Below are 144,179 nucleotides of genomic sequence, written 5' to 3'. Positions count from 1 at the left end.
TAAGGAGGCGTTAGGCGGGGCTGTACTCTATCCATGCGATTTCTGTCTGCTTCCAGGTAATGTCTCAGTTGTGTGGTTATACCAGGGATGAGTTGTTGGGCATTAGGCAGTTGGTCCCTGGCTACTTGCATGGACCTGTCAGCCCTTTTTGTGGCCCATTTGTATGTGCCTGTGGCACTTGGTCTCTTGATGCCCCCCTCTCTGCCCTCGGCCTTGATGGGCTTTCCCTTGGCCAATCCACCTCGTCCGAGACCTTTGGTCTCCCGAGATATTACTATTTGGAATCTTAACATTCGATCCCTTCGGAAACATTACTCAGAACTCCATGACCTTATAAGAGATGAGACACCTGATGTATTTTTTATGACAGAAACTTGGCTTCAGGATATGGACACGACAGTTGTTAATCTCGCTCTCCCTCCTGAGTACTCCATCTTTACTCACAATCGGGCATCTAGGGGAGGCGGTATTGCTATGGCTGTGAAATCCTGTTATCCATGTGACTGGAAGATAGTTGACCTGGCAGGATGTGAAAGTACATTTTTTAAATCTCTTTTAGCCATCATTTCTCCTTTTCTGGCCTCCTTATCTACCGTCCTCCTGGCTGTGATACGGCTTTTAGAAAGGCTCTCCCGGAATGTGTTAGCTCCTTGGCAATAGGCTGTGCTAACTTTAGCATACTTGGAGACCTCAACCTCCATTTTGACTGTACTCATATGTCAGCTATTAGCAGCACTCTGGCAGACCTGGAGGCACTTCAGCTTATTCAGCTGGTCACTTTCCCCACCCATGTGGGTGGTCACATTATTGATCCTTTATTTACTAATCTGACTGGGGTCAAAGTGGCTAGACCTTGTCCGGATGCTTGGTCTGATCATTTTTTAGTGAAAATTTCTTTCTTGATTAGAGAGCATCCTTTTAGGCCTGTTGACAGAGTAGTGCTTAAGCGCCAATGGAAGAAACTCAATCTGGAGGACTTCCATCGTCTCTTGGAGGTCAACCCATTAGGTCCTCTTCTTAATGTCGAATCTGGTTATGACCTCTTTTCTGATTGGGTTTCCCGGGCATTGGACGCGCTTATTCCTGCTGTCTGGACTAAATGCCGCTCCAGAGTTCCCAGCCCTTGGTACAACAGCTCCCTGCTGCCGTTAAAAAAAGCTTGTAAACAGGCAGAAAGGGACTGGCGGAAACTTTATGAGGCCGAGATAAACCGTTTTATTTAGCAAAAATCAAAATTTATCACAGAGCAGTATGTAGAGCCCGTGCAGCCTACTACTCTCAGGAATTCAGCAATAGTCCCAACCCGTCCAAACTCATTTTTAAGGTCCTTAAGGACCTGACGGCTAATAGAGCCTCTATGGCGGAAATTTGCTCAGCGGCCCACTGTGAAGATTTAGCCACTTTCTTCATTGAAAAGGTCCAAGCCATTTACCGTGCTTTTCCTAGTGCTGAGCCGGTTTCTGAGCCTACTAACCTTACACAGACCATAGGCCACGTTTTAGTCTCTCTCCCTAGTCTATCCTCAGAGACATTTTCTATGTTGGTCGGCAAGGTAAAATCTGGCTCGCCTACTGATCCTCTGCGTCCAGCCCAGTTCAAAGACTCTGAGGACATCTGTCTCCCTCCAATGTGCCATCTTACAAATCTTTCTCTTGCCTCGGGTGTCGTTCCAATTAAATGGAAACAGGCTGCGGTGACACCTATACTGAAAAAGGCTACCTTGGACCCTCTCAAACTCGAGAGCTATCGCCCGATTTCTCTCCTTCCCTGGGCTGCTAAAATCACTGAGGCCTTTTTGAACGGGGTGCTGTCTGAACATCTTACAAGGGCAGGCATTCTGGATCCATCCCAGAACGGTTTTCGGGCTGGTCACAGCACTGAGACTGCATTGCTCTCTATGACAGAACACCTTCGTTCTGTGCTTGATTCTGGTCAGACTGCGGCACTGATACTATTGGATCTCAGTGCCGCGTTCGACACGGTCTCACATAGGATTTTACTTCAACGTCTTAGTGAGGCGGGAGTATCGGGCACCGCACTCGACTGGTTCAGGTCCTTCCTTGCTGATCAGACCTTTAAAGTAGTCACCTCACCTTTTGAGTCCAAGTCCTATCCGTTGGAGCTGGGTGTGCCGCAGGGTTCGTCGCTGAGTCCCACATTATTCAATCTTTATGTGAGACCGCTGGCAGCTGTCGTCAAGCAATGGGGCATTACTATGGTCTCGTATGCTGACGACACTCAGCTGGCGGTCGTCCTGAGTGGAGACTCCGACCTTGACGCCCCCAGATTCCGGAATGGACTTCTGGCGGTGGCCAGCTGGATGAATGCCAACCGTCTCCAGCTAAATGCCAAAAAAACTGAGGTCATGATTGTGGGCAAGCTGACTGATCTTTGGGGTGATTCATGGTGGCCCCCTGAGTTGGGTGTGACTCCCACCCCTGTGCTAGAGATAAAAAACTTGGGGGTCTGGTTAGATCCTGCCCTTAGTTTTTGTGGCCACACTAAAAAAGTGGCGGCCACTTGTTTTGGCATCTTACGAGGGTTGAGATCTATTCTGAGGTTCTTTGATGCCTCCACTAGGCAGCTGGTCATTCAGGCTTCCATCTTATCTCGGCTTGATTATGCCAGCTCGCTCCTGTTGGGAGCCAATCAGGCCAAAATCGCTCGGATGCAACGTGTCCATATTGCCGCAGCGAGAGCCCTGGTGGGCTTACCCAGGTTCTGTTCTGCGGATAGTACCATCCGTTCTTTGCACTGGTTGCCTATGGCACAGAGGATTCATTTTAAGACCCTGTGCCTTTCTTTTAAGATCCTTAAGTTGGCCTCCCCCCAGATTCTTCACAATCTTTTGGTGCCTTACGTGCCCTCACGAGCTTTGAGATCTTTGGGGCAAAATTTGGTAGCAGTTCCACGGTTTAGGCTGTGTAGGGCTGGAGGTCGGTCCTTTAGGGTGTTGGCCGCTAAACTGTGGAATTCTCTTCCGCTCCATATTCGTGAAATGGATGAGCTCCTGAAGTTTAGGAGGGCCATTAAAACGCATCTGTTCCCTTCATACAGTTTAGCTTCTTTTCTTTGCGCTTGTGCCCGTAGCTGCTGTGTTGTGTTTGGGTACCTTCTATGAAGCGCCGGGACGCCCCTTGGCTGGGGCAGCTGTGCGCTATAAAGTGCTTTTAACATAACATAACATAACATAACAATTGTATGTGATGGGATGGACCTACAGTTTATTAGTCCCATTTTCCATCTTGCTTTGTCCTTTGTTTCCATCAAGAGCCACTTTAGTTGATCACTTTCCTCCCTCACTGACCATTTGCCATGGATGCATAAGTGTGGCTCAATGGTTAGAGAGGCAGACACTGATGCAGAGGTCTAGCCCGGGACCAGGGTTCAATTTCCCGCCTCGGCGGGTCTTGAGCTCAAAAATTCCACGGACCTGATAATTCTCTCCTCGTGCCTATTCCAATCATGGAGTCCCACTCTGCAACTCTGGGCAATAGCTTGCTTAATCTCCACAAAAGCCCCCACAATGCTATGGATGCCTGGCCTCCCCCTTGGGGGGTGCCCAGGAGTGGACACCTCACAGGAAAGCCAGGATGGGTTCCACAGCGGTATTCGTACAAGCGCCTTGAGATCCTTGCAGGTGAGTAGTGCGCTATACAAGTATCATTTTACAATTTACATTTACGTATGATCTTATTGCCTGTCCGGTTTTGTGGTGTGATTGTGTGCCGACATTGTGGGCTTGGTGCTGGTCTCAACTATTTCAAATCTTTTCTGTCATATCTTATTGATCCCTGGGTGTCTGTTTTTTGACAGGCAGGATTTGGGGCCTCTGACCCCGGCCGGACATGCAAAGGCGCAGCCAGGCTTGCCTTAGGCATGCCTTCGGCACACCAGTGGCGTGCCAGCTGCGCGCATCCTCACCTGCATAGGATTAAGTAGACAGCCCAGTAGCACAGCTAGAGTTCTACTGGCCCGGCTGTCACCCGCTGGCAGTGCCAAACCGGAAGTGGCAGCATGCTCTCCGCCCTCCGCACAAATGGCACAACAGTCACGACAGACTGGAGCCGGGAGCACGAGGATCCTATGTTGTGAAGTAGGTGCTCTGAAGTTTATAACATTTCTAAATATCAGGTTAAAAATTAGCTAAAATATGTTAAAAGTCCCATTTTCAGAAGGCTCAGTGTCGAGACACAAGCAGATTCTGCTCCGGTCCACTGTGCGTCAGCACCTGCATAAGATGAAGTAGGCAGCCTAGCTACAGCACTACCTGTTCGGCCGTCCACCGCCGGAAGTGCCAAACCAGAAGTGACAACGTAGGAACATGCTCTCTGCCCTCCACACAAACGGCACAACAGCCGTGACTGACCGGAGCAGGGAGCACAAGGTTCCTATGTTGTGAAGTAGGTGCTCTGAAGTTTATAAAATTTAAAAATATCAGGTTAAAATTGATAAAATAAGTTAAAATTCACCTTTGCAGAAAGCTAAGTGTCAAGACGCCGGTAGACTCTGCTCTAATTGTTATTGTTAACTTAGTTTTCTATAGCGCCAACTCACCTACAGGTCTCTAGGCGCTCAAGACCAGATAACAAAACCACAGTGAAAGAGGACAAGAGGAGGCCTACAACACCACTTATCTAGCTGAGCCGAGAGCCTCCCTAAATAAGAAGGTTTTTAACAGCTTCCTGAAGCGCAGGAGATTCGCTTCTTTCGGAAGTGATTCTGGTAACTTGTTCCAAGTCTGAGGGACCAGAACCGAAAAGGATCTCCCTCCTTTAGTTTTTAGCTTGTAACGAGGGCAGACCAAGAGCTGAGACTCAGCGGACCTCAAAACTCGCTTAGGGGTGTACAATTTCAGGCGTTCTTTAATATAGGCAGGGGCTTGACCGTAGATAGCCTTGTGTGCCATGCACAAGCTCTTAAACTCCACCCTCTGCTCAATGGGAAGCCAATGTAGCTTGAGCAGTAAAGGAGAGGCGTGAGATCTTCTGGGTAGCTTGAAGATCAAACGTGCCGCATCATTAAGGACAACCTGCAACCTGTTAATCAAGTTTTTAGGCAGGCCAAGATAGAGGGCATTCCCATAATCCAGCCTCGAAACAATGGTAGCAGAGACCACCATACGGAGTGCGGAAAAGGAGAGGAGAGGGGCCAACTTTCGCAGCTGTCTGATCAACCCAGTACACAACCCTACTACTGAAGAGATCTGGCTGGCCATTGACAAATCATTGTCAATCTTGATACCGAGACTTTTTACTTTATCACACGGTATCGGTGAGGGGCCTAATTCCTGGGGCCAATAAAGGTCACTCCAGGGTGAGGCTAAGGTGGAAACTACCAGAACCTCAGTTTATTCCGGATTTATTTTCAACAGGTTTGCCGTCATCCAACCAACCGTATGTCTAAGAATGTTCTGAGCACTAATGTGTGCCTGGGTCATGTTGTCAATACTCAGTAGCAACTGGGTGTCGTCAGCATAATTAAATACACGACAACCCATGTTCGCTAAAGAGTCAATCAGGGGTTGGAGGTAGAGGTTGAAAAGTAGTGAAGATAATGCGGAGCCCTGAGGGACTCCGCACTCCAGGATACCCACCTCAGAGATGGCATCCCCTAGTTGAATCCTCTGGGTCCTGCCAGTCAGAAAGGATTGGAGCCATTGATGGATCCGACCCCTATCCCAAAAGCGTCCAGTCTGTCCAATAGCAGGGAATGGCTGACAGTGTCGAATGCCGCCGACAGGTCTAAAAGTATCAGGGCGCTCGGTTTCTTACTGTCAGCCATACCTCTTAGCTCATCCAGCACCGAGAGCATCACCAACTCGGTGCTGTGGTGTGCACGAAACCCCGCCTGGCACTCCTGGAGTAAGTGGTGTAACTCCAGGAACGAGGAAAGGGACTTCAGCACATGTTGCTCTAGGACCTTGGACAGAAAGGGCAATTGGGATATCGGCCTGTAGTTTTTTAATAACAGCTCATTGTCTGAATATACTTTAAACAACATTACCCATAAACAATACTTACTTGAATGTTGTAACTGTCCAAAAGACAGCACGCACTTATTTCTTATTACTATAATAATTGCATTATGCCCAGGAACAATCTGGAAGCAAACACAATGGCAATCACTTGCCATGGCGGAGTTGTTTTACAACAGCCCCTGAGCCAGTGTTGCAGGCATCTGTTTCTAACTTACATGAACACCCTGGTGTAAAGCCATGCAGCTCCTGGGCAGTTCTCAAGGGTGTCTTAATGGTATCAAGTTCATTGTCAAATTCTTCAATCCATTCAAACATCACTCTAATATTGCTTGTCTTGCAGGCAAAGTTGTAAATGAATCGTGAATAATATTCTGCCATCCCCCAAAAAACAGTACATCTTTTTACTTAGGAATAAGCATTTCTTTTGCATTAACTACTTCTTTCTTGATGATAAGGTATGTTGTATCTGCTTAGCTATGGTGACAACTTCCTTAAGTGTGGGTTCCCATTTCAACCAAAGTTCTCTAATCTTGCCATCACAACATCTAAGCAAGAAATTATTCATTCTCAAGGTGGGTCGAATGTTTCTTGTGATAGCCTTTTTAATCACTTTGGCAGGGTAGTGGAATGGAAAGTGGAGGGTCTGCATGATTGTTGCTGTGTCCTCTCTGGTGAGGGTTGTCCATTCTGTCAAGTGGCCCTTTGGGTTGGTGATGGGTACGTTGATGATACTTTGGCTGGAGACAGGTTGGTGTGTAAGTAGCTGTAAATGTTTGCAATTTTGCTGTGGAAGAAGTTTGATAGTTTGATGCAGAGTTCTTAGGAGGGTGTGATAGAGTATAGAAATTGAGGAGGTTGGATAACACTTTTTTTGGTGTGTCTTCCAGCACAGATAGAGCTCAAAGAGGGAACAAAAGACCACAGAAGAGTACAAAAAGCACAGAAAGGGTTGAAATAGCACAAAAGGGCATACCAAATCTGAAAATAGCACATAGGAGCATAAAACAGCAAAAGCAGTACAAAGAAGCACAAGGAAACACAAAAGAAGCACAATAGCACAAAAGAGCATAAAATAGTACAAAGTAACACAGAAAGCACAAACGAGCACAAGGGGTGAGAACAGGGAGCAAATGGACAAAGCGAGCTGAAGGAGTGAGGCAGGAGCCTCGAGGCCAGGTTGTTGTGTCTAAAAGGGCCTAGACTAGTCAGAGGACTGGCCGAGGTAAGGGTGAGTCTTAGCCCAGTGAAAGCAGGCCCAGTGCCCAAGAGCAGGTGGCATGATCCCAGTGTTGAACCTTGGCGACAGAAGAATGTTACTGAAAATGTGAGCCGGAGTAGGATCCTGGGTTCTGACAGAATGTCCTCCCCCACCTCACCCATGATGCATAAATTACACAATAGTACAGTAGAGCACACTTATGTTGTCAGGATGCAGGGAAATGTAGGGTGGGCTAACCCAAACATTCATTGATGTGACAATTACTACAACTCCCAACACTGGTGGAACATTGTAATTGTAGGGGAAAGAAGTAGAATGAGGTATCTCAGTTATGGACTGCTTCACCTCGGTTAAATCTTTTAGCCATAAATAAGCCCAAAGCTTTTGCTTGCTGCAGCTCTGGGTTAGGAATGGAGCAACAGCAGAGAGAGAGTCATCAACATGCCTAAAGTCAGTTAATAGGATCTACCTTTACAACTTACAGAAATACATGGTATGCAGACTTCTGAACCCAAAACATGATGGCCAACCAGCAAGCCACATTCAAAGGAAATGTTCCTTATGAAAACCTCTACAGTAATTGTTTGTAATAAATACATATTTACATCATATATAGCAATAACATTTAGTGAAAGACCCTTTGAAAAGTTGAAGACATATAATTATACAGTTTTACTAGATAAAACAATAAAGAAGTTACACAGACATAGTACAGTAATATCCCTCACAACAGGCGCAGGAAGCAAATCAGGAGGAAGTGACCGGCACATCTCCTCCTGCACCCTGAGGAACAACCTTCAAACACCCTTTGTCATTTAAGCAATCCCTATATCTGCAAATAGCTAACATCCCCCAGACTTTTCTGAAGTGAATTTCCTGTAGAGTGATTGAAATTCTAAAGGCAATTTGCTGTATTAGTGCATCAGATAAAAGGTATGCATATAAAAATCTGCTGTGTTTGCTTACAATCAAAATAATACTTTTCTATAAAAATTTGGTGTTGCATTTCCAATTCTACCTAGCAGTCCAGTCCATAGAGATGTATCCTACCAGACATTTATTACAGTTGACATTCCATCGGCTTGTCACATGCCTACCTTCACCAAGGAAAACAGACAGAATCTGTATGCTGTTGCATGAAGTATGTTATGTTATGTCATGTCATGTCATGTTATGTTATGTGGATTTGTACAGCACTGCTTATTATCTGCGAGGGTATCCAGGCACTGAGCAAGTGCTGGGGTCGGGAGTCTGATTCAGGGGAGTAGATGAGAAGAGCCAGGTCTTGAGCTTCTTCCAGATCTTAAAGAGTGACGTGGTGGCTCTGATGTGATGCAGGAGGGTGTACCAGGACTTGGCTGCTAAGTTGGAGAATGAGCGACCTCAAGTGCGACTTCTGTGCATGTGGGGAATGTGTGCTAGGGAGAATGCAGCAGATTGGAGTGATCAGGTAGGTTGGTGGGACAATGCTAGTCTGCTCATTGTAACGAGATCGGCTGCATTCTTGTCCCACTACTAGCACGCCAAGTGATCTTCACAGCCAAAATGTCAAACATAGATGTAAGAAAACACCAAAGGCCGTTCATGGCACCTATATCCACAGCTAATTCAGTGCTGCATTCCGCAAGATTACCCTCTGCACTCCGTCAAACAGAAGCACGGTGTCATTCAAGGTAGTCAATCACAGTGCACAGTCCACATCATTCACAGGAAGATCAAAATTAGGATTAAGATTACCATTCTAGTCTAACATCCCATGTCACTATACAAACATTGAATGGTCAACCACACCCTCCAGATCAGATGTCCGCTTCCCATGCAATAAACTCAGGCTCAGCACACTCTGTCGAGACTATCAGCCTGATTCTTCAACGGGCCGTTTTGCGTGGCCCTAATAGCGAATCATAGCGACTCGCTATTGAGGACACGCAAAACGGTATTCATGTAGGAATTGCTAAATAAATAGCGATTCCTACATGTTCTCTATTTGCGAGTATCAATTTGGTACTCGCAAAAAAAGGAAATAACTCCCCATTCATTCCTATGGGCCAAAAGGCCTATAGGAATGAATGGGGAGTATCCCTTATTTGCGAGTAGCAATTTGCTACTCGCAAATCAGATAGCGATTTTAAGGGTGCCAGGGGTGTCCAAAGGACACCCTGTAGCACCCCTAAAATGCACATTTGAACAGGTGTTGCGCACACACATGTCCAAAGGACATGTGTGTGTGTAACATGCAAAAGAAAAAAATGCACTAAAGTGCTTTTTACACTATTTACGCAATTTACCACCAAGTCAGACCTGGTGGTAAATTGAGACCAAATATTGCGATTTCGCTATTTCTATTTGGTTGATGAATTGCATTTAAGGAATCTCTATTAGAGATTCCTCAAATCCAATTCCTCGCAAATATGCGATTTCGCTAATAGTGATTTTTGCATTTGGGATGATGAATACCAAATGCAAAAATCGCACTCGCAAAGGGCCAGATTCTCAGAATCTGGCCCTTTGCGAGCGCAAATCAGCTTGATGAATCAGGCTGATACAGCCTGATTCATCAACGGGCTGTTTTGCGTGGCCCTAATAGCGAATCATAGCGACTCGCTATTGAGGACACACAAAACGGTATTCATGTAGGAATTGCTAAATAAATAGCGATTCCTACATGTTCTCTATTTGCGAGTATCAATTTGGTACTCGCAAAAAAAGGAAATAACTCCCCATTCATTCCTATGGGCCAAAAGGCCCATAGGAATGAATGGGGAGTATCCCTTATTTGCGAGTAGCAATTTGCTACTCGCAAATCAGATAGCGATTTTAAGGGTGCCAGGGGTGTCCAAAGGACACCCTGTAGCACCCCTAAAATGCACATTTGAACAGGTGTTGCGCACACACATGTCCAAAGGACATGTGTGTGTGTAACATGCAAAAGAAAAAAATGCACTAAAGTGCTTTTTACACTATTTACGCAATTTACCACCAAGTCAGACCTGGTGGTAAATTGAGACCAAATATTGCGATTTCGCTATTTCTATTTGGTTGATGAATTGCATTTAAGGAATCTCTATTAGAGATTCCTCAAATCCAATTCCTCGCAAATATGCGATTTCGCTAATAGTGATTTTTGCATTTGGGATGATGAATACCAAATGCAAAAATCGCACTCGCAAAGGGCCAGATTCTCAGAATCTGGCCCTTTGCGAGCGCAAATCAGCTTGATGAATCAGGCTGATAATATTTATACTGCATTCAATAATTCACTTCTGCAATTCGTTAATACTCTAAATAACAGATGCTTCTATTTCTCAACTTATGGTACTACACTTATGGAACTCAAAAGAAGGGATGGCTTAGTGTGTACTGCTTGTATTCAAACTCATGATGTGGCATCACAGCACATGTCAGTTTCACATGTTCAGCTCACTGGGCAATATACACTATCCTTAGGCTTTATTTAAGTCCCGTGTCCGTATATATACATACACACATCTGAAAAAGATGCATTTTGCAGGTTGAATTAGCCATTAGACTTCCACATTGACTTACGTGCTACGAAGTCAAAAATCTATGGGTGAATATATGAATTGACGCAGGTAGGGAGTACTGTGAAAAATGTCTTGCTATTTGTTTTATTCAGTATTGCAAATCCACTGGTGCAACCAGCAGATGAGATGTCTAAATGGCACTAAAAATAATTCAGTCTTGCCAATAATAATTGTCATACAACCTGTAGTAACTGAGATACCTTGTTGTGAAAGTCATATCCTGTGCAGAGGCAGATGTACAGTAACTTATATATTCAATCACTTCTTAATCTCAGAGAATCAGATGATATGGGCATATTCAGAGACTTCACGTCTCATTAAAACACCCTTGACATCGTATTAATGACCAGGACTGAAACTCCTTTTTGATCTCAGTGCAGCCATCTTTTACTAGGCATTCAACTGATAACTGGGAAATTAACAGCGGATCACTAGATCTTAGGGTATTATAGTTCCCTATACATTTACTAAACCATTTGTCAGATAGAAGAAGGCTCCCTGCTTTACCATGAACCGTCTAACTTTGAAGAGACAATCCCGACAACTTGAAAGAAAGAGGGGTCTATCTCAGAAAAATTGACACACCCAGAAAGCATTAACATTCATCCGGGGAAATCGGACAGGCCTAATCATCTTTCTACGTCAACAAAAGTGAGATGGGAAAACATTAACCTAATGCCATTTTCAAAATTGTTAAATTGACCTCAGCCTAAAGTTAAGAGTTAATCCTCCCCTAACTAGATGTGATGTATTGGCACAGTAATTTAATGGCAAAATCCAGACGATTCGAAAGGCTTTTAACAGTTTCTGAGGCGACGCCACCTCCGCTGAGGGTGGCTAAATGCTGACTCTACTAAGTAACTTGACCTCTGATTGCTCAAATGATCCATGTCCCCCATCAGTTCTCAAACTTGGTACCGCTACTTTAGCTCCTGGATGCCACTCTTCCGATTTTCAATAACATTGAGTAATAGCTGTAACTAAACATAAAGTGTGCTAGTGCTATTGTAATTCTGCTATGTCACTAAAATGCAATCTGAATAACCAAAGATAAAGAAATGGTAGAGTCTTGTTTCACAGATACTGACTATGAGAATCTACGATAAAGGTCCTCTGCTTTGCCATTTTAATTACATTGGGAAAACGATTTTTGAGTTACTTAACTCCCCCTTCAGAAGGCCAAGTTAGTTTGTACCTAATATCAAGTCCTCAAATCTTAAGTACGAAAACTTTGTTACATGATGTGGTTTAATAGCAAGACCACCTCGCTCACCTGGGACTTAAAACACTGAATGCTGCAGAGTCAAATCACAGCTAAACAGTCATTCATTCGCTTCCTCGGGCGCTTCACAAAGACACAGTACTTACAAGTCAAGAATTAAGGAGGTTCACAGGAGAAAGGCAAAGGCACCAGCAGTGCTTGCAATGGGTATTGAATGCTGACGAAAAGAAGAACACGTGAGCGGAACGGATTCTCAAAAGGCAAGGAAAACCAAAGCATATCATTGCTTCAAATATTTACATTCCAGTTTTCTCAATAACTCATGACAAAAAATGTGCCTTTCTCTTTCCCCTCTAATCTGCCTCCTGCGTGCCAGTGAGTAGTATTTATGCGTCACAATGACACTAATTTATGCTGAAAAGGCCACGTGGGACCAGAGGATACTTCACCCCAGGTGTGCCAGCAAACTGAGAATTGCATGTAAAATAGGAGTTTAATGACTCGAGTAATGCTAACACCTGCTACTTAATGCTCTGCTAGAATCTGCTAGAAATTCCAGAGATATTTAAGCAAAATAAAATAGAAATTATATATATATATATATATATTCACTGAAAAAACCATAGGTTATAGACCATATATAGTTAGGAATTAGCATTTACAAAACCTTGAAAATTCACTGAAAAAACTATAGGTTATAGACCATATATAGTTAGGAATTAGCATTTACAAAACCTTATTTTACTCACACAAAACCATTGAAATTCCATATATAGTTAGTTGCACTAACTATATATCGCGCACCCGTAATCCACTGCTGATGATGTCACATATTACATCATTCATGACATGGTCAGTGACATCACTGATGACATCGCCAGTAGGTATATATAGTTAGGATTTTTTCTCTATGGGATTTTTGAAAATTCTATGTCTAATAACTTTGGCGTTTGTGGACGGAATTGGCTGAATTTTTCAGGAAAATGGAACATTTTGTTTCTGAGCAGCCCCTGAAAATTTGGGGGGGGTTCGTCAAGGGGGGGCCGAGAAAAAAGGGGGGTCCCAAAATGCGTTTTTCCCATGTTAAATTCCATTGGGGGGTTGGCCTCACTTTTAGCTCGAACGGCTGAATGGATTTGCACGAAACTTGGCAAAATTGTAGGGACTGGTAGCCCGATGTGCCTTTGCTAGGTCTCAATATATGTGCTCCAGTGTATTTTGATAAATTAACGTTAAAAAATATATATATATCTGTAACAGCGCTCCGGGTAGCGCTCCGGTTCGCGTACTTGACGCGTAACGGAACTTCGCGAAGCGAAGCTGATTGGCTCTCCGGTGTCTGTCAACATTCTAAACAGTCCGGAGCGGCCGCCATCTTGTCTCTCGGTAGGATTGAGAGACAAGAGGAGGCCAAAACAAAGGGGGAAATGACCATAAGGGGGCATAGTAGAAAAAACGTTTTTTTTGCGTGGGGAGCGCCCGGTACGCTTTTGTGCAATGGGCGGTGGTAATCTAAATGATGAGGGGGGGGGGGCAGCGTTCAAAGCACATCAGCATGCATAAACACGAAAATGTTCTTATCTACCACGTACTTGACTTATCTCTCTGAGATGCATTCCCTTGTGTTTCGGCAATGGTAGTCTGTTCATTACATAGATCGCCCGAGGGCGGTAGTACAGACCGCGCGTAGGAAAGGGTCAAAAACCAGGGGTATAGGAGTATGTAACAAGGGAACCATTTAATTGAAAAAACTAAACGTGACAAACGGTTGCAGGATCAGTGAAGGTTGATTTTATAATTGAAAGTATAACAGGATCAGTTACAATAAAATCGTCCATACGCACACCAGTATCATGGGTAACATTACTTCGAAGCTTTATTAATACAATAATCAATAATGAAAAATCGACATCAATAGGGTTGTCCGTATTCCTAGTCAGTACCCTTCCCCGCCCGCCATGTGCACAAAGACCGCATACATCCCCCATAACGTCAAGGCTAAGTAACTAGAACGTCATAACGAGTTGCAATTCGCTCCCATACTGGCGCCAATTTGGTCGAGGCCAGGCAGGTCCAGAGTATAGTTCAATGTCTCCAATAAGTAGCGGCAGGACCAGAATCCCTTTCGGCAGTTCTGGCTTCGTCATTACGAGCACTAGAAAACAAGACATTCTGGGCAATACCACCCTTGACGCAGCCCTTTATTCTACAAGATGGTGTCTTTCAAAAGCCAGGGGTATAGGAGTATGTAACAAGCGAGCCATTTAATTGAAAAAAACTAAACGTGACAAACGGTTGCAGGATCAGTGAAGGTTGATTTTATAATTGAAAGTATAACAGGATCAGTTACAATAAAATCGTCCATACGCACACCATGGGCGAGTATCATGGGTAACATTACTTCGAAGCTTTATTAATACAATAATCAATAATCAATAATGAAAAATCGACATCAATAGGGTTGTCCGTATTCCCAGTCAGTACCCTTCCCCGCCCGCCATGTGCACAAAGACCGCATACATCCCCCATAACGTCAAGGCTAAGTAACTAGAACGTCAGTTGTACGTAAGTAGCGGCAGGACCAGAATCCCTTTCGGCAGTTCTGGCTTCGTCATTACGAGCACTAGAAAACAAGACATTCTGGGCAATACCACCCTTGACGCAGCCCTTTATGCTACAAGATGGTGTCTTCCATTCAGAAAATATTGTTGGCAGCATTTTGAAAGGAAAGATAAACGGCCGTTCTCCTAGTGAGTCTCACATTGTTACATTTATGAAGAATGTTGAAGAGTAGTATGTTGAAAATCTGAAGCCATCGTTCTACAAACTCTCAACCAGCCTTGGATGGAAAAATCCTGAAGAATGTACAAACTGAAAACCAGTTTTTGTCTGCATAGCATCAGCAGCAACACTTGAGTCAGCTTTGTGTGAAGCCGCCATCTTGATCCAATCAATACCGTCCCCCTGCCCACATTCAGGGACCAGGCCGCATTGCGAGGGCACCGCAGGACGTGTCTTCAGGTCAAACGGATTGTGGGACAAGGTCCAGAATGGAAGAGTCACCAAAAGGCAAAAAGTTCCGCCGGACCCCGGGAGCCGGCCGCCTATGTCGGGGGCGATCTCAGGCCACACCAGGGCAACAAGACTTGGGGAAGGGGCAGGAGCCAAGCGCCCCCGCCCAGTCCGCACCACCACACCGCCCCTCGGGGGCCTCCGTCAAGCGGTTCAGGGAGGCACCGCAGGCAGCGGTTCTTCAGATCAGTGGCTCTCACCGGCAAGGCTCCCCTGCGTCAGCAGCGATCGTTGGCGCTGTGGTTGCGGCCGGAGGCCCCGCCTAGTCAACGCCCCGGCCTCTCCATGTCGTAGGCCGCAAGAGTGGGCGCAACTCAGCTGGCCGAGCAAGACTTGGGGAGGGGGCAGGAGCCAAGCGCCCCCTCCCAGTCGGCCCACCACACCGCCCCTCGGGGGCCTCCGTCAAGCGGTTCAGGGAGGCACCGCAGGCAGCGGTTCTTCAGATCAGTGGCTCTCACCGGCAAGGCTCCCCTCCGTCAGCAGCGATCGTTGGCGCTGTGGTTGCGGCCGGAGGCCCCGCCTAGTCAACGCCCCGGCCTCTCCATGTCGTAGGCCGCAAGAGTGGGCGCAACTCAGCTGGCCGAGCGAGACTTGGGGAGGGGGCAGGAGCCAAGCGCCCCCTCCCAGTCCGCGCCACCACACCGCCCCTCGGGGGCCTCCGTCAAGCGGTTCAGGGAGGCACCGCAGGCAGCGGTTCTTCAGATCAGTGGCTCTCACCGGCAAGGCTCCCCTCCGTCAGCAGCGATCGTTGGCGCTGTGGTTGCGGCCGGAGGCCCCGCCTAGTCAACGCCCCGGCCTCTCCATGTCGTAGGCCGCAAGAGTGGGCGCAACTCAGCTGGCCGAGCGAGACTTGGGGAGGGGGCAGGAGCCAAGCGCCCCCTCCCAGTCCGCGCCACCACACCGCCCTTCGGGGGCCTCTGTCAAGCGGTTCAGGGAGGCACCGCAGGCAGCGGTTCTTCAGATCAGTGGCTCTCACCGGCAAGGCTCCCCTCCGTCAGCAGCGATCGTTGGCGCTGTGGTTGCGGCCGGAGGCCCCGCCTAGTCAACGCCCCGGCCTCTCTATGTAGTAGGCCGCAAGAGTGGGCGCAACTCAGCTGGCCGAGCGAGACTTGGGGAGGGGGCAGGAGCCAAGCTCCCCCTCCCAGTCCGCGCCACCACACCGCCCCTCGGGGGCCTCCGTCAAGCGGTTCTGGGAGGCACCGCAGGCAGCGGTTCTTCAGATCACAACAGAGTCTCATGCTCGATCGATTGAGCTGGCCGAATCAGGCAACAAGAAGGTGGGGGGGGGCACCTCTTGCTCAATCACCACCTGAGGAGGTGGTACTCTCTTCCTAGGAGGTGGTGGTGGTGGTGGGGATGCACCAGCTGAAGCTACAACACTTGCCATTGCTAAGTGATGAAAAAAGGTCTTCCTCTCACAAAGATGAAAGTCAGAGTGAGGAAACAAGGAGGGGTTTTCATCATTTGGGACAAAAAATAGTTCTAAACCAATGAAAAGTGTTATTTTTAGGTCACATGACCTAGCCTTACATGATTAGGAACCCAAAAGTGAAATGAACCAATGAAAAGTTTTATTAACAAGTCGCATGACCTGTTATGCTTACGTTACGCGCTCCGCGCCGCGCCCCGGATCGCTTCCGGGAAGCTGTGCTTCGCGCCTCGCGCACCGGAGCACTTCCGGGTGCGCTAACACGGCGCGTCATATGACGCATTACGCGACAACGCGATACGTCGCGGTTACGCGACGCGTCACAATGTTGTTTTCTAATGCGGCAGTTGCGCAAACAGAACGTTTATCGGCCGGGCATATGGAATACATACACATTCATACCATACAATCAGGGCATGTACGCACAGTCACACCATACAATTTTTCACGTTCACAGTGATGGTCTGCACTCCATGCAATATCTCACAGCGCTTGTCTATGTCTTTCCCTACGTGGAGCACGGTGCGGTCCATGTCCACTCCATTCTTCAGTCGGAACTCCGAGGTAACCTACAGAGGAGAAAAGAAAGGGGGGGATACAGCATTCAGAGGATGTCAGCGCGCGCAAACACGAAAAAGCTTCTACTTACCATGTATCAGACTAGCTGCAGGAACGTGTGATACAACAGATCTTGGCTATCCCTTTCGCATTATTTTTCTGTGTAACATATCCTCCCCTTCTAATGATGCCAAAAAATGTTTAATTTTGTTTGTCTCTAAATTCGAGTTCCCTCTGTATTTGTTTCTCAATTAGTCTTATTTTATGGGACAAAATACCACACCTTACATTCGGCAGATACCTTAAGCTACGGTCGACCATTTTCTAACAATTCTAGAAAAAGGGCAGGTGTGACGGATACAAATGTCAATCAATCCAAAATTCAGGCAAAGGGTCTGCATTATCTGTCTTCTATCGTTTGGGAATAACAGCCATTATTCTAAAATCCTACCAACCTAGACGATTGTTATGACGCTGATTCCATACTTCCTTCGAAAACTCTTTTTTGCAAAAATGTCAGTATACAAATACGGGCCTACAACCACGTGGGCCGGCCACGGAGCAAACTGGAATCGTATATGATGAGGGGACCTTTACACTGTAGAAAAACGTAACGGGCGGGCCATTAGGTTGCAGGAATTAAGGTGTCTAACAGTTGCGGAATCGGTGGACGTTAATTTTATAATGAAAGTACGACAGGACCAGTTACAATGAAATTATCTAGATATACATTTGCGGGCAAGTACCATGAGTAACGTTAATTCGAACTTTCAATAGTACAGTAATGAATAATACATCAGAACTTAATATCAATAGGGATGTGCAAATGTTCAATCAGTACCCGTCCCCGCCCGCCATGTGCTCCAAAACTGCATACATATCTCGTGATATCAAGGCTGAGCAACCAGTACACATCAAGGAGTTGCGAGTCTCATTTATACCGACGCCATTTTGGGCGAGGCCGGGCAGGTCCAGAATATAGTCAAAATGTCTCCACCAACCAGCGGTCGGAACAGAACCCCTTTCAGCAGTCCATAAAGTTCCGTTAAATGACAACAGAAGGGACAGGCAACAAGAACCATCAGTCAAAGAGGGGAGGGCAAGTTCTTCTCTACCGGGTCACGTTGGGGCTCCACCGGAACTGATCGAATTGGTAGTCTACAGTGTTTCTGGATGTTTCAGACTGAAGCTGGCGTCAGCATGAGAGCACCCCGTGGCTACGTCGTGGCCATTCCGCGAGCAATCATGGCAGTCGCTCCCCACCGGAAGTCTGCGGGAGTCGGGGGCCCCGGTGACTCTTGTAGAATCTTCAAGGCTGAGGGGACGCTTTTGGGAATGGGGCCCATGCCCTAGCAGTCAAGCGTCGGGATCCAGGGTTGCCCAGAGCCATCCTTGCAGGCCAGGCCCAAGTCTGTGGAGCCGACCGCCATTTCGTGAGCTCCGTGGCAGCCGCCTGTCGCTGTACCGCAAGAGTGGGTGCAATTCAGCCGGATGGCGGGTGAGACGCTGTAATAGCAAGAGCAGGCGCAACTCAGCTGGCCGAGCGAGGCACTGTGCCGCAAGAGCGGGCGCAATTCAGCTGGCCGAGTGAAGCGCTGGGGTGCAGCTGAGAAACCTCCACCTGGGGAGGTGGGGGAGGCTCGTTCGCGCCGCCTCTCCCTTCCAGTGCACACCACGCCGTCTCCTGGCGCAGGTATATGTGATGGTCGGACCAGGGCACCGCAGGACGTGTCTTCAGGTCAAACGGATTGTGGGACAAGGTCCAGAATGGAAGAGTCCCCAAAAGGCAAAAAGTTCCGCCTGACCCCGGGAGCCGGCTGCCTATGTCGGGAGCGATCTCAGGCCACACCAGGGCAACAAGACTTGGGGAGGGGGCAGGAGCCAAGCGCCCCCTCCGAGTCCGCGCCACCACACCGCCCCTCGGGGGCCTCCATCAAGCGGCTCAGGGAGGCACCGCAGGCAGCGGTTCTTCAGATCAGTGGTCTCACCGGCAAGGCTCCCCTCCGTCAGCAGCGATCATTGGCGCTGTGGTTGCGGCCGGAGGCCCCGCCTAGTCAACGCCCCGGCCTCTCCATCTTGTAGGCCGCAGAGTAGTCGGGGAGAAATCCCGGGAACGGCGGCATGCATTTGGATCGATGTTGCAGCAGGCTGCCATGTAAATAGTTATTTAATAAAACGTTTTACCCTGTTACTTTGCTGGTGTGTTGTATATATTTATAATATTTGCATAGGGTTTGTCGTTATTTTGGACAGGCTGGGCGGCGGAGCCGAGCTGTCTTGCAGCCATCATGGCGTCGAGCTTGGTTCCTCTCACTAGTTTCATATTTCTCATGAGGGGTTGTTCCTAATGTTTCTATTTTAGCGAGGTCAAAAAGAGATCCCATTAGTGGCCTACTGATTTTGCTTGATTCCTTTTGATTTTTCTAACGATTTTTCACTATCTGCAAAGACTAAACAGAGTATTGCGACTCTGTGCTTGTTTGTAAATAGAGAATGAACCAAAGAGAACCAATTCCAAAACAGTAAATGCTTGGATAACAATCAATCAAATGGAGAGGGAAGCAGGCACGACGGATTACAACGGGGGCAAAGGCCTGCGTTACCTACCCTTCACTATCTGCAAAGAGAGAATACTCCTAAAAGAAAAGAGGGGGGGGGCAGCGTTCAAAGCACATCAGCGTGCATAAACACGAAAATGTTTTTACCTACCACGTACTTGACATTTTAAAGCTTTTGATATTTGCTAATAAAAAACCATTGAAATTCACTGAAGAAACCATAGGTTATAGACCATATATAGTTAGGAATTAGCATTTACAAAACCTTGAAAATTCACTGAAAAAACCATGGGTTATAGACCATATATAGTTAGGAATTAGCATTTACAAAACCTTATTTTACTCACACAAAACCATTGAAATTCCCTATATAGTTAGTTGCACTAACTATATATCGCGCACCCGCAATCCACTGCTGATGATGTCACATATTACATCATTCATGACATGGTCAGTGACATCACTGATGACATCACTGATGACATCTCAAATGACATCACTGATGACATCACTGATGACATCACTGATGACATCTCAAATGACATCACTGATGACATCTCAAATGACATCACTGATAACATCTCAAATGACATCACTGATGACATCACTGATGACATCTCAAATGACATCACTGATGACATCACTGATGACATCTCATTTGACATCAATGGTCACATCACTGATGATATAATTCATGTGACAATACAATGCATCTCCTCACACTTTAATATAACCTCTGTTACACCCAGTGTTAAATACAGAATATAATTTTTTAAACCATTGACACACCAATACTAGTTACTACATACGCACTCACTGATTCCTACATCTACACACACATTCACTCATTCACCCATACAATCATTCATACATACAATCACTCTACTTTAAAAAACTATCATATGCACTCATACACCTATACAGACACTCACACTCTGCCACTCATCCATGGAGTTACTCACACACCTAGTCAGTCCTGTAAAGAATCAATCACACTTCCATTTTCTAATCTATACAGTTAAACATAGAGTACCTTACATTTTCAAACATATACTAACACATTCTTACTCTCTTATACAATCATTGATACAAGAACACATTGATCTGCACAGAGTCACACATCTCCCAGCCAGTCACACACACACTCAGTCTCCCATACAAATACTTGGACAATCAATCAATAACCCATATAGTTACTCATATAGCTACTAATCAACACATGCAGCAGTTTACAGAACAACAGACATAATGATGCACAAATTAAGACAGTTTAGTCCCTAACCCATGCACTCAGTGAGACACATTTAATCACTCACTCATACAGTCAGTCACGCACCTACTAAATCCTTCATCCAGACACTTCTACATCTACTCATTCTTCAATATGTAAAACATACTTAAACTTTACAGAAACACACAGTCACTGGATGATGTCATCAGTGATGTCATTTGAGATGTCATCAGTGATGTCATCAGTGATGTCACTGACCATGTCATGAATGATGTAATATGTGACATCATCAGCAGTGGATTGCGGGTGCGCGATATATAGTTAGTGCAACTAACTATATATGGAATTTCAATGGTTTTGTGTGAGTAAAATAAGGTTTTGTAAATGCTAATTCCTAACTATATATGGTCTATAACCCATGTTTTTTTCAGTGAATATATATATATATATATTACCTACTGGCGATAGCCAGTAGGTATATATAGTTAGGATTTTTTTCCTATGGGATTTTTGAAAATTCTATGTCGAATAACTTTGGCGTTTGAGGACAGAATTGGCTGAAATTTTCAGGAAAATGGAACATGTTGTTTCTGAGCAGCCCCTGAAAATTTGGGGGGGTTTCGTCAAGGGGGGGCGGAGAAAAAAGGGGGGTCCCAAAACGTGTTTTTCCCATGCAATTTTCCATAGGGCGGTTGGCCTCACTTTTAGCCTGAACGGCTGAATGGATTTACACCAAACTTGGCAAAATTGTAGGGACTGGTAGCCCGATGTGCCTTTGCTATGTCTCAAGATATAGGCTCCAGTGGTTTTTACGAAAATTAACTTTGAAAAATATATATTGGGCTACATTGGGCTATATATATGTTGGAGCCCAAATGTAGCCCAATGTAGCCCAATGTAGCCCAAAGATGGCCACCAGAGACAAAAAAAAACAAATGTAGCCCAAATATCAGCCAGATGTAGCCCAACTATAGCCCAATGACAGAATGTCCCAGAGTGTTCTAAAGAACAACTAGAGTGCTAACAGTCCTACATATTACAAAGGTATGGCACACCTGAAGCCATCTTGATTGGAATAAAGTGGTAACTCTTAAAACATTTAATTTAAAAAGGAACAAAATGAGGGGGTTCATTTTGCCATAGAAAGTATGATTAGCGAATATATGACGAAATCCCGCATACCATCAGTCCGCAAAAAAAATCCCGCATGTACTATTAGGCCGCAAATTAAAATAACGAAAACTTTTAGAACGAATATGCCTTTAGCATACACTAAACAACTAAACTACCCTAAACCCTAAAACACTACCCCCAGCATGACCCTACACTACACAAACAGTACAACACTACCCTAAACCCTAAAACACTACCCCCAGCATGACCCTACACTACACAAACACTACAACACTACCCTAAACCCTAAAACACTACCCCCAGCATGACCCTACACTACGCAAACACTACAACACTACCCAAAACCCTAAAACACTACACCCCAGCATGACCCTACACTACGCAAACACTACAACACTACCCTAAACCCTAAACCACTACCCCCAGCATGACCCTACACTACACAAACACTACAACACAACCCTAAACCCTAAAACACTACCCCCAGCATGACCCTACACTACGCAAACACTACAACACAACCCTAAACCCTAAAACACTACCCCCAGCATGACCCTACACTACGCAAACACTACAACACTACCCTAAACCCTAAAACACTACCCCCAGCATGACCCTACACTACGCAAACACTACAACACTACCCAAAACCCTAAAACACTACACCCCAGCACGACCCTACACTACGCAAACACTACAACACTACCCTAAACCCTAAAACACTACCCCCAGCATGACCCTACACTACGCAAACACTACAACACTACCCTAAACCCTAAAACACTACCCCCAGCATGACCCTACACTACGCAAACACTACAACACTACCCTAAACCCTAAAACACTACCCCCAGCATGACCCTACACTACGCAAACACTACAACACTACCCTAAACCCTAAAACACTACCCCCAGCATGACCCTACACTACGCAAACACTACAACACTACCCTAAACCCTAAAACACTACCCCCAGCATGACCCTACACAACGCAAACACTACAACACTACCCAAAACCCTAAAACACTACCCCCAGCATGACCCTACACTACGCAAACACTACAACACTATCCAAAACCCTAAAACACTACCCCCCAGCATGACCCTACACTACGCAAACACTACCCAAAACCCTAAAACACTACCCCCAGCATGACCCTACACTACGCAAACACTACAACACTACCCAAAACCCTAAAACACTACCCCCAGCATGACCCTACACTATGCAAACACTACAACACTACCCAAAACCCTAAAACACTACACCCCAGCATGACCCTACACTACGCAAACACTACAACACTACCCAAAACCCTAAAACACTACCCCCAGCATGACCCTACACTACGCAAACACTACAACACAACCCTAAACCCTAAAACACTACCCCCAGCATGACCCTACACTACGCAAACACTACAACACTACCCTAAACCCTAAAACACTACCCCCAGCATGACCCTATACTACGCAAACACTACAACACCACCCTAAACCCTAAAAGACTACCCCCAGCATGACCCTACACTAAACAACCACCACAACTCTACACTACACTAGCACAACACTACACTACACAACACTACACTACACTACACAATCACTAACCCACGAAAAAATTACCACAAACCCACTTACCTCTCTCGTCATCGTGGTTTTCACAACGCAAATGCATTTACCATACATGCCTTTAAAACGTAATTCTTTGTAAAGGCATGCACGATAAATGCACATGCGTTTTGAAAAAATGCAGGATAATGGTATGCGAGGTCAATGACCTTGCGGGATAATGGTATGCGGACTGAAAGTCTGCGGGATAAAAAATGCGGGAAAATGGCTGCAAACCATGATTAGCAGCAGACTTCCCTGGTGAGCACTAGCTTTACTACAGTGATCTAATGAGCAACTAGAGTGCTAACATTCAGAATTTATGGCAAATGTGTGACACATCTGAATGCCTTCTTGATAGAACCAAAGTAAACAAGCATTGAAAATGCAATAGATCGCGCCCTCGTTTAAGTTAAAGCCATTCTGTTTGTAATGAGGTGGCTCTTTAGCTTTGCTTTTATTAGTGTTTTTAAAACTTTCATGTAAATAACATGCATATGTATGCATATATGTATATGTATGCATGCATTTATATTTATATAGATATGCAGATTATATATGTTTATATATGTATATTACCTACTGGCGATAGCCAGTGGGTATATATAGTTAGGATTTTTTCTCTATGTTATTTCTGAAAATTCTATGTCTAATAACTTTGGCGTTTGTGGACGGAATTGGCTGAAATTTTCAGGAATATGGCACATTTTGTTTCTGAGCAGCCCCTGAAAATTTGGGGGGGTTTCGTCAAGGGGGGGGCCGAGAAAAAAGGGGGTCCCAAAACGCGTTTTTCCCATTCATTTTTTCATAGGGCGGTTGGACTCACTTTTAGCTCGAACGGCTGAATAGATTTACATGAAACTTGGCAAAATTGTAGATATGGATTGCCCGACGTGCCTTTGCTATGTCTCAATATATGTGCTCCAGTGGATTTTGAGAAATTAACGTTTAAAAAAATATATATATCTGTGACAGCGCTCCGGTTAGCGCCCCGGTTCGCGTACCTGACGCATAACGGAACTTCGCGAAGCGAAGCTGATTGGCTCTCCGGTGTCTGTCAACATTCTAAACAGTCCGGAGCAGCCGCCATCTTGTCTCTCGGTAGGTTCGAGAGACAAGATGTGGTGAAAAAAGAAGGGGGAAATGAAGGAAAGGGGGCAAGGTAAACCCCTCCTGACCCCCTAGGATTGATGAGGGGGATATTAAAGTCCCCCGCGATTTTTCGCGGTAGAGGCGCTTCCCGGTACGCGAACCGGGCAGCTAACCGGCAGCGTAACGGGAGTCTGCCATCTTGTGTTTTTGGAGCGTCCGGTTCGCGTACCGGGTAGCGTCCCGGTAAGCGTAACAAGGGGAAAACCAAGAGAAACAGTAAAAAAAAAATTAAGGGAATAGATTTCCAGCAAACTTGGCAAAATTGTAGGGACTGTTTGTTTGATGTGCCTTTGCAAGGCCTCAAGATATGTGCACATGTGGATTTTGTCTAATTAAGGTTAAAAAAAATATATATATCTGTAAGCGTGCTCCGGCACGCTTACGTTACGGGTTTTGTTTGCGCTGCAGAGCCGATACGTCACGGTTATGCGACGCGTCATGAGGCGTCTCACGTGGCTACGTGAAACGTCACGTAATAAAGAATATATTTTACAGCTATAGATATTAGCTTTTAAAAAACCAATGAAATTCACTGAAAAAACCATAGGTTATAGACCATATATAGTTAGGAATTTGCATTTACAAAACCTTGAAAATTCACTGAAAAAACCATAGGTTAGAGACCATATATAGTTAGCTGGACATTTTATTGACATAAAACCAATGAAATTCCATATATAGTTAGTTGCACTAACTATATATCGCGCACCCGCAATCCACTGCTGATGGTGTCACATATTACATCATTCATGACATGGTCAGTGACATCACTGATGACATCACTGATGACATCTCAAATGACATCACTGATGACATCACTGATGACATCTCAAATGACATCACTGATGACATCATGACACACCAATACCAGTTACTACATACGCACTCACTGATTCCTACGTCTACACACACATTCACTCATTCACCTATACAATCACTCATACATACAGTCACTCATTATTCCAACACTATCATATGCACTCATACACCTATGCAGACACTCACACACTGCCACTCATCCATGGAGTTACTCACACACCTAGTCAGTCCTGTAAAGAATCAATCACACTTCCATTTCCTCATCTATACAGTTAAACACAGAACACCATACTTCAGTGACATCACTGATGACATCACTGATGACATCTCAAATGACATCACTGATGACATCTCAAATGACATCACCGATGACATCATGACACACCAATACCAGTTACTACATACGCACTCACTGATTCCTACGTCTACACACACATTCACTCATTCACCCATACAATCACTCATACATACAGTCACTCATTATTACAACACTATCATATGCACTCATACACCTAGTCAGTCCTGTGAAGAATCAATCACACTTCGATTTCCTCATCTATACAGTTAAACACAGAACACCATACTTTTCACACATATACTAACACATACTTACTCTCTTATACAATCACTGATACAAGTACACATTGATATGCACAGAGTCACACACCTCCCAGCCAGCCACACACACACTCAGTCTTCCATACATCCACTCATTCTTCAATATCTAAAACATATTTAAACTTTATAAAAACACACAGACACTAGATGATGTCATCAGTGATGTCATTTGAGATGTCATCAGTGATGTCATTTGAGATGTCATCAGTGATGTCATCAGTGATGTCACTGACCATGTCATGAATGATGTAATATGTGACACCATCAGCAGTGGATTGCGGGTGCGCGATATATAGTTAGTGCAACTAACTATATATGGAATTTCATTGGTTTTATGTCAATAAAATGTCCAGCTAACTATATATGGTCTCTAACCTATGGTTTTTTCAGTGAATTTTCAAGGTTTTGTAAATGCAAATTCCTAACTATATATGGTCTATAACCTATGGTTTTTTCAGTGAATATATATATATATATATATATTACCTACTGGGGGTCGCCAGTAGGTATATATAGTTAGGATTTTTTCTCTATGGGATTTTTGAAAATTCTATGTCTAATAACTTTGGCGTTTGTGGACGGAATTGGCTGAAATTTTCAGGAAAATTGAACATTTTGTTTCTGAGCAGCCCCTGAAAATGTGGGGGGGGGTTGTCAAGGGGGGAGGCTTTAAAAGGGCCCCGCGTGGGGAGCGCCCGGTACGCGCACCGGGAAGTGGTCTGGGGAGCGTACTATAAGGAAAAAAGAATGATAGACTATGATATTTTGAAATATTGTATGTTTATTGATTGTTCTTTTTGTTGTTTTTTTTTTGTTTTTTTTATTTAAGTAGCAGTATTTATGATTATTAAATATAAATTTATTTTTGGGATTGTGCACAGTATACTATAAGTCTGACTTTACATTATAATCAATTTGGTACTAGTTTATGAATTACATATAAAAATGATTAAAGACTCAAACAATTTTTTAATATTAAATATAATTTTATTTTTCTGATTCTTTTTCAAAATTTAATAGAACGTCTAACATTTGACTGTCCGATATGTCTTCTTTTTGACTGAACATAACTTCCCACATTTGACCGTCCTCATATTGAAGTAAGAAATCCACAGATTCTACACATTGTAGAAGTTCATGGTCTCGTGATTCATCCATGAATTCCAAGTCAATGGGTTCAATGATTTCCTCATTGTTCATGTCTAGGACAATTTCAAAGGAAACGTTCTGTTCTCCCTCAATTTTTGTGCTGAAATTTGCATAAAAAATAAATATATCAGTAGAGATAGGGCACTGTTGGGTTTAAGTTCAGACAGGTACTTTTGAGGCGTGAAGTAGTACTATTAAAAAGTGCCTGTGAAAAAGCCTAAGTAAATTCATAATTATACCACAGAAACCTAAATCAATCCATAATTATAATAACAAGCCTTTCTCAATGTCTAACTCTTACAGAGGGATAGTATATAACTATCTGAAAATGTTTTTAAATTTATAAAATAACATCTTACCTTTTAAAAACAAGTTTAATTTGTGAGTGAAAATGATCTTGCAATGTAGTTCAGGAAGTAGTAGTCAAAATGGCTGTGTTTCTCACTTTTTTTTAATATATATTCAGGTGCATAACCAATCAAATGTCAGGTAAAAAAAGTAGAAAATGAAAGTAACATTTTAATTGGTTGTCAATTCCAACACTTCAGATGTGTTTTGTGAAGTAATTTACCTCAGGGTATTTAGAGAGGTCTACAGGCTAAATGGCTAAATGGAATTTCAATCAAATTTGTGAAAATGGTAGGGATTGGTATGTAGTATGAGCTAATCTATATTTGGTGAAAGTGTCTCCAGTGGTTTTTCTGTGAATTACTTTCCCACCTTTTTTGAGCGAGCGCTTCCCGGTGCGCGCCCCGGTACGCGAACCGGCAGCGTTACGGGAGTCCTCCATTTTGTGTTTCGGTAGAATTGAGATACAAGATGGAGGGCAAATAATGTTGAGAATGGGTAGAAGGGGGCACGGTAGACGTATCCTGACCCCCTAGGTTTTCTGAGGGTGGCTGAGGAGGCCCATATGTGCGAAAAAAAAACATTTTTTTTCAAATTTTCGCGCGGTTAGCGTCCGGTGCGCGTACCGGGTAGCGCTCCGGGGAGCGTACTTTGGTGAAAATTAGTGAAAAAAAAGTTACATTTAAAATTTGTTTATGGTGATCATCGTTAGGGTAGCTCTGAGAAGAGCTTTTGGGTTTGTGGTAGATTTAGGTACTTATAAGTAGGTACCAATGCACAGTCTTAAATTCAGGATGAAAATTCTGTTCCCCTCATCTGAAAAGTGAACTCCATCTCCTCTGTAGATATCTTGCATGTAGTAACGCAAGTTATTGTTGTACATGGAGCCCATTCCATGGTCTCTCATGTAAGCTGAAACAGACTTATTTACATGCTTCCTCGATTTCTCAATTTGTGGACAAAATTGGTTCGACCACCTCCATTTCTGTCTTTGGCATATATTTGAATATACCAAGGCAGTTTGAGGAAAAAGTGCCATCAATTGGTCAAAGGTGTCCTTTAAAAGCATTTCCAGACCTACCCCAGTCAAAGTGCCCAAGTCATTTCCTCCACAGTGCACAATTAACAGGTCAGGTTTTGGCAAATGCAAAAAGGTTTTCACCAATGGTATCAATTGGTGACATTTTCATCCTCTGTGGCCAATCCACTTGATTTCCACATTTTGTAAATTGAGGTTAGGTAAATTTCTGTTATCAGCATACCTTTGAGCCCAGTAGATGTAACCATGTACAACAATCCAGACAGAAAACATGGAGAGAGAAGGTTCTGCTGCAGTCAGATGAAGTGTGGCAATGAAATGGCAGTTGAAAAAATAAGAGTTTATAATGAAAAAAACTGTGGAGTTTCTGTGCTAATGAATCAGTAGCAGTGATTGGTGGATTTTGATTGCTGGAAACAGAAAGTTAGGGTGCATGGATGAGTTCTTTGAAAGATGTAATTTGAATGGTCAAGAAAAAATCATTTTATGAAAGATTGCACTGGATACGCAGGTGTACTGAGAGTTCAGAGTTCAATTGAAACATTGTTGTGTGAAGTTGCAAACATGAGAGGTCTTTCAGGAGGTGGTTGCTATGCAAAAAAGGCAGAAAGAGCAGAGGGGAAGGGTGTTGATTTGAAAAAAGTGAGGGAAGAGTTTTGATTGGTTGACATGAGAGATATGTGTGATGAATTACAGCATTTCTGTGCTTTTTTTGGCTGCAGCCTCTGGAGTGCATACCCTTTGCTCTGCTAAAGAAAAATTGGTGTGTGTCTGAGACTGTTTTGAAACTCAAAAAGTATTTGCTATGGTGAGAAAAGATTCATTTAATTTAAATAGAGAATAGTATGCTTTAAGGAGAAAATTATGAAGAAAGTTGTGTATTTAAAATGTTGCTTTGTGTCAAGTGTTTTACAAATAGATTTAGTTTCTTTGAGTTTCTTAGCCATGTTAAAAGTGACGCAAAAGTGCTGCAAGGGCCTTAAAAAAACGCTTTCATGTGTCTTAGGGCATTTTAAGTCATTTCCCCTTGACTGTAGGTATATAATTGATGTACATGATGTGTTTAAAAACGTTTTTTGAAATCAATTAGGTTTCTTGATATGTACTGCTAGAGTTTCATAGGTTGCTTGGGGTATATTTAAAAGGCATTTGAGTCCCTTTGATGTTATTTTTCCCATTTTAATTAAAGACATTTCCCCGTGGTGGAAGGTCCTTGTAAATACGCCCCCATGTGTGCTTGGCAAATTTAGATTTTCATTCTTTGAGTTACATAGCCATGTTAAAAGTGACGCAAAAATGGTCCAAGGGCCTTAAAAAAACGCTTTCATGTGTCTTAGAGCATTTTAAGTCACTTCCCCATGAATGTAGGTATATAATTGTTTTACATCATTTGTTTAAAAACGTTTTTTGAAATCAATTAGGTTTCTTCATATGTACTGCTAGAGTTTCATAGGTTGCTTGGGGCATATTTACAAGGCCTTTGAGTCCCTTTGATGTTATTTTTTCCATTTTAATTTAAGACATTTCCCCGTGGTGCAAGGTCCTTGTAAATACGTTCCCATCTGTGCTTGGCAAATTTAGATTTTGATTCTTTGAGTTACATAGCCATGTTCCATACAGTGCTCACCTTCTGCGTAGTCTTTGATATGCTAGACTCCATCTGCACAATGAGATATCTAAGCAAAGGAAACACAGGTGATGTGATTGTGAAATGAGCGAAAGAAATTCTACATTTTTCAATTACATCACCTGTGTTTCCTAACTTTACGAATCACATTGTGCAGATGAGGTTTAGGCCTGTCCACGGACACAGAAGAGGTCTGGCCTTTGTTCAAGAGTGAAGTGGACATGACTTACTTCATTGGTAGGCCTGCACATGTATTATCTCCTCTGTACTCTTCAACAAGCTTAAATTTCATCTGCAACCCTGAGTAGGCCTCACCTCAAACAAACCTCTGAATAGGCCACACCTTATCGTCATCCTGAATCAATCATTTAAAATGTTAGGGACAGATTTATGATAGCCGTGTGCCTCTTTTGCGCCACTGTGCGTCACTTTTGTGACGCAGCGGCGGTGCAAAAGATTTGCTATGTGGCGACATATGCATCTAGGCAGATGTGTCATGCTGTAAAGTCCTGTGCCACATGAAACCGATGCAGCAGTGATGCAAAAGATGCACCATGTTGCAAGACAGGCCTCACTTCATCTCCAACAAGATACCGTCAGTTTAAACTGTAAACATTTAGGACTGTGTAGGGGGCATGGAGAAGCTGAATCTTCTGTAAATGTCAAAATTGTTGTATACAGTGCTCAACTTCTGTGTACTCTTTGATATTGTAGACTCCATCTGCACAATGAGATACCTAAGCAAAGGAAACACAGGTGATGTGATTGTGAAATGAGGAAAAGAAATTCCACAATTTTTCAATTACATCACCTGTGTTTCCTAACTTTACGAATGACATTGTGCAGATGAGGTTTAGGCATGTCCACAGACACAGAAGAGGTCTGGCCTTTGTTCAAGAGTGCAGTGGACATGACTCACTTCATTGGTAGGCCTGCACATGTATTATCTCCTCTGTACTCTTCAACAAGCCTAAATTTCATCTGCAACCCTGAGTAGGCCTCACCTCAAACAAACCTCTGGATAGGCCACACCTTATCGTCATCCTGAATCAATCATTTAAAATGTTAGGGACATATTTATGATAGCTGTGTGCCTCTTTTGCGCCGCTGTGCGTCACTTTTGTGACGCAGCGGCGGTGCAAAAGATTTGCTATGTTGCGACATATTTACAACTTGATGCATCTAGGCAGATGTGTCATGCTGTAAAGTCCTGTGCCACATGAAACCAATGCAGCAGTGATGCAAAAGATGCACCATGTTGCAAGACAGGCCTCACTTCATCTCCAACAACATACCATTCGTTTAAACTGAAAACATTTAGGAATGTGTAGGGGGCATGGAGAAGCTGAATCTTCTGTAAATGTCAAAATTGTTGTATACAGTGCTCAACTTCTGTGTACTCTTTGATATGCTAGACTCCATCTGCACAATGAGATACCTAAGCAAAGGAAACACAGGTGATGTGATTGTGAAATGAGGAAAAGAAATTCCACATTTTTCAATTACATCACCTGTGTTTCCTAACTTTACGAATCACATTGTGCAGATGAGGTTTAGGCCTGTTCACGGACACAGAAGAGGTCTGACCTTTGTTCAAGAGTGCAGTGGACATGACTCACTTCATTCGCGTGGTTCCTTCCCGGATGTCAGAATCGGGACGTGCCGGACTTAGGCTGCAGCTACGAGCCACTAATCCCAAATTAATTGAATTGGAGTATAATACACAGGGACCCATGAATTAAAAGAAGGTCCCCCGAACTAGACCTACGTTTTTCCTCGCTCTCAGCTAACCGGTCATAATTCAACTGTTTGACCAGACCAGGCACGATTGATATCGCCTGCTTGTTTTACTACCTACTCACCAACTGACTTTCAACTGAATATACTAGTCAGAGGTGTACCGCCCAACTGATCTGGCCTTGTTACACCGCCACAGTCTTTTCCGTGGTGCTCCCCTTTCCCCGCCCCCCTATTGTCCTGAAGAAGACCCGCAGCAGAGGTCGCGATTTCCCCGTATTGCGCCAGGGTCGAAACGTCGACGATTATGCCCCTTTTAATCTCTTAAAGCCTATACTATTTCCCCTGTCCCCCTGTATAATAGTGTGTATATACTTTGTATAGGTAGGCTTTATATATGTGCAATGTAAAATATTATTTTCTTTCTTGCACTGAATTATTCTAAATCCTGTGCCTTAAGCTCTTCCTATTTCATCACTTGAGCACCAATCTTTTCTATTTTTCTTATTGTCCATTTTTATAAATATGTAAATAAACTGCAGTATAATTTGTCTTGGTACTGTTGTGTTGGGTTTATTGCATTGATAGCAGTATTAGCTAATAATACATCTCCCTTTGTCGTTCAGATTACATCTGACTATCTGTTTATTGTGAATAATTAACACTTACATTAATTGTTTTTGTTTTAAAAAACTGTGTCTAGGACCACTTTTTCTATATACATCACTTCATTGGTAGGCCTGCACATGTATTATCTCCTCTGTATTCTTCAACAAGCCTAAATTTCATCTGCAACCCTGAGTAGGCCTCACCTCAAACAAACCTCTGGATAGGCCACACCTTATCGTCATCCTGAATAAATCATTTAAAATGTTAGGGACAGATTTATGATAGCTGTGTGCCTCTTTTGCGCCGCTGTGCGTCACTTTTGTGACGCAGCGGCGGTGCAAAAGATTTGCTATGTGGCGACATATTTACAACTAGATGCATCTAGGCAGATGTGTCATGCTGTAAAGTCCTGTGCCACATGAAACCGATGCAGCAGTGATGCAAAAGATGCACCATGTTGCAAGACAGGCCTTACTTAATCTCCAACAAGATACCGTCAGTTTAAACTGTAAACATTTAGGACTGTGTAGGGGGCATGGAGAAGCTGAATCTTCTGTAAATGTCAAAATTGTTGTATACAGTGCTCAACTTCTGTGTACTCTTTGATATGCTAGACTCCATCTGCACAATGAGATACCTAAGCAAAGGAAACACAGGTGATGTGATTGTGAAATGAGGAAAAGAAATTCCACATTTTTCAATTACATCACCTGTGTTTCCTAACTTTACGAATCACATTGTGCAGATGAGGTTTAGGCCTGTTCACGGACACAGAAGAGGTCTGGCCTTTGTTCAAGAGTGCAGTGGACATAACACACTTCATTGGTAGGCCTGCACATGTATTATCTCCTCTGTATTCTTCAACAAGCCTAAATTTCATCTGCAACCCTGAGTAGGCCTCACCTCAAACAAACCTCTGGATAGGCTACACCTTATCGTCATCCTGAATCAATCATTTAAAATGTTAGGGACAGATTTATGATAGCCGTGTGCCTCTTTTGCGCCGCTGTGCGTCACTTTTGTGACGCAGCGGCGGCGCAAAAGATGCGCTATGTTGCGACATATTTACAACTTGATGCATCTAGGCAGATGTGTCACGGTGTAAAGTCCTGTGCCACATGAAACCTGCATCAGGTTTCATATAGGCGTTTTGTTGCAGGGTGGGCATTCATTTGCATGAAAGCCCTGTAAAACTAACACAGTGAAATTTAGAAGATTTCACTGAGTCAGCTTTATGGCATTGCTGAATCAAATCCTTACGCCTATTTGAAACAGGCATAAGGTGTGATGCACCATGCAATGTGTGGCTTGCCCCTGTGCATTGCAGTAGACATGTCGCGCTTACGACGTGATTCCTGCAATGTGCCGCTTTTGCGGCACAGATGCGTGACGCATCTGTGCTGTTTTGGCTCAATGGTGCTCCACATTGTAAATGCGGCACACCATGGGTGGCAAGAGCAGCGGTGCACGTTAGCTGGTGCATCCCTGGGGATGCGCCAGTTAACATAAATCTGCCCCTTTACATTTAAGTATGAGCAGGGGACACAGAGTCGGTGAGGCTTATCCAAGGTTAAGAAGAGATGAGTCCTGTTCACTGAAAACTTGGACATAGGCCTCACCTCCTCAGCATCACTGGACATGGCTAAATAATAGCTGCAAAATGTTACTCTTGTTAAACAATTTTACTATTATAGTCTCTGAGATTTGTCTCTTACTCTGCAACATCTCATTGTTGTTCTCTTTCTTTAAAGATAACAACAACATCAACCATGATTGATAATGAGCAATCCGTTGATCTCGATCTTATTATGGAACTTGTCATTGAAACGTCAGTGGAAGTAGATCCCTTGGATTATTTAAATCCTGAGGATGATGAAGAACATGATGAGGATGCCGATTTGTCAGAATTGTATGACATAGGGTGGGAAGCTGACCTGCTTGAGCCTATGGAACTATAAACATTTATTTTTAAAAGTTACTGGAAATGAAAAGTAAACATGTAAACCGTTTCATTTAAAATTAAACACAACTTCAAAAACAGGTTGTGTGTAGTGTCTTTAATAAAATAGTAAAATATGCTCATAAAATTAGTTCAGATTCACATATAAAACAGCACAGGTCAAATGTAGAAGCATTCCATTTCTTTGCTACTATTTGTGACTACTGAATTTGCCAATGCACTAAAAATTATTGTATGTAAAAATGACAAGTAGTGTGTTAAATTTTTGACGACTGTTATTGATTTACTGTTTGCTAATAGTGGTTAGTAACATTTTTAATTATATTTTACCACAGATTCAACTGCAGATCATTTCAAAAGTACATAATGCCATCTAAACAACGAAACCGAAAGGCTACAAAACGTCAAAGACAGCAGCTTAATAAATTTTTGCAGCAGTCCTCTACAATAAAAACTCGTCAAGTCACCAAGAAAGCTCCGGGTAAGACAACGAAATCATTCATAAGAAACATTTGTAGAAAAAAAAGTAGTACTACAGAAAATGTTTTAGTCCAGAAAAAGAGAACCAATTTAAACGGAAAGGAAAGGCCAATCAAAAATGTTACTGCTAGAGCAGGAGATAACTCTGTGCATGGTAGTAGAAGGAAAAATCAGTTTAGGGACATTCGTAGACGCATTTTCCGCAACAGGATAATTGGCAATTTGTTAAAAAATATTAAGAAAGGTCAACAGAAAGTGGTTTTTTATAAGAGAAAAAAAAGTTGAGAAAATTATTGATCAGGCATTTGAAATTAAGCGAAAGTTATTTATTTTGATAATCAATAGAATTAGGAAGCTAAACAAGGCAATTTATGATTTCAAAAGAAATAGTAGATGGAAGAGAACAGTTAATCGTAGTAATTTTTGTGAAGTTTTTTCAGGAGAATGGATGTATAGTTCAAGTTGTGAGGCATTTTTTAATGAGGAGAGTTATTTCCAGGATAATGATTTGGAGCATGCAGTTGACACCAGTGGTCAAGCTTATGAGGTGAAAGATGGTTGTCCAGTTGAAAAAGAAAAACTTGTGACAACAGAGGCAGAAGAGGTGTTAGGTAATGAGGTTTTAGGAAGACGTCCTAAGGGACCAGTGTATATCTGGAAGTGTAGTAGTATTTGCAGTGTGCGACAGGATTCCATCAATTTGCTTTGTGATTTTGTACGGACATTTAATAAGAAAAGTTTAAAACAGAAAATGAAGTTGTTGCAAGAATTAGATCCTTGCAGAGTGAGAGAATTGACAGGTTTGCATGGTCATTCACTGGCTTGTCTTTCCAGGAGAGTATGCCAGAGTGTTTTTCATAATTTCAGGATGCTAGCAGTGCATCATAATAAAGTGAGGACATTAGTTAGAATGTTGTATTATGCTAAGAGTCCAGCAATTATGCTTAAACAATTATGCACTGCTCTTTTGCATGGTTCTGAAATAGATGTGAAGAATATTTGTGAAGAAATTGAGTTTTGTTACTTTGCAAGTAAAGAGGAGAATGTTGAAATTGACCCAGAAGAAGAGGGTAATGTGGAAGATAGTGTACAGGTTTCCAGTACAGATAATTTTCAGAAGGAAATTGCCACGTTTCAGGTGAAATCAAGTGAGAGGCCTAATTTCACTTGTGTGTGTTGTCGACGCACTTATTATAAGAATCAGACTTTAGTTAGTGGATTTATATGCGAAAAGTGAAAGGGAAAATAATAGTGAATGGAAGGATTTCGCAACATACTTGATGGTAGAAAATTGTTTTGATTTGAGATTGGATCAACGTGTGTGTACTTATTGTTGTAACAAATTAAATCAAAACCGGATACCTGCTAGAGCAGTTCATAATAATCTGGAATTGGTTGAGATTCCTTCTGAATTGAAGGATTTAAATACTTATGAATCTATTTTGATTCAAAGTATCCATCCCTTTCAGGCTATTGTAAGAATGGAGCCAAAGACAGGGAAATTGCCTCCATCAGATTTACAGAGAGGATTAAAGGGAAGAGTTGTTTATTTGCCTCTAGATTTGAAGAAAAACATTAATACAATTGGAGTAGAAAAAGTGGAAGAGGAACCTCTGGTTATCTTAGTTAATGGGGTTCCGACAAAGAGTAAGAAAATATGGCAAGATTTAGTGGATGTTAGGAAAGTCAAAAAGGCAACATTGTATTTGAAAAACAACAATAAGTATTATAAGAATGTATGTGTTGCAGAAGAGGAAGTAAGTGAAGAAGAGGATAGCGATTTGTGTGCTGGTCAAATTGAGAAAGTAGAACCCTCTAAAAATGAAGAAATATATGAACATTATAGTGTTCATCCTTTGCATTCCAAGGAAGTCATGGGGAATGCTATTGAGTTGTTTCAAATGAAACAAGCCAAAAGGGAGTCCCATTAGTGTTTGGGAGGAAAGTTTGGAAGCTCGGTGTTTCCCACAGCTATTTCCAACAGGTCAAGGAGGAAGATATGATGAGCGACCTCATCAAATTCCTGCTTCTGAATACCGGACTTTACGATTGTATGCAGAAGATCCTAGGTTTCGTCAATGCATTCCCTATTTGTTTCATCTCCTGTTTGAAAGCGATCTGTCTGGACTGTCATATGCAGTGAACCACATCTTGAAAAGTGGTGTACAGATGCAAAACATCTCGGCAAGTGACTTTATGGATAAAGTCAATGTGCAAGACAGTATTTTGGATTCTCACCTGATTAATCTCATGGCGTGTCAGCGTGGTACTAATGAGTACTGGTACCGTCGTCATGGTGATTTAAAATGTATGCTGAGGAACTTAGGAACTCCCACATGGTTCCTCACTCTCAGCTGTGCCGAGTATGGCTGGGAAGACTTACTTGAATTTCTACGAGAGGCAAATGGAAACATTGAAAATATCGAATTCAAGACACCCGGAGAACTGTGCTCTTTGGATCCAGTGAATGTATGCAGGTAATTCAATCATAGATTTGAAGCTATGATGTCTTTCATCATGAACAAGAAAAATCCACCTCTTGGAGAGGTGTTGGATTTCTTCTGGAGAAAGGAGTACCAAGCAAGAGGTGCTCCTCATATACATATGCTGCTGTGGATCAAGGATGCGCCTACATTTGGAACAGATCCAGAAGACTTAGTGATGAGTTTCATAGAACAGTATTCTACATGTGCTGTTCCAAACGCAAAGGAAGACAAAAGCCTAAGAGAACAAGTTTTACGCTTCCAAAGCCATCGTTGTGGAAAGTACTGTCGTCGTAAATTCAGAAACAAGGACAAGTTCTACACCAAATGTCGTTTCGCCTTTCCACGACCGGTGATTTCTAAAGGAAGAGTGAATAGTTTGATGTCTTCGCTGCGACATAATGTGATGAAGAAATCACCTAAAACCACATACAATTTGAAAAGGAACGAAGAGTCCAACTACATCAACGACTACAACCCAGTGATTTTGTCCATGTGGAATGCTAACATGGATATACAGTTTGTGGCTAATAACTGTATGGCTGTGGCTCAGTATGTGACATCTTACATCACCAAAAAAGAAAAGACAGAATTGAAGGATATGTGGGAGGACATTTCCCATGAAAAGAGCCTCAGTAAGAAGTTGTACAGTTTCAGTCTGAAGATGTTGTCACATCGAGAAATCGGAGCTTACGAATGTTCTGACCGGTTGTCTTCAGCAAGTCTCTATGCCAAATCCAGGAGTATCGTTTGGGCGAGTCTTGGTCTTGCTGCAACGCGTAATCGAGTTCTGAAACCTGTGCGGGAAATTGAGTATTTGGCGGAAAAGGAGCCAAACAGTACCGATATTTTGAAGACCAACATGTTGGATACATATTATCCAAATAGAAGCAGTCACCTCGAGAATTTTTGTCTGTATGAGGTTCTACAAAATTACATATTTAAGAGGAACATCAAAGAAGATATTGATAAAGGAGTGTATGCTGTAATTGGAAGTGAGGGATGTCTGGTCAAGCAAAGAAAATGCCACTTGGTAAACCATCGAAAATTGAGTGGCGAATCTCCTGAAAGAAAAGAGTTTTTCTATTTAGCACTTTTGCAACTTTTCAAGCCTTGGCGTGCAGAAGAGGAACTGCTTGGAGATTTCATCTGTTACGAAGACTCTTTCAATGCCGCCAAGGAGACCATAGAATGTCCTGTTTTTCCCAAATATCTAGAAATGTTGAATGCGGAAATCGAGCAGGAAGCAACGATTGCAGCCGAGATTGCTAAAGACAGTTCTCAGGACAGTCAGAGTTCTGTTTCATTGAGTCAGGATCCACTAGGAGGACCAGTTATCGAAAATGAAGCTTCCACTGCCATGATTGAAGTGGAAAGAGCCATGGCACATGCTCAGGAGGATGCGGTTAACTTAGAAGACTTAGAAAGACAACTCAACGTTGAGCAGAGGAAAATATATGACGAAGTTACCAACCAAATTGATCATGGATTAAGTCATGAGAAGAAAGAGTGCTCATGTACGTCGTTGAAGCCTGTCCGACTGTACGTGAGTGGAGAAGCGGGAACTGGAAAAAGTTTCCTCATTAAAGCAATTTCATGTTATTTGCAGAAAAGGACTGAGTCATCGCTGTCTTGTGTTGTCACCGCTCCAACTGGACTGGCAGCACATAACATTAAAGGTATTACTTTGCATCGTCTACTGATGCTGCCAGTGGAGCATGATAACAAATTACAATACCACAAGTTATCTGGAGATGCTTGTTGTGAAGTTTCAAGAGTCTTGAGGAAAATGAAACTTCTTATCATTGACGAAGTAAGCATGGTTTCCAATGTCATGCTTGCCTTTGTGCATTTGAGAATGCAAGAAGTTCTCAAAACAGAGTATGATGTGTTATTTGGTGGCAAACACATCATTGTTTTCGGTGATCTTCTGCAGCTGACACCAGTGAAAGGACAACCTGTGTTCAAAATGCTCACGCATGAAGATACCAGGAAGTGCCTAGGGAGCATTGGCAACGTCAATATATGGTTAAACTTCAATTATGCTGAACTGCGTGAAAATATGCGTCAGGCGAAGGATGAAGATTACAAGAATATTCTACAAGATGTTAGAATCGGAAAAGTGACCGAGCATGGGAAAGAAGCTTTACATGCACGATTACTGTCAAATTTGTATCCAGAACAAGACGTTGTGCCTGAGAATATTTTTCAGAAAATTACTGAGAAGAAATCTGGAATATGTTTGATGCCAACTCTTGCAGAATGTGCCATCTTCAACAACAAAATGTTGCATTTAGAAAACCAAGAGATTGTGAAACTGGAAGCTATTGACAGAGTAGAGCATATGGGATCAACAATTATTTTGTCTGAGAATTTGAAATCAAAATTGGATTCATTAGAGAAGACTATATCTAAAACTGCAGGTTTTGAAAAGACTCTGAATGTGTGCTTAAATTGCCGTATAATTTTAAGAAGGAATTTACATGTTGAAAGAGGTCTGGTAAATGGATCAATGGGTAATGTTGTTGATTTTGAGAAATACAGAAATAGAGATGGAATTGAATTTTTAAAAATTAAATTTGATGGCATTGAGGAAGTACAGCTAATTGGTCGTTGCTCTGCTAGGTTTTTGCTTGTAAAAGACTTATATGTTCGCCGTAAGCAGTTTCCTGTTTGCTTGGCATATGCGGTGACAATCCATAAATCGCAAGGTTTAAGTGTAGACAGTGCATTGGTGAATATTGGCAGTTATGTGTTCAAGGAGGGTATGGCATATGTGGCATTGTCACGAGTCAGAACTTTATCGGGATTGTACTTGATTGAGTGTGATGTCACAAACATTTGTGCGGATCTAGATTGTGTTAAGGAATACAATAGGTTAAGAAGAGAGTATGCGCCACATTTGCCTCAATATCCTTTGTTTGAGAAACGTGTGGTAGGCCGGAAACGAAGAAATGTGACCAATAGTAGGGAGGTTGTAGCAAAAAGACGAAAAGTCGATGAACCAGAAATTATAAGCAGAAAGAAAAAGGATTTTGTTGAAGATGTTGTTGGTTTTCAATTTGAAAACAGTTCTGGTGTCAACTGCTATGCTAATGTGGTGGTTAATGTTTTGTTTTCTCTAGAAAATTTAAAAGAAGAGATTGTGGTCAATTCGGATCAAAGATTTTGCAGTTTGTTGAATTCTGTGTTAGAGAAATGCAGCACTGATAGAACAAAAATAGAAAGTGTGTCTGAAATTCGAAATCTGTTAGACAAATGTTCCGGTCAAACACAATTCTCTCAAAATATTCAGTAAGATTGTCAGGAGTTTTTAATGTATATGCTTGATGTATTGCAAGATGAAGGTGTAGATGTAGATCACCTGTTTGGGCTTTCTTATCAATGGCAGCATGACTGCCAGAACTCTAGGGTATCAAGTACTACTAGTGTAGACTCAGAAAAATGTATGTATTTAACTTTGCCAGACAGTAAATCAGTGTCCTTTAATAAGCTAGTAAAAGCAGCTGATCACAACATGGAGTGTAGCCAATGTAAGTCTGAAATGTTGTCCACATTATTTATACGAACATATGGCCAGTATGTCATTTTAATGTTCCAACGATGTAGGCCTGATGGAACAAAATTGACAACTTTAATTAAAAATTTTGTGGCTTCGCAGTTGTCAATATCAGGAATGACTTTTGTAACTGCAGCAATTATATATCATGACGGTCCTTCAACAACATCAGGACATTACACAGCTTATTTGAAGTCTAGAAACGGCTGGGCATTCTGCAATGATTCTGTTTTAACTTTAAAAAAAAAATTGCCTTTTGACCTTAAAAATTCTTACCTGGTGTTTTTACAACCAAAATTTTAGGGAAAGAATCTCGGGATTTGGTCTGAGGAATTTCAAGAGGTTCTAATGGCTCCTACACTATTTGGCCTTGAGGATAAGTGTAGTACAGAGTCAACATTTATTTTTGAGTTTTAAGTAGTTACTGAAAAAAAATAAGGTTTTCTTACAGAAAGTGGTGGGCACGGATTAGTTAAAGGACAACAGAGTATTTCCCAAAGCAAACGGTGTTCTTACCATAACACTTGATGTCATGGAAAAATAACTGCACTTTGAATGAGTTCAGAAAACCTGTTTCTTTTAATAAGCTAATTCAAGCAGCCAATCAAAACATGGAGTAGAGGTAATGTAAGTCTGCAATGCTGTCGACATATTTTGAACAAACTTTTGGTTATAATGTCATTTAAAAATTCCAACTATATAAACCTGATGAAAATAAGTTTTCAACTTTAATTACAAATGTTGTGGCTACACAGTTGTTGATTTTAGGAAGAACATTTCTAACTGCAGCTAATATATGACATGATGGTCCTTTAACAACATCCACTGTGATCAAGAGAATTAAATAATTGTAGTAGTCATAGAGGTAGTGTAATGTGCCTCATAGTAAGCAGTATCAGTGTCATAGGAAATGTGGAACATGAGTGAGCAAGAAGGGTGAGATATTACTAGTACAGGATTGTGAAAGTGATCTTGAATGTTTTCTTTCTGAAAGTTGCGGAAATACAAAATGACGGGATTTGCTTAGAAGAATTCCAAGAGTTATAAATGGCTCTTACACGATTTGGCCTTGTGGAAAAGTGCGGTATAGAGCGAGAAGTCATTTATTGTATGTAACATATTTGTCAAAACGATGGAGCTTTTCTTTCAGAAAGTGGCGGGTCTGAAAATAATAACAGCACAACAGAGTGTAAGCTGTTCATAGGATATCCTTCGACGTCATGGAAAGTAAGTTACTTTTCAGGAGTTCTGATTTCTGATTGGTTATGTTATATGGGTTTTTTAAACACAATCATTTTGATTGTGGTTTTTTTTCCCCGCTGTTATATGATGAATACCTTCAAGTCACTGTTTTTAGTGAAATTTGATAAATTCTGAGAACAGCAAAAATAAACCATTTAACATGTATAATTAATTCTGTACTTTTTGTATTTATGATATACATTTAGAACTGTGTAGTACGCATGGAGAAGCTGAGGCTTCTGTAAGTGTCAAAGTTGTTGCATACAGTGCTCACATTCTACGTAGTCTTTCATATGATAGACTACATCTGCACAATGAGATACCTAAGCAAAGGAAACACAGGTGATGTGATTGTGGAATGAGTAAAAAAAATTGCACGTTTTTCAATTACATTACCTGTGTTTCCTAACATTACACATCACATTGTGTAGATGAGGTTTAGGCCTGTTCCAGGAGACAGAGGAGGTCTGACATTTGTTCAAGAGTGCAGTGGACATGACTCACTTCGTTGGTAGGCCTGCACATGTATTATCTTCTCTGTACTCTTCAACAAGCCTAAATTTCATCTGCAACCCTGAGTAGGACTCACCTGAAACAAATCTGTGGATAGGCCACACCTTATCAGCATCTAGAAACAATCATTTAAAATGTTAAGGGCAGATTTATGATGGCCGTGCGCCTCTTTTGCGCCGCTTTTCCGTCACTTTTGTGACGCAGCAGCAGTGTAAAAGATGCACCATGTTGCAAGATAGGCCTCACTTCATCTCCAACAAGATACTGTCAGTTTAAAATGTATATAATTAGGACTGTGTAGGGGGCATGCAGAAGCTGAGGCTTCAGTAAGTGTCAAAGTTGTTGCATGCAGTGCTGCACTTCTGCGTACTCTTTCATATGCTGGACTACATCTGCACAATGAGATACCTAAGCAAAGGAAACACAAGTGATGTGATTATGAAATGAGCAAAAGAAATTGCACTTTTTTCAATTACATCACCTGTGTTTCCTAACTTCACGAATCACATTGTGCAGATCAGGTTTAGGCCTGTCCAGGGAGACTGAGGAGGTCTGGCCTTTGTTAAAGAGTGCAGAGGACATGACTCACTTCATTGGTAGGCATGGACATGTATTATCTCCTCTGTACTCTTCAACAAGTCTAAATTTCATCTGTAACCCTGTGTAGGCCTCACCTCAAACAAACCCCTGGATAGGCCACACCTTATCGGCATCCTGAATCAATCATTTAAAATGTTAGGGGCAGATTTATGATGGCCATGCGCCTCTTTTGTCCCGCTGTTGCATCACTTATGTGATGCAGCAGCAGTGCAAAAGATGCACCATGTTGCAAGATAGGCCTCACTTCATCTGCATCAAGATACTGTTAGTTTAAAATTTATATTTTTAGGACTGTGTAGGGGCATGGAGAAGCAGAGGCTTCTGTAAGTGTCAAAGTTGTTGAAAAACTGTTTGTCCTTCAATCTTTTCCCTTGTCTTTTCTAATTTTTAAATACATGTTTTAATATTTTTCAAATTTTTGTTCTTTCTTTCACAGATTGAAAGTATAAAAATAACAAGTGACTAAGTTAACGACAATTATAAGGTAAATGTTTTGTACTCTTTTCATTACATTTCTATCACATTTAACTTCTATTAGTTCCACTGCTTCATTTCTTTAACCATCAGTTTCCTGCCTTTGCTACTTCTCTCATTCCTTTCTCTATTACTTACTTACTCTACTCCTTCCACTCCTTTTCTCAGTCTCTCTGTTCTCATAGTTCCTCACTCCTGTTCACTCACTCCGTCTCTATTACTCTCACTGTCTCTGACTGATCACTCTTTCACTAATAGTTCATTATGCTTTCTCCCTGTAGTTCAAGCACACTAAGGGGCATATTATCAACACAGGCAATAAAATTATCACTGCTTTTATTGGCAGAAAACTGCCGCAAAAGCGGCTTTAGCGTCAGTTTTCTGCCGCAAAAGCGGCTTTAGCGGCAGATTTCTGCCGATAAAAGCAGCGATAATTTTATCACCTATGTTGATAATATGCCCCTATGTTATTTACATTTCTTTGCTGTTTCAATCATTCCTTTTCTGTTACTTCTTCTTTTCTGCTTTCTGTTTTTTCTCTCTGTTATTCCACATGTTTTAATCTTATTTTGAACATTCACTCACATTCTCTAAGAAACTCTTGTTTATTATTCTTCTACTCTCCTTTTTTTCTTCCACTTCCTTATCTATTTTGTTTTTCACAATTATACCCTCTTCCATCTTTTCTTCGGTAAATAGATCTATTAAACAGTATCTCTGTGTTACTCCCTATAGCTGTCTTTCTTTTAACATTACTCTCTGTTTCCTTCCCTTATACTTACTCTTCTTTTTTTTAAATTTTTTTTTTGGTTCGCTCCCAGTTCGCGTACCGGCGAGCGAACCGGGAAGCGAACCAAAAGAAATAGAGGTTGCCAGAGTGCTAAACATTCTAGCAATTTTTTTATAAAGGGGAGGTAGTTCTGAAAATAACTTTTTTTTATTATTTTTGTTGTTTTATATTTTTTTATTATTTTTCTGAACAATTTTTTACTTTTTTTGTATTTTTTGAACGGTTTTATATTTTTTTGTTTTTTTTGAGGGGGAACAACGAAAAACAGGCATTAGAAAGGGCTCAACAGGAGCAAAAACATTTATTTTTTGGGGCGTTTTGAGCACTTGTGGTTTTCAAATGCTCTGTTTATCAAATTGATACTCATATTTGCATATGAGAGTAGGTTACCACAATAAAGGCACACTATCTTCATGTGCACAAAATTCTGTTGAATGTTTGGCACCGTTTCCCGCGCCTCTGGCCCCGACAGAGTTACCTGTGCCGATGTACTGGCCACAGGAGTTGGTGGGTTGTCTTGGAGGTGACGCATCTCTGCAACGCTGTAATTCAGTGGATGCCACCTCTGCATATGACGGTGCATAGTATAGTTGCCGTAACTATACTTTTTATCTGTGCCTCTAGATAAAACATCTTTACATATGAGGCATGTCACGTGGCGAGCATTCACTTTTTTTTGGCCTTGAGGAAAAGAAAAAAACTGCCAAATAAAGCTATCTTTGTGGTGAGATATCCGGGGCTCCTCACGTAAAAACTGTCTTGGCTGTACTTCCTCTTCCTCTTCTTCGTCCTCTTCCTCCTCTGGGTTGGGAAGGAACTGTGGAGGTGGTCCTTCCTTCCTAGGTGGTTGTGGTGGTGGTGGTGGGGGTCCACCAGCTGCAGCTTCTACAGATGCCATTTTTAATAAGCAAAAACAGGTCTTCCTCTCACAAAGATGAAAGTCAGAGTGAGGAATGAAGGTGGGGGCTTTCATCATTTGGAAAAAAAAAATGTTCTAAACCAATGAAAAGTGTTATTTTTAGGTCACATGACCTAGCCTTACATCATTAGGAAACCAAAAGTGAAATGAACCAATAGAAAGTTTTATTAACAAGTCACATGACCTGTTACGCTTACGTTACGCGCTCCGCGCCGCGCCCCGGATCGCTTCCGGGGAGCTGCGCTTCGCGCCTCCGTTCGCGCTCCGGAGCACTTCCGGGTGCGCTAACGCGGCGCGTCATAAGACGCATTACGCGGCAACGCGATACGTCGCGCTTACGCGACGCGCCCCGGATCGCTTCCGGGGAGCTGCGCTTCGCGCCTCGGTTCGCGCTCCGGAACACTTCCGGGTGCGCTAACGCGGCGCGTCATAAGACGCATTTCGCGGCAACGCGATACGTCGCGCTTACGCGACACGTCACGATGTTGTTTTCTAACGCGGCAGTTGCGCTAACGGAACGTTTACCGGTTCGCGTACCGGGTCGCGGCACCAAACTGAGCTAACGGGAAGCTACCCGGTGCGCGGACCGGTAGCGAAACAAATTTTTTTTTTTTTTAATTTATATATATACATAAAAAAATTATATTAAAAACATATAAAATATATTTTTCGATTTAAAGAAGAATACATTTTAAAGCTTTTGATATTTGCTATTAAAAAAACATTGAAATTCACTGAAAAAACCATAGGTTATAGACCATATATAGTTAGGAATTAGCATTTACAAAACCTTGAAAATTCACTGAAAAAACCATAGGTTATAGACCATATATAGTTAGGAATTAGCATTTACAAAACCTTGAAAATTCACTGAAAAAACCATAGGTTATAGACCATATATAGTTAGGAATTAGCATTTACAAAACCTTATTTTACTCACACAAAACCATTGAAATTCCATATATAGTTAGTTGCACTAACTATATATTGCGCACCCGCAATCCACTGCTGATGATGTCACATATTACATCATTCATGACATGGTCATGAACTACATATTATTGTGTCCGTTGCTGTTAAAGAGCTCTGGGCTCCACAAGCTACGTGACCCACACCTTCTGGCCAGGCTGAAACTCTACTAAAGTGGTCTGCAGGTCATCCAAGAGTGTCATTACCTCTTGGCTGGCCTTAAGATTTTCCTTAACCTTCTTCCAGAAGATCTTCATCTGGTTCAGGAAAGTCATACTGTAGCTCTCTCCCTCTAGGAAAATAGCAGGCATTGTAAGAGGATGCCCCACTTCTCCCCCATGGGCTCAGGCAGGGCCATAATCCTGCCTTTCAGGGCTTATTGAATTCTCCACAAACTAATTCATTTAGTGGGTATACGGTGTAGAGAAATTATAGTTACCCCACACGCATTCGCATAGACTTCATGCACATGGACATGAAGATGGTCCCTTCATCAGATACCACTTACTGGGGGAACCCCACGTGGGTAAAATCCCCATCAGTGCCCTGATCACTGCAGGTGCCGGCATTAATCTCAGAGGGATGGCCTCTGAATAACTAGTGGTGTTGTCTACAAAATCCATGATAATCCTGTGGCCCAAGGCAGTTTTGGGGTCAAAGGTTCGACCAATTTCAATGCCTCCTGTCTCAAAGGGAGTAATAATGACAGGCAAGGAGACCAGGATAGCATTCAACTTTTTGTCTGTGTTCCTGCTGGCCTAGCAGGTGGGACAAGACCAAAAAACTGTATCTCAGGTTGTCTTCATCTGGGGCCAGCTGAAGTCGGGAACAAGCATGGCAATGGTATTTTCCTGCCTTAGATGTACAGTCTGCAAAAACAACATGTGATGAGCAGAATGCAGAACAACAATGTCATACATTCACCCCAGTACAGACATTTGGGCCTATATCCATTGTTTTTTTGCTCACCATGCAATTTCAGCTTGCACCCAGCCATATGCAAATCAGTCTTGACCCTGTGCCCAAAGGAAACAGTGCAGCTCGAACTGACAGGACAGGTCCTCCCTGAACTGGAAACAAGCATCCTAGGACCAGTTTCAGCGTTTCACTCCTCATCAGACAGGATAGCTTGACTCCAGTGGCATGGAGAGCACAGGACCCATGTCTGGGCATACGCGACCCACTCAGGGTGACAAATGCAAAAACAACAACTGATGGACAGAATGCAGAACAATGTCATACATTCACCCCATTACAGAGATCTGGGCCTAAAGCCATCATCAGCTAGCCCCAGTAGGAAGGCCTGGTAACACTGAGGGACCACCAACACATGGGTTGCCCCAGGTTCAACAACCTTAGGGTTCGCTATACAAGAGGTCATTCTCCCAATAGATAAGGTGAACTAGAGAGTTATCACTTGCCTGTATCTTAGCTTGCTGCCTTAAACCCTCTAGCTTAAGGCACTCTTTCTGTGCCTTACAGAATTCCTCCTTGGGCGACCCACCCTCACCTTTACCAATAAACATGCTCAGGAAGGTCCCCCCTAGGCAGCAATTTCTTCCCCGGGAGGCTCTGACCAGCCTCCTCTGGTGCCCCATCAACTGCTACTGCGGGAGTTTTAGGGTCAGGTTTCCCATGGCCCCTGTCCTTTCCCTTTTCAGAATCTGCATGGGCCATTCTTTCAGGTTTCCTTGACTCCCCTTTGGATAGCCATGGGCCACGTAGTCATACTGACCCGCTCAGACAATGCTAACATCTGATCATAGCTCCCCTTCTTTCAAGACAGTGGTTGTTGCCAACAGGAAATCTAAAGGCATGGCAGGACTGGCAGCTACTTTTAGAGATCCAGACTTCCCCACACACTCAAAAGGAGCCAGAGCCAGAGGGCAGTGGCTTTTTAATGGTTATCTGCAACTATGACTAGGTAGAATATATTTTGGATGCCTACTCTATGGATACCAGATGAAAACTCACAGTAGTCACACTGGATCATATGTCTCACAGAGCCTCCACCCTCTGCCAATTGAGATTGGCCCACTGCCTATAATTGAAAATAATAAAGACATGTAGGTCTGTGGCACCATTTCTTTATCCCTGAGGGAAATAAGGGTAATCTCGGTGCTCTCTCCACAGTGCTAACTGTCGCGACCTCCTCACCAAGTGCTACACTCGCCAAACAGATGTCTGCTCACCTGTGGGGGCTGTGCCCTCTTATGACCCTAGGTGTCTTCCTTGGAGTGCCTATGCTTGTAGCATTCAATACACTCATGGGAGAACGACCCTGTCTGCTTATCATAGAACCTCTTGTCCTTTGGGTCAGACTGGGACTGGTTATTGTACCCTTTGGAATTATTTTGGAGGATTTTAGAGAACTCCTTATTTGTAGATTTTTCTCCACGAGCTTTCTAATGATGCAAACCTTGACCACACTTTAGGAGTCCCTCCGGATACTTTCTCATGCTGACCCAGAGGTCCACCTCGTTTGCAAGCTGATTGCGATCCGGGAGCTTACTATCGACTAGATGTCGGCACAGCTCTCTAAAACAAGTATTGAGCATGTGCTCCCTCAGGATCATATTGTAGATTGACTTTGCTGCCCCACACTCAACCACTCAGTGCCTTGCTGGAGTAATCAAGAAATTCCACCCAGGACTGATTTGGCAGTTTCTGGCTGTCCCTCAATCTCATGCGTACGTTTCTGGATGGAGCCCAAATTTGGTGACGCGACTTGCTTTCAAGGGGTTATTCCTCACCTGGTCTCTTATCTCTAGTCTGAGCAGGGTGGTTTCCCTCTCCACTATAGGCAGACACATGCCCCCATACTCCTCTGAGACTGTGTGCATCCTTAGGACTACCTCATAGACTGAGAACCACTTGTCATTATAATCCCCCACCACATAGCTAAGCACCAGGTCTTTGGAGATGTGGAACTTTTTGTCACCATTCGTGTAGGAAATTGAATTACTGGCTGAGGGGGTTGAAATATAACCAAGCAGCAACTACAATTTCTGTCAGGGTGAAGTTGCAAGCACACCCCAAACTAACCTGTGCTGAACCCTCTGGTAGCTTGGCACAAAGCAGTCAGGTTAACTTAGAGGCAGTGTGTAAAGAATTTATTCAGCACTTGAAACAGTAATGAAGTTAAAATACAACAGTAGACAAATCCCACACCAATTTAGATGCTAGAATGACATGTAATATGTTTTGTGAGCCCCCAAAACAAAAATTCAGTCAGTAGAACCATAGATATGCAATTTCAACAATTCAGATAAAAATAATCTCTATAGGCACAAACCACCAACTGTAGTTAACTGGTACTTCGGTTCAAGGCATAATCAGGCAGCAGTGATGGAGGGTAGGCCGGCTACAGAGTCCAAGTTGTGCCTGCAAAACAAAAGTTCCTCATATCCTGATTTGCTGAGCATTGCAAGATCCTGCATAGCAGCAGATCCAGGGAGGTGTGGGGCTGGGATGTGGGGTCCTTTATCATAATTGAGGATGCTGCAGACAAGGGGCTCACAATAAGAAGTCCTGCATGGAAGATGTGCTTTGTGCTAGAGGATCTGTCGAGGTGTGGCGTTATAATACGGGGTCTGGCATTGGGGATGTAGCAGGTCCAAAGCATGAGCCATGCTGCATCCGTTCAGCTTTATAAGACCATAGCTGGGGTGTTAGAGCACCTTCATGCCCACTTCCAAAGTGCCAGGACTGAAGCGGCAACATTTTGGGTAGTAGGATTCACACCAGATAGAGTGCAGTTGCTGGGTTCAAGAAAGTTGGAGCCCTTTCTGTCCCTGAGTCTCTGAACAGAAGGACAAGCAACTATACCATGGAGGCACTCAGGCAGTCTTGAGTTCACGATGCAGGTCCTGTTCTTCATTCAGACAGCAGGGCAAGGCAATAGGGCAGCAGGGCAACAGTGTAGCGGTCTTTTTTGCAGAGCAGCACAGTAGTCCTTCTGATTCTGTCATAGGTCCAGAGCTGTACTGAAGAGTTGAGTCAGAGGGTTCAATATTTATACCTGCTGCCTACTTTGAAGTAGATGTTCTGGAGGTTTCCACCACCGGAGGTGCTTGGTTTGCCTCCTCGCCGTGGCCCCATATTGTTTAGGGGTAAGAATAGACTACTGTCCAACCTTTTGCAAGCGTGCCCAGACAGATCCTTCATGATGTGCAAGTGTGGTAGGCGATAGCTCCTTCTCCTCATCAAATCAGAGATGCCCCCTTCTGCCAACACGTTTGCTCCTTTGTCTCACTGTCTGGGAGCAATATATAAAGAACAACTGCCAGATACACTTAGTCATTTGAGTCAGGATAAAGGTTTCAGGCACCAAATGTCTAAGACAAGAAAATGCCAACTTTCTAAAAAGTGATGTTTTCAGATTTGTGACTTAAAATCCAACTTTACCATTAAAAAGGGTGTTAAATAAAACTTCTTTAGATAACAAATTCAACTTCCCTACTTGCTCCTAATTATAAGCTTTCGTTATTAAATGTAATGAGGCAACCCAATGCTATACTATGGGAAAGACAGGCTCTGCAATAAGGACAAAAGAATTTAATAGGTTTTCAGTACCAGGAAGTGTAAAACTTAAAAGTACATATCCAACTTTTTAAATACCCTGCACCCTGCCTTATGCGCTATTAAGGGCCTATGCTAGGGGTGACATCTATATAATAAAAAGTAAGGTTTGGGCCTGCAAAATGGTTATTTTAAGTGGTTGAAATGTCAATTTACAGCCCCTGGGTACATGTAGTACCATTTTACTAAGGAATTAAACAGTAAAATCAATGTGCCAATTGGGTGTAAGCCAATTTTACCAAGTTAAAGGCGAGAGCGCAAGCACTTTAGCACTACTTAGCAGTTAGGAGACCACCCTAAGGCTGACAGATTTAAGAATATAGGTGCCAGGAGCCAGACTGTGCTCTGGCTGGACACCAAATAAAGAGCAATTCAGTGACATAAGCAAATGAAAACTATCTTACCATGTAGGAAAAACGATTTTAAATATTATTAAGTCCCCCTAAAATGTCCCTTGTTAGCCCACAAGGCTGAATGCTTTATATATTAAAAATGAATGCTGCACTGCGTATTTAAAACAGCATGCCCTTATATTACGTAAGTGTCTGATGCACTACCGGATGTTGTAGTCGCAAACATTGTGATTCACAAACTCACAGGGCTTACAACTGCATAGTTCCTTTTTTGAATGTATTCCCTTAATTTTGCTCTTTGGGAAAGTTTTTCTGAATTGTAAAATGGATTGTCGAACCCCTATTGAAGCACAAATTGGGTGGGGTTTGTTTTGCGTGTTCTTTCCCAATTGTGAGGTAGGTAGCTATGGGGTACACCTACAATTCTGATCACAAACAACTGACCAGTTACCATCTGTTGGTGTGGTAACTGATTCAGAAAATGGAAGTGGGCCCCCCCTGGACATCTTCTGCTATGGGATTCAGGGTGGCAACTTCAGGAGAGTAAGAAATAGTACAGGAACCACTGACCTCATTAATTGAAGTTTTTCAAAATGAAAAACTTAAATAAAATGAAAATCAGCCAAGTTTCTATTAAGGAGAATATGCTGCTGTAAAAAAGAAAAGGATTTAGATTTTGAAATGCAGGCACAGGGATGATGGTCGGCTGTCCCTTTCAGGCCACCATGCTTGTTATTATAGCCAATCACAGGCAATCGGAAATTGTGACTGGCCTTATTGAGAATTTTCTATTTGAGGAATTCAGTCTTTGTATATTGGGCTCTAGATGTAAAAAATATGATATTACTTTGTAGTTTTAGCTAGATTCTCCATGAAGTATGTGCTCTCTGTAAATGATAATACCTTCAAGCATTTTAACCAACTATTTGTAGCATTCACATCAAAATGCATCACTGGACCTCCACTAGAAGTACAAAAAGATGTGGTTCATCTAACACACTCACTCTTCAGGTAGCACTTCTTTTTTCAGAGTACCAATGACTTTAGTACTGGGATGTCGCTGCCCAGCACATCCACTCTGAAAACTGTTGGAACACCAGATGGTTATTTAACATTTAATCTTATTTATTCCTGATTCATAATATGTCAGTTAAATGGCAAAATAAACCTTATCACATAAAACAAATAATCATCTAAAATGTGACATGAATGGCTAGTTGATAAATTCCTTATATTGATAACAATATTCCAAAATGATAAGTTGCTATTGATGCATATTACAGTGGTTGATTTGTAAAAAAAAAAGTGCTGTGGCTCTCGTCAGGAGACAGCTTGCACCAGCCCATTTCTCTTGTTAGCGACTTAGCGCTGCTTGAAACTGAACCAACTGCTAACACAGATAGGGAAAATGGGCCACTTTTACTCAACTTCCAACCATTTCATATGTGGAGTGCCGCTGGGCTCCTCCCTAAGCCCTACACTTTTTAATATCTATGTTGCCCCACTGACTAGGGTCGTGAGATCCTTTGGATTTGAGGTACTGTCCTATGCTGGCGACACTCAAGTTATGGTGTCCATTAATAACAGCATTAGTGAATCTGCACGAATTTTGTAAATTGCTTGCAGGCAATCTCAGCTTGGATGGTTGAAAACTATCTTAAACTGAATGGGGGAAAAAACGAGATCTTGATTTTTGGCAAAAAAAACATGATACTTGGTCTAATGAATGGTGGCCTGATACTCTGGGCAGCTGCCCTTCCCCTGTATCCCATGGAAAAATCTGGGTGTTATAGTTGATACATCTTTGTCTATGAACCTACAGATGAGCAGAACTGTGTCCACCTGGTTTGGGATAAACAGGCTGCTTAGGAAAATGTCCCAGTTTCTTTCATTTGCATCAAGAAAACAGGCAGTGATTGCCCAGACTCGATTACTGCAATGTCCTTTTTCTGGGCATGAATGAGGGTCTGGTGCGTCGTCTTCAGTTAGTGCACAATGCGGCAGCAAGGCTGGTGATGGACTTACCTAAGTACCATTCAGTCTCGGCCTCCCTCAATTCATTGCACTGGTTACTTTAGGATCGTAGAATTCCCTTTAAGACTCTTTGCTTGACCCATAATGCTTTTTATGGTTTAGGCCCTGATGTTATTAAAGCAACGTTTTAGCGCTACGTCCCTACCAAGCAGCTTAGGTCTGCCAGCAAGAATTTGCTAGTAGTTCCCAGGTATAAAAAGGTTAGATGGGGAGGCAGGACCTTCTCCACCGCCGCTGCTAGGTTGTGAAACTCTCTTCCTGATAGGTATCAGGTATTGTGTCTCATTCTCTTTTTCGCAGTGCCTTGAAAACCTGGCTCTTTACACAAACTTTGATATGAGCATCTTTTATTTGGCTGTGCATTAGTCCTCTGTAGTGCCTTGATGCCTTTGGGATAAGTTTACCGCCTTATGAATTTAATGTTCATTCATTCATTCATTCAACCATGAAAGTGGGGAGAGGATGCGGCGTTAAGGCCAAAACTGCAGACTTAAGTGCTGGGAAACTAGATTCAAGCCTTAGCGTCTGTTCAGCACCCTGTGATTCTGGGCAATTCACTTTATTTCCTCGTGCCAAAAAAACAAATGCAACTTGTGTAATGCAACTGGTGCTCATATATCTTCAGTCACATATGCGCTAAATAAAACTGCAAAGAAAATCTGTGATATAATAGTCATCAGCACGTGCGGCTCAGGCCTGACAGTGCCGATTTTGTACACAGCCTTGCCCGTGAGAGTGCCGCTCCAACCATTTGAGTTCACCTGGCAACAGACGCAGCAGGACCTTGAGGGCGATCCAGCCTACTCCTCGCCGCACCCGCAGGAGCAGCAAGGCGGAGGTAAGGGGTAGAGGCTCGGCGGGGCTGCGAGCGTGCAGGGACTCCAGCATCCAGGAGTCCCTGCGAGACCACGGAGACAGCATCCGGTCCGCTCTCCCCGCTGGCCCACCCCCCGTCCGCCTGAGGCCGTTAAAGGCGACTTCCACCACCACCTGTTGGGGCTCTTTACTTCATTTACTTCATTTCACCGGCTTAGTTCACCTGTCAACAGACGCAGCAGGACCTTGAGGGCGATCCAGCCTACTCCTCGCCGCACCTGCTACGCGGGTGCCGCTTTGCGCAGGTGTGCGCAGCATACCACTCACCGGGTCACAGGAGCAGCAAGGCGGAGGTAAGGGGTAGAGGCTCGGCGGGGCTGCGAGCGTGCAGGGACTCCAGCATCCAGGAGTCCCTGCGAGACCACGGAGACAGCATCCGGTCCGCTCTCCCCGCTGGCCCGCCCACCGTCCACCACGCCTCCTATATAACATAATTAGACTCCCGCAGCGTGGGACGCAGCCCGGGACAAGACCGGGCTAAGAGAGGGCCGTTTGAGGCCGTTCGAGGTCTGAGAGGACTGGACTGGCCCACCCTCTTTCGCCCAGTTCTCATCATTGACTAACTGGGTTCTAATTTGGGATCTTTTGCATTTCTAGGAGGTTTACCCTGGTCCCTGTTCCTGTCTAATTATGTGCACCAGGTTAACTCGTAGCAAGGCCGTTAAGGGAGGCCCATCAATCAGTGGTCCCATGGATGATTTCATCACTCGTACTAATCTTGCGATTGACCAAGAAATTTCCAAATTGCAGACTTGTGTCTCTCTAGAATTGGCTGCCGCAAGAAGATTATCGGAGGTTATTGCAGTCTCAAAAAAATCCTCACTGGGCCACATAGCTACTGCTGTTACCCCGGAGCGACCCGCCACTTCCAGTTCTCTAGTCTTGCAGGCAGAAGTCCATCAGGTTCCGATTGCACAACCTCCTTCTCCAGCCCCAGGCCCAGTTGTCGACGCAGGTGATCCGAATTCGCCTGTGATGTCTTCCATGCAGAATGCCAGTTTTAATTTTCCTACCCCGGTAATTTTAAAATCACACAAAGGCAAACTGGATGCCAGCTCTAACTTCCCCGCCCCAGTAATTTTTAACTCATCTAAGATCAATACTAGTAAGGGTACCCTACCTAAAAGGAAAAGGACTTCCCGGTATACTTACTATCGTAAGAAGGCAAGAGTTGCGGTGGTTCAGAAATTGAAATTGCCCAGTGTACTACTACCTAATGCAACAGAAGGGACTATCCCCAGGGAACAGTCACATCGAGAGGGGGTCATCGAGGGGACAGATCCTGCTTCTATTACTAACACTGTACAGGATGGGGACATACATGATGAGGGTCGGGAAGGGAAGGATGGGGAATTTATAGGTATAGTATGGGAAACACTCAAGAAACTTCTTTCCCCCCTTGCTCTTAGACTCTCATGCATCGAAAACAGCTTGCTGGAGATGGAAAAAAGCATCATTGCTTTGGCCACTCTTGGCTTGAGAAGTCTTGAAAACCAGGGCTTCGGGGTAGAGGACCCACCTTCACAAGCATTACATCTCCCTCCCCCTGTACCAGTGCCTGTTCGCCCGGTTCCCAAGCCGCGAACCCTGGGTGTGAACCAAATTACCGCTGTTCCTAAACCTAAGGTTCCCACTCGTCCCTTCCCCCAACCACCCTTAAAGCCTATTACAGGCCCTCCTCTTAGACCTCTCCCTAGTGAAGCTCGCCACCAACACTTTCGGGGCCCTTCTGTCAAGAATAATTTTAGAGGGGGTTACATCGACCTTCCCCCAGAGGCCAACGATTATGTGGTTGTTTTGACGGGCGTTTCCCAGATCGAAAACGGTCATTACGAGAACCACTGGTCCCTGAAGAATAAGATAATGCACTGGCTTAATGCGAACCGCCCAATTCCCAATGGTCGGAAGAGCAGAGTCCTGATGGTGCGTCGTGTCCCCTGGGTGGGCCCCACAAAGAAAACCGTGGTTGGGGACTGCATAGTGGTGACCTTCGAGGACCCACATACAGCACACCACATTTGCTCTTGCCCCACAGGCGAAGGTTCTCGTGTTATACCCAGGCTTTTGTCTTTCTTCTATCCGCCACCTCCCAAAAACACACGGGAAGATGATTGGTCCCTGGTACAGCGTCACGCATGGAGGAGCCACCCCACTAACTATCAAGATCCTTTTGCGTGCTGGAATGGCCTTTCTACCTCGAATAGGTTTGGTGGCCTTGAGGAGGTAGACTGACTCGCAAGGCAACCTACCAATAATGTAGTGGCAAATGCCTCCTTGCCCCAGGCCCGAGGGCCCATTGATAGTCCCTTTGCATTGACTGATCATAGTCTTACCACCTACCCAGTTCTGGAAGAAATTCTACACGCTTCATCTATAGAGGAGGGATTGCCCACTTCAACTTTCCCAGAATCCCATGTTGCAGTGCACTTGCTGGTCTCACCCCCTATGACCCCCTTGTTACCCACTCAGAATCCTTTCCCAGATGAGAACTCAACTGGTGTTATAAGGGCTCCCAACCAACAGCAGACCAAGCCTCCGCAAAGGTTAAACATAGCGGCTGTAGGACCGGCTACCCTTGCATGCATCCCGGACGGTGTTGTTAATTCACCAAGGCTGCTTACCCCAGGTGATCCTCTGATAAAAATTTTAAGTTGGAATGTGGCAGGACTTGCCCGTAATTTCGACATCCCTGAGTGGAATGTTTTTTTGGACTCCTATAACATCTGCCTTTTGCAAGAAACCTGGTGCCTTGAACCCAGGCACAGAGTGGGATTTACAACCTACTTTGTTCCAGCTTCCCAACCTTTGGGTTGCAAAGGTCGCCCGTCCGGTGGCCTTCTAATATGGGTTAGCATCGCACTTGGTCTAAGCGTAAGCCAAAAGTTCACTCATTCCCCAGACCTCCAGAGGTTATCTATACGTTGCCAAGGGGGAAGGAAGCTAGAGGTTTTTAATCTCTATCTAAGGGGGGCTAGGGGTGGGGCATCATCGTTACCTGCCACAGGATTAAATGGTGAATTAAGTGCCTGTAGCACTGACTCCTATGTGTTCCTTGCAGGTGATTTTAATTGTTGTTTTGAGCCACTCGCGAGGGAGGACATTCTCGACTCATGGGACAGATCCTGCTTCTATTACTAACACTGTACAGGATGGGGACATACATGATGAGGGTCGGGAAGGGAAGGATGGGGAATTTATAGGTATAGTATGGGAAACACTCAAGAAACTTCTTTCCCCCCTTGCTCTTAGACTCTCATGCATCGAAAACAGCTTGCTGGAGATGGAAAAAAGCATCATTGCTTTGGCCACTCTTGGCTTGAGAAGTCTTGAAAACCAGGGCTTCGGGGTAGAGGACCCACCTTCACAAGCATTACATCTCCCTCCCCCTGTACCAGTGCCTGTTCGCCCGGTTCCCAAGCCGCGAACCCTGGGTGTGAACCAAATTACCGCTGTTCCTAAACCTAAGGTTCCCACTCGTCCCTTCCCCCAACCACCCTTAAAGCCTATTACAGGCCCTCCTCTTAGACCTCTCCCTAGTGAAGCTCGCCACCAACACTTTCGGGGCCCTTCTGTCAAGAATAATTTTAGAGGGGGTTACATCAACCTTCCCCCAGAGGCCAACGATTATGTGGTTGTTTTGACGGGCGTTTCCCAGATCGAAAACGGTCATTACGAGAACCACTGGTCCCTGAAGAATAAGATAATGCACTGGCTTAATGCGAACCGCCCAATTCCCAATGGTCGGAAGAGCAGAGTCCTGATGGTGCGTCGTGTCCCCTGGGTGGGCCCCACAAAGAAAACCGTGGTTGGGGACTGCATAGTGGTGACCTTCGAGGACCCACATACAGCACACCACATTTGCTCTTGCCCCACAGGCGAAGGTTCTCGTGTTATACCCAGGCTTTTGTCTTTCTTCTATCCGCCACCTCCCAAAAACACACGGGAAGATGATTGGTCCCTGGTACAGCGTCACGCATGGAGGAGCCACCCCACTAACTATCAAGATCCTTTTGCGTGCTGGAATGGCCTTTCTACCTCGAATAGGTTTGGTGGCCTTGAGGAGGTAGACTGACTCGCAAGGCAACCTACCAATAATGTAGTGGCAAATGCCTCCTTGCCCCAGGCCCGAGGGCCCATTGATAGTCCCTTTGCATTGACTGATCATAGTCTTACCACCTACCCAGTTCTGGAAGAAATTCTACACGCTTCATCTGTAGAGGAGGGATTGCCCACTTCAACTTTCCCAGAATCCCATGTTGCAGTGCACTTGCTGGTCTCACCCCCTATGACCCCCTTGTTACCCACTCAGAATCCTTTCCCAGATGAGAACTCAACTGGTGTTATAAGGGCTCCCAACCAACAGCAGACCAAGCCTCCGCAAAGGTTAAACATAGCGGCTGTAGGACCGGCTACCCTTGCATGCATCCCGGACGGTGTTGTTAATTCACCAAGGCTGCTTACCCCAGGTGATCCTCTGATAAAAATTTTAAGTTGGAATGTGGCAGGACTTGCCCGTAATTTCGACATCCCTGAGTGGAATGTTTTTTTGGACTCCTATAACATCTGCCTTTTGCAAGAAACCTGGTGCCTTGAACCCAGGCACAGAGTGGGATTTACAACCTACTTTGTTCCAGCTTCCCAACCTTTGGGTTGCAAAGGTCGCCCGTCCGGTGGCCTTCTAATATGGGTTAGCATCGCACTTGGTCTAAGCGTAAGCCAAAAGTTCACTCATTCCCCAGACCTCCAGAGGTTATCTATACGTTGCCAAGGGGGAAGGAAGCTAGAGGTTTTTAATCTCTATCTAAGGGGGGCTAGGGGTGGGGCATCATCGTTACCTGCCACAGGATTAAATGGTGAATTAAGTGCCTGTAGCACTGACTCCTATGTGTTCCTTGCAGGTGATTTTAATTGTTGTTTTGAGCCACTCGCGAGGGAGGACATTCTCGACTCATGGGATGAGGATACAAGGAGAGGCATCCCTATTCTGACCCTTGATCCAATTCGAAAATGGACCCAGAGTGCGATAGATATCAACGCACTCTGCATGGAACACGATCTGAGACCAACCAATGGTCGATCTAAATCCGACCCTATGGGTGTCCACACTTATAACAGAATGGGATGCACCTCCAGAATAGACTACACCATGTTGAACTACAACCTGTGGCCATTCCTGCAAGACATGGAAGTCATAGCATCCTGTGATAGTGACCACAACCCCCTATCCCTAACCCTCATCCCGCCTTGGCATGTTAGGAAGCCAGCTAAGCCTGCCCACTTGTGGAAACCATCCCACGAAGTTGTTCCCTCCAACTGTGGCAGGCGTTTGAAATGGGCTAAAGCAGCAATGGATGAGGAAAGGATGGCACAAGCAGGGTCCATAATGACAGCGGTGGGTCTACGCCTTGACGAATCGGGAACTAACATTGCAGCTGCTATAACGATGTTTACAGAAACTACTGCTGCTATAAGTGATTTGTTTCTTATTCCCCATACCAGTGTGAGGCTCCCAGTGAAAGGTTCTTCCAAGTCAAGAGATAAGTGGTACTCTACTGAATGTCGGGCTGCCAAGGGGGAACTCATTTCTGCTGTGAAGACCAAGGACACAGCCAACATTCGATCTGCGAGGCAATTTTACAAAAAATCTGTGGCAAAGGCCAAGGAGGCACACGACTATAACTTTTGGAGGGAGCTATCGGAGGCGAGCTCTATGAAAGACTCCAAGGGGTTTTGGGATTTATTGAGAGCTAGGAACAAGCCCATTGATTTACAACTTACCGGTAACATTCCGGGTGACGTTTGGTTTGTTCACTTTTCCAAGCTTTACTCTGTCCCATTGGGTGAACCCCAACCAAGCAAGGGTCCCTTGATCAGTCCCCCTGCCACAGCCGCTATCACAACTAATGACTGTCCTTATAGTACTAAGGAAGTTGAATGGGCGATTAAGTGCATTGTCACCAATAAGGCTGCAGGCCCAGATGGTATCCCGGGTGATTTGTTGAAGTTATACCCACTACTGTGGAGTAGATTAATCGCTTCACTTTTGAATGCAGCTGTCCTGGGAGCTCCTCTCCCTGACTCCTGGCGGGGCGCAGAGGTCGTCCCTATTTTTAAGAAAGGCTGTCGGGACGACCCAGCTAATTATCGCCCAATTAGCCTGCTTGATTCAACCCAAAAAGTTGCGGGCAAAGTGGTATTGGGTAGGATCTTGCAGTGGGTGGAGGAAAATCAGGTTCTGTCAGATTTCCAGGCGGGTTTTAGATCAGGGACGGGCACAATTGAGCAGACATTCCGCTTTTTAATGTTATATTGGAAAGTGGTGGTACTGGGAGGAGGCAGCTTGTATTTAGTCTTCATAGACCTGCGAACTGCTTTCGACCTGGTCCCGCGGGCCCAATTGTGGAAAGTCCTAGACGGGTTGGGTATACCCCCTTATCTATTGGCCCTGCTTATTAAGTTCCACGAAAGCAACTTTGCCCAGATCAGATGGGGTCTCCAGGGGGAAAAAACATCTCGTATCCCTGTAGATAGGGGCGTCCGCCAGGGTTGTGTGCTGGCCCCCACTCTGTTCTCGCTTTATGTGAACGGAGTGGTGGAGCATCTTCTTCAGGAACCATCTGATGCACCTTCCCTGGCTGGTAGGAAGATACCAACGCTCCTATTTGCTGATGATACCCTTCTGATCTCAAAATCGGGCATCCAAAAGTTGCTTTCTAGATTCAAGGGCTTCTGCGACAACAGGGGCCTTTCCATAAATATAAGCAAGACCAAATTCCATGTCATTAACCCCCCTAGGAAATCTGTCTTCCCCCCTGCTCTGGACTCTGTTCCACTCGAAAGAGTCAAAGAGTTTGACTACTTGGGTATACGACTCTGTGACACCATGAGTTGGAAGGCACACCATCATAAGGTGTTTCTGACCCATAAGAGGGTTGCAGGGGCTCTGCTCAAAGAACAACGTGCCTCATCTCTTAAACCTATTGGGGCTCTTCTGGATATCTACAGGGCAAGGGTGGTGAGTGCAGCTTTGTATGGCGCGGAACTGTGGGGTGTACAGAGAGTCGACTGTTTAACCTGCCTCGAAAATAACTTCCATAAAGATCTTATGAAGTTACCCCACAGTACCCCTTCACTCCCCCTCCTGCTTGATACAGGCACATACCCTATAGGTGAGCAAGCTAGGCTTCGTCCCCTCTTATTGTGGGCAAGGATATGGAATGTTCCAGAATTGTGCAGTTATGCCGATGCCCTACGAGAACTCCTATCCTCTCCGAGCTGGCATAAAGTAACTTGGCTCAAGGAGGTTAAGCGGCTCCTTTATGAATTGGGTCTAGGTGATGCTTGGGTTAACAAAACAGCTCCTCCCAAGCAATCATTGAAGAAGGTTTATTGGCTGTGGGTGGCTAACGTGAGAAGGTGCAACCCTAACCTTTGTAAATCTGCTGCTCAGTTTCTCTTATTTAAGGAGCTCCCACTTAGAGAATCTTACCTGGACCTGATCCACAACCCTGGAGACAGATCATTGTATTTCAAATTCAGGGTGGGAGTCCTCCCTGTGGGGCTGTTTACCTCCACCTGGAAACCACCATTGCAAACCATACCATACTGCCCCTTCTGTGTCTCAAAGGTAGAGTCTGTTGCCCATTTGCTGTTCGAGTGTCATGAGTATGCGGTCCCCAGGTCGAGATGGCTCAAGCCACTATGTAGGAGCTTGGGTACCAGATCACACTTGGAAGCCCTACGCATTCTATGTTCTGATGCCCGCCCCTTTTTTGCCTGTTGTATGGCAAAATTCTTGGGTTGGGTCTGGCGAATAAGGTCTGCAAAGAAGCTATTAATTCAGTAGAGTCCTTCTTACTTGCATGAGTTTTATTATCTGGCTAATAACCTATCCTTGCAAAGCTATGCTGATCTGTAGGTTTTCTATTTTTGTATTGCTAAATTGATTCTGAAGTTCCTTTTTTAATGCTAAATGTCAAATGTTTTTATCAAATTGTTATACTGTAATGCAATGCTTTTATGATCTGTTTTTATATCGAAATAAAGCAATACAACAACGTATACAGCCTTGCCAGGCAGTCTCTTCTGCACTCAAATCCATTCTTCTAGCTCAAAGGCAGCCAAAAACCACCCAAATCAAACCCAAAAGTTCTACCCCGAGGAAGGAGGGGATACAGCGCTGTGATGCAGCCACTAATGAAGCTTAATGGCTCACCCCTTCACAGGACACAGGGCAGCAGTGAAGAAAGGGCCGCCCTTCTCCTGCTGACTGCCTCTTCTGCATCCAGTCTGAACCTGACAGTGGAGGTGTGCTCTGCTTATCCTACGCGTGTTACAGGCAGGTGGGAAGCAGAAATTTAGCCGGTCCAGGAAATTACTCTTCTGATTAAGTTTAAACATTGACAAAAAGTGTGACTCTGCACTACACAAAAACAATCTTCTCTAAAATGCAGACCCATCGCCGCATGGCAGCTAATTGTGCACCAGCACAGGGAAAAGCACAGGGATGCGACATATTGTTGTAAATATGATGCATCTCTGTGATTTGAAAATGACGCAGTGTGGCACAACCAAATAGCTTACGGTGCCGTGCTGAGTCACTTTCTTGTAAATTTGCCCCATAGTTTTTATGTTAAGTCAAAGTAGAGGTCGGCACTAGCATACTTCAATAAAAGAGGAGGTAGTTTCTCTTTAGCCTCTTTGTTAATAGATTTTAAATACAATCGTATCACATGCGTAAGGTGAAGAGCTGCAAACTTAGCAAACTCAGCAAAGTGGGAGGTTGACAATCAGTCCAGTACTTCAAGTGTAGTACGTTTGAAGAAACAAAACAAATAGTGAATAAGAATAGCATCAGTGTGAATATAATTTCTAAAGTTAAAGGTGATGTATCAGCTGTACTATTGGTAGAAAGTTTCCTGTTTACAACTTAAGCAACTTTTGGTTCTGCATGAGACAAGCAGAACTGTGCACACGATCTTCTAAGTTATCACCATTAACATTGTTTTTAACATGATGGTATTCCAAAAGAACCCATATAGAATGCCTATAGTGAATTGATGAGCTAGAATTCTGGTACGTGGTGGCCTTCCTTTAGTTTAATAACTGCGTTAGTGGATCTTTAGCAGTTGTTGGCTAACTTAAAAAGAGAAGATTTTAAAGCCTGATTCTTATGGAATGTCTACAATAGAAATAAGGAGAGGAGATTATCTATGACAATTACCTTTGTAACCAATCATAGTTAAAAATGATTTAGAGGGTATTCTACTATTTTAAATATATTCTTATATTCCCAGAAATAGCAAATAGACATGTCATTGTATTATATTACATTACATCATCAGTCTAACTTCTTTATTTTGTACATATGAACAGATTACCTGAGATGCTAATAGAAAGGGTGAGATTAGGCAAGCGCCTAGCATTGTACCTTTTAACTGTTCAGTTTAATTTCTAAGAGAAATAAAGATTACCTTTATACATCACTTAAAATATTGGACTAGTATTTGCAGCACATAGATTGTGTGGTGCACTCCACATATACAGTGATGTATTGTGATCTACTCAGATTGCCTAATTATCTTGCCAACTACTGAATGTCTCTAAAGACATGGGAAACAGCACAAGAACATTAAATCATGCCCAGTGGTTAACAGTCATTAAGAAAGTGGATGTTGTTATAACAGTATCACCATACCTGTCATAGTCTCGGTAGCCCTTCATAGATTACAAACATTTAAATTTAAAGAAGGCAAGCAAGGTCCCTGAGTGCTCTGTTTTACTAGTTAACAGAGTTCAAGTACTATGTTTATTTCAAGAAAGTCAGGGTTAAGGCTCCAGGTACATATGGTTGCACAAATGGCAGATATGGACTCGAAAATCTGGAGTTGGTCATGTCATTTAGCCAAGCTCTATGTGTTTCTTGCGCTGTGTTGCCTTACTCCATTTCCACCATGCTATAAAAAGCCTTGCAGGGTGACTTTACGTGGCCTTACAGATTTTGCTAAGCTCTATGTGTTTTTGCTGCAACTGATTTCCTTTTTCGAAGTATGCACATCTTCACAATGGCCAAGGCTGCGTAAGTGTCACAGGGAATTGGAGAAACATTCCTCAATGAATAGACTATATATTGCTAAGTTTACCCCTTTGTAACAAATACATCTTCTCAATATTAGTTGATCTCCAATATTGATTTTGGGGAATGCCAAACTGCTCTATTGTTCCTTTGAAAGGCTTTAAAGTCCTTTTGTCCCGTATACATGGTTCAAGTGTCATTCTTTCAAATGTATCTTTTCATCACCAATCTGGATTTTTGCCTTCTTCAATATTGGCATCTCTGAGTGTAGAATAAAATCATTCTTCCTGAGTCTATAGGTTTGGCCCCAGATTTTAGCCAGTTTCTTTGCGAAATGGTTGTTGGGATCCAAAGAATAGATGAGTATGGCATATAGAATAGATGGTCCAGAGCAGGAACCCAGAATATGTCTTTCAACAAAAACTCATGTACTCATTTACAAGCGCTGTGTGCTGCCGGAACTTCCCTTTTTGTGATGTTCTGGTGGTGCACAGGGCTTAGCAAAATCTGTAAGGCCACGTAAAGTCACCCTGCAAGGCTTTTTATAGCATGGTGGAAATGGAGTAAGGCAACACAGCGCAAGTTACTACATTGCCTCACGCTACGAAGGTGAGGCATGCTATGGGGTTTACAGTGGGCGTTCCAGTGGGTTTTCTCACGTAACACCCATGCAATTGGACACATTCTCAGATTTACAACAAATGCCACATTCTCAATTTTACAACAAGTTCTAAACATGGTAATGGGTCAATAGCGATGCCTCCCTAGAGGAGGCATAGGAGAGAAGCAATGAGGAGAAATAACATTATTTCTCTTTTTTTTCCTCTTTCTATGTGTTCAGTATTCAGCAGCACACATAGAAGGAGAAAATAATCTTCATTGACTGTTTTTGTGGAGGAAGGTGTCCCTTTCTGCACAAAAAACAATCATCCCCATCGTGCAGACACTTTTGCACCATGGTGCAATGGTGCCTGAATTGGTGCATGGCAGCCAATTGAGCGCCAGCACAGGTAAAGAAGACAGGAATGTGTTGTATTTGATAGATACGGTGCATTCCTGCCTTTTTCTTTTGCCGTAGGAAGGCTTGAGTCACTTCCCTATGGCAAAATATTGTAAATGAGGCCCTAAACCTGGTGTCTTCAGATTATCTGAATCATGGTAAAGTAAGGGGAATCATTGGTTTACCCTATCATATGAGTTCACGCATGGGAGACGTAGGGCTCCAGGTGCCAAGGTAGCATAGAGTATCAACATTTTAAGTGTGAGTGTGGTTTCTGCCCATATGAATTAATGTATTTCTTTAGAAATGTTCAAAATCAGTTTTTGTAGCACTTTCATGGGGAGCATTCAAAAAACAAAGTAAAAGTTTGCATTCCCAAGAGTTTTTCAAATAAAGCTAGTGTTATAAGCAAATGACAATGCTTTGCAAATATCTATTAATTTCTCAGAAATTTCAGAATGGATTTAACTGGAACTAACAAATATTCAACCAAAGTTCAAACTTTGCGGTAACTTTTTTATAACTATGTTTAGCTATTTTTTCTGTATCAAAGCAGAAAGAACCCTATGGGATGTATTATCACATTAGTGAGACACCCCATTTTTCCTGGGCCCCACCTGACTTATAATCGTGAAACAAACTGAATGAACTTTTCTTGTAAAAGTATGTACAGATTTGTTGAATGGTATCAAAGTCATCAAGACAAATATGCCTTTCCTATATGTGTGTGTGTGTGTGTGTTGCGGTGTGTGTGTGGGTGTGTGGGTGTGTGTGTGTGTGTGTGTGTGTGTGTGTATTTCACACCAAGTTGACTTCTTTTATTTAAGCAGGGTTTAACACCAACATTAAGCGGGGTTCAACACCAACAGCACAATGCATTTCGACTGGGGCTTGTTCAGGTGCACATCTGAATGTGTAGGTTATATGTATCTTTTTCACCTTAACCATTTATAATGAATCTTTTCTTTTGCCTGCCCTGAACATAATTTAATAGGTATAAAAACATTTTACTAATTTCATAATTTTGAGCACCTTCAAAAGTAATTGTTATTTGAATCTCTGATGTTAAGATAATTATACTATTCTTCGATATTGTCCGGGTAACCAATTGAATTGGAAGACTAGCACTAATGATATACCATTTTTCCGGCAGTCCAATGAATTTGCTACCTATTGTACGAATGATACTTTGTTATTCACCTATATCATGCATCTTAGTACACGCTATATATCGATGCACCAATTCTACCAGTTATCTTCTCTCCAATATGCATTTTCTCCATAAGCAATTCATGCAATATACTGGGTGTCTGTGATGAAGGGTCATCAAATCATTATATTTAAGTCTTGTTCTCATCACAACTACCCTTATTTATACCTTCTAGTGGGTAGTTGGCACTGTCCCACAGTAGTTGCCAATGCTTTGCCTCATTTGAATTATCTTTTAACATGATTCAATTCATTATGTTTGTGAATTAATTTTCACAGATGCACAAAAAGTCCCTCCTTTTGAGTATGCCTCCATGGTATATTCCCATGGGGTATATTTAATGAAATGTACCATGTTGAAAGTTCATACGAGCTGGATGCTTATTTGCGTATAACTGTATTACCGTTTGACAAATGTGCAAGTAATTAGCATGTTCAACTTACTATTAGTGTTTTCAAATTTGTGCTGAATCATTAAAGGGTGCTCAATTAAAAGGCAGTGGGTCCAAAAATGTTAATTTAGTAATAACAGTATGAAATTTGGCAAACAATAAGCATGTTTATTTTTGTCTTGCTGCATCAACTTTTAGAGAAACCAGTCAAAGGGGAGCAAATGTAAAGGAATTCAAACAACCCCTAATAACTTTGTTGCCTTATAACAGATCTGAATGCACTTTAAAATACCCTTATCATGTTCCTTACTTTTAATATATTGAGTTCATACAAATGTATCAAATCAATGAAGGAGAGCTTGTGTTCATTTGCAAATAACTTTGGCACCAGTAAATTAATTGACATGGTAGTTGGTAAGGTGTTAGTGTGTTAGAAAGTTGTGGCCAGTGCAGGGCTTTCCAGTTTTAGGCCGATCCGACAAAGAGGGCAAAGTGAAAGTAGGGGTCACAGAATATTTTATATTGTAATATTTTTGGTGTAGTACCATGGATCATTGTGAAATTTGACAGAACCTTATCATGTTTATTTTACCTTAGTATATGGAGTTTCGTCCAAATCCATCAATGAGGCATTGTTCCAGGTTGCAAAATAGAGTTATTTGCTTACTTGTTGCAGACTGACAATATCCCACTACGCACAGCCTTAAAACATGCATAAAATGTACTGGCCGTAGCCTAACTGTGATGTTTTATCGATGGACCCTGTTTTAACGGATTTATAGACCTAAGTTTGATGCTGCAGACCTCCTTGTCCAATGAGGGCTTTTATTTTTTAATGTAGGTCCCCAGACAGTCTGAGGATTGTCCACCCATCCCAAGTACAGATATCTCTAATTTTGAACCCTTTTAAATTCATTGACTAAACAACAGCACTTCTCTGAGTAAAGTATTAGATGTGTACAATGTTTAGTATATTTATTTTCAGGATTTCTTTCTGTAGTGGGGAGTAAAGATTCTTAAAGGAGTTAAAATGGCAAATGCCACTCTTCTAACTACCTCTTTAAATGCACCCACCCCCAAGGAGGCATGCATGGAACTCAAAATATCACAAGTATGGTGTCTGCCAAGTGTTGTTCTGGCCTGAAAAACTGTGCCAAAGTGATCATCAAATAAATCATTGTATTACATGTCCACTTAACTTTGAATTCCTTCCCAAATCTGCATGAACCTGAGATTCACATTCCTGCCCTGGGTTTAACATGTCAAGAACTTGTCAAATGTCATGCAAACCATCAACTAAATTTGCAAATGAAATTGCTTTTGGTACCCCAATTTATGTTTCCCATCCCCGAAGGAACAACATGAAACTTTCCAAAGCTACAGAAGAGTAAACATGTCAAATATCTGCTAACGTTAATGTGTATTCATTAAAGGATGCTATACTTATTAACAAATGAACTAGATTTTTTGCCCCCCCCTTTTAAAATGAACCCATTTTTTAACCCCCTTTTTAAAGTGCCCTCGTTGACAAATCTGGACAAATTAAAAAATACAAAAAGCATGCTAAATATGCCAAGCTTCTGCCAAATACCGTGCAAATTCTTCAAACTGTGCAAAAGTTATGTGCAAATCAGAAAAATATAACCTACCAACTGTTAACAATCTCTAAAATGTAACCTCTTCATACTGCTCCCGAACATCTCTTTAAAGGATCATTTCTTCACTCAATCAATGAGGGGATTATGTAAAACTATTTTGGAGTAAAAATGTAACTTTGTGCAGGTTTTTTGTAATACCAGTCAGCTGTTTTTTCTGTATTAAAGAGCAAAGAACCATGTGGAACTTAAAGATGGAATTGCATTGTAGTGGGCCGTCAGTAGTCTTGACTCCAATTGTAACGTATCTGCATAGAATCTATGACAGAATATCGAAGGTCAGAATATCGCCGGACAAATTATCGACGCTGGAATATCGAAGGCAAGTATATCGACACCCTATCTACAGCATGGTAAGTGCAAAAATATCGAAACTAAAATATCGATGTTAAAAATATCGTAATTAAAAATATCGTTTTTTTTGTAAAATAAAAAAAGTTAAATTAAGTTAATAATACTTATATATAATTTAAACGTATTTAAAAATACGTTATAATGTTTAAAATGAATAAATAATACATATTTAATATTAAACATTTAATTAAAATTAAACATACAATATTTAATGTATACTTAATTAATATTAATATATATATTTTTTTTAATTAATTAAAAAATAATAACAAATACTATAAATTACAAATACATCAACACTCATAAAATAATAACATAAATAATAATAAATAATTATATTTAATAAATAAAAACAATTAAATATACTTTTAATATTTAAAAAATTAATTAAATACAACATTATGTAACATATTAAATACATAAATAAATATAAATAGTATTGGATAGCGTAAGGGTAAAAATTACTATTCAAACTCCAGAGGGTGCAACATTAGGGAAAGCGTTGGATAGCGTAAGAGTAAAAATTACTATTCCAACTCCACAGGATTCAACTGTAGGGAAAGCGTTGGATAGTGGGTGGGTAAAAATTACTATTCCCACTCCAGTGAGTGCAACAGTAGGGAAAGCGTTGGATAGCGTATGGGTAAAAATTACTATTCCAACTCCAGAGGGTGCAACAGTAAAAAAAGCGTTGGATAGCATAAAAAGAAAAATTACTATTCCAACTCCAAAAGGTGCAACAGTAGGGAAAGCGTTGGATAGCGTAGGTGGAAAAATTACTATTCCAACTCCAGAGGGTGCAACAGTAGGGAAAACGTTGGATAGCGTAGGGGGAAAAATTACTATTCCCACTCCAGAGAGTGCAACAGTAGAGAAAGTGTTGGATAGCGTAGGGAGAAAAATTACTATTCCAACTTCAGAGGGTGCAACAGTAAAAAAAGCGTTGGATAGCGTAAAAAGAAAAATTACTATTCCAACTCCAAAAGGTGCAACAGTAGGGAAAGCGTTGAATAGCGTAGGTGAAACCATTACTATTCCAACTCCAGAGGGTGCAACAGTAGGGAAAACGTTGGATAGCGTAGGGGATAAAATTACTATTCCCACTCAGGAGAGTGCAACAGTAGGGAAAACGTTAACGTTGGACAGCGTAGAGAGAAAAATTACTATTCCCACTCCAATGAGTGCAACATTAGGGAAAAGGTTGGATAGCGTAAGGGTAAAAATTACTATTCCAACTCCAAAGAGTGCAACAGTAGGGAAAGCGTTGGATAGCGTAGGGGGAAAATTACTATTCCCATACCAGAGAGTGCAACAGTAGGGAAAGCGTTGGATAGCGGGTGGGTAAAAATTACTATTCCCACTCCAGTGAGTGCAACAGTAGGCAAATCATTGGATAGCATACGGGTAAAAATTACTATTCCAACTCCAGAGGGTGCAACAGTAGGGAAATCATTGGATAGCGTAGGGGTAAAATTACTATTCCAAATCCAAAGAGTGCAACAGTAGGGAAAGAGTTGGATAGCGTAGGGGGGAAAATTACTATTCCCACTCCAGAGAATGCAACAGTAGGGAAAGCGTTGGATAGCGGGTGGGTAAAAATTACTATTCACACTCCAGTGAGTGCAACAGTAGGGAAAACGTTGGATAGCGTACGGGTAAAAATTACTATTCCAACTCCAGAGGGTGCAACAGTAAGGAAAGCGTTGGATAGCGTAGGGGGGAAATTTACTATTCAAACTCCAAAGGGTGCAACAGTAGGGAAAGCGTTGGATAGCGTAGGTTGAAAAATTACTATTCCAACTCCAGAGGGTGCAACAGTAGGTAAAACGTTGGATAGCGTAGGGGGAAAAATTACTATTCCCACTCAAGTGAGTGCAACAGTAGGGAAAGCGTTGGATAGCGTACGGGTAAAAATTAATATTCCAACTCCAGAGGGTACAACAGTAGGGAAAACATTGGAAAGCGTACGGGTAAAAATTACTATTCCAACTCCAGAGGGTGCAACAGCAGGCAAATCGTTGGATAGCAAAGGGGTAAAATTACTATTCCAACTACAAAGAGTGCAACAGTAGGGAAAGTGTTGGATAACATAGGGAAAGCTTTGGATAGCGTAGGGTGAAAAAATTACTATTCAAACTCCAAAGGGTGCAACAGTAGGGAAAGCGTTTAATAGCGTAGAATTTTATTTTAACATACTTATAATTAATGTTTATATTTGAAATAATGTATAATTAATTTTTTTAATACATCAACATCAATAAAAAACTATGAATAATTAATAAAACCAATAACATTTGAATAATTAATTGACAATAAATTAACAACAAACACCAATAAATAATAATTATTAAATATTACTCACCGAATAATAAATATAAAAATTAAACTATTTATCATAAAAATAATATATATTTTTTAAATTTAAATCACAATTAAAAAACAATAAAGAAACAATATACAACATTGAAAAAAAATTAAATAATGTTTACCAATTAATTGATGAATTTTTCTACTGATTAAAATATAATTACAAATTACAAATATTAATTGCCAATTAAAAAAATAATTATTTATTCAAATAATTAATTGCCATTTAATAATTAATTAATACATTAATTATCCATAACAAAAAATGTATAAATAATTAAATATTTACAATTAAATTACTTCCCACCCAATACCCCTATAAATCCACAACACGCTCCGGTACTAAAACATAACATTTAATTTAAATTAACATTAATTACCAATTAAATAATTAATTTATCAATTAAAATAATTAATTGCCAATTAATAAGTAATTACAAAATAAATGATACATAAAAAAAAATTCTTTAATTACAATTAAATTACTTTCCACCCTATTCCCCTATAAACCCACAACCCGCTCTGGTACTAAAACATAACATTTAATAAAAATTAACATTAATTACCAATTACATAATTAATTTATCAATTACAATAATTAATTGCCAATTAATAATTAAATAAAAAATTATTTATACATTAAAAATTCATGAATTTTTTACAATTAAATTACTTTCCACCCTATTCCCCTATAAACTCACAACCCGCTCCGGTACTAAAACATATAATTTACTTAAAAATAAATGTATTAATATATAAAAATAATACACATATAATATAAATTAATTTAAATATTTAACAGAAACATATAACACATACATAATAAAAAACATAAAAATAATACAAATATCGATATTAATGACATCGAAATTAGTTACATCGATATATATGCTATCGATATTACTAACTTCGACCTTACTTACATCGATATAAATAAATTCGATATTACTTACCTTAGGGTCGATATTCTGTCCTACGATATTCTTGACATCGATATTCTGTACCTTCGAAATTACAAACACGATATTTTGGTAGGTCGAAATTTAAAACTCGATATTTTGACTGTGTACCATCTGCATAGTTGTATTGTTATGGTATTTCACTAATAGTAATGTCTTGCACTGTACAGTCCTGTGTGGAAGTGACCTATAAATCCTCAGGATTGGGTAAGACAATATAGTCACATAAACTCTTACCACTAAAGACAATCACAAGTTCACGACCAGCACGACTCCGGCAAAGTCTTTGAATATAACAATTGTGAATAAGTCAAGTGTGATTTTTTCATCATCAAGGAACTCATTAAATTCATGTTCTCCTTTTTCAAGAATAATATCAGCTTTCTTTAACCACTTCCGTGCTCATGACGAGCTGAGCTCGTTATGAGTTGCGCCGCTCACATGCTCATGACGAGCTCAGCTCGTCATGTAACGCGGCTTTTAGAAAAAAGCCGCACAGCGCAAAAATAACCGCCGCATGCATGCGGTTAAGCCGTGCACACCCACTACAATTCAAAATTTCCTCGGACAGACAAACAGGTACATCACTGCCACAGGAGTGCAACAGTCCTATATACTCAAATTCGGTGCATCATTGGTGCAGCAGGTACAGTGGCACCAGTACCCAGGTATGTAAGTGGCTTACTAAACCCTAAATTCACCTGTCCTTTACTACCCAGCAAGGCCCATCTTCCAATTTTACAAATGTTGGAGAAACTTTGCTCAATGGTTAGAGCGGCAGACCCTGATGCAGAGGTCCGGCCCGGGACCAGGGTTCAATTCCTGCCTCGGTGGCTCTTGGACTCAATTTCCCCGGACCTGATAATTCTCGCCTTGGTGCCTAGTCTCATCATGTGTCCCACTCTGTGACTCTGGGCAATAGCTTGCTTAATCTCCACAACGGCCCCAGCAGCGCTTGGATGCCTGGCTTCACCTTGGGGGTGCCCAGGAGTGGAAATTTCACAGGAAAGCCAGGATGGGTTCCACAGCGGTATGAATACAGCGCTACGAGGCCTCCGGGTAAAAGTGTGCTATATAAATACTATACATACACATACATTTTCAAATTACTCTTAAGGAGAGCCTCCAGAGTCTTCTTGTGGAAGGTGGACTTGCTTGCAGCTCAGGGCAAGTATTTCACCCTACTTTGAGAGTAGGGAGGGAGAACGCGGGTAGCACTGTTGTATTAGTGGGTGGCGCCAGTGGTAAAAGTGGCCTCTTGAGAAATATTTTGAGCAGCTTCACTTATTTTTTATTTTTTGTATTTAGGCGCTCGGTGTTAAGTGGATTTAAAAAGGTTGTTGATTGGTTTATTACACGGTAGATGGTTCGCGATTGATAAGCGAAATGCTTATTATAATATACGGCTTAGCACCTGGTTTCTGGGCTACAATTAGTTCATAATTTTGTTGGAATCTTGAACCTAGTGACTGCTGCCTATCATTTCCCCAATAAGTCTCCCCTAGATGTTAAATGCGTTCTGAATATTTGTGTAACAAACAAGGGCGATTACTGTTTATGTAGCAGCTTTCTGAAGGCTTGTTTAACCTCTTTATTTCGTAAAGTATAGATTAGGGGGTTTAGCAGGGGTGTTATCACAGTATAAAGTATGGCTACCACTTTATCCTGCGAAAAGGAATGCTGGCCTGCGGGTCTCATGTACATAAACATGACCGAGCCGAAGAACAAACACACCACAATCAGGTGCGAGACACAAGTGGAGAAGGCTTTCTGGCGCCCCATAGCCGATGGCATCCTTACAATGGTACATATTATATACACATAAGATACCAGGACGGTCGAGAGGCATATAATGTTCAGCACAGTGTCAGAGACGAAGAAGGTTATCTCTGTAATATAGTCGCGTTTGCAAGAGAGGGCAACCAAGGGGCCCCGGTCGCAAAGAAAATGGTTGATGACGTTTGGGCCACAAAATGGCAGCCGTGATATCAAAATGATTGGGGCTATGAACCAGAGGAACGATGCCATCCAGCAGGAATATATCAGCAGCTGACATACTCGAATGCTCATGAATGTATGATAATGTAAAGGTTTGCATATAGCCAGGCATCTGTCGTATGCCATTATTGCAAGGAGGATAGTCTCGGTGGTGCCCAGGGAGAACAGGAAGTAGAACTGGATGAAGCAGCCGAGAAAGGAGATTCTTTTCACCTCCTGCAAAAAACCAACCAGCATGTTGGGTATGGTGGATGTTGTGTACCAGATCTCCAGGAAAGAAAAGTTTCTGAGCAAGAAGTACATTGGTTTGTGCAGACGAACATCTGCATTGATGACGACAATTATGGCAACATTTCCAGCAAGCGTTAGCAGGTAGACTATAAGAAATAAACAGAAGAGGCTATTTTGCACACCCTGATGGCTGGAGAATGCCTGGAAGATGAAACCTGTCACGGTGCTCTGGTTATCCATGGCCTCCACACCTGATCTTAGTCTGGAGTCTGAAACAAATAAAAAAACGGTTTAAATAGCATCTACTGTAGAAAAAAAATTAGAAGTACAAAGATTCACTTTTTTCTGTTATAGTTTTTCATTACCCCTCTTCATCTTGTCTCCTAAGCTATCTGCATCATTAAACTAAAACATTACTTCTTCAAAGAGAAGGTAGCTGTGTAGCAGACCATTCTCTCAGAAGTGCTCTGGTCATAGGTTTGCATCCCAGAAATGCCGCCTCAGTCTTTCTAACGTATGAGACTGATAAAAGAAAGTAGCCTAATACAAACCTATATTATAGAAAAACACATACAAAACTACTTCCTCTGCGTGTGCAATAGTATTAGTTATTATTATATCCTCCCTCACCACACCCCTCAACGTCTGAACAAGAAGAAATTAAAACTATGCTATTGTAGCAAAAATGTTCCCTTAACCAAAGTCTAAGGTGTCATAAACACCATTATACCGCTGATGCTGAAGTATATTTTGGCAGTGTCCTTGACAGGCATATTACTTTGAATCTATCTGACTTTAGCTCATTCTTAATTTTTTTTCCATACAGCAATCTCTTTCTGCCAGACATGAGATTTCCCTAGTGGAAATAGCCTCCCTGCTCATTTAACACAAGAAAACAATACTTCTATCATCCTTACAAGTGATAGTCTGTAGTAGATCATCGTATTAGATATCTATGCTTGTGTGTAGCTTTATTTATATCGCCCAGGACCTCTTTGGTGAGCAGTGGGACACAGTAAGTGGAGAAAGAGTATTTGCATGGAGCATGTGCACCAGGGAGATGGATTGAGCAACTGAAACCCCTTTTTAGTATATATACATACATACATACATAAGACACAACAAATTGAGAGTAGGGTCGGAGGCAAGAGTTTAACGACTCTGCAAGGTATACAGCCCCAATATTCAGTAATCAAAAAACACCAAAAATACCTTGCGGTCTATATACAAAAGAACAAAGAATGACTGACGAATCCCAAGACTGACCAAAAATACACAGAATGTGTGTGGATTCCCATCACTCACCGGTCCCGGTGACATGCTTCATCATCTGGGTCTCCTTTGATAAACTACAAATAGTGAATTAAACACACTCCAATGAGCCTTACCTCAAGGGTATGGCAACAGCTCAGGAAGAAGGAGGCACCGCTCTGAAGAGGAGACAAAAACACCAATCCTGAATATGTATAATGCATCGACTCCTCTCGACATTAAAACCACTACCACAGTGCCCACATATATAGTTAAGACCCTCATCGCTCATAAAACCTGTCTCTCCTTAAATTCAACGCATCAACCACTGAATTGCATTGTGGTGATATGCATCGTTGCAACAACGCCATATCTGCTGTACATGGACACCTAGTAACTCTCTTTTAGCCATATTTTAAGAAATAGGTAGTAATACATTGAGCATCTATTACACACGCGAACAAAGTCCATAAATGGCCATAATTCTTCTACGTATGTGCTTGCCTGGCTGTGAAAGCAAGGGCAAAAACATACAACGCCTATGAGTTAACACAATTGTATAGGCTAGAAACAGTATAGCCATAACTACTCGCTGTATCCAAATGCCCAATCTCCGAGGTGTGTGCAGGACATGACAACCGCAACACACTTTGTTTACATACATACATATACATATACATATACATATATTACCTACTGGCGGTCGCCAGTAGGTAGTTATAGGTTGGACCTAGTTTCCATAGGAAATCCGCAACATTCTATTTGGAATAACTTTGGCGCCGGTCGACGAATCTTCGCAAAATTCTCTAAGAAAATGGCCTGCTCCGCTCTGCTCATTCCCTGAAAGATTGAGGGTGATTAATCAAGCGGGGGCCGAGAAAAAAGGGAGGCCCCAAAACATGTTTTCCCTTTGCAATTTTCTGTAAGGACCTTTAAGTGAGGCTACAGCCAGAACTGCTGAACGGAATGACACCAAATTTGGCCCCCCAAAGCCCCCCCAATTTATTTATTTTTTTCAAATCGTGGGATATGCGTAGGTACGCGTACCCCGTGGAAAAAAAATGGTCTGCTTTTTTTTCGAATTAGCCCCCGGGGGGACCAAATCCCGGGGGCTTCATAAAAAAAAAGTGTGGGGGGTCCCCAATCCCCCCACACTGCCCGGGGACCGCCACCCCCAAGGCAAAGTAAGTATATTAGCGGGGTGGCACAAAGCCCCCCCGAGCCCCGGGGACCGCCACCCCCTGGGGCCTTATTATGAAGTATGCCGGGTACTCACAGTCCCCCCACAGCCCCAGGGACCGCCACCCCCTGGGGCTTACTTTAAAAAAAAAAATTAAAACCTGTGTGGGGGCTCAAGCCCACCCACACGCCCCGGGGACTGCCACCTCCCCGGGGCACTACATATTTAAATTCTGGGGTCCGTGATGGACCCCCCAGCCCCGTGGACCACCACCCCCCGGGGCTTTACAAATGATGGGAGAGGGGCCGCACGGCCCCCCTCCTAGAGCCTGTGATGGTCCTGGGGACAGCCACCCCCCAGGGCTGGCTCCTGCAGTGTACTGGGGTGCCTACCCCCGGGACACTGCTGTTTCCTATGGTAGGGCGGGAGCCGCACCATAGCAAACTCGTTTGTTTTTTGAAAGAGAGAGCAGGAAACCTGCTCTCGCTTTCAAAAACCAAAGCTGATTGGTTTTCTGCATGGGGAGCAGCATGTTAGCTGCTCCAAATGCAGAAAAGCAGTGCCAGCTCCCGCAGGATGCGGGGAGCCGGCAGAGACTGTGGGGGGCTTGGAGACCCCCACGGCCAAAAATGAAGAGGGCCAGGCCCCGGGGGATGGGGTCCCTGGGGCCAGAAGTGGCCCGGGAGGGGGGCCACGCCGCCCCCTCCCGAAATAATAAAAAAAAAAATTAAAAAAGGTGCCAGGCCTGAGGAGGGGGGCTATGCAGCCCCCTCCTTAAAAATGTTTTTAAAAATGTGGCAGTGCCCCGGGGGATGGGGTTCCGGGGCCTTGATTAGCCACGGGAGGGGGGCCACGTGGCCTCCTTCCCATTAAAGACATAAAAAAAATAAATTGGGGGTCAGGCCCTGGGGGATGGGGGTCCTCAGGTCCCAAAAAAGAAAAAGAAGGGGGGGGGGCTACACAACACTCTTCTTAAAAAAAAAACCTCAAAACAAGGGGATCGGGAATCAGGCCAAACCCCCTCCCTGCACCACTCTGCAAACGCGCCCCCTGGCGTTTTTGCAGTGGGGGAAGTAATTCCCCTTGAATACTGGGTGTCCCTGGGGTGTAATTACTTCCCCCTCTGTTTAATTCTCTAACTTAAAACACGCCACAGGGCGTGTTTGCAGACATTTCACCTCAGGCCATGCCCCTTCCTTAATCAGTGTGCAAACGCGCCCCGTGGTGCGTTTTAAGTTGGAAAATTAATTCTCTTTCAATACTGAGGGTCCCTGAGGGCCAAGTAGCCCAACAGGTACCTCCAGTATGTGCCAGGGAGCTGCGTTGCAGATAGGTGTTCAGAGCCCATGCCCCTTTTTACACCTCTCTGCAACGCAGCTCTGTAATGCTTACTGGAGGTACCTGGTGGGCTAGTTTGACCCTAGGGATCCTTAGGATTGAAGGGGACTTAATCTCTCAACTTAGAACGATGACAGGGCGCGTTTACACAGTGGTGAAGGGAGGGGACGGGGCCTGACGTGATGTGTGCAAACATGCCCTGTGGCGCGTTTTAAGTTGGGGAAAAAATTCAACTTCAAACCTGAGGGACCATGGGGGCCAAGTAGTCCACCAGGTGCATCCAGGAATCGCCACTGCGCTGCGTTGCAGAGAGGTGGTGCATGCAGTGCCCCTTTTTACATCTCTCTGCTACGCAGCTCTGTTACAACAACCTATTCAGTAATTCCAACATCTACATACACATCCACTCATTCACCAACAGTTCTATATAGTCACTCATACATGTACTCACTCATCATATGTACTCATACACCAATGCATCCTGTTACACACCGATACTCACCCATAGAATTACTTACACACATACTCACACATGCAAATCAAACATCCATTTACTTGCATATACAGCTATACACACACCACTACACTTACTTCTACAGAAACGTACACATACTTACTCTCTTAAACAATAACTTATAGAAACACATACTTATTTATACAGGAACTCTTCCAAACTCTCACTCTCACATATACTCACTTATATACATCAATACTCACATATACTTGTTTAAAACATATGTAATTACTCATAAAGACACTATTGAGACAGTCATTCACTCACTAACACACCCATACACACACTCATCCACCGATACATTCCTGCACACATGCTGTCTTCAAAACACATACAAACAGTGAGTCACTCGTTCATGTATCTATACGCTAAGTAATATCCCCCATGAACTAAACAGACACTCATACTGATACTCAAAAAACAAAGTAATAACCCATATGCACACTCATGTAGCTACTCACCAACCCATGCAACCACTTATACACAAAGTGAGACACTGATACAGATATTTAAATATTTAAACATTACTCGTTAATACATATATTCACTAAGATACACTTAATAAGTCATTTATACAATCAATTTTACAAAAAAATCCATTTAAACACTTATTTACCCATTTATTCTTCCATCAACCTAAAGATATACATATATAAAAAATATTTATTTTTCAGAAAGACACACATTCACTGGATGATGTAATCAGTGATGTCATCAGTGATGTCATGAGTGATGTCACTGACCATGTCATGAGTGATGTAATATGTGACGTCATCAGCAGTGCATTGCAGGCCCGCGAGTTATAGTTAGCTGAACTAACTATAACGGGGGAATTTCAATGGTTTTGTATGAGTGAAATGTCCAGATAACTATAACATGTGTGAATACTAATATATATGTATATATATATATATGTGTATGTGTATGCGTATAAGTGTATGTATGTGTATATATATATTCACTGAAAAAAACAAAGGTTACAGGGACAATATTGTAAAGCTTGGATTTCACTCGTACAAAATCATAAATTCATCAGTTATAGTTACCTGAGCGAATTATAATTTATGCCCAACAATGCACTGCTAATTACCTAACATATTACATCAATCATGACATGGTCAGTGACATCACTAACATCATTGATCACATCGGAAATTACATCACTGATTATATCATCTACAGAACCGCACACACACACCGATATATAACTTCTCATACACCCATACACACACCCACAGTGTGTAACTATGCAAAGACAAGGAGATGGATTCAACCAAGATCTGTGACTGGGGTGAGTGTTTGAAAAGTTTCAGTGCTCCTCCATCATCTCCATGTGTTTGCTTTGTCCCAAATGTGGGTCCCTTGCTCACTTTGCCACTGCATTCAAGCTAGCCTGGCCGATGAGGGTTGTTACCCTGAAACCGGTCCCAGGATGCTTGTTTCTGGTCTAGGGAAGACCTGTCTTATATGTTCGGGCTGGACTGTTCCCATGAGGCACAGGGTCAAGACTGATTTGCATATGGCTGGGTCTGAACTGGGGTGGTGAAGTGAGCTAAAGAACAATGATGGATTCAACCCAAAGTGAATTTCTATGTTTTTTTCAATTTTATTTCCTAAGTTTAACCTATAAAGTTTGCGTGATTATGTGAGTCTCTGACTGGGTCTGTGAGTGTGTGTGTGACTCTCGCAATGGCTCTGAGAGTGGGTGAATGAGTGCTAGAATACTTCTGTGAGTGGCTTTATGTGCATCTGAGTGTGTTTGTCAGTGGGGCGTGAGCCCATTAGTGGGTCACTGAGTGGGTGTGAGAGTCTGTGAGAAGATCTGTGAGTGAGTGCATGAGTGTATGAGTGTGTCTGTCAGTGGGTGGACATAAAAAAAAGTAGGGGGCACACACAAGCAGGTGGTTGTGTCAACTACCCCTGTGATGGTCCTCCTGTTCAGCTTGCCTTCAGTATGCTACTATATCCTGCTTTCAGTTTTTTGCCTCCTCCTCTTGTTTCTTCCTCGTTTTTCTACCCCTTCTCTGCTTGCTCCACCCTCTATGTTGCCCCTTTCTGCTTGTTGTGTCTGTTATTTTGCTTTTCTGCTTGCTCTTGACCCTTATTCTGCCTCTTACTGCTCTTTATTCCCTCTCTTTCTGCTCCCTTCTGACCTTTAATCTGCCTGTTTTCGGTCATTTCTCACCTTTATTTTTCTTCTTTCTGCTCACTGCTGACCTTATTTTGCCTCGTTTGAGACGTTTCTCACCATTATTTTGCCTCTTTCTGCACATGGCTGACCTTCATTTTGGCTGTTTCTCACCTTTATTTTGACTCTTCCTGCTCCCTTCTGACCTTTATTTTGCCTTGTTTCTGCTCGTTTCTGACATTTATTCTGCCTCTTTCTGCTCATTTCTCATCTTTATTCTGCCTCTTTTTGCTCATTGTTGACCTTTATTCTGCCTCTTTCTGCTCTCTTCTGACCTTTATTTTGCCTCTTTCTGCTATTGCTGACTTTTATTATTCCTCTTTCTGCTTGTTTCCGTAAAAACCTCATATAATCTGTCCTCCTGCATGAAACATTTCCAGGTGCCAATTACAGCAAACTCCATTGTCTAAGTTCCAGGTTAGATAAGGTTGTGCCTTATTACCAGTAGAGATCAAGATATGGTAAACATGCCTACAAGGGATTTAGTTACAGAAAATCTTAATGATTCAAAGAGCTATATCAATAAAGCCCTAAATAGTTACTTAAAGCAAACAGATTGATAAATTCTCTAAAATTCATTCAAAACAAGTGCATTGACAAAACAAAGAGGGGCAAAACGGGTGTATACTTTAAAAATACCAATTTAGGTAGAAAAGTCCGCTTATAAATAAGGGTACAATATGCAAATCACAGAAATATAAAAGTGCTGAGATAGATTGTTCATACATCAGCTGATTTCTCATACACACTTTTGTTGTAACCCATTTCAAATATTTTCCAGTGAGGAAAATATCATTGAATAAACAATGAACTTTTCAGAAGAGTTTTTCTTTATGCATGAAAATGGGTAGAATTGTTAACGTTTCCGTCTTATTTCATGCTTTCATCTGTAAGACCATCTTCAGGATGAAATGTTCATATGTGGTCTTCTTGGACTTGGCCCTTTTTGCAGAGTCATCCCATAACTTTTTGCCTTCCTCCTGTATATTTTCTGACCTGTTGTTGGTGGTTTTCTGACTCTGGGCACTTTTTCATTGATGTTCAGTGCTAATGTGCACGTGCTCTCTATTGTAAACTTGCTAGGATTAGTCTACACCTGTTTGGCATATTTATTTTACCTGTCAGTCCCTTGTACAGTAGTATCCCATATACCCAGAGCCAGTCAATTAAATGCGCCAGTAAATTAAATGCTACTGATAGGCTTGCAGCGCTGCTTGCGCCATCCACCAAAGTAGCCTTACAAACCTGGATCAGGCCTCTGCCACTGCAGGACCTGCATGTGCAATCTACTGCAGCTCTGACATGGCACATAAAATGTTTGTAACATCTGTGACTCCCCTTGTACTAGGTATCAGTCACCTCTAAGGTAGGCCCTAGCTAGCCCTATGGGCAGGGTGCTGCGTAGGTAAAAGGTAGGACATGTGCCTTAACTGTGTGGCATGTTCTGGTAGTGACAAACATCCTATTTGGTTTCTCGCTGCTGAGAGGCTGCCCTCTCATAAGGATGCCTTGCAGGTTCCCTGATATGTGCTTCAGTGGTAATTCCTGATGTGAGAGGGTAGGGGTAGCCTGATCAAGTTTGGAATGTTAGGAATAGTGGTGATAAATGCTGCTTATTGCTGTTAGCGGATTTATTATCAATATTTTAGAAATGCCACTTTTAGAAGTGGTGAGTAAAATGGACAACCCAATCTACCCTTGAGGGCTTGGGCAAAATCTATGATCAGGTAAATGTGCCTTCAAGGGATTTATTGAAGTACTAAGTTATATTATTCTCAATCACAGTTAAATGCAAGATATGTCATTTACTTGCTACTTAATTTATTTTGTCAAAAGAAATTAGGTAGCAAGTAAATGACATATCTTGCATTTAACTGGGATTAAGAATAATATAACTTAGTACTTCAATAAATTCCTTGAAGGCATATTTACCTGATCATACTTTTAGAAGTGGGAATTTTTGCGTCCTATGTGACTTTGGTCCTCCGCTAAGATATGTATTGACTGTCTGGCTTTGGAGTGACAGGGGCTGAGGATGAGTAGTGGATCCAGAGAGTCTGGATGAGTCAGTGCTAGGCTGAATAGGCCTGGTCTGTATTTGTAGAGGTGGGAGGAATAGCACCTGCACCTGAATGCGAGCTGTGCATGCCTTCCACAATGATGGCTTCGTCCCCCTGTGGTGTGTCTGGGGCTAGGGCTTACACTTACAATATGGAGTGATGTACTTTAATGATACGTTTTAAGTGCCCCCAGAACTGGTTTAAACTGGGTCCAGGACCCTGTGCAAGGGCAGAACAAAGACTTTGTGTACTATACATATTGAGGCTGTGACCTCATTTTTTAAGAAGCTTGCTTGGAACTGACTGGAACTGGAGAAGACACTGCGTGGGAACAGAGGGATGCTGTACTGGCAGGGAACCGCCAAAGTGACTTTGCTTGTTGTGCTGCCCTGTGGCCTGCTGAGCTACTAGAAAGGCTGCAACATTGCTCACTCACTCCTTTGTACTGGCAAGCCATGTGCTCCCTGCTCAGTGTGTGCTCCGGTGATCTCCTAGGATCTGTGTCCTGCCTGGTCTCCTTATCAGAGCGCATAGTAAGCGCTTCATTTTTGCCTAGTGTAAGCAGTTAGCATGTGTGGAGCGCTCTGCTGCTACCTTCTAAACACTGCAAGGCAAGCGCTTCAGTTGGTGTCATGAACTTGCCCCCCATGTAGTGGAGGTCTCTGTGGAAGGAGGCGCGCTCCAATCGGTGGGAGCATATTGGACTACCAACTGATTGTGAGTGTGCGGGCCTAGGGGAGTTAGCCTAGCTCCAGTTAAGCTGATAGGGTGATGTCAGGGCTTCCCTAAATGTGGAGAAACATGACCTCTGCCCGGCTGGACCAGGGAGCAGTCAGAGCAGTGAGGGAAACCCTAGGAGGAGCAGGTGCGGACTGTTCAGCCCAGGGTGTGCCTGGCTACCGGAGAAGCTGCACAGATCCTGGGATGGGGGTTGTGGTGATTCGTTGCCTGTAGATCCACGAGGATTCCCAGAGTTCCACATTCCAGGCTGGGACAGGATCACAATAGCAGGTGCCTGCAGAAGCTGCGCTGCACAATAGCGTGAAGCTGCCTCTCACTATTAGCTGCAATGGAAGCAGCAAAGTGTGTGTCCCCTCCCCCAACTTGTTAGCACATACCTGGGAGGGTGTTGACCAGTGTTGGGTGACAAGGAAGCTCCGACAGAGGTCCCCGGCCACCGATGGTGAGGATTTCGTTTTGAATTACCTTATTTCCCAGAATAGGTGCGCAAGAGGTTCTGCGGCCTACGAGGTGGGCTGGAAGGCATCCCAAAAGCCTAAGATAGAGTATGGGCCCAAACCCTGCTGTTTGGGGATCAGGTGTTCCGGGGTCCAGGATCCCTTAGAGTGCCTACCGGAGCCTACTGTTGCTGATGTGCCTGAAAAGATGTCATGATAAGGGTGCTGGCTCTGAGGTGTTTAGGTGAATGACCTAAACTGAGCTACCCTTCATGGCTGGAGGCTTTAGGCACGTCGTTTGGCCTGCACTGTGTCGCTGCAGAGATGGAATAGAGTTGCACGGACTTCAGTGCCCTACCTACCATCTTGATGACTAAGGTGCCTGCGAGAACTACCAGTTCCCAAATGTGCATGTGTTGTGCCCTGATGTAAGGGTACGTTGCCAGTGAGGATCTCATGTAATTTGTATTACTTTATCTGGGTTGCGCCCTAAGTAACGTAATGGTGACCTGCAGATGACTAAGGAGGGCATGATCTGCTTATGTGATGTGCGCTCTACAGTGTTTACTATGATGCTCTTCTAATTATGTTTTGCATAATGTTTTATGCTCAGTGTAATCCTAACAGTAGTTACTGGTCAACCTGATGATGTGTTTATGACAGTGGCTAGTGATTTATGTGAATCCCTGTAAAGTCACAACAAGTACCTAGGGGGCAGTGTAATATATGTGATTTATTTTGAAAGTTTTATAGAGCGCGAACAAGATCCTGGCGATATCAGAGCGCTATACAATCAATAAATGTTACTTATACAGCAAAAAAAAGTAAGAGCGAATCAGGACATATGTACAAGAACGTATTGTAAAAAGCAACATAGTAAGAAGCGATATCCAGTCTGTCTCGTAGTGTGAGACCGAGGGACGATATAATGCAAAGGTTGCTTAAAAGGGTCTCTATTTATTTATTTATTTATTTTTGAGATTTATACAGCGCGTACAATTGCCCGTAGGCGTCTCGGCGCTAGAAACTTTGAATGTATTCCTGAGGTTAGGCCGGTAACTATTCTTGATCAAACAGCCAGGTCTTTATCTTTCTGCGGAAATGCATCAGGGATGGGCTGTCTTTGATGGAAGCTGGCAGGGAATTCCATAATCTGGGAGCTGCCACAAGGAAGCGTCTATCGCCCCAGTTAACTGTTTTTGTTCGTGGTATTTGTAGGATTTTAAGGTTGTTAGATCGGAGCGATCTTATGGAGGACTGGTATCTGAGTTGGGATTTCAGGAAATGTGGGCCACAGTTGTGCAATGCTTTATAGAGTATGCACAGCGCTTTAAACTTGATCCTGTTTCGAATCTTGAGCCAATGCAGGTCCCTTATAGTCTCAGAGATTGGTGAGAACTTTGGGATTCCAGACAGGAGACGGGCTGCAGCATTCTGGATGGTCTGCATTTTGTTGGTCACTCTTGCTTGGGCGTTGATGAATAAGCCGTTACAGTAGTCAAGAGATCACAACACGAGGGCGCTTACCAGCGTCTTACCTGCTGAGGTTGGTAGAAACTGCATGATTTTCTTGATCAGCCTGAGTTTATGATGGGCTGTTGCTGCTATTTTATTTGAGTGGGCCATGAAATTTAATTTATCGTCAAAAATCACCCCCAGATTTCTGACGGTGATGGCTGGTGTAGGTGGTGTTCCGTGCGTAGGGGGCCACCAGGTGTTTGACCATCCGGGGGAGAAATGTCCAAATATGACGACCTCCATTTTTTCAGCATTTAACTTTAGGCAGTTAGAGGCCATCCACTCACCGATCGCCCGCATGCCCTCTTGGAAGTTTTCGGCTACCTTGTCTCCATTCCCGTTGATGGCCAACACAAGCTGGGTGTCATCCGCATATGAGGTAAGGCTCATCCCATAGGCCTTGATGACAGAGGCCAAGTCCGACATGTAGATATTGAATAGTGTCGGACTGAGGGATGAGCCTTGAGGAACCCCACACGGTAGTGACAGCTTGTGCGATTGGAAGGGCCCCAGTGTGACCACCTATGATCTACCGGCCAGGAAGGAGGAAAGCAGATTTCTAGCCATGTGGCGGATGCCCAGGTTTTCGGCACGGTCGAACAAGATCTTATGGTCGACCGTGTCGAAGGCTGCCGACAGATCGAGCAATACGAGTATTGCTGTACCTCCTTGGTCCCGTATCACTCTTATGTCCTCTGTAGCTTTTATTAAGGCAGTTTCGGTTCCATGGAACTTGCGGAAACCAAATATAGTGTTGTCCAGTAGTTGATGTTTTTCTATGAACTCCGAGAGTTGTAAGTTCATAGCCTTTTCCACTACCTTGGCTAAAAAGGGAAGACTGGCTATGGGGCGGTAGTTTTTGGTTGGTCCTTGTCCAGATTATCTTTCTTAAGTAAGGGTTTGATCAAGGTGTTTTTAAGGGAGTCTGGGTATATCCCAGTTCTGAACATTGTGTTGCAGATTGATACAATGTCAGGGGAGAGATAGTCCATGATCGGACAAATGACTTTTAGAGGACAGGGATCTAATGCTGAACCTGATTTAATTGTGGCCGTTATTTCCTTGATTTGTGTTTCTCCAAGGTCTGAGAACTGAGATAGTTCGATATTATTGATCCCATTGTTAGATGTGGGGGAGCTGATTACTGTTTTGGTGGAGAATGCTTGATATATATCATTCACCTTTGTGAAAAAGAAATCAGCCAGAGAATCACAAAAGACTTGGGATTGTGGAGGATTCAGGTCCGGTGCGTTTCCCGTTAAGACCTTAGTTATCTCAAAATGTTTTTTACTTGAGTTTTTAGCAGAATTGATTTGTTCAGTGAAATAGGATTTTTTTGTCTCGACAATAAGGGCTTTGTATAGTCCGAGTGCTTCCTTATAACTGGTCTTGCTTTCAGCGCTGTAGGATCTGCGCCAGTGTCTCTCCCTGTTTCTACAGAATTGCCTCTTAATACGGAGCTCCTCTGTAAACCATGGGGCTGATGGCGTTGCTCTATTTCTAGAGAGTTTTTTAGTTGGGGCTAAGGAGTGGGTGGCGGTACCTATCCACTCCTGAAATTGTCGGGTGGCCAAGTTTGGATCAAATGTTGAATCAGGGCGGGTTTTTTCAAGTAAGGTCGTTAGCTCAGCTTGATCGATGTCCTTCCAAACTTTGATGGTTTGTGGTTTCAGTACAGAGTGGGGTCTGAGTCTATTTAATGTGACTGATATTTTCATTAAAATGGCGAAGTGGTCGGTCCATGGCATTGGTAAGGTATCTATTATATTAACACCTTGCATATTAGTAAAGATGCCATCTAACGTGTGACTGGCTATAAGGGTGGGGGTGGTTACCAGTATCCCATTCAGGTTGAGATGGCGTTTGTATTTCTTCTCAGGATTTCTATGGACCATACTCATGTGAATTTGGCCATGAGGATGGATTGTACTTCCTTTTTAAATGAAGCAGTGGAAGGGTTGAGTCTGGTTTCTGGGGATAAGGCATTCCAAATTCTAGGTGCCATCCCAGGGAAGGTTCAGTTATATGTTTTTTTCTTGTTGAATTTTTGTGGTTTCAGTAGTAGTTTTTCTGCATTTCTTGAGGGTCTGAGTAGCTAGGTGCATTGTGATGCATGGCATTGTGTGTCATGCAAGCTATTTTCAGATGAATGATGGCTTCCAGAGGTAGCCAGTTCAAGGATTGTAGGTCCGGGGAGATGGGGGAATTTCATTTAGAACCAGTAATGAGTCATGCTGCTGCATTGATTGAGGCTCGTAATGGAGCCGTTGATGCTTTGGGTAGGCCACATAGAGAGACACATCCATATTCTACTCTAGGAATAATTAGAGCTTGTACTGCTTGCTTGAAGTCATTGTGTGGTAGGAAGGGTTTCAGTTTTTGCAGTGTGTGTATCTGGAAGTTTGCTTCCCTTGTAGCACTGCTGATATGTTTTTGCATATTAAGTTTGCTGCCCAACGTTATTCCTAGTGACTTTGCTGAGTCCATAATGGTAGGTTGAACGTTGAGTGCCTAATATGTTTGATCCAATCTTGCATTTTGGGGATTTGTGCAGGTGGAGCTATTAGAAGGAAATCAGTATTTAGGGCATTCAGTTTGAGATGATTTTCTGCCAGCCAGGCTTGGGTATTTCTAAGCATTATGTTAAGCAATTTGATATCCTCTAGGGTGCGGATCTTAAGGTATAGTTGTGTGTCGTATTGTGTTCTAATGTGTTTTTATGGATATTACAAAGGATATTTTTATATATAAACTTGTGTGGGGTTTCTTTTGTGGTGTGCCTAGTGTGTCGCTGCTGTGCGAGTGTGTTGCGCAAACCCTTTACACATTGCCTCTGGGATAAGCCTGACTGCTCTGCCAACCTACCAAGGGGGTGAGCAGGGATTATCTTCAGCATGTAGCTCCCTTGCCTTGACTAGAGTGGTGGGTTCTGCCTGGTTGAGGTGCATACCCTGGTCTATCAGAAACCCCATCTCTAACAGTACCCAAAATCAACAAATGAATAAAATCTTAGAAATGGAGCAAGAATGGCATCTGGAGTCTAAACTAATACAGTGGCAGAAATCCACATGTCATAACTTGCCACAATTGCTTCAGAAAAGAATAAAGACCCGATCGGTGACGGTATCCCGGTGTGGCGACGAACTACAGTGATTTAATTGATTCTGTTTTTTGCCCTGACACCACCCGTAGGACAGTTAAGGGGGTGTCGTTCATCTTCTTTTGTGAAGCAATTGTGGGGAGTTTTGACAATTGGATTTCTGCAACAGTATTTGTTTAGACTCCGGAGGCACACACAAAAGTGTCTAAGAGAAATTAGCGGATGTATAAATAATCTATCTCAGCCACTTTTGTATTTATGTGATTTGCATTTTGTATCCTTATTTATAAACAGACTTTTCTACATAAATTCGTATTTTTAAAGTATACACCCATTTTGCCCCGCTTTTTTTTTCGATACACTCGCTTTGAATGACTATGAGAGATTTAGTCAATCTGTTTGCTTTAAGCTACTAATTAGGGCTTTATCGAAGTAGCTCTTTGAATCAATAGGATTTCCTATCTATAGAACCCATGTAGGCAGGTTTACCTTATCTTGATCTAGATTTACCCAAGCCTCCGAGGATTTATGGGTTGCCCAATTCTTCTCTCAGTATCATTACAAGTAGAGAATACAAAATATAGCTTCTGATTTCCAAAGCATAACGACAGATCATTAGCCATTCAACTGCTCCTAATACTATGTTTCGATTAAGTTTTCAATTAAAAACAAGATATTTCCTCTTTATCCAAAGTATGGATTTGAAAGTGGGTAGCATTTTTAAAAAGAGTAAATATCTTCATGTTCTGCCCAAAAAGTTCTGTACCTAAAAGGCCTTTTAAAGAATATGTACTGGTACTGCCTAATCCCCCTCCTCATATTACTTTAAAGACCCTTGGGGTGTGAACCCTCCCTTCCCCTTAGGCAAACAATTCCAACAACGTCTCCGCTCCCCAACCCTTTTAAAGCGTCTTCCCGACCAAGCCGGTTTAGGCCGTCCTGCCCGTTGTTGGAGTGACGCACGAGACTAGAAGCACTAGAAAGTGCTTCCGGTTCATGTGGCCCCTTGAAAATTGATTAGTTGAGCGAGGGGGGAGGTAGGGCGCCACGTCACCGATGTGCGTGGCGACCCCCTCCTCCAGTGAGTGTGGAGGACCTGCGCGACTGCCATAATGGCGGCTTGCTCGAGGCCGAATCCGCCTTTCCAATTTTCCATGTTTGTAAATGCCAGTGTGCCCAAAGAAGGCTTGCCACCAACTTCGATATATATAACTATTCGATAAGCTCATCTCAAGACAAATAGCTTCAACTGGGGCAAGCGTATTTAAAGTGTAGATTTTTCCTAAAAAAAATCCCTCCATTTTGGGCAGAAAGTGTCAGTATTGTGTGCGAACATCTTCTATAGTGTATACTATAAATAGTGTTCTGTTTGTTCTTGTAGGCCACTAGAATACCAAAGTTTATTTGATGTTTTACGCAGAAAAGGTCTTGTGGTGGATTTATTGTAAAAAGGCTACTTTACCCCCATATAAGTCATTCATTATTGTGGCCCAAAGAGTTGACATAGAAAATGTGTTATCAAATACAGTTAACAAAGTCCAAACTTACCCAAAGAAGCCATTTTTTGTACCAGCTCTGAAAAGTATATTTATGGGGGGGGGGGAGGGGGTAGGGGGGAGCGGCATATTACCCTTTTCACTATGTCACAAGGGCTATCAATCTATTTTGCAATATATTCACAAGGATGAGTTTAATGAATGGGGGAAGTGATCGGTGCCTGCACCATAAGTTTGTAACATGGACAAATCCAAAAATATCTACTAAAATTAATATGGGAACCTCCCATCTTTCGTAAGCAAATCTTGTTGGATTGTCACTATGTAAGTGACTTTTAAGAACACAGGAAAGCAATCTAAGTACAGAGTTGAATGCCTTAAGGGATTCTCTTTTTTTGTTCCAAGAGGTCGTAATCTAAATGGGACAGAACAACGGGGGACATCTTGTACAACCACACGTGTTAAATAAACGAATGGGCCAGCAGTAAGAAGACTGCAGCTTAATTTTCAAAGTGTATACATATTATAAACAAAAATTGAAGTTCTAATAATAATTAAATGTTTATAATATTAGAATAAAAATAGTACTGATGGTTTATATTCTATTGTAAGAATTCTGATGCCATAGACATCAATTCACCAACATTGGGTAGTAGAAATGATATTGCACGCCATTTGACCTTTATTTTGAATCTCACACACACACATACTTACACATACTAACACATATACACACTCTTGCATAGATGAATGAACACACTCTTACCTGCAAGAATGCATACAACATACATTTAACAGCTTTGTTTACTTACCTAAGCTTCCAGATCGGATCATATTCCGGCTAATGTACTCAATTTTTATTACAGTAATAGTGAATAATATTATTAACTATCTTTATTATAAAACAATTGACAGAAACTAGGCAATTGGAGCTCCAACCAGTGTCCATAAAGAAGAGCTGCACCTCTGTTCCAGGCACTGATTTTGTCACCTCTGAGGCCAGGGGTTGCAAAAATAGTGCCAAGGGTAGAAAGACGCAAGCCAGGGATCGCAGTTGAGACCCCTGTCAACCCTAAAATGACATCCATGTTTAGTGCAATAGAAGTTAGAATAGCTAATCTGACACAATGAAACAGCCTGGAACCTCCGGGCTCATTTTCATTGTGCTTTGGCCATTGCCCACCATTTAAAAGTCAGCTCCAGGAAAGCTGGTCGGGGTCTTACCCCCAAAATCTCAGGGAACTTGAATTTTCCATCCACTACTGGGATCGTTTATTGCAAAACAAAAAAGAAATAGATATAGAGGGAAGAGCTGAGCATCTTTGCACAAGGCATGCCTCTTTCTGGCCTCTACTCGCCATCTGCTTCCCCGGTGGAGCAGATCTGGGGCTTTACTCCAATCTGCTCCTCATAGGGAACTGAAAATTTCCAGTGAATGCTATGTATTTCCTGACCCAGATATGCCTCTCTCTGACATCTACCCACCATCTGTATTTCAGAACCTAAGAGGAAGTAGGCCTAGGTGTTATCACCCTAGCTGCTCCTGTCCATGGTCAATTCAATCTGAAGGTACTTTACTCGGATTCCTAAGAACAATAAATGTACATACGTAATCAAAATTATAACATACACAGAATAGGAATACACATAACGACCATTAAAACTATCAGAAAATAAATAAAAAACAATTCATCTTCAATTTAAAATCAAATTTCGACTCCAATTAATCCATCAATGGTCAGACAAAGAATAAGCTCCAAGAGACCCCTGGCCTTGAGATTAAATAGGCTGGAGCCAGCTCAGAGTGATGGAAACCGGATTATGGTCACTAAAAACACTGTGTAGAATATTAAAACAGGACATCAATAAAAAAAGAGGGGCAGAAACAAAAATAAAATCTATAATAGAAGAAGAACCCCTACCAGTAAATGTGGGGAGAATTTGTGGCATGGACCCGTTTGTCCAGGATGAACACTAGTTTATTTACATTTAAATTGTTGTTTAACTCAGTGCCTTCCCTTTTATATTCATATTTAACCTCTCCTGGATCCTACATGGAGTCTTTTTCCAACGATTACCAAGAAGATACTCACACCAGTGAATATTAAAATCTCCTGTAATAATTAACTTAAGCGAGCTGCCTGATTATCAGCTAAAGTAACCCAAAAGGGAAATGTTGGATGAGTTTGAGGACCCTGATGTATCGTTATAAAAGTGCAGTAAATAAAATACACTATAACCCAAAAATGCCATCCCTAGTGCCTGTAATACAGAAGGGCCAGATGGTAAAACATTAACAAAGTCATTTAAATTGCTAGTATCCCCTAAGCCCTGTCAGGGACTGAAGCAAGAGCCAGGAAAAAGTTAACTTTAAACCCCTCCAGAAAAAACGGTTTGAGGTCTCCCAGGAATATATGCCACTATGGGTCACTAAACTTGAAAGCAAGTCCAGCAATATTCCAGATTAATAAATTCGAGTTATTTGATTCACAACAAGCAGGACCCGTCACAGAATGGGCAGAAGAGCTGATACCATGGGGTGTATCAGAGTTCACAGAGAGAGCTTGGGGAGCCACTCAATCACAAGAAAGGGCACACAAAGGAGCAAGTTGATTCACAGACACCAGGGGAGGAGTTACAGAAGAGTTCAAAGGCGGTCGGTGTCCCTGGCGACCTACTTGACCCTACTTGAACCGGGCATACAACCTTCTGCCTATGCAAAAAACCCAGTGGAAGCACTTGAATAGTAGACGGGGTGCTGCATATACGCAGGCTAATTCCTGCCAAAACTTGTGTGGCAATCAAGAGTCGATAGAAGTAACACACCACCTAATCCTCCCCAAATGCTTTTGAGTCTTTCCCCAACCAGTTCACTTTTCTCACCTTGTTTATCCACTCGTGCATGTGGGAACCAAGATTGGAATGATAGTAAATCCAGTGAGTCACCATGTTTTTCAGCTGAAATAATGATTCATTCGCCCCCGAGGCAAAGGGGAAACATTCTCCAACACCACAACATACGAGGTGGCATCAGGCAGCAAATCGATAATAACCTCACGGTAGGATACATCTGATGAAAATCGGAAGAGTCAACACATAAGGAAGATGACAATGCATCTAGAGGAGCAGACTTCCTCAAGTTCAGAACTGCTGTACCGCTCCGGGAGGAACTAGCTCCAGGGGATGTGTAGATAAGCCAACTACAAGTCTACTAGGTAAAGAAGGTTGAGGGACTAAAGGAAAATACAAGGTCCTTTTCTTGAATTAGCAGCAGATACCAAATAGGTAGAAGAAGGCCTGAAATGACAATGGTAAAATTTAGACCCTTTACTGATTTCATTGGTAAGCTTAATTGGGTCTAGGCAATCATTTAAGGCAGAATAGTTGAGCAAGCCAAATCATCATTAACATAAGAGATAAATTACATGAAAAGAACAGGGGTGTCAGAGCTGCTGGCGTGTATAACATCCAGTCTAGAAGTAAGATGCCTAGACTTTTACTTACATTTTGCAGCAGGAGTACGGTTACATGGGGACTGCTGAGCCAGTACTTCCGTGGGTGAGCCAATAGCAGAAGTGGTTACAGTAACCTCCTCATTTTCCAGAGGGTCTGCATGATCCCTCAGAGCCTCAGTGGTGGGGTCAAAAGGCAAAAATGTAGTAGTCGGGCCAGGAAGATGCAATGACAAACAGTGTTAAGCCAAGCCAATTTTCTGGGAAATTCCTCCCATGGCTCTCACTAGAAAAGCAGCTATAGCGGTGCCATTAGAGCTCCAAATGGGTTTGGAGTATACTGCCTTCTTCTTCTTCATAACGAACACAAAGGTGCAAAGCAAAACTTAAAGTCAACAATGGTGCCAAAGCAAAGCAAAACAAAACAGCTGTTCCAGACAGTAGTAACCAAACATAACCAAAAGAATTATAATAAGCAGGAGTTAATTCCTTCCTTAATGATTATGGCAAACAGCGACCCAAAAGCTACCCCCCAGTGGAATTTCAGAGGACCAAGAGACAGGACCCAACCCGCCTCGTCCAGCCAAGTACAGGCCAGTCTTAGCCTGGGCTGTGGCTGTAGGTGGCCCACAGGTTGTGGCAAGGGGCAAGCCTATCAGCGCAGATGGAGTCCTGCCCCCTCCTCCTCTGGGTGCTTAAGGTTCTGGGCACTGTAGTCCACTTTGCTCATACGGTATTGACAGCACTCCGGTGCCTCAATACACTATGCCTTGGGTTGCGGCAAGGGGCGCCCTTATCAGCACAGATAGAGTCTTGCCCTGTCCTTCAGTAGAGCTTGGGGTTCTGAGTGCTGTTGTATTTATTGATCATGCAGCACTGATGGCAATCAGCACCTCAATACAGGTTATTGTGGGTTGTGGCAAGGGGTTCGATTATCAGCGCAGCTGGAGTATTGCCCTCTTTTCCCACAGGCACTGGGTTTCCTTTGCCTAAGGGGTGCTTACAATCTTTTGTGTGGTTCCTGTTACCCCGCAACCAGAAACCACTACCTCCTACAATTGACACTGTAGGTTCCCGGTCTAGTCTTCTGTTACCCAGCAGATGACTGCAACCGGAAGCCACTACCTCCTACCTTTGACACGGTAGGTTCTCGGTCTAATTTCTGCTACCCGTAAGCTGACCTGCGTTTTCTATGCTATTTGGCGGAATCCACCAAAGAGGCTTCAGATTGCTTCTCATCCACTGAGCATAGGACGGCATCCGGACACGAGTCAAATCGCGCTACACTGCGATCCAACCACAAGTAAGTCTTGGGCCTGATTAGTGACTGGTTATTACTTTTTATTGCATGCAACTCCCGCTTTCTTACTTGCCCTGAATTAGGCAGTTCTGGTTTTAGACCGTGGTATTTCAAACTTTGCTACACATCAGCCTCTCCACTGAGCACGGTTCACTATGGCCATTTCCATTTGCATTATTTGTGAAGAAATTCAATACACCTCGTATGGTCTCAACAGTGCAGACAATTACTTTTAAAGCTTGGCCTAGACTCACTTATGAACTTACTAAACACCGGTTTCCTATTGCGACCAGGTTCACCATACTTAGAAATATGCCTAACACCCGTTTGCGCGTATACTCTCCCATCTGCACTATAGTGAGTAACTATGGCTTTCAACATATTTAGAAGCAAGCCTAACAACAGTTTGTATGTATACTCTACCTGCACAAGCCACGCTAATAATTTGAATACTGGTTTGACACCCTTTCTTGAATCAGGCTGCGACTTGATTTAGCATGATTCTGATTCCACACTGGAACATGCGCAGTCTCGCATTGCCAGGTAGCTCCATTTTCAGGTAGTACAGTTTACTACAGCTACTGTAGATCCCCATGTGCATAACTACCACCTTTTTTATCAATTAAGAGGCTCACACATCTTTGCCTTAGCTTACTACGACCCTTACTGTTTATAGATTATCGCACCCACAGAAGAATTATTGACTATTTACTCTATCAACTGGAATTTAACTGGATCTTACGGTCTAGGACACATGGGCGGTCCTCAGGGTTGGAGGTAATTTAACCCACTGACTTTGACAGAGTCTACTACTGACTTACTAGTGGCTACCACAACTTTCTTTTACACTACTTCTCTCTATATTAGGCCGCTACACTTTCAACCGAACGTCCCTCTAAAGGACTTATCACGCTGACCACACTCTATGATGTCCATTACCCTGGCAAGACACATACAACATCACTAATTGGTAATCTAGCCAATTATGAGACTATCTATGCATCGTCCCACACACTGACACCTGAGTCCGTTATGAAACCTTGGGTCTTCAAAACATTGTTTTTGGGTACTTCGTTTCCCCTCCTCCTTTCTTAACTCTTGCTACCCTTCTTGCTCTCTTCTTTGATCATGCTCTCACTGTATGGATTTTCCTTCGCGCCTCATTTTTCACAAGACTCAGATTTGTCCAATTCACAACCTTAATATTCCCTCTTTTCCTTGTCTGCTCTCTCCTGTATTCCTTCCTTCTCTCTTTAAATTCACACACAAAAACATGGTGGTATTTGTTCTGCATATTACCATACATTGTATGCCATTGCAGCTCTGAAGAAGCCCTTGTTTGGCCTAAATGCATTGGCTGTGCCCAAAAAATACACAAAGACTTCAACCAACGACTATTGATTGTTTTTCAACTTGTTTACATTGCACTGCTTTACCTGTTACTAATTCATATTGCCTCTCATCCCCTCTCTGTGTATGTTCTTTTTTGTGATCAAGGAGCAGCTTATCATTTGAGGTGGGCAATGCCTGTATACCACGTGACTGACCCAGGTAGTGCAGTTTTCTATATTCCAGCTGCTTTTCATTTTTGTTGATTACATGATTAGTTATCTTCTTCTTTCAGAGACTTGAAAAGCCCATGGATTCCATGAAACATTTTGTGGTAAAATATACTGTATATATAGTGAGGGGGAAGCCTGTCCTCTATCCCTAACCTATCTTTTGGCTGCTGTTACCACCAGTGTAGCCTCTCACAATGCCTATTATTCCCCTAGATACTGGAAATAGAGGCGGAGTTTGGAGCCTGTTTTCTTGATACAAGATTTGTTGCTCTCTTACCTCTACCAATTAACTGTATTTCAGCACTTCTGTGTGAGCATATCACATGTGATACCGCACCTTGACCCCCTAGATGACATGATATGCCCCAAAGACATCAGAAATCCTTTCGGTCTTTAAAAAAAAGAAAGAATGGGAAGCTAGGTGTCATGGTTTTAAGTAAACATCCCTCTGGCCTCTACTCATCATCTTCATTTAATTTCACCTCCTTTGGTGGAAACGAAAACAGGATTGTCACCTCTATTATGCCTCGCTCCAAGCTCTCTTTAATGCAAGCTTCTCAAAGAACTTTCTTACTGTTTAAAAAGAAAAAAGTTATGGATAATCATACAACTTTGCAGAAAGTTTTCATCAAGGTAACCCTTATCCAATATTTGTATTTCATCTCTGCAGGTGTAGCAGCTCTGGGTTTCCTTTGTTATGCAGCCTGAGGGAACATGAACTATTACCCTGGATACTCCATGCATCTACTCACTCCTGTATCTGTCCACTAACACGTATTGAAAAGTCCAGAGGCGACTGTGAAATAGAAACAGGGTGAGGAGTCAGGAGCAACGTATGTCTCTCCTGCGAGCCAAAATCCACAATCTGCCTTTTGAAGGCAGAAGTAGGAGATTACCTCTGATCTACTCAACCAAAAACCCTGCATTGGTTGATAGGAAGCTTCATTTATAAAATGATTGCTACAACGCAGACGCACTAATACTAGGTATTTGCAAATGGGCTTTGGAGTGAGTCGACGTCCTCCAATTCACACACTAGGCGGGGGGAGTGTTTTTGGTTTTAAGGAAAAATGTCAATTGCTTTTTTAAATGAATGAAATTATTATGAAAAGTGAACTGTAAGGAAATGACAATGGTGGGCTGTCTAGGAGCCTTAATGAGACAATTATTGGAGACTTTAGCTTCCTTTAACTTAGTCAGTGCCTTTAGGTGGCCTACCCATATTGCGGTATTTTCTAACATAATGTTCAAAATAGAATCTCCTCAGCCAGTGAAATGGTAAGATTATTTTCTTATACATTTTGCATGGCAGTTTGAGTATTTAAAGGTTCCCAAACTCCCCTGCCAGAGAATGACTATAGATGCTGGAGTTGTCTGCCCTTGGATAGCTATGGAGTACCCTGCTGGATTCACTAACAGTCATTTCCAACTCCATTAAGGAGGGGGACATTGTGGTTAGTTCATGGCTTATGAGAGTGGATCATACAAATGAAATGCGGAAATTGCAACAGCATAATCAAAGGGAATATCATTCACCACCCGATGAAAGGAAACGCAATAAAACTAAGAGTAAATGCCACTTGTGATACCAGCAATCTGATCTACGGAATAAAATGTCCTTGTGGCAAAATGTACTTTGGAAAGACAGAGCGACGCATCAAAGTGCGTCTTACGGAACACAGGTCTAACATCCGACTAAAAAATGTAAAGTCAGCATTATCTTCACACTACGTTGAAGAAAATCACAACGTTTCACAAATCAAATACATTGTCCTGGAAACTGTACAAAAAATGGAGGGCACTGATAACAACAAAAACCTCTTGAGAAGAGAGAACTTTTGGATTCAGAAGTTATCGACCCAAAAACCGTTGGGCCTCAACGAAAGAATTGAACTGTCTTGTTACCTTTAAACATTTGCTCCGCGGACTGTAACTTGTGACTACTGTGTGTTTTCACCACCCACACTTGACACTACCCCGTTATACCAGCACCTCATCCCCTTATCTTCATTCAGTTCCCACAACCTTTTCAACAGCTCACATCATTAGCCCTGGAACACCCCATCCCACACGCACCCAGTTTGATTCCAGACCCATGCGCGCAAAAAGACTAACATTTTTTTCACTATTTCATTAACTTTTTTAGTAGCACCAATCTTGGTCTCAATTGTATTTTTACTCGTCTCAAGTTTGGGTTTTTCCCACGATCCTATTCTGCCTCATGGATCCATTATTTTCACATCTAGGCATACATTATTTTGATGTCACGACGGAACCGTATAGTCTTTTCTCAGTGTTATTCACGTGTCACGTGATCGGACACTTTCAAAACATCTAAACGCGGGCAGGTTTCCTTGCACCGGCGTTTTTTGAAGACGAACTAACGAACCGCTATACCTCCTCACCAACCTTCAGGTCAGTTACGGACCCTTGACACTTCCGAACTCGACACATTATATTCCCATATCCCCGCAGCACGCCTTGACCGCGTCTCTTTATTATTTCCTTTCAGAACTGATTTACCCTTCATGACAGGCATGTAAGTGATACGGAACTTTACCATTTATCACTCGTTTGCTTTTAATTGTTTCCACACGTACAGAATCACGTTCACTGTCACGCACCACTTATTTTTTGGTCACATCAAGATGCACAGCAGAAATTAAAAGTCATATTTTTGTTGTTTGATAAAGCATATTGTTTTGTTTGCACTGATCTTATGACCTAGTAACACAGTTAGGAGTCACACTAACACCTGATTATTTTATTGTTTCATAGTGTCTATTCCCTGACGAAGGGCATGATGTTAATGCCCGAAATGCATTGGATACGTTGTAAAGACATTGCCTAAGTGAAAACTGTACAGCATGAACTTGAATACATGATATTTCAAAATTTTGGAACTTTGAAGTTAAAATATGAAGTGTAATATAAAGACATTCAAAGAAATTCATTGATTGGAAGTCTTTCCTTTTCAAGACAAACACGTGTGTGCCAGCTAAGGGATGAAACTAGAGACCCTCTAGTTTCACTTTCTTCAATTTATGAGAGTGGATGCCATAATAGGCCCCTTCAGGACCCCAAAAAAAGCTACTAAAACTCAGTCAGCACATTGGTTCTTGCAGGAAATGGCTCCTGAAAGAACAGCATGTAAGAAATTAGAAAGACTTTGGCAGTGCTTATATCAGGAGCGGATAAAGCATGCTATAAAATAGCATTGAAATCTTTTCATTGAAATGTCAAGAAGATTCATAGCACCTTTTACACACAATGTATCATGGAGGCGGAAAATGATGGAAAGGAGAGCTTTAATATTGTGGCTAAATTTACAGACCCTAAATTCACATCTCGCCTGTTGAAGCCTAGCTAGCTTATTTGCTCCCGTTTGTGTGAGTTTTTGGAGAAAATAATACTCTGAATTCTGTCAGGGGGAAATAAGACTCTGGGAAAGTTAAAATAAGTACATCCAGTTGTCTTGATAACCCAGTCAACATTGCTGAACGTTCTGGTGCCATCAACGGAGGAGGTGAATTGTAGATATGGGTCTCTAATAGATTCCATTCCACCTCCAATTTTGAAGTCCATTGTGGACATTATTGCGCCACTGTATCAGGAGATATTTGCAATCTACTTTAAGCCAGGGGTAGTACCAGGTGATTGGAATAGAGCAAGTGTTATCCCTTTACTGAAAAAGGTCAATGCTGACAACCAAATCCTTGCCAAGTTATAGGCCAGTTCATTACTCCATGTAGCCTCTAAAGTGCTTGAGAAGGTAGTAAATTGTCAACTAACCATATTATTGACAGAGAATAATGTATCCACTACTCTCAGTCAGGGTTTAGAGCCAGACACAGCACCAAGTCTACACTGTTAGAGGTCTCAGAGTCCATTAAGCTTAGTTCAGATTTGAGTCCCATGTGGCTTTGGTGCTGTTGTACCTGGCAGCAGCGTTCAACACTGTTGATCATAAAATCTTACTGCACAAATTAGAACATTTGGGGGTTACAGGGTTGGACTGACTCAGCTCCTTCCTGGAAGGATGTGAGCAGGTGGTATGGTTGAAACCATAAGCCTAATGAGAAAAACATTTTAAGTGGGGGGTGAGGGGGTGTAGCAAGGTTCCTCCCTTAGTCCCACTCTCTCCAAGATGTTCATGTTCCCTTTGGCACACTTAGTGGAATCTTGTAACATCAAGATTAACTCATATGCAGATGATGCTCATCTCCTGCTCACATATGTTGGGGAGCCCGCGAAGGCAAGGATGGCATTTGCCAGCTGCATGGAGGCCCTGCTTGATTGACCGAAGGCAAATAAACTGCAGTTCAACCCTGATAAGGCTGAGGTCCTAATATTTGGGTGGGACCCTCTTCCGGGGTGGACTGGTGTCTGGCCTATCAGTATTCCTGCCCCACTGTCTCCAACAGTTGAGGTCAGGACTTTAGGTGTAATATTTGATGTTCTGCTTTCATTTGAGGCACAGGTGTCAGCAGTTGTGAAAAATTGCTCTTGGATTTTGCATATGTTGAGGATATGCATTTGCCTGCTTCCCTTTCAAGCCCAGGTAACAGTGGTTAGGTCTCTGATTTTATCATGGTTGGTCTACGCTAATATCCTGTACTTCGGTTTGCCAAAATATCTAATCCAGCAGTTGAGTGTCATGCAGAATATGGCAATCCATCTACTTTTCAAATTTCCAAAAGGTTAATCAGTGTCTCCATATTGGGATGGACAGTTTGGCAATGCATTTGGTGTGAATCACTGACTCTAACACACCAATCTCTCCACAATAGAGGACCTATGCACTTGAATGAAAGCATTGTGGCATTGTAAGAAATTTTCGTTACCGTTTTTTTCAGAGCTTTATCCCACCCGTTTTGAGTCAGCCAGACACGCAAGTGCAGCGCATGCATTTTATACCTCTTCACACACGTTTTAATACTTACCGGCTCACTCCACGAAACGGGCACTAGTTGCCTAAAACCACTATGTGAATCTAGTGTTTACAAACGGTCACATTTAAATGAATTGTCTTATACATGTTTTGACAAGTCGTATATCAGAGATGTGATGGCTATATTTTATTTTGTTTTTGATTAGATAAAATAAAACTCCTTGAGAAAGGGCATGACTGCCCGAAATGCATCGGAGCTCGGCAACAAAATGTTGAATATAAAGATGAACTATGATGTTTAACCTGTAACATGAAATAAACTTGAAAAACGATTGAAAAAAGGAAAAAAATTATGTGTAGTCTATCACCTAGAACCTAAAGGGTGCCCAAACCAGGGATGCATGCATGTTGTATGTTTGCACTAACAAAAGGAAAAAGAACTTTCTAAAAGGGACATTTCCAGAATGTAAAATCTGACTTTACTATTAAAGACAATTTATATGACATTTAACATGTCTGGAAGGAATATTTTCCCAGCTGTTCCCAAACTGAATTTAGCACTCATAGGTGTAATGAGGTAAACCAGTGTTAGTCAATTGGAAGCCGGCCTTGTCACAGTGAAAAACAACTTTAGGTGTTTTTAACTCCCAGGACATGTAAAATATTAAATATGCATGTCCTACTTTTTATCTGTCATGATCTCTGCTCTCTGAGCATTTAGAGATTACCTTAGGGGTGGCATATAAGTATTAAAAAGAAAGGTTTAGGCCTGTTAAAGGGTTTCGTTTGCCAGGTCACAATTGTAGGTTGAAACTGCACTACAGGCCTTAATCACGTTTAATAGTGTTTCTTTTTGTTTTGTTGTTGCAGAGTTTTATTTAGCGCGAACTAGAACCGAACCGAATCAGTTATCAGAGCGCTTTACATAGCAGAGGACACACTTTCATTTTTAGGCACGGGGAGATTAAGTGATTTGCCCAGAATCACAGGGGGTTTTTGGCGTCGTTACCGAGACTCGAACCCAGATCCCCAGGTCCGAGGTCGAGCGCCTTAGCCGTTAGGCCAACCCCTCTCCCCATTCTTCAGTGAATGGCACAATGAGAGCTTCAGTCCCCAAATAGTATCTAATTTACATGCTCTAGGTATATAGACCTATATATTAGGGACCTATAAGTAAATTAAAGTTGTGAATTAGATATTTGCCAATGTAACCATGATCAAAAGAACAGCACAAGAACTTTACCAGTAGTTAGCAGGGGTGAAGTAAACAGAGTTTGAATGCCAACAAAACAGATTCTGCAAAAACAGAGTAGTGAAAGCAAACACATCTTTGGTAATACCACGCAATTGATGGTCATATCCAACAGTAAATATATCAAGTTATTGGAGCTAATATCTCAACATCAACCTCAAGACTCACTGAACACACGAACTAACAATTAATGCCCCTATTGTGTACCTACCATAAGCGTTTCAAGGTAATCTCACGGAGCATAGAAAACAGGAAGAATATTACAGATCTGCTTTCAAACGCATGTAACTTTGAAATCTCCCAAATTGAGGAAAACCTAGTCACAGACTCATTGGATGTTCAAGGCTATAAGGCTATTCCGAATTTGTTTTTGTGAACGTTTGTAAATATACACAGCTGGATGAGACGTACTCATAAGATTTGACTTCTAGATCGACATATATAAGTACTGCCCTTATGAAACCAAATTAGAATGGGCTAACTGCAAGTAAAGGTTTCATGCTGAAATTAACAAATGTTTTCTAAAACATCTACAATAACCCATCCCACTATTGATGATCTAGAAATCAAATAACTTTCAGCAAATAACACTGCCTTTAATTGCATAGGATTTCAATTACATATAGAAATCTAATTTGGTTTAAAATGATGAGGGCTTGCAAGAGGGAAATGAATTGGGTACAATGACTAAGGTAAGGGATTCCCAGCACAGAAAACAAGTGGTTAGAGTTGTCTGATTTCAGCAACCACCTGAGTAGAGGCTATTAATGGGATTTCCACATTTTGAACTTGTAAGAAGGTGAAATAAAGATACATTACCTCCTAATCCCCATTTGGTACAGTCATCACTATGAGTCATTTAGCATAAACATACTAAATTGGAACCAATCATAATCTGCTGTTGATTGAGTTGAAGCTCTTTGAACAAATCAAATGAGAGGAACCTAAACTTGACACTCCACCCAACTCTGAAGTAAGAAATAATGTAGAGATTAGACGGAATCTAAACTCAGAAGAAGTAGATAAGACATTGGAAGATAAGGAGATTTTTCATCTTCAAGCAGATGTTGGAGAAGCACAATATATATGAGCCTTCAGATATTCACACGGCAGCAAGGCAGAATAACCTGTTTGTATGAGGAGTTAAAATCTCTCTTACAATCTTTGGTCTTCAAGAAGGTCACAGTGTACAGGAAGACGTAAACTAGAAAGAAAAAAACACAGGATCCTGGTTTGAGTTAGAGTGCAAACAATAGAAACAGGAATTACAGCCAGTTATGAGAGCTTACTCTTACCCAAGTAAGATCCATAACAGTAGATAATTCTACGTATATATAATTAAAAGGAAGAAGGCAGCCAATTGAGCATCTAGGTGATCTGATGTCATTAATGCGGCACAAGACTTAATGTCAAATAGGTTAAAGACCCTGCCAGCCAAAGTCTCACGGGAAGAGGTACAACAATAAAGTAAAAGTCACAGAGGAAACATGGATACATTTTTGGACCACTCTATAATTCAACATGGAGAGTTCTATACATTTACATATCCACATAATTGAGCTAACTGTAGACCTGTCAAAAATCAACATATCAAGGCATGGAGAAATCAATTGACCTGGCAACTGTTGTGTTTAGTGGCAAAAGCTGTAGTTACACAGAAAAAGGGGAAGAACTAGCCCAATTTGGTGTTTCAGGAATATAGAGATGCAGCCACGGCACGTGGAGGGAGTTTCGGTGAGGCAGAAAGGCGGGGCCGGGGGGGGGCAGGGTGAAGGGTGCTAAAAAACGTAATATGGATAATTGGAGGTAAGTACACAATTGAATTAATAAAAGGAATTTCGTAGCGCGCGCTGCATCGCATTTTGCGATGCAGGGCGCTCTACGAAAATTTGTTTTATTTATTAAATTGTTTACTTACCTCCAATTATCCATATTACGGTTTTTAGCACGCCCCATCCCACCTTTCTGCCCCACCAAAACTCCCTCCACAGGCTGCGGCTGTAAAGATGTGTGGATGCCAATATTCGTTAACTTCTTCCACTACATTTTTGGTATCAACAGAATCTATAAATCATGGCCATTAAGTATCCTAGTCCCATTTGCAAAAAACATTGAAAAGCCAATATGTCTAGCTTGCATTTTCAGTTTTTGGGGTGCTCTTAAAGTCAAGTGTGATCCAGCAACAGCAGCTTGGATGCTGCTGCCCATGGGCAGAGTAGCAGCATACAAAACAACTTTTACTTGTCTTGTTTTGGATCAGGTATAAAGTACAAGATCAGAGCGAGCCTGAAAATTGAGGCTCTAAAGTTTGAAATTGCTCTCCTTTAATTACTTATTACTGATAAAAATGAGCCATGTTCTGCACTGTGCTAACTGTTCTTGGAGAGCGTTTTAAGTGCACAGTAGCAGATTCACTAGGAACGAGATAAGCAGGTGCCTCACTTTGCGCCATTTTATGTTACCTTTCGATAAAGTAGAGTAAATAGCAATGCTTTTTCATGTTTTTTAGTCTTCGTACATAAGCATCCATCCCCAACCTACAGATGTTTCTCTGTAAGCGCCCAGGATGGTTGGTCTAACAATAGGATCGTTTTTTTTAAGAGTGTAATAGTACTTCTGAGAGTACTGTAATAATACTTCCAAGAGTCATTCAGCAGAAAAAGAGAAAGTCATGGAAGCAAGAGACAAGTCACGAGTAGCAAATAGAAGCTATTTTACTTCATTTAAGCTTCTCCAATATTTGGTCAGTTGAAGGCCAATTTGTGAGACCCTACCTTCTTCAGAGAGTTCCCAGCAGTAGTTCCATGAGCATGGACATGTGGCATCCATTTCAAGGGAACACCTCAAAATATTTAGTATGAATTTTCCCTTATCCCCCACCACCAACATAAACACAAGAATTAGTGAGAGATGGTCCGAATACTCCAATCCATTCACTATCCACAATATACCAAAAAAGGAGAAAACACCACCTTCCCATTGATTTTACTGGATCAACCCATTCTAGAATTGTTTCATCTCTGCGTAGCTAGGAAACATGTGTATGTTGTGTGCTACATAGGTGCAAAAAGTACAATTGATGGACAGAATGCAGAACAATGTCAAATATTCACCCCAGTACAGAGATCTGGGCCTAAATCCATAGTTTTTTTGCTCACCACGCCATTCCAGTTTGGACCCAGCTATATGTGAATCAGTTTTGACCCTGCGCCCAATGGGAACACTCCAACCCAAACTGCAAGGCCAGATCCTCCCTGGACTGGAAACAAGCTTCCTAAGACCAGTTTCAAAGGCTACATAGGACCATGTGTGGGTCACAGGGTTCAACTTTTGTTGGGGAGTCCTATATAATCTATTTAAACCACAACAGTTGCTCTTTTCTTTAAATGAGCTGATTGTGTCAAGTCATGCAATTATTACAAAATAACTTGCCACACTGTCTCCAGATCAGTGACAGGGAACTACTCTACAGAAACGTTGGTGGCTGAAGCATTGTAAGTTCTTCTGCCTCCAGTGGCGCCCCAAAATTTCTGGCTGCCTTGTTTCATACCCCAGTAAAAATTTGTACTGTGCCTTGCAGATGAAACCTTCTGTAAAGAAAAGACTGGACATGCAAAGGTTCAATATAGATGCACATGGACTTTAGGTCACTGCCACATCTCTTAGGAAATTTCCTGCCATTGTGGTCTGTCAAAGACTCTACATTTGTTAGATAGGCATCACGTGGCCCCAAACTTAAGGCATTGTATAGGTGTCCCTGGAGATTCCTAAAAGTGTTGGTAAGAAAACTGATAAAGTCAACTTGATCACATATTTTTTTCTGCCAGATTTGTGTTAAAGGCTGCAGTACCATATATCTCATTGATTTAAAGAATTTAACATCTTTACATGTGTATAGATACCTAAGCAAGATAATGGAGTTGTTAATTTGTGTATCTTTTCTGACCTCCATCCCCCCCTCCCGAGGACGAGAGCAATGTTGTTTTAAGGTTATTGTCCAGTTGTAAACTTGAAAATCCAGTAAAGACCACCCAGTCACCCCTTATTTATTTAGCTTTTTCCTGGCAAGCCTTTTTACCTTATATACCAATTTTTTTTTAAGTAAGATTGCCTGAATTTCCTGAAAAGATGTTTATTACATATTTGCTGACTTTATGGTCTTAGAACCCTTTTGAAAGGGAGAATCATATGTTGTTCTCAAGGACATACCTTGTGCTTTATCTTTCTGGATATTGAAACTTAGACAAAAACCCAAAGTTATCTATTTCATATTTAACTTCGGAAATCTGCATGTAGAGACATTTACTATCAGAAGTAGAATTTTGCTAATCTATCCATTCAAGATTTTAGAAAAGAGCTTGTTGCCGACATTCATAACGTAGATCGAATAGTAATCCCAAAAACAGATGTAGTCTTTACCTGGCTCCATTATATGTTTAATCACTGCTTCCTCTCAGCTCTTGGGAACGGCAACAAAATGTATACTACAGTTAAATTGAAGAAAGAGGGTTTTGGTAACAGTTTTGTTCTGACCTACTTAAAGAAGACATACTTGGAACCCCGCATTTTTCAATTCTGTTCACCCTACAATACGCATAAACATTTCAACACATGGCAAATACCAAAAGAATTTCCTTTTCAGGGCTTGAGTGGATATCTTCTAGGAGTGCTCTCATGAATGTGGCATGAAGATTGCAGAATTATTAAAAACAGTTGATTAGTCAGACTGAAAGGATTAGCAAGAATCTACCTACTTAGGTACACCAATCACTTGGCACTAGTGCCAAGGAATATGTTAGAAAGGTTGGGGTGAGGGTATTGGTACATGTTCCAGTACATGCACAGGTGGGGGCGGCTCCTCCATTAGGGCGGAGAGCGTTGCCCCACTGCTTTCTCGCAGTACGAGCAACAGAAACATAAAATGGTAAAACTACCATTTTATGTTTAGTCCCTTTTCTCTTTGTAGGCTGCAACCTACATAGAAAAAATGTCCTCCCATAAGGCCCACGGCTGGATGCCGTCTGCACCAATCACAACACTGCAATGACAGCAATGTCATTGGCATAGGTGCAGTGACCGAGGCTGCCTGTGGGTGGCTGCTTTTTAGGAGAGCTGCAGCAGTAGGAAAACGCGGGACCCGGGGGAAGGTAATACCGGCACAACTGGAGGGGGCAGGGCAGGGCCTCGACGCCGCATCTTGAGTTCACTCTGAAGGGAAGAAATGTAAAGAACATATACTGGTACTTTGCAGACCGCTCAAGACAGGCGTCGATGGTAATCTTAATTCCATCTCTAGTGAAACTCGTGTATTCACTAGTGCTCATGCCCAACGAGGCCATTGTGTGCACAACACAGTGCAGAAGATTGTGGGTGTCATTTTACTGTAATAACAAACATGCAATTAAGTTTCCACTCTAAATGCATAAAATGTGGCTGTTTTGCTGAAAAAGATGGCCTCACAAATAATAGGTGCGTTCGGCAACATACGTCCTTGGCCTGAATTTGCATCCTTTTGGTACATATACCATAGTTTATCAAAAAATGAAAGACAAAAACAATTTACGCTTGATAGAGCACATTATCCTGCTAAAGTGTAGTTTACCCCTAGTAATCCGGCGAGAGATTACATAGGCAGTGGTACTGGCCTGTAAGCTAGCATGTTGGAGCTGATAACAGTGGTACTGGTAATGCTGCTGAGAGGGATGACCACGGGGGTTTAACTGGCAGTGACGGTGTTGGCAGCAACAGTAGTAGAAGGGAAGTGTGCACTGCTGGCAGTGGTACTTCTGAGAGAGAGCATAAGGGCAGTGGTAAAAGTACTGATGTTTTTGACAGCGATAGTAATATAGTACAGGTGTCCGCATGCTGGTGCTAGTGGCAGTCACAGTCGCACTGCTGAGAGAGATGGCAAGCGCAGTAATACTGCCAGGACTGGTAACTGCCAGTGAGGCTCGCATGCTGATGGCAGTAGCAGTGGTACTGGTAATACTTCTGTGAGAGTTGGTACCTATAGTAGTAGCAGCAATGCTTGCAGGGCTGGCAGCAGTACTGCAGAGAGAGATTGTAAGGACAGCGGTACGGCCAGTGACGATTTTGGCAGCAATAGTAGTGACAGCGATGCTTGCAGCGCTGGTGGCAGTGCTGTTGCGAGAGATCATAATGGTACTGGCAGTGACGCTTTTGGCATTGATAGTAGTAGTGGTGCCTGCATGCTGGCGGCTGTACTGCTGAGAGAGATCGTAAGGGCAGTGATGCTTTTGGCAGCAAGATTAGTGACAGCTATGCATGCAGCACTGGCGGCGATGCAGCTGGCAGTGATGGGGACGACTCCGGTGCCAGTAATGACACTGACATCCATTGCAATATTGAAAACATTTGTCATCACTATCTATGAATATTATAGATGTAAACACATTTAGAATTTTGGAGGAATGGCTGTACACTGTCAGTGACCTGGTCAAAGAGGGCATGAAACAGCTGAAACTGGACCATATATGTAAAGCTGTTCCTAACAGGGGCCCCCTAAATATGTTTGGCCCAGGGCCCCCCAAATCCTTAAGATGTCCCAGTTTGCCCACCTTTTAAAAAAAAGTTCTCGGGGGGGGGGGGCTGAACCCTTCAGAATCCACCTTAGGTTTTTCAAGCTTGCTCCCTATGCTCGCTCACCACGGTGCACTCCCACACAAATTTTATACCTCACCACTTTGAAATGTCACCAGCCAGCACTGTGTAGGAGTGAGGTTGTTGCTTCATGTGCCTGTGTAGGTGTGAGTGATTTCAGTGGTGCAAGTGCTAGCCCGGGTGTGATTGTAAGACCCAGCGCAAGTATACGTGCAGTGGGTGTGAGTGCAAGTTCCAAAACAGGTATGATTTCAGGTGTATGAAATTACCGGTGCAATGCATTACTGCAAATCCAAGTGAAGTTACTGGTGTAAGTAGCAGAATGAGTGCAGATGAAAATGAAAATACTGATGCAAGTGCCAATATGAGTGCTGCTGTTAGTGTAGTTGTGAGTGCTTTTACTGATGTTACTCCAGGTGAGAATTAGGTGAGCAAGGTTACTGGTGCAAGTTTTTATATGTACCGGTGAACTTACCAGTGTAGGTGTGATCGCATGTGCCAGTTTGAAGACTGTATTTGCTGCTGTTTAAGTTCATACTCTGAACTTCACCTCTGCATGCCTAGAGTATATGTTGCACGTTGAGCTGTGAGCTCCTGCTTCTGATGTTTGAGCCACAAAATGGTGGCAAGAACAGCACCTTCAATCCACCCATGCTACAATTTTGGGACCTTAGAAACCATACAGAAGGTTGAACCAGGACCGTAAAGAACAAATCCGAATTACAGAGGTAAGTATAGTGAAAAAATTAAACGAAAAACAAAATAAACATACATTTATTGGTATAACTGATGCACATTTAGACTGTCAGATCCCCATAATCACAAGCTATTGGTACAAACAGAATGCTGATCAGAATCATAAATGGACTATGAAACATCTGCAAAGGTTAACATTGCTCGGTATTTGACCATATACTCCGACCTTCTCCTGTTTGCTCCTCAATTTAGTGAGAGGCTGAGAGCTGTTAGAACTAGAGAGTTTCAGCCTTCAACCTCGTTTTTCCTATTTTGTATAATGTGATGTTTGCTAAGTAATCAAGGAGTCATTTGCTTCTGGCTACATCTCGTGCTAAAATATTTAACAAATAATGGACTGCTTCGTTGTTAATCTCATACACCACCATCCACTTGGAGAACTTTGCCTTCCACCCTATGACCTATGTGAAGCGAGGTGGCCCAGAAGTCCTGATTTTCCAAGCAGTGAATTGGAGGATGAAGCAAAGTGCGACATTCTAGTGGCAATGGTGCTGTTGGCTTGGGCAGGTCTTAGTAGCCCTTTTATGTAATAAAATACTATCAATTGAGATGCACAGGGTCCCGCATGCTTCTGGGTCCCTGTGCCACAGCATCAGCAGAAAGATTTATAGCTATGCTCCCGGCCTGGTTGGGGTGCACTGCAGAAATCACATCAGTCACTCTGTGTCGGCCTATCAAGACTCTTTTGTGGCTCAGTCACCAGTTCAGGAGGAGCAGCTGTAGTCTATGTGAGTGAGCTGAGAGCTCCACATCATTCAACATACAAAGACGACCCTGCAGTTCCAGGCCAATCCAGGGGGAGGTAAGGGGCTGCTTGTAGCAGCAACACACAGTAGCAGCTCATCTAATTGGAAAGTTTTCAACTGACTCAGTGTAGAGCCCCACACTTTCCGTGTTCCAAGACCAAGCAGGACGCAGAGCAGCTGTGCCTGTCTGTGGACCCCAACACACCCACTTAGCCAACAAATGGCCTGGCTTCAAGACTGACAATTAAATACACACCATTCTAAATGTGTTTTCATAGTCCCAGATTCATTTCACATATCCAAACAAGAAAACAACAAGCATTTGCAATTCAATAGGTCTCGCATTTACGATAGTTTAAGCTATTGGAATTGTAAATGACATTGCCTTTTATTTATGTTTTGAAAATTAAAACATAAATAAAAGGCAGTGTCTTTTACAATGCAAATAGCTCACACTTGCATACATGCGAGACCTATTGCATTGCAAATGCTTGTCACAACAGTATTTTGAACACCTAATTAATGTAGGAAAATCTCTCAGTTGACATTCTGCTTAGCTATGGAATGGCTCCTAACAAAAGCTACTGAACTACTCACTCTGGCATGCAGAGTCGGTCTTTAACTGCCCCTCCCTTTCGGCCTTTATTGTAAATTCAATGCACCAATGAGGCGCTGGCCTTCTGTTTTCTCCCTGCCCACTTTGCTACATTCCTCGTCAAAACGCCCATGCTGGTATGGAAAGAGACGGGGACAAACAGCGGCCATCATGGAACTTGTTTTTGTAATCACAAAGCAAAGGGGCAATTTCTAAAAGTCAGGATATCGTTTTGTGAGAGATTTTAAAAAAAAATAAGCATTCACACAAATGAAGACTTACCATGGACGTGTTTCTATCATCAAAGTGGTTGACTTTTTTTGGAGTGCCTAGTGCCCATACTTCATTGTAGGGTAATTAACTGCTCACGTCGGAAGAGACAAGATCATTAACTTTAAACAAGGACCAAGGTCTAGCAGAGGTGCTTCAAATATTTTGTACTCTAAAATGATACCACGTTTAAGAAGCGTTTACACCATTTGACTCATTGCATTCCCAAGGAAAAGCACAATATAGTGTTCCTGCTTCATTCTCTCTGTTACTATGCAAATAGAAAAAATTGCGTAAAAAGTCAGTATTGTACGCCAGTCGGCGTAAAAGGATTATTTTCCTTAACTGCAGGCAATGAAATTCAAGATAAGGTCCACTTCAAACTGTTAAAGAAACATGTTTTTCACAAAGTGGCATTCTTTGGCAACTCTCAACTTGCTGTGGAGATTTAACTTTACAAATCAGCTCACTGCCCTCATTCGCTCAAGACACGTTACTACAAACACAAACAATCAGTCCTTCACTGCATATTTCTAGAGTGCCACTGCTTGATTGTAAAAGACTACACACATAGAGAATCAACCCTACTGTGACTATATTTGAATGTTCGCATGCTGATCTTCACATGAATAGACGAAATCTTTCAGAATGCGCGGATCATTGAATCGACATAAATACATATTTAGTAGATATATATCACGGCAGTCGCTTTCATGCAATTTTTGCGTGACAGGTTCGTGTAATGATAGGGGACAAGAGTGCCCGATAAGGTGAGGTGGAAAATGTTCATATGAATGCCCATAACAAAATACACACAACCTATCCTGAACAATATTTACAGGGACAGGATGTGGCGTTACGACCAGAGCTGTGGGCATTGCAGCTGGTTCGAGTCTCGGCGTCAGTTTCGCAATATGTGATCCTGGGGCAATCACTTAATCTCCCTGTGCCTACAAAAAAATTAATGTGTCCTAGTATAATGTAATTGGTGCTCCTATAAAGCACTCAAATACCTCCAGGTCAAGTCTGCACTATTTATGGAGCAAGCTGCTGCTCTCATGAAAATGCCACTCAAAAAGCTGCATCCAATGCGCGAATGCAGCCACCTGTTTGCAAATGCTGAATAGAAAAAAAAGTGCTCAGAGACCTATTTGAAGGAAACCGTTTCACACCACCAGCTCCGGATCAAGTCCGGATGGGCTGGCCGAGAAGGAGACAGGGCGTTCACCAAGAAGCCTCATTTCCAATCAGAGGCCAGCGTTTAACATAAATAATGATGCCGGCCAATGGGGAGGATGGGCGGGGCTTCAAGTCCCCTTTGGAAATCTCCTCGGTGACAATTGATCTCGCAGAGCGACAGCGCATGCGCTGCAATGCTAGGCGAGACCTAACAAAGCAGCAAAACTGAAGCATTTAATTGGGGGTGAGGGGAGTAGATAAAAATAAAAGTTAGCCATGCCTAGCCCGCTTGCCGCAGCCTCTCTCCCGGCCTTATTGTCTTGCTCTAAAGACAGCTTCAAATACTTTCAGTTACAGTATACCTTAGGAGCTCAGGGCTGGGAATTAGGATCATTTACAGTCTCAGAGATTAAATGTAATTACATTTTTATTTTTAATTATGAGAACTCAAAGTTTGCTTTCAGCTAGGGGACCAGACCAAATTAAGGCCTGAGAGGCCCTGCCGGGACCCCCGTGGCTATGACCCTAGACAGACATACTGACAGATGAAAACTACCTGCCTGAAAAGTTTGCATGCATATGCAATTTAGGACTGCTCTAGAGAGGGCTCTAGTTGTATTGCAAGCCTCATGTACTAAAAACGGTTTCATAAATGAAATGCACACATTTATACACATACATAGAGGGTTTTGGATCAACCCCCTGCCTCCAATGGTCTGCCCAACTTCCTTTAATTGTTAGCTTCCACCCTCCGTAGCATAGAACATGGTACTGGGACGAGGGCTCAGCTCACTTCAGCCTTAGCTCTCTTGCACTGTGACTGACGACATTTTGCCTCCGCACATGTGCACATCTGTCTGAAAAGGAGTGTACTTAAATGCCTCGACTGGTGTGCCGGTTTTATTTTTTCATTTCCCATACTTTTTAGGTCGAGCCTACCAGACACCACAGCTGTTTAGTTTGCTCAAGACATCTTGGGGACAGTCAGGAAGCTTCCCTGGGAATGCATTCCACTTGTTGCTTACCATTGGCTTTGTGGTTTGCAGCTCACATTTTCAGGCTTTCTATCAGCTGGCATTATTTGCTTAAGTTGTCCAGGGTGAGTTTGTCCCTCCCAAAGAGCAAAGTCTTTTCACACAAACTCCCCTGGGATTCTTCTACGAGTGCTCCTTTTTCTAAACAATACAATCTATAACGTGTTCTATCGGGTAATGCAATGTTTTAGAAAACAAGTCAATACAATAATCAAAAGAGATGCAGCGTCATTTGTAAACAGCAAACAATGTATAGTGAATCATATGAACATAAATGTGAGTCAAAACACACCACAGACAATAATTTTTGTTTCATTTCTGTTTATATATTATATATAATAGTAGATATTTTAAATGATTGCCACACATATATAAATAGCAAAAAGAACAACAATAATAGCGTGACTTTAGTGAGCCATGTGACATAAAGTGCATGTGTGCTATAAACAGAAATAGCCAGAAACAAAAAAAATCACATCAACATATAAACAATACAAATGGAAATAAGTCTGTTATAATTATGCATATGGTCATATGCTCAAGATCCAAGCTTTACAGTCCCTTCTTCAGAGTTTTAAGGATGAGGATTCTCTGAACATGGACTGATCAGGAATCATCGATGTTTTGACCCAGGTCTTCCCCAGGACTGATATACAACAAGTGGACAGCCAAGTTTGAAAAAATACCCTTCCGGTTCTGATTGGAGTCTGAAAACATATGGAAAGGATGCCTTAGTTGTCTTTTAAATTGAAGCATCCGAGTCCAGAATTGGTAACTCTGACCTGGGTCAGGATAGAATGATCAAATATCCCTAATTTTGCATTCTGAGAGAAAGAAGTAATCCATGTCATCCAATTTATGTCTCTAAAATGATCAGTGCAGCCAGTGAACCTTGGCAGTTGGTGCCTGCTTGGAATAGTGATTGATTTTGAAACATAAATTGGATGACATGGATTGCTCCTTTCTCTACAAAACACGAAATGGAATGCTATTCTGCTGTCACTGCTCTCTACATCATCATACTCTGCAACACTTTACACCAATCTATACTGGTCTACTCTACCCCACTGTACACACTGCACTCTACTCTACTCTGCAGCACTCTACGCTACATCATTGCACTTTACACCACTGCACTCTACAATACTCTACTCTGCAGAACTGCACACTATGCCTTTACATTTCACACTATTGCAATCTATGCCAATGCACTCTACACAACTGCACTCTAACCCACTCTACTTCGCATCACTCCATTCTATGGCACTGCACTCTGCAGCACTCCACTCTAAACCACTGAACTCTACGACACTATATTCTACTATTCATCACTCCACACCATTACACTGTGCCACTGTACTCTGCACCACTGCACTCTAAGCCACTATAGTCTACGCCACTCTACTCTGCACCTCTCTACTCTGCACCACTTCACTCAACACCCCTGCACTCAACTATGCAACACTCTTATCTTCGCCACTGCATTCTATGATGCCGGGTTGTAAGTCATTGCCCTCTGCATCACTCCACTCTACAACACTGCACCCCAAGCCACAATACTCTGCAATACTCTTCATATTACACCTGTCCACTCTACTCTATGCCACTCCACTGTACGCCACTTTACATGGCTCCAACCTATGCCACTCCAGTACTCTACATCAGATGCGGTCGATAACAGAGCAAAGAGGTGGGAGGAGACGGACGGCGATGACATTAAAAAAATAGAACTTACCGGGCATCTTCCCCATCACCGCTCTTCTACTCCTCACTGCAGTATAGGTTCCCAAGCTCTCCCCTATGGCCAATCCAGATGCAGATCTCAGCATGAAAGCAGCATCAGGATTGGCCTGAGTGGCCTGAATTTGCGCTCTCAGAGTGGCTGAAAGCCTGTGCCTGCTGTCTCCAAACCGGCAACCCAGCTCAGGATGGAGACATCTCAGTGCGCATGTTGATTTGGCCATCCTAAGATGGCCAGTCAAACCGACATGCACAATGACAGCAGTGCCCACCACTCCTCTTCCGTGACTGCCCTGCGATAGCCTTACCCCCAAGACTCGGCCCTTATAACTTGAAAAACAAAATGATAATAAACCTGTTTTATTATGGTTTAATTTTTCAACTTTTAAGGCTGCTTGCCAGGGGGCTTGGTTCCCCCGCCATAGCGGAGGAGCGCAGATGCACTACACTCACTGCCACTCCACTCCACAACACTCTGCTCTTTGCCATTCCACTTTACCACACTCCATTCTACTCATCGCAAAGCCACTAACATTTAGCCTTTCTGAACAGCACCACACACATGTACAACATGGCTAAAACATATTGAAAAAGCCAATAGCTCTTGCGATGGTGAGACCTATTGGCATTGCAAGTGCTTGTTTATTTTCATTTCTGCCTCATTCCACTGCCATAATATCTGGCCTGACTGCTAATGAGCTGACATTTACCAGCAGCCTTGATAGCAACAACCCATCATTCCAGCTAGGCTACTCTGCATATTCGGAGCAAACATCAGTCCCTCGAAAGTACAGATAGACTGCATTTAAATTGACACGCACATTTTGATGCAAGTTAAAAACTTGGCACATGAAAATTATGAAAGTGAGGCCTAGTCACCCTGAAATGCTTGTGCTGAATTAACATGTGTTTTTGCAGTGTAGAGAAAAGTGGCCTTTTTAGTTGTGAAGTTTAACCATAGAATGTGTTCTCTCTTCCCAGCTCATCTAGTAATTTACACCCCGGTCCTAAAAGACTTTGGCTTGTTGCATATTTGAATACAAAAAAAATTTCAGTTTATAACACCTCTTTTATAATGTGTGTGAATTAATAATGCACCAAACACTACACATGGGGCTAAAAGCTTTTTTGCTTGAAAAGCTATCTAAAACATTAAAGCATGTATGTATTAACTGTTTGCGCTTTTAAAATTTACACTAAAGCATACAAATGCTATGTTGTACATTGCACATATTTGTGCATGTTGTGCACAATTAATAAGAAAAGCTGCTTTAATAGCTTTGCTAGGTAATCTTTTATAAAGGGTATTAGTATGGATCTGGGAAAACATAATGGGCTGATTTATCTGAAATTAATACTCTCTTTTGTTTGTTTTGTTTTTGAGCCTAAGAAGACATGGCTGCCTGTGAATCCATGACTTGCATTAAAGAGAAGAGAGCAGGCGCATATTGTGCCAGCTTGCCTCAAACCATGAAGGAGTCATGGCCACTGTGAACTGTGCATTCTTGTGATTGTGCCAATGTACCAGTGTTAGTTAAAGTTTCCTTCCAGCCATTGCTGTGACAGGAAGGATGGGAAACATTTTTCTAGCAAATGTTGCAAAACATTTAAAATGTATTATTCATTTACGCTTCTTTTGTTAAAACTTGTATGCTCTAGAACAATGGTTCCCAAACCTTTGACTCCTGAGGACCCCCGTTGAGTCACCACTGGAAGCCGGGACCCTTAAGCAATTTGTAGGATTTAAATTTCAAACATTAAAACAGTAATTAAAAAAAATGAACACAGGTGTGCACACAAAACAAATACTCAAATTACTAATGATTTTAGGGGCATATTTACAAGCCCCTTTCACCATATTTATTTTTTATTTACAAGGCAACGTTAGGTCACTTAACGTGGCTTAACGGTGCCTTAACAAATAAGACCCCCTTTCACCCAATGCTTAGCGTGAAAAGGGTGGGCGTCTCCCCTGCAACACCCATCGATTTTGACGCTGCTCCCTATTTACAAGGGCAGGGTAAATGGGAGGCAGCGCCAAAATTAAGGCCAGGGAAAACCTGGTCTTAACTTGGCAAAACAAGGTGAAATGCTTCATTTCTCCTCGTTGTTGCAAAACGCCTTGGATTATTTATGTTCAGGAAGGGGACCCTTCCTGCACATCAACAATCTTTTTAAAAAAATGACATTTTGTAACTTGCATGTGTGCTGCATTAAGCAGCACACGTAGAAGTGACACAACCACATTTCAAGATTCTTTATGTGTAGGAAGGGGGACCTTCCTGACATAAACAATCTTCCCCTGTTAAGTGTAGCACTAGTGCAGGGGAAACAAGGGGTTGCACTATATTCTTGTACATATGGTGCAGCCCTGCATTTCTGAAGTGACGGAGTGTTTTGTTAAGTCAAGCAGGCTAAGGACACTCTCTGCCACTTCTGTTGTATTTTATATTGAAAGAATTTGCAAGAAAAAGGTTAATGGGAAGGGTGGTGCTGCATCTCCATGACTAACTTTTCTATGGTTGGTTTTATTTCGCAGTACGAGGCTCCTGCTCCTGCCAGGGCCAGACTGGAAACCCAAAGCAGCCCTGGCAAATGATTTCAGACCAGTCCCCATAGGGTCATACCAAGTGCAGTGAGTGAGCCTGACCACTATAAAGGGGGCTTTCGGATTCTCTCCCTTTAAGAAATGTAGGAAACAATGGTGCAGTCTACAACACATTTATCACTATATATTAAATTGTATTAGCTTGTAAAGAATAGTAAATGAAGACCTGACTATACACCAGAATACGAACATCTTTCTGGGGGTTCTTCAATGATTCCCCCACTATCACCCTCCAACAGTGCTTCTCATCTCTCCATAGCCCCTCTGTCACGTTTATTTAATTTTGATAGCATCTCTCATACCAGTGTAGGATGTCAGAGCAATTTACATCACACACATATAGAGACAGTGAATCATACGTGTAAATCAGTGTATAGAAAATGTTACATAAGGCACAGGGGACTACAAGGTGTAGAACTTACATGTCATTCATACTATTAGGCATTTTTAAAGAGTGCTTGGTCTGGAGAAGCACAAACTCAGGATTCAGAAAATAACACAATGGTTAGTATTGACTTTAACAATAAAAATTTATTTCCACCCAAATAAACCTTTTTAGCAGCATCAGTATACTGAAAGACCAAGAAAAAACATAAGTCACAAACTTGTACCTTGCAGTTTGCAAGAAGCTGTTTGATGACAGTTTGTAGGTCACTGTGCTAGATTACGACTGTCACTTATGAACTACACTTTAACAAAATAATCTCTCTGACAAAAGCAGTAACCCACTGACCTATGCATATAAAATACTGTTTTTTAAAATGCATGGTGCAAGTTCTTTGCAGTAGGCATATTAACCCTCTGTGCTACATTAGATAAGTCAAAGCTGCTACTGGACAAAACTCTCATCTCTCTCCAGCAGGGACATTAATCTCAGACGTTATCTTGACACTTTTATGGTTCTTTGCATTAAACAAGATACTTTGCAGTGCTTTTAAAACTGCTGCCTGCGGACCCCCTGGGAATATGTCAGGGACCCCTGGGGGACCGCGGACCACAGTTTGGGAAACACTGCTCTAGGATTTAGAATGAGTCAGGATAATGAGAGATCATGCCATCGTTGACTGACCAATCAGGTACAAGCGTTCCTGAAAATGCAACATTTTGTGTAGTCTGCCAAGAATTAGAGTATAAATAATGACCTCTTTGGAGACGTGGTTGGCTTTTAGGCTCATTTGGCTTCTAGGCCCATTTGGCTTTTAGGCTCATTAGGCTTTAGGCTCTAAGGCTTTAGGGGGGCTTATGAGCTCTTGAGAGAAGGAACAGATTAGACCAGACATTCTATGGTTTAGGTACGAGATCGTCACGGGTGCAGCCTGGGAGTTTGTGTCCGAGGAGAGTCAGGTGGAGGGGTTCCCTTGCTCATGGTTTTTTTTTAGAGAGACCTTGCATGTCATATTTTTGGCACAGCAGGCCACATTCCTTTGAGGTCTGGTGAAGGAGGGGTTGCTTGCTCTTTTGGACATAGACAGAGCAGAGAGTGCAGCTGAGTAATATAGACTTAGATGCTAAACTTTAAGTGTATGCTTTGATTAATTAATTAGGTCTGAAAGGATTTATTTGTCTTATGCATTTATTTCTCTTTATGGAAGATTTTTGCAACTATTAGCCTTGCAAACCCAATATTTTCCTTAGAAACGCTTTAAGAGTTTTGACTGACATATTGCGCCACATTTTCTTTTCTACATGTGATGCTTATGTGCAGACTGTAATATGTTCAGTATTGATGCTATTTTTCCTGTTTTCCAAATTCTGTTACCTTATTGATATTTTACTAATGAATAAAGGGTCAGAGAAAAACTTAACTTATGACTAGAAAATGAAACCCTTGAAAATACTCAACAACTCTCTTCATTGGCTTAAATAATAATTACATTTTTGACTGTTCATGTTTATTTAAAGTCTCCTAAAGGTGATACATGGTGTCAAGGGCCCAACACCTTTCCAGCGGTAAATAGAGGTAGCATGAGGGTTTTGCATTGAGAAATTACCAGATGAAATTACCGCTGCATCAGTCTATAACAATTAACCTTAAAGTGGGAGTTAGCAACACTTGCAGTAAGGTGGGAAAACCGGGCTCTGCTATGAACTGTTCTCCTCAGCAGTGCTGCTTTTCCAGGAAGGATGGAGCACAGATGGGTCGCAGAGATTTATGGGAAAAGGCTATCGCCAGCTCACTGTCAGAGTACTGCTGATAGTGCAGCAAGAGATGTTGATTGTTGGGCAGGTGGCTCCCGATCTCAAAGCCTGTACACTCCTGCCTGACATCCACACTCAGCTGCAAACATGACTTGGCATTATGAGCATGACCTGATAGTGTAGGCTATGATTACAGTAGCTCCCCTGTGAAATATGCAGCATGTGACAGCAGCCTTGCCAATAGAGCATTATGGGGCTGACCAAACAATGATGCCGGTGAAAATGTGCCATGCCTCCCCCTCTTCTGATGCTGGTGAGGATGCTTTATGAATCAGGTACGGTTTCACAATGTTTTAACTGATATACCGATAGCTCTTAGGAAGACAGAATGTGGAAAGGATACATCAGTAAACAATATTTTTTGCTCGGCTCACATACAATGTTAATATAGGTTTCACAATTGAACAAAAGGACAACATAAATGTAGATATGTGGCCTTAGCTCACCCAAACTAGGAAACAATATTTTGGAGATTATACAACCAGTAATGAATAATGCTCTTGGATGCATCCCAGTGCTCAATGTAGAATCCAGTGGAATCTTGGTTGGTTAGGTTTCATTCCCCTATAAGAGGACATGGATTCATTTTAATTCCATAAAAGATTTACTGTATCTTCCAAGAGTTTTGAACTTCTTGTAGGTTAATGTATGTTGGTTATGGAAAACAGATAAGTCCTTTAACACCTATCTCTCTATCTTTATTGTGTTAGCTTCCTGTAATGTATCAGTCCGGCCCCTGTGAGAGAGTGGTGGAATGTTCCTTCTGCAACAGCAACATTTCCTTTTGTTATTGTTGGTGCTAGGGAAGATGCTGCTGCAGTCTATGGAGCACCTCGACTATGATCACAAGTTCAGTATACAATTATTCACTTCAGAAAAGACCTAAAACTAAACACAGACAAGACGGAAGTGCTCATCTTTGGTCCTACCCACTCCCCCTTGGAATGACTCCTTGTGGACCTACACACTCTGACCTGCATCTACCTCCATTACCCACTCCAGAAACCTGGGCGTCATACTGGCAGTGATCAATCCAGGTGAACGCAGTAACTTTCTTAAGTTTCCACATCCTCCGAATACTCCATAAGATCTTCAGATGGCTTGCACCAAGCAGCAGGAAAACAGTAATACAAGCCCTCATCATCAGCCAACTGGACTACGGAAATCACACTATGCTGGAATCACAACCCAACTACTGAAACAACTCCAAAACTTCCAAAACACATCAGTCAGGCTCATACTGGATATCCAAAGACGGTCAAGCATAACTTCCCACCTCAGAGACCTCCACTGGCTCCCAACCAAGAAGAGATGCCACTTCAAGCTACTCACCCACGAGTTCAAGGCACTCCACAACATAAAACCAGCCTATATTGATGGAGCAGGATAGAAAACAGAAATCTGTTTAAACCCGTGAAGTCACACTTCCATAAATAAATTAATAATGCTAACAATTTGTGCTGTGTGTGCTAATTCAACCTAGTTTAAAGTTACATTACATTACAGAACACGTGGGAAACTAACATGTGTGCTCATAAATGTGCATTATGTTGCATTCTTATGTATGTGGAAAATAATAAATTAATCTTGTCTATTGTCATGTCATAACTAATAGCAGCTGTTTTTAAAATAAAGGCATGTGCTTATTTTGCTTCCCTTGTCTATGTGATGTCATTTCTACTATTCTAGGTGCACATAAGGTTTTATGGATTTTTGAAGACTGGTAGATATAAAATGCTGCTTTATTTGTTGGCTTCTGCTAGGTAATTTAGACTAATGGGTTAATTATTAGCAATGATGGGAGGCAACAGAACAAACTGTATTTCTTTCATTAATTATTCTTTGTGTTTGTTTATATAATAGTTTTACAAGTGAAGCTTAGAGATGGCTGCAGAAAAATAGTACCCTTTTAAAAGTGGCGCAGGGACAGTGGCGCAGAAAATTGACGCTTTCTGAAAGAGGCCTAATGATGAAAATGGCTCAAGTGAAAATAATTCCAAGAAGGATGGAAAAGGCCTCTGAGCTTTTATTTTGAAAGGTTTTGGATTGAACTGCTAAAAAGATGACTTTTTGGAGAAATTTGCTAACATTTGCTAACGTGCCACGGGAGTTCAGAGCTGACTAGCTCAAGGTTAAAAGGAAGCTGTCGCTACAAAATGTAGCAGCCTAAGGAAGAACTGCCAAGACTTCTAAATGAACAATGGACTAGTGAATTTTGCCCGGGCATGTAAGAAGGAGGTGTCACAGTTTACTGTGGTACGAGGTGGCTCAGCCAATGGAGAACTAGAATTCGTCTGCTGGAATGTGAAAAATAGTTATCTCAGCTAAAATTTGGGTATAAGAATAGGTTCAGAGAACACATAGTTGGCTTACGCTCGAGAAATTCTGGAGGACGATGTTATGCTGATGGACTTTACACGTGAGGACAGGAGTTTTTATTAATTACTTTATTACTAGGTGATGAGGGTAGAGACAGAGATATAGTTAGGATTTTGGAAATGCTTAATTTTACTTATTCCTACTAATGAATAATAATTCTTGATTTATGCTCTTTTTATTAATACTGAATAAATCTTTCTTTATGACATTTTCTAATGCTTGTTTAATAAAATACCAAAACCTAAGTTTTTCTAGATGTGTTAAAATAAACTTTCTAAAATGACAAGCTGGTCTTGATTATTGCAGATGGTTTAAACAACTATATTTAGATCTTATCACCTCATGATTCAAGCGCTCTATTGTTGTTATGGGCCTAGTGTTGTAGTGTAAGTTTTGTTGGTAGTAGATAGTGTCATTTGTGAAATATTTTGGTGAGAGCGCTGGATCAATTTCTGGTAGCCATCGGACGGTTTATATATGTTGTTTTTGACATACATGTTACATGCATGATACATATATGTTGGTAAATTCATAGGATTAAGTTTTAACACATGTTGAGTTTGTTTATTTTGTGCTATGTGTGTACCGGTACAAAAACTGTGTGATGAGAAGGTAGTCATGCAGAATATCTGATCTGTTTCTGTGATATCGCCGAGTATCACTGTTGGTATCGCCGTGTACCAGAAGTATTGTCGCCGTGCAATACAGTGTTGTCGCCGTGCAACACAGTTTTAGGGCTAGGTGTGAATCTTGTAATAGTGAGGGTTTTCTAAGAAATTAGAGCAGCATGAGAATAGGGACAAAGCGCCTTCCATAAAACTCACTGTGATAAGAGTATTAGTTATATTCAAGCTTGAGTGAAGGGTAGAGTAATGTCGGTGCATGATTATCTATAAACAGGTTAGAGTCCTGTACGGGTACATGTTTTATATCTATAAACAGGTGAGAGCCCTGTACGGATAACGGTGTTATTTTGCTAACGGTGCATGATTTCTATAAACAGGTGAGAGTCCTGTACGGATTTCATGTGTGACTGAAGTTAGGGAATTTTCAGTGTGAAAGTGCGTGATTGTTTTGTAAGGTATGTTCAAGTGGAACTCTTAGATACTGTCACTTCGCGGTGCGTTCAGAGGAAAATGAGTTCATATTATTACGTGTTAGAAGGGTAGGGTAAGAGTTGCTCTACTGGCAAATGGAAATTATCCTTAGTGTGAATAGCGCCGACTATTCCGAAGTGTGGATACTTGAATGTATGTAAACTATCCTAATTAGAGAAGCAGACAGATGAGTTTCGTTTTATGTATTCACTAAAATGTACCAAAAGTAATTCTAAGGTACTTAGGAAAGTTTAGAATAAAGTCTGTACCATTCTAAGACTTTTATGATGATGTGCAGTGTTTAAATACATTTAAAGGCTCTGCACGCTAATAAAATTCGATTCAAAAGTGTTTAGCATAGTTGAAAAGTATAAAAAGGTGAACTGTGCTATTTTAAAACATTCAGGAGCATTTTAGAATGTTCTGTGTTAATTAGGCTATAATTAAGGTATTTCACGTTGATAAACATTTTTAAGCAAGTAAAAAGCGATTAGTATTCATTTTATAAACATTCCACGTTTTAAATATAGTATTATATTGTTCTCCGTAGTTTAAAACCATTAAAATGTGCCCCGATCGAAAATTGTAAGGGAGGGGCTGGTTTTAGGAGTGGGAACGTGTGAGGAGAGAGCCTGCAGCTGCAGCAGCTGCTTACGTCAGAAACAGCCGCGCTCGGATTGGATAGAGCGTCTGGTTTGTCATTAAAAAGCTGCCCCCTGATTGGCTAAAGACGTCAGGAGTGACTGAGCAAAGCCGCGCTCTGATTGGGCTAGAGCGTCGAGCTATAATTCACTGGAGTGTTTCAATTGTTAAGAAGTAATTGCGCATAAATGCGCGTCACCACAGTTATTATAATTGTTTATAAAAATTAAATGACCCCGTTTTCATTTATTTCTTTGCTAGCTATAACTGCGAGTATTTTATTAGAAGCTCACTTCATTTGAAAAACGCGAAGAAATGAGAGCGGGAATAGCTGTGTGAGCCTGTGACGCTATTATTTAAAAAGAGGAGCATAGCGACTCTGTTAAAATACAATTTGTAAGGGAGGGGCTGTTTACTGCGAGTAGAAACGCAAGGGGAGAGCTGCCAGCTGCAGCGGCTGCTTGCGTCAGCCACCGCGCTCCCATTCGTTAAGACGCCGTCGCGTCATAGCCAAAGCCGCGCTCCTATTGGTCAAGGTATCCATAGCGTCATGACAAGACTGCGCTCCTGATTGGTTAAAAGGTCGTCAGTAACGCTGTGATTGGCTGACAGCGTTTTAATGTTTAAAATTGATTGCCCGTGATATTTTACAAGTATCACAAAGTTTAAAATAAATCAAGGAACAATAAATAAGTATTGTCAACCGCTTTAATTTCTTCATTGATAAGCGCTATTAATAAAGAAAGGAGAAAGATTGAAGCTGCAGTGGCAGGGTGTGGTAAAGCCGCCGTGCTCTGGTTGGCTAAGGCGTCTGAAACAAAGGCGCAAAGCAGCGTTCTGATTGGCAGGGAAGTCGAGGGGGCTGAGCTGTAATTGGTTGAGGCCTTGCCAGGTCGCGCACCCATTGGGTATTGACGCGCAGCGTCATACAAGGGCCGCGACCTTATTGGTTAAGGCTCCGTGAGCTGCGCCCTGATTGGGCAAAGCTCTGTGACTACGTATAAGTGTCCTGTAAAAAAAAAATAAGCGTTAAAACATCGCTTTAGCATCTTTTTCCTCAATGTTTTAATGTTTTAAAAGAAGAGTATAATAGTTGATGTGGTCGAGCAAGTACACACAAATTAAAAATTACATAAATAAAATAAATTAAATAAAAACGATTGCGCGCTGTGTTGGGTTGACAAATGCTCACTACTGCCTGGAAATTTTGCAAAGTGTCATCGAACAATAAATAGATAAATCTCCGTTTCAGTTCCATCTTTGATGCGCTGTTATATACTGTTTAAAGCACGAGAGAAGAGAAAAAGACTGTAGGGCAGTATAGGGCAAGCATTTTTTGTGATTGGAGGAGGCATTGAGGGGAGAGCTGTGATTGGCTGGGAAATCTAGCAAATGACAGAGAAGCCGCGTTGTGTGATCGGCTGGAACTTTACCGACAGTGGAGAGACTAGCTGATAGGTGACGCTAGGATTGCTTGCCGCGCTATTAAAGAGGGAGATTGTGAACAGCTGATGTTTACACAAAGGGGAGGAAGACTACAGCAGTGGTGATACGTGTCACAGTAAAAGCTGTGCTGTGATTGTATGGAGCGCAATTGTGGGTTTTACATTTTATGAGTGTTCATAGAATGATTTCTGTCCTAGTTTCAGTCGCACAAATTAGTATACAAAAGAAAAGAAGTGTGTCATAGTTGAATTGTTGCATGACACAGCTGATTTATGTATAGCCACCAGCGAGTGTTGCATGCTATATTAGAGCAGGTACCTCATTGATGTGAATGGATGTGGTCCTCATTTTAAGTTTGGTGAGCTAATTTCATTAAGGGGAGACTGCAAAGGTGCTAGTGGTCTTCGTTTTAAAATAAAATTGATTCTGTCTGGCCGCTGGTTGTGACTCATCTTGTACTGCAATATATATAAAGATAAATTAAAATTCAAAGGGGAATGTTTTTAGAGTGAATTAATAGTAGGGAAAAAGGATTTTTATGGAGTAATTAAATTAAATAAATAAATATTTCCAAGCATTTTGTTAGTTATTGTATTAGTATAATTATAGTATCCATTAAACTGCATATAAATCATAAACAGTGTAGCAAAAATTCTGTTCAAAGGTGGTCGCGCGCGCAGAAACATAATATTAAAAAGTATATGCAGTCCTTGTTCTGTTTAGGTGGTTCTGTCTGTTATTTGATTTATTGATTAAATTATTACCAATAGTGTTTTAGTTAATTTACATTTTTACTGTCTAAATTTAAAGGCAAATAGATTAGGTTTTCTTTTTCCACAGGTATATGTTGCAGAAGGTGTGTAAGTAAAAAATAAGTACATTTAAAACACATGTAATTATACGTTGGTATTGTTATAAATAAATATTTTGCGTTGCTATTGTTTTTGCAAATTAATTTTTCTTTACAGGTTAAATTAAATTTAGTGATACAGGTAAATTAGGAGATATATTAGATCGACCAAATTATAAGGTTTTACTTCACCTGATAGTATTAAATTAATTAATTAATTGATCAGCAAGCGTTGCAAGGCAAATTTAAAGAGTACATTTACCAAATTATTTAAAGAAAATGTCTTCCTTATATAAGAAAATGAAAAAGGTTGTAGCCAAATGCGAGAGTAAATTAAAATTTCCCAAATTAGCGAAAATAAATAATAAAGGTGTCAGAGTAGAAAATAGAGATCAGTGTACAATTGATGTTGTAAATATGGATCAGAACAGGAATACAAGAAGACCCCCAGAGCAGATTGATGTAACGCCAAAAGTGTCAGATCAAACTGATAAAGTGCCAGCTCAGACTTCTTCTGAAAATGATGCAACCGAAAAACATAATGAGATGCTTGGTACTTCTGGAATTAATATTCCTGTTTATGTAAATTCATCAAATGATATAAAGGAGTCCATGAAAATTATGGAAACAGAAATAGTCCCTGTGCTGGGAAAGGATGAAATTAATTCCACAAATTTAAAGGTCCCATTAATTGAAAAGGTTTATTCTATTGTACTTGAGATTGAATTAGTAGGGATTGCAACTCAGCAAGAAACAGAGATGACTTCAGTTCTGGTAAGTGAGAAGTCTGACATTGACTTAATTAAATTGACACAGACTGATGAGTCAAAATTATGGTCAAAAGAAAAGGAGATTGAAATAAATGAGCTAAATGAACAGCTACAAATACAGCGACAGGTAATGGTTCAGCAGAATGACATGGCTTCATTGCCATTACAAAATTTTATTAATGAACAGTCAGACAAAACAGATACAGGATTAAATAAAGAACAGGAAAACAGTCCAAAAAGATTAAATACACTTCCAGAATGTTGGAATAAAATTGATGTTCTTTTAAGTGAAGACATCAAAGTGAAGGACGCAATTGATCAACAGATTAAAACATTGACTTCTGCAGGTTTACTTTTCAGAAATACAAATTTAATTAAAAGGTTGATTGATGATATTAAATTGGCAGAAAGGTTTGTTGTCGTGATATGTGCAGCATACAAAATGAATGATGAACATGCTTTGAGTTCACTAATACTAACAGCAGTTGAAACATGGCAGGTAGTCAAAGGCTTACAAGATGATGCAACTCATGAGGAGAATAACACATGGTTGAGAAACACATGGTTAAGAGCAGAATTTAAACAGCGAGATGAGGATGAGATTTTGACACACAAAGATGACAGAGTAGTTTTGCTAAATAGCATGATTACTGACATGGACAGAATGTACCATAAAATTGCAGAATTTCTTTACCAGAGGTGTCTGACTTACCAACAAGTGAACACAATTAAGAGAACAATTGTGAGATTGGGAACAGAATTACAGGAGAGTGGTTCATTGAACAGATTACAAATGGATTTCTGTGAGATGTCACTGAATGACAAACTGTGCTACATTTTTGTGATGTACTGTTTGTTTTCAAAATGGGTTGAAACATTTCAAATGCGACATGATGAAATTACTGTTGCAAAGTTATCAGATAACAGAAGACATATTGAAAACAGATTGCTCCATTGTACAGATAGAATAGAAATTTCAGATGTTGAGGAGCATGAGAATGTTACTATAAAAGACAGAGATGCAAAAATGTGCCTAGCTGCAGGTACAAAGTGGACAGATATCCTTCCACTTGTTTTGATGTTTCTGAGAAACACTACTGATAAAAAGACAGATTTAAGTCTATGTGAGATTATGATGGACAAGGTCATGAGACAAACATTTATACCAGAGAAAAGAATGATGACTATCAATGATAGCATCAATTTGGAGTACTGTAGGAATTTATCAGATGAAATGATTTCTGTGTTTGATGAAGATGAAACTGAAGTACAAACAAGAGAAAAAGAGCAAGTATTTGATCTGTTACCAGGAAAAAGAATCAGGAAAAAGGTTCGTCTAAAAAGAAATTCTTTAGTGCCAAGGTGGCAGAAAAGGAGGCCAATTAGTCTTGTCACGACAAATGCAGAGAAGTGCAAAAGACTGAAGAGGTGGATTAACACTGGCCATACTTTTCGTGTATCTACACCTGAAAATCCTGATGAGGATAGTGTCACAACTGCTGATTCAGATTCTGAAGAAGAGCCTGAAGAGAATCCAGATCTTGAAGATCGACAAGTTGGTCGACATCTGGAGAACATGAATAGAAAACAAGCCTTGATTGGAAAAGACTTGAAAGTTGTGACTAAAGACTCAGAAAATGATGGAAATCTGCCAGAAAAAGAAGCAGAAGAAGAATGTGATCAGATTGTAATTCAAGATCAGGAGAGTATTGAAAAGCAGAAGAGTAGCTCTGAAAGCAGGAACAGGAATTCTGAAACTGGGAAGTTAAAGGTAATTGAAGAAGAAAATGAATTGCCAAGTACCAGCTACAAAGATGACGTTCCTAACGGAGTGAAGTTGCTGAGTAAAGAAGTACCTGAGTCCAGAATGAAAATATCTGACACTGAAACTGATGAAAGTGATGAAGATTCTGAAATAAGAAAATTCAGAAAAGGAGCTTGGAGAACAGAATGTAATGTGACCAAGCAAAAGAAGAAATTAACAAGAAAAAGTGATAACTGGCCAGAAGAAAATGAAGGCCTAAAATTCAAATTGAGATACAGATCAAAGGAACAGATTGATGAGATATCAAGTCAAAAAGATTCTGTAAAGAAAAGTGAGGCAGGAAAGAAAATAGAAGTGATACCTGTAGTGGAGATAAATGATGAGAGTCAAAAAGAGATTGAAAACAAAAGTGACAATGATTGAAGTACATACCTGTTGAATTTTTAGGTTTTCTGTTTTTGGCATAAGGCTGAAGAAAATGTGTTAGATGACACAAGGTCGAAGAAATTCTGTTAGCTGAAAAATTAATTTGTGACAATAGGTCGAAGAAAAACTGTTAGAAGATTTAAAGAGTATATAAAAAAAAAAAAAAAAAAAAATTGAAAAAGGGGGGTGTTAGAAATTTTTAGAAAATTTAGGTAAAATTTTTAAAAAATTTTTTTTATTTTTTTTTACAAGCTTAATGAAAATATAATTCAGCTTTGGTTAATTTAGGTTGTTATTGTTCTTTAGAAATTAATAAGGAGAAGTTTTAGGTTAATATGACAAGCAAGATACTGACATTTTATTAGTTATAGTTTTTGCAACACTTTTATTGAAGCTCAGTTGTATGTTACACAAGAGAAAGAAATAGAACTAGAGGGGTTTCTTAAAACTCAATATGAGAATTGTAGATAAACTGATGAGATAAGTCTTTAGAAATACTAATACAGGTGAAATTGAATCGTGTTCATCTTAGATAAATTCTTTGCTAAAATATTGGGTGGTGGTGTGGTGATTTGTTAATCACCAGATGAGGGAGTTGATGGAGCGGGATAGAAAACAGAAATCTGTTTAAACCCGTGAAGTCACACTTCCATAAATAAATTAATAATGCTAACAATTTGTGCTGTGTGTGCTAATTCAACCTAGTTTAAAGTTACATTACATTACAGAACACGTGGGAAACTAACATGTGTGCTCATAAATGTGCATTATGTTGCATTCTTATGTATGTGGAAAATAATAAATTAATCTTGTCTATTGTCATGTCATAACTAATAGCAGCTGTTTTTAAAATAAAGGCATGTGCTTATTTTGCTTCCCTTGTCTATGTGATGTCATTTCTACTATTCTAGGTGCACATAAGGTTTTATGGATTTTTGAAGACTGGTAGATATAAAATGCTGCTTTATTTGTTGGCTTCTGCTAGGTAATTTAGACTAATGGGTTAATTATTAGCAATGATGGGAGGCAACAGAACAAACTGTATTTCTTTCATTAATTATTCTTTGTGTTTGTTTATATAATAGTTTTACAAGTGAAGCTTAGAGATGGCTGCAGAAAAATAGTACCCTTTTAAAAGTGGCGCAGGGACAGTGGCGCAGAAAATTGACGCTTTCTGAAAGAGGCCTAATGATGAAAATGGCTCAAGTGAAAATAATTCCAAGAAGGATGGAAAAGGCCTCTGAGCTTTTATTTTGAAAGGTTTTGGATTGAACTGCTAAAAAGATGACTTTTTGGAGAAATTTGCTAACATTTGCTAACGTGCCACGGGAGTTCAGAGCTGACTAGCTCAAGGTTAAAAGGAAGCTGTCGCTACAAAATGTAGCAGCCTAAGGAAGAACTGCCAAGACTTCTAAATGAACAATGGACTAGTGAATTTTGCCCGGGCATGTAAGAAGGAGGTGTCACAGTTTACTGTGGTACGAGGTGGCTCAGCCAATGGAGAACTAGAATTCGTCTGCTGGAATGTGAAAAATAGTTAGCTCAGCTAAAATTTGGGTATAAGAATAGGTTCAGAGAACACATAGTTGGCTTACGCTCGAGAAATTCTGGAGGACGATGTTATGCTGATGGACTTTACACGTGAGGACAGGAGTTTTTATTAATTACTTTATTACTAGGTGATGAGGGTAGAGACAGAGATATAGTTAGGATTTTGGAAATGCTTAATTTTACTTATTCCTACTAATGAATAATAATTCTTGATTTATGCTCTTTTTATTAATACTGAATAAATCTTTCTTTATGACATTTTCTAATGCTTGTTTAATAAAATACCAAAACCTAAGTTTTTCTAGATGTGTTAAAATAAACTTTCTAAAATGACAAGCTGGTCTTGATTATTGCAGATGGTTTAAACAACTATATTTAGATCTTATCACCTCATGATTCAAGCGCTCTATTGTTGTTATGGGCCTAGTGTTGTAGTGTAAGTTTTGTTGGTAGTAGATAGTGTCATTTGTGAAATATTTTGGTGAGAGCGCTGGATCAATATCAACCATTGACTGACCTTCCACCAGCCCACCAGACAACTCCGCTCAGCCTACGTAGCCCTTGCACAAGTCCCACGTGTCTATTGTGCCCACGGAGGGGGCTGATCCATCTCCTACCTTGCTGCCACATCCAGGAATGACCTGCCCCTCCAACTCCAGACTTCCACTACCCTCGCTGTGTTCAGGAGAGCACTCAAGAACTGGCTGTTCAACTAATCAGCTAAATATCCTCAGCACTGGGCTACTCCCGGGTGATAATTCGTGTTCTAGAAATCTGAATTGATTGATAGATGGAGCAAACGATTTGCATTGTCAATTGTTGCTTTAATGCATCATGTGAATCAAAGGTGAAGCCAAAACTTTTTGAAATGTACTAGACAACTTTTTAAAGTTTTTAAACATAGCTGCAAAAGGGGCAAACACAGGCCGAAGCATCCGCAATGCGGGGTGAGGGGCGAACTGCAGGGGGCACCCTCAATACAGTGTAAAGACCTGGTAGCTCCGGAATAAATCGGGAGCGGGCCCCTCCGTCTACTTTGCAGGAGGGGCTCCTTGAAATTTCGTCACGCCACTGTAAAGCAATGTAAACTAAATGTGACATTTTTGGTAACAACACTTTGCATGCTAGGATTTTCAACCGATAATGAAAATGTTAATAGCAAAACTGCAAACCACACAATGCAACATGTTGTTGACTGAAAAGACAGAAATAATAAATTAAAACAGAAGGAATACTCGCAGTCACATTTTACTAGGCGAGACCTGGTAAATGTCAGTGTTTTTACCTCAGGAACATCGCCGCTGTTCTCCACATAAAGCCTTTCAGTCATGTTCTGGGGTCTGCCTAAACCCACAGGCACTGCTACTCGTTGATAAGCTAGGAGATGCTCCTGGTGTTTACAGCTGTGCTGGCAAAGAAGTGACAGTGGTCCTCCTTACCTGTTACTTCATGCTCTGTCCATGTCCTGTCCCTTTATATCGGTGAGGTCCTACACCGACTTACTTTAAACTCAGCCATCATTCTCGCAGTGTCCCCAGACGGCTGAATTCTTCCAGGTGTGGCGCCCCCAGAAGGCATAATTATTTTTTTATTCATGCAACAAAGAAGGCATCAGCTGTGAGTTTTAAACCAATTTAAAGTGATACACTTAATAGAGAACACAGCAATAGAACGAATTCTATCTACCACATCTACTATGCCCAGATGACTGAACATGTATTATGTTCTCACTTGTCTCTTATCTTGCCTAATACTCCCACGTTCCATCGTTGCTGACTGGGCGGTTTCTTTCACACGAGAAGTGTTAAAAAGATTTGGTGGTGTCCTGCATAGGGCCTGGGCACCGCGCTGTTAAAAAATCACATTCTTGAAACAAAAAGCAGTCGCCAAGTTGCACAGGGAAACTGAGCTATCAATATTTGAAATAGCTCTCTCAATGGGAAACACTCCTTCATTTATACCACCACAGTCACCAAGCTTGCTCTGAAGAGCATCCCCGGCCTCACGGACATCACAGATCTCACGGAATAGCCCTTCATTTATGACCTCCCAGAGCCACAGCCAGCACCTGCTTCCATTTAGATGTTCTGTTTAGGACTTGCTGCTTTTGCCTTCGTACCTACTGCCTCTCCCACGCAGCCAGTTCACTTTGCTTTATTCGCTTGACTTAAGGATCAAAGAAACCTTCTTAATGGTATGCGACCTTACAGATAAAGCAATATTAGGCAAATAGGATTTATGGGCACTTACGAATTACCTTTATAAAGTGCCTTATAAATGGGCTTCTTGAGCACCGACAATATATATAAAGAAATGTCAAGTGCATGTTGAAGGCTAAGATCGTTTGTACAAATTTGAATATCTGTAGAGATTAACACCGTTTTAAGTAAAGGTAAACCGTTTTTATAAATAACGCTTTCTGAAAGTTAATTTTTTAGACTCAACAAAAATTGAGTTATAGGTGATGGTTTTACATTCAAAACCATGCCTTTTCGGGACTTATTTTTTTCTGAGGATGTTAATTTGTACATATTTCTAGTATTTTATTTATTGATTCAGCTGACAGCCATACAGTGTGAAAAAAAATGCAATATAAGAACAATTCAGTAAAGAAATGCGCACATCAATCTATCCATAAATGTGTTAAGAAAAATGAAAATACAAAGACAATAAAATGCTAGAAAAGTGTACTTTCGTCAAAGGCATGTGACCTGAGAAGAAAAGCATGTTTGAATTCTTCAAACACAGCAAAGTGCAAATGCAATGGGAAAAGTGAATTTTACCGTCAGAGGCTACCTCCAAAATATAAACATATACCTCACCATTGGTTATGAAAACATAAAAAGTAAAGACAGAAGCTGCTTTTTGCCGTGGGGGCCAGCCTTCGGTATCTTTAAAACCCTGGTGGGAACTCTGACACAGGGGGCCACAACATCTGCGCTCACCCCACTAGAAATCTAACCCCCAGATTAATCATTGTCCCGTTTTGCGAGTCCTTAATAGCGATTATTAAGGAATCGCTATTAAAGACTCGCAAAACGGGATTCATGTAGAAATCGCAATTTTATTTGCGATTTCTACAGCTTCCTTATTTGCGATTAGCACTTTGCTAATCGCAAATAAGAATGCGATTTCAAGGGTGCCAGGGTTGACCAAAGGACACCCTGTAGCACCCCTGAAATGTAAATGTAGACTGATGTTGCGCACACACATGTCCAAAGGACATGTGTGTGTGTAACATACCACTTAGAAAAATGCACTAAAGTGCATTTTTCTAAGTTTTCGCTATTTACCACGAATTCAGACTTCGCGGTAAATAGCGGCCAAAAATAGCGATTTCGCAATTCAAATATGATTAATGAATTGCATTTAAGGAATCTCAAATAGAGATTCCTTAAATGCAAATCCTCGCTATTTAGCGATTTCACAATTTGCGTTTTTTGCATTTGGGATGATGAATCCCAAATGCAAAAAAAGCGCTCGCAGCCGATTTCACCTTCATGACTCTGGCTGTTAGTTCCTGATACCCCAACAGCCACACTCGACCATGGTGGGACTCCCAGGGTGCTCTCTGACTCTAATCAGCTGCCTCAGGTGTGGTGGAGGAGCCAATCAGTGCTGAAAAGCGCTGCTGCCTTTCACCCAGAGCGGGACGACAGAAGCTGCTTTTTGCCGTGGGGGTCAGCCTGCGGTAGCTTTAAAACCCATGTGTGAACTCTGACACAGGGGGCCACAACATCTGCGCTCACCCCAGTAGAAATCTTCGTTCCTGATACCCCAACAGCCACACTCGACCCTGGTGGGACTCCATGTCCCAGGGTGCTCTATGCCTCTAATCAGCTGCCTCCTATGTGGGGGAGGGGCCAATCAGTGCTCAAAAGCGCTGCTGCCTTTCACGCAGCGTGGGACGAAAGAAGATGCTTTTTGCCGTGGGGGCCAGCCTGCGGTAGCTTTAAAACCCTGGTGGGAATTCTGACACAGGGGGCCACAACATCTGCGCTCACCCCAGTAGAAATCTTCGTTCCTGATACCCCAAAGGCCACACTCGACCCTTGTGGGACTCCTTGTCCCAGGCTGCTCTCTGCCTCTAATCAGCTGCTCACGGTGTGGGGGAGGAGCCAATCAGTGCTCAAAAGCGCTGCTGCCTTCCACATGGCGCGGTACGATAGAAGCTCCTTTTTGCCGTGGGGGCCAGGCTGCGGTATCTTTAAAACCCTGGTGGGAACTCTGACACTGGGGGCCACAACATCTGCGTTCACCCCACTAGGAATTTCCGTTCCTGATACCCCAACAGCCACACTCGACCCTGGTGGGACTCCATGTCCCAGGGTGCTCTCAGCCTCTAATCAGCTGCCTCATGTGTGGGGGAGAAGCCAATCAGCGCTCAAAAGTGCTGCTGCCTTTCACGCGGCACGGAACGACAAAAGCTGCTTTTCGCCGTGGGAGCCAGCCTGTGGTATCTTTAAAACCCTGGTGGGATCTCTGACACAGGGGGCCACAACAACTGCGCTCACCCCACTAGAAATCTTCGTTCCTGATACCCCAATAGCCAAACTCGACCCTGGTGGGACTCCATGTCCCAGGGAGCTCTTTGCCTCTAATCAGCTGCCTCAGGTGTGGGGGAGGAGACTATCAGTGCTGAAAAGCACTGCTGCCTTTCACGCGGCGCGGGACAACAGAAGCTGCTTTTTGCCGTGGGGGCCAGCCTGCGTTATCTTTAAAACCCTGGTGGGAACTCTGACACAGGGGGCCACAACATCTGCGCTCACCCCACTAGAAATCTTCGTTCCTGATACCCCAACAGCCACACTCGACCCTGGTGGGACTCCATGTCCCAGGGTGCTCTCTGCCTCTAATCAGCTGCCTCAGGTGTGGGGGAGGAGTCAATCAGTGCTCAAAAGCGCTGCTGCCTTTCACGCGGCGCGGGACAACAGAAGCTGCTTTTTGCCATGGGGGTAGCCTGCGGTAGCTTTAAAACCCTGGTGGGAACTCTGACACAGGGGGCCACAACATCTGCGCTCACCCCACTAGAAATATTTGTTCCTGATACCCCAAAGGCCACACTCGACCCTTGTGTGACTCCTTGTCCCAGGCTGCTCTCTGCCTCTAATCAGCTGCTCACGGTGTGGGGGAGGAGCCAATCAGTGCTCAAAAGCGCTGCTGCCTTCCCCGTGGCGCGGTACGATAGAAGCTCCTTTTTGCCGTGGGGGCCAGCCTGCCGTATCTTTAAAACCCTGGTGGGAACTCTGACACTGGGGGCCACAACATCTGCGTTCACCCCACTAGGAATTTCCGTTCCTGATACCCCAACAGCCACACTCGACCCTGGTGGGACTCCATGTCCCAGGGTGCTCTCAGCCTTTAATCAGCTGCCTCATGTGTGGGGGAGAAGCCAATCAGTGCTCAAAAGTGCTGCTGCCTTTCACACGGCACGGAACGACAAAAGCTGCTTTTCGCCGTGGGAGCCAGCCTGTGGTATCTTTAAAACCCTGGTGGGATCTCTGACACAGGGGGCCACAACATCTGCGCTCACCCCACTAGAAATCTTCGTTCCTGATACCCCAATAGCCAAACTCGACCCTGGTGGGACTCCATGTCCCAGGGTGCTCTCTGCCTCTAATCAGCTGCCTCAGGTGTGGGGGAGGAGTCAATCAGTGCTCAAAAGCGTTGCTGCCTTTCACGCGGCGCGGGACAACAGAAGCTGCTTTTTGCCATGGCGGCCAGCCTGCGGTAGCTTTAAAACCCTGGTGGGAGTGCTGACACAGGGGGCCACAACATCTGCGCTCACCCCACTAGGAATTTCCGTTCCTGATACCCCAACAGCCACACTCGACCCTGGTGGGACTCCATGTCCCAGGGTGCTCTCTGCCTCTAAGCAGCTGCCTCATGTGTGGGGGAGGAGCCAATCAGTGCTCAAAAGCGCTGCTGCCTTTCACGCGGCGCGGAACGACAGAAGCTGCTTTTCGCCGTGGGGGCCAGCCTGCGGTATCTTTAAAACCCTGGTGGGATCTCTGACACAGGGGGCCACAACATCTTCGCTCACCCCACTAGAAATCTTCGTTCCTGATACCCCAACAGCCACACTCGACCCTGGTGGGACTCCATATCCCAGGATGCTCTCTGCCTCTAATCAGCTGCCTCATGTGTGGGGGAGGAGCCAATCAGTGCTCAAAAGCGCTGCTGCCTTTCACGCGGCGCGGAACGACAGAAGCTGCTTTTCGCCGTGGGGGCCAGCCTGCGGTATCTTTAAAACCCTGGTGGGATCTCTGACACAGGGGGCCACAACATCTGCGCTCATCCCACTAGAAATCTTCGTTCCTGATACCCCAATAGCCAAACTCGACCCTGGTGGGACTCCATGTCCCAGGGAGCTCTTTGCCTCTAATCAGCTGCCTCAGGTGTGGGGAAGGAGCCTATCAGTGCTGAAAAGCACTGCTGCCTTTCACGCGGCGTGGGACAACAGAAGCTGCTTTTTGCCGTGGGGGCCAGCCTGCGTTATCTTTAAAACCCTGGTGGAAACTCTGACACAGGGGGCCACAACATCTGCGCTCACCCCACTAGAAATCTTCGTTCCTGATACCCCAACAGCCACACTCGACCCTGGTGGGACTCCATGTCCCAGGGTGCTCTCTGCCTCTAATCAGCTGCCTCAGGTGTTGGGGAGGAGTCAATCAGTGCTCAAAAGCGCTGCTGCCTTTCACGTGGCGAGGGACAACAGAAGCTGTTTTTTGCCGTGGGGGCCAGGTTGCGGTAGCTTTAAAACCCTGGTGGGAACTCTGACACAGGGGGCCACAACATCTGCGCTCACCCCACTAGAAATCTCAGTTCCTGATACCCCAACAGCCACACTCGACCCTGGTGGGACTCCACGTCCCAGGGTGCCCTCTGCCTCTAATCAGCTGCCTCATGTGTGGTGGAGGAGTCAATCAGTGCTCAAAAGCGCTGCTGCCTTTCATGCGGCGCGGGACGACAGAAGCTGCTTTTTGCTGTGGGGGCCAGCCTGGGGTAGCTTTAAAACCCTGGTGGGAACTCTGACACAGGGGGCCACAACATCTGCGCTCACCCCATTAGAAATCTTCGTTCCTGACACCCCAACAGCCACACTCGACCCTGGTTGGACTCCGTGTCCCAGGGTGCTCTCTGAAATGAAATGAAATGAAATGAAATGAAAAAAGAAACTTAATAAAGCGCACTGCGGCCAAGCGGCTTCCTGGCGCTGGGGACTAGACCAGACTCAGCGAGGGGATCCGAGGGAACTAGCAGGGGAATGCCTGAGAAAACAGGAATGTTTTGAGGGCTTTACGGAAGTGGGTGTAGATGGGAATGGAGCGAATGGAAAGAGGAAGACTGTTCCAGAACCGAGGGGACAGAACCGAGAAACGGGTGCCCCCCGTTCTCAATTTACGGAAACGGGGGACATGCAGAAGGGACAGAGAGGAGGAGCGGAGAGTGCGGCTAGGGGCGTAGGGGGTGATGAGAGAACTGATCTCAACTGAACTGCCTCTAATCAGCTGCCTCTAATCAGCTGTTCCCGGTGTGGGGGAGGAGCAAATCAGTGCTCAAAAGCGCTGCTGCCTTCCACGTGGTGCGGTACGACAGAAGCTCCTTTTTGCCATTGGGGCCAGCCTGCGGTATCTTTAAAACCCTGGTGGGAACTCTGACACTGGGGGCCACAACATCTGTGTTCACCCCACTAGGAATCTCCGTTACTGATACCCCAACAGCCACACTCGACCCTGGTGGGACTCCATGTTCCAGGGTGCTCTCTGCCTCTAATCAGCTCCCTCATGTGTGGGGGAGGAGCCAATCATTGCTCAAAAGCGCTGCTGCCTTTCACACGGCGCGGGACGACAGTAGTTGCTTTTTGCCGTGGGGGCCAGCCTTCGGTATCTTTAAAACCCTGTTGGGAACTCTGACACAGGGGGCCAAAACATCTGCTCTCACCCCACTAGAAATCTTCGTTCCTGATACCCCAACAGCCACACTCGACCCTGGTGAGACTCCATGTCCCAGGCTGCTCTTTCCCTCTAATCAGCTGCCTCAGGTGTGGGGGAGGAGCCTATCAGTGCTCAAAAGCGCTGCTGCCTTTCACGCGCCGCTGGACGACAGAAGCTGCTTTTTGCCGTGGGGGCCAGACTGCGGTATCTTTAAAACCCAGGTGGGAACTCTGACACAGGGGGCCACAACATCTGCGCTCACCCCACTAGAAATCTTTGTTCCTGATACCCCAACAGCCACACTCGACCCTGGTGGGACTCCATGTCCCAGGGTGCTCTCTGCCTCTAATCAGCTGCCTCAAGTGTGGGGGAGGAGCCAATCAGTGCTCAAAAGCACTGCTGCCTTTCACGCGGCGCGGGACGACAGAAGCTGCTTTTTGCCGTGGGGGCCAGCCTGCGGTAGCTTTAAAACCCTGGTGGGAACTCTGACACAGGGGGCCACAACATATGCGCTCACCCCACTAGAAATCTTCGTTCCTGACACCCCAACAGCCACACTCGACCCTGGTGGGACTCCATGTCCCTGGGTGGTCTCTGTCTCTAATCAGTTGCCTCAGGTGTGGGGGAGGAGCCAATCAGTGCTCAAAAGCACTGCTGCCTTCCACGTGGCGAGGGACGACAGAAGCTGCTTTTTGCCGTGGGGGCCAGCCTGCGGTATCTTTAAAACCCTGGTGGGAACTCTGACACAGGGGGCCACAACATCTTTGTTCACCCCACTAGAAATCTCTGTTCCTGATACCCCAACAGCCACACTTGACCCTGGTGGGACTCCATGTCCCAGGGTGCTTTCTTAATTAGCTGCCTCAGGTGTGAGGGAGGAGCCAATCACTGCTCAAAAGCGCTGCTGCTGAAGACGGCTGAAATGCCAGAAACCAGTCCTGGGAAGCTTGATTCCGGTCCTGGGAAGACATGGCTTGGCAGGTCGGCATGGACTGTTCCCATGAGGCACAGGGTCAGACTGATTTGCATATGGCCATGTCTGAACTGGGGTGGCGGAGTGAGCTAAAGAACAGTGATGGATTAAACCCAGATCAGTTGACTGGGGGTGAGTGTTTGTATTGTCAATGCTCCGTCCATCATTACCTTTGGTTTTTCTTCGTTTGCCCTAAGTTGGCAGGGTATGCTCAGACGTGAGTCCCTTGCTCACTTTGCCACTGGAGTCAAGCAAGCCCGGCTGAAGACGGCTATAATGCCAGAAACCGGTCCTGGGAAGCTTGATTCCGGTCCAGGGAAGATATGGCTTGGCAGTTCAGGCTGGACTGTTCCCATGAGGCACAGGGTCAGACTGATTTGCATATGGCCATGTCTGAACTGGGGTGGCGGAGTGAGCTAAAGAACGGTGATGGATTAAACCCAGATCAGTTGACTGGGGGTGAGTGTTTGTATTGTCAACGCTCCGTCCATCATTACCTTTGTTTTTTCTTTGTTTGCCCTAAGTTGGCAGGCTATGCTCAGACGTGAGTCCCTTGCTCACTTTGCCACTGGAGTCAAGCAAGCCCGGCTGAAGACGGCTGTAATGCCGGAAACCGGTCCTGGGAAGCTTGATTCCGGTCCAGGGAAGACATGGCTTGGCAGTCCGGGCTGGACTGTTTCCATGAGGCACAGGGTCAGACTGATTTGCATATGGCCATGTCTGAACTGGGGTGGCGGAGTGAGCTAAAGAACGGTGATGGATTAAACCCAGATCAGTTGACTGGGGGTGAGTGTTTGTATTGTCAACGCTCCGTCCATCATTACCTTTGGTTTTTCGCTGCCTTCCATGCGGCGCGGGACACGCAGGGGCCGCGCCCGGGCAAAGCCTGGGCCAAGGGCGGGCCCGTCCTTGCCTGTCATTGACAAGAGGAGGCAGTGCCGGGCCACCCCCTTTGTCTTCTATTACTCAGCAGTTGATTCTAAAGGTTGGTTCTCCGGGGAAAGCGAGAATAGCCCAACTTGAAAGAGTGGTGCAGGAGTTCTGTGAGAACAATCCAGCCACGGCAAGTAGACTGGATTTCATTTTGTTCATTGCTGAGGGCTGATTGACTTTATGTATGTGGACTTAAAGGAGCACAGCCTAATGGTTATTTTGATATTATTGAGCACAGTGAGCTCCCGGAGTCCCCCTCTTGAGCACATTGCCAAAAAGTGTTTGCATAATGCTTGCTGGATTTCTGGATTGCTGTATTGCTCGACCCCCATAAAGGTGGGGTTGACCACGTTGTGTTTTTAAAACTACATTATGGGGAAACGCATCTATACCACTAAAAAGTCATAGCCCCATGTTAACCCCCCAACCTCTCCACTCCCAATGTCAATTGACAAATTGTTACAAAGGGCAATTGGGGCTGTAACAACTGAAATTGAACGCACTGAAAGGCGATTGTCAATCACCCCTGATCTTTCCATCTAAACAGTAGATTTGCCAATTCCCAATTCTACTTCGGCAGTACCTCCACCTAATCGTAATGTTTCCCTATCCCCCTTACCTGGAGTGAACGTTCCGACAAGTGTATCTAGAAAGTAGGATGAGGGTATAGGCACGCGTAAGAATGGGAAATGAAAGCAAACAGACGGAAGGGTAACTTACAGCAAGAAAGCTAAAAGAGGGAATGATCCAAGTGTAGAACACTCACCTATGTCAAACCCACTAATAGAACCTGCTATCATTACTAGTAAAGATCCAAAGTACCCACCCTGGGCTCAAACCTTATTGACAGACCTGTTGATTCAACTAAGAGATATTATAAAAGAAGAAGTTGCCCCATTAGTTGATCAACTAAACACTCTGACATTGATGGGGGCCCAAGGGAAAGGCAAGCCAGTGCTAATGCAATACAATCTGCACCGAGGGAGGGCGGTTCCAATAACATGCAAGAGCGGAACCCTCGGACCTTTCTAAGTAATCAGGAAACACTTAGGACCCATGACCCTAATACCCACTCAATTATTAGTCAAGATACTAGTCTTATTTCCCAGTACCCAGGTACACAGCGAGTATCAGAACAGTCAGCAAATACAAGGATGAAGACACCCCGTAGAGCGGTTGAGAGTACGCTACAACCGCTATTATGCGAAATACCGCCCAAACTACTTTGAGTGTACCAGGGCTGAGTACAAGCGGAGAAGAGCAGAGGAGAGCTGAGTGCCCTGTGAGTAGGATGGATGTAGCTGCACAGACAACTATAGACATTCCACCTGCTTCAGTAACGTATGTAATCATTCTGACAGGGGTTCCACCACTTAAAAACAACCAGAGGGAGTCACAATTAGAACTAAGGAACAAAAGTCTGTTCTGGTGTTGTACTACAAAAATAATTCTAATAGAGCCATACCTACCAATAGCCCCAATACCAATTATCAAATAATCAGTCAGTTGGCAGTGAAGAAGAGTCAATCATTTATTAAACAAAATACTCTGTAGAGGAGCATCTCTGTGCTCACCGATCCGGTGCGCAGAGAAGACTGAAGACTTACAGTCAGAACAGAACAGATATACGTTCAGATCAACACATGAAGTCACCGAAAATGGAAAAACACCACTTGGCCCCATAGCTTCAGAAAGGAACCATATATGGCATACATGATTAGTTCAAAGCTTAGCTAATCATTACTGGGGAGGTCAGGAAGGGTGACTCCCTTTTGTATTGGAGCTTTGGGAGGGTACGCACGGCACCTCCAGGAATGTGCTTATCACCTCTGAAGCTAGATGCGACCTTGGGTCTCAGAACAGTGGAAGAATAACACGAATTCAGCTGTCTGTGTAACTCAGCTAACGGGGCCTTCTTGACTGCTGGGGGACAGCACATGACTGCTGCCTGAATCTAAGACATGTACACCAAAATGGTGTCGGTTTGGTTCTCTATTTGAAGATAAATAATACTACACAAGAGTGGGAAAGGAGTTTCTGTATTAATATAACTGATTATTCTAAACTATGATAGACGTGAAATAGATCAGGTACACAGATAGATACATCATGCTAACAAATATATATATAACTATGTCTAATGCTGCAGAAAGGGGGAAGAACAAGATTTTCATCCCTCACTGGCTAGCAGAACATAGGCAGTTCCCCTTTAAAAGACCTGGGGAAATGTAATGGTGCGGAGAATTGTTTGGGTGGGACCTACTAAAATAAACTACTCAAGGAGACTGTGTGGTGGTCAATTTAAGAAAAAACGAGACTGCACATAGGCTTTTAAATGATAAAAGTAGTCCAGCAGGATACCGTACAGAGGTGAGAGCTTTATGGCTTGACCACTTTTACTCCCACTGTTCCAACCCTGGTAGGGCAAATCTAACCTTGGGGTATGCAAGGCAGCGGATTGAAGACCAGAATGTTGATCGCAGACACCTGCCCACTAGATCTCTTTTATATAACTTACCTGTAAATAACCGATATTGGCCCCTGGAAGATGTGGATTGACCATCAGGGTAAGGGGGAATGGGCAACTCTGAGAGAACTCTGATGCTCCTAAGTGGACGAGTTGAGTTAGATCATGGGGGCACAACCCAGAC

The 144,179-nt window shown here is 42.7% G+C and overlaps 1 protein-coding gene across 1 annotated transcript; it reads right to left on the bottom strand.

The window, feature by feature from the left end:
* Positions 1 to 74,050: 74,050 nt before the first annotated feature.
* LOC144752782 (olfactory receptor 11H4-like) lies at positions 74,051 to 133,142 on the bottom strand. The gene is made up of 2 exons (XM_078640634.1): positions 133,125 to 133,142; positions 74,051 to 75,000 (listed from the first exon to the last, which is right to left on the bottom strand). Exon 2 carries the CDS (start codon positions 74,969 to 74,971, stop codon positions 74,051 to 74,053), a length of 921 nt encoding a protein of 306 aa, XP_078496760.1. The 5' UTR covers positions 74,972 to 75,000; positions 133,125 to 133,142.
* Between the last annotated feature and the right edge of the window lie 11,037 nt (positions 133,143 to 144,179).

Source organism: Lissotriton helveticus, chromosome 5_1 (assembly GCF_964261635.1).
Source record: "Lissotriton helveticus chromosome 5_1, aLisHel1.1, whole genome shotgun sequence".
Classification (NCBI taxonomy): domain Eukaryota; kingdom Metazoa; phylum Chordata; class Amphibia; order Caudata; family Salamandridae; genus Lissotriton; species Lissotriton helveticus.
This window is presented reverse-complemented; position numbering and strand designations above follow the sequence as displayed.

Bases quoted from the DNA above. Each gene is read 5' to 3' on its own strand.
- LOC144752782 (XM_078640634.1), bottom strand. From the start codon at position 74,971: ATGGATAACCAGAGCACCGTGACAGGTTTCATCTTCCAGGCATTCTCC.